At 35.2% G+C, this 144,179-nt stretch overlaps 13 protein-coding genes across 15 annotated transcripts in view; 7 read left to right on the forward strand and 6 right to left on the reverse strand.

Moving 5' to 3' along the window:
- Positions 1-5,980: 5,980 nt before the first annotated feature.
- LOC115446917 lies at positions 5,981-54,510 on the forward strand. Its single transcript, XM_037438253.1, has 17 exons — positions 5,981-5,984; positions 7,633-7,787; positions 29,214-29,332; positions 32,764-32,897; positions 33,216-33,313; positions 34,494-34,688; positions 45,706-45,898; positions 45,971-46,108; positions 46,194-46,423; positions 46,505-47,080; positions 47,155-47,379; positions 47,633-47,843; positions 48,055-48,246; positions 48,388-48,626; positions 48,700-48,816; positions 48,921-49,015; positions 49,959-54,510. Exons 1-17 carry the CDS (start codon positions 5,981-5,983, stop codon positions 50,119-50,121), a joined length of 3,084 nt encoding a protein of 1,027 aa, XP_037294150.1. The 3' UTR covers positions 50,122-54,510.
- Positions 54,511-54,627: 117 nt separating this feature from the next.
- On the reverse strand, positions 54,628-71,996 carry LOC115446914 (dolichyl-diphosphooligosaccharide--protein glycosyltransferase subunit STT3B). Of its 3 annotated transcripts, none has more exons than XM_030173751.2 (15): positions 71,815-71,996; positions 71,517-71,735; positions 70,976-71,219; positions 70,192-70,390; positions 64,041-64,212; positions 63,267-63,445; positions 61,764-61,951; positions 61,243-61,433; positions 60,782-60,884; positions 60,314-60,556; positions 59,984-60,081; positions 59,643-59,771; positions 59,038-59,122; positions 58,657-58,680; positions 54,628-57,605 (listed from the first exon to the last, which is right to left on the reverse strand). In XM_030173751.2, the coding sequence occupies exons 1-15, from the start codon at positions 71,994-71,996 to the stop codon at positions 57,528-57,530; spliced, it is 2,334 nt and encodes a 777-aa protein (XP_030029611.2). In that variant the 3' UTR covers positions 54,628-57,527. The 3 variants fall into 3 exon arrangements, with proteins under 3 accessions (XP_030029611.2, XP_030029613.2, XP_030029612.2); XM_030173753.2 differs by having other exon boundaries at positions 58,615-58,680; XM_030173752.2 differs by lacking the exon at positions 58,657-58,680.
- Positions 71,997-78,478: 6,482 nt separating this feature from the next.
- On the forward strand, positions 78,479-88,200 carry LOC119189169 (BTB/POZ domain-containing protein KCTD3-like). Its single transcript, XM_037438170.1, is given in 14 exon segments — positions 78,479-78,644; positions 79,108-79,303; positions 79,305-79,422; positions 80,401-80,566; positions 80,934-81,010; positions 81,099-81,192; positions 81,439-81,659; positions 82,008-82,220; positions 83,782-83,898; positions 84,219-84,358; positions 85,267-85,441; positions 85,652-85,748; positions 86,549-86,736; positions 87,026-88,200. Coding segments are annotated over 14 exon segments (1,980 nt in total). The 5' UTR covers positions 78,479-78,597; the 3' UTR covers positions 87,157-88,200.
- Positions 88,201-89,281: 1,081 nt separating this feature from the next.
- On the reverse strand, positions 89,282-95,247 carry LOC115446916 (CAAX prenyl protease 2). Its single transcript, XM_030173756.2, has 6 exons — positions 95,036-95,247; positions 94,699-94,943; positions 94,246-94,413; positions 93,925-93,993; positions 92,986-93,048; positions 89,282-92,756 (listed from the first exon to the last, which is right to left on the reverse strand). Exons 1-6 carry the CDS (start codon positions 95,149-95,151, stop codon positions 92,554-92,556), a joined length of 864 nt encoding a protein of 287 aa, XP_030029616.2. The 5' UTR covers positions 95,152-95,247; the 3' UTR covers positions 89,282-92,553.
- Positions 95,248-96,488: 1,241 nt separating this feature from the next.
- On the forward strand, positions 96,489-112,414 carry LOC115446924 (F-box only protein 11). The gene is made up of 14 exons (XM_030173770.2): positions 96,489-96,890; positions 100,124-100,370; positions 100,986-101,153; positions 103,020-103,224; positions 105,949-106,231; positions 106,468-106,692; positions 106,918-107,162; positions 107,384-107,710; positions 107,868-108,062; positions 108,391-108,696; positions 108,905-109,085; positions 109,197-109,344; positions 110,315-110,413; positions 110,501-112,414. Exons 1-14 carry the CDS (start codon positions 96,794-96,796, stop codon positions 110,628-110,630), a joined length of 2,856 nt encoding a protein of 951 aa, XP_030029630.1. The 5' UTR covers positions 96,489-96,793; the 3' UTR covers positions 110,631-112,414.
- On the forward strand, positions 111,964-121,402 carry LOC115446928 (RAB6A-GEF complex partner protein 2). Its single transcript, XM_030173774.2, has 7 exons — positions 111,964-112,107; positions 118,768-118,940; positions 119,051-119,256; positions 119,430-119,710; positions 120,165-120,317; positions 120,614-120,800; positions 121,100-121,402. Exons 2-7 carry the CDS (start codon positions 118,819-118,821, stop codon positions 121,303-121,305), a joined length of 1,155 nt encoding a protein of 384 aa, XP_030029634.1. The 5' UTR covers positions 111,964-112,107; positions 118,768-118,818; the 3' UTR covers positions 121,306-121,402.
- LOC115446927 lies at positions 113,245-118,117 on the reverse strand. Its single transcript, XM_030173772.2, has 8 exons — positions 117,896-118,117; positions 117,640-117,822; positions 116,567-116,797; positions 116,089-116,229; positions 115,803-115,923; positions 115,397-115,541; positions 115,232-115,288; positions 113,245-114,981 (listed from the first exon to the last, which is right to left on the reverse strand). The coding sequence occupies exons 1-8, from the start codon at positions 118,007-118,009 to the stop codon at positions 113,412-113,414; spliced, it is 2,562 nt and encodes an 853-aa protein (XP_030029632.2). The 5' UTR covers positions 118,010-118,117; the 3' UTR covers positions 113,245-113,411.
- LOC115446929 (RRP15-like protein) lies at positions 121,372-123,454 on the reverse strand. The gene is made up of 4 exons (XM_030173776.2): positions 123,191-123,454; positions 122,770-123,122; positions 121,673-121,989; positions 121,372-121,469 (listed from the first exon to the last, which is right to left on the reverse strand). Exons 1-4 carry the CDS (start codon positions 123,231-123,233, stop codon positions 121,409-121,411), a joined length of 774 nt encoding a protein of 257 aa, XP_030029636.1. The 5' UTR covers positions 123,234-123,454; the 3' UTR covers positions 121,372-121,408.
- A 384-nt stretch (positions 123,455-123,838) lies between these two features.
- LOC115446925 lies at positions 123,839-132,492 on the forward strand. The gene is made up of 13 exons (XM_030173771.2): positions 123,839-124,122; positions 124,883-125,040; positions 125,805-125,964; positions 128,011-128,140; positions 128,537-128,823; positions 129,100-129,218; positions 129,545-129,670; positions 129,958-130,171; positions 130,287-130,392; positions 130,522-130,807; positions 131,022-131,121; positions 131,211-131,303; positions 131,380-132,492. Exons 1-13 carry the CDS (start codon positions 123,933-123,935, stop codon positions 132,024-132,026), a joined length of 2,616 nt encoding a protein of 871 aa, XP_030029631.2. The 5' UTR covers positions 123,839-123,932; the 3' UTR covers positions 132,027-132,492.
- A 1,839-nt stretch (positions 132,493-134,331) lies between these two features.
- LOC115446918 (tubulin--tyrosine ligase-like protein 12) lies at positions 134,332-136,662 on the forward strand. Its single transcript, XM_030173759.2, has one exon. The coding sequence runs from the start codon at positions 134,433-134,435 to the stop codon at positions 136,260-136,262; it is 1,830 nt and encodes a 609-aa protein (XP_030029619.2). The 5' UTR covers positions 134,332-134,432; the 3' UTR covers positions 136,263-136,662.
- LOC115446919 (zinc finger protein-like 1) lies at positions 136,433-139,045 on the reverse strand. The gene is made up of 6 exons (XM_030173760.2): positions 138,780-139,045; positions 138,574-138,685; positions 138,120-138,313; positions 137,677-137,905; positions 137,108-137,231; positions 136,433-136,848 (listed from the first exon to the last, which is right to left on the reverse strand). Exons 1-6 carry the CDS (start codon positions 138,879-138,881, stop codon positions 136,665-136,667), a joined length of 945 nt encoding a protein of 314 aa, XP_030029620.2. The 5' UTR covers positions 138,882-139,045; the 3' UTR covers positions 136,433-136,664.
- A 379-nt stretch (positions 139,046-139,424) lies between these two features.
- LOC115446931 (28S ribosomal protein S5, mitochondrial) lies at positions 139,425-142,375 on the forward strand. The gene is made up of 7 exons (XM_030173778.2): positions 139,425-139,684; positions 139,850-140,069; positions 140,641-140,774; positions 140,948-141,042; positions 141,121-141,256; positions 141,598-141,797; positions 141,969-142,375. The coding sequence occupies exons 1-7, from the start codon at positions 139,546-139,548 to the stop codon at positions 142,326-142,328; spliced, it is 1,284 nt and encodes a 427-aa protein (XP_030029638.1). The 5' UTR covers positions 139,425-139,545; the 3' UTR covers positions 142,329-142,375.
- A 686-nt stretch (positions 142,376-143,061) lies between these two features.
- LOC115446910 (autophagy-related protein 2 homolog A) overlaps positions 143,062-144,179 on the reverse strand; it is a 26,780-nt gene continuing 25,662 nt past the window's right edge. Inside the window, exon 38 of the mRNA XM_030173746.2 lies at positions 143,062-144,179. This exon is cut by the window's right edge and continues 603 nt beyond it. The gene's annotated coding sequence lies outside the window, so the exon portion shown is untranslated.

The following is a 144,179-nucleotide window of genomic DNA, read 5'->3' on the forward strand; positions in this document are numbered from 1 at the left end:
GTAGATGTTCAGGCCAAAACCTAGATAAAGATATAGGTTACTTGTACTCCCGAAATATGCACAAATAAGCGTTAATTCCGGTGAAGAACTTTTATACGTGCAGATCTAGTAAAAAAGCAATTAACTTAAAATATCGAGATAAAGAAACTAGTGCAGCAGGGTAATGTTCCCCATTTTTTTTAAAGCTCCATCCTTATTTCCATTGGACAGCCTCAACATTGCAGGCGACTATGTAAGCTTTATTAACATCGACAGCCCTTACAATACCTGTAAAAGCAGGCGAACACATCTAATTGTAATCCACCTCGTCGCTGTCAGGTTCAGAGGCAAGCGGGCGCCAGTGCAAATGTGATTAAAACTCCCTCCCATTCCTCGCTAACCGGTTCCAGTTGTGATGGATGTCGCGTGCTGTCTTAACTGTATAATTAATTAATTAAATATTTTATCTCATACCACCCGCAAACGTAATGCACGGCTCTTGGTAAACTTCGTTAAATTTTATGTTGAATTTTGTGTATTTGCCATATCCGGGTTCCATTTCGAGTGTATAGAGTTTGAAATAAAATCTTTATCGTCGTTTGCGGTGATATCATCTAAAAGATCGATTTGAACGACACAATCTTAAGTGATAAACATACTTTTATAAGGTTTCCAATGAATTGTGCCTTATCGGAGAGGATATTGGACTTATTTTCATTTATAACTTTGATGAAATATGTACGTCGTATAAATTCTAAAACAAAATAAATCGTTTAAATCTGGTGAAAAATCAACAAGTTAATGTTGTTTTCAAAGAAGGATTTCTTATTTTTACTTATTGCTGTTACATATAAAAATATGCACAAAATCAAATAGAGTCAAATACTCCATTTGGGGTCTGTCATGGTCTAAGACAAGTGAGAACTAAAACCAGAGCAGGCTTATTGCATTCATTTGCACGTTATTGCAATGTCCATTAGATTCCCAAGCACAAGTCGATATTACAGAATAATCAGGTGCTTAATATCGTATTTAACATTGAGGTATTATAGACAAAATGTAATAAAATGGCGGGTTCCGTATGATAATCTTATGCTTAACATGTACATGAAACTTTTCTGTTCACGTCCAGCACATTGTCAATCGAACGCGCCGTTCATGTCCTAATTATTTTATTCATGCATCCAATATTCACTAATATCTAACATCGATTCAACATAATATGTTATATTAATAATAATAAATAATAATAATAAACAAAAAAAACAGAGATCAGAATCACTCTTCAGGCGTATTGTCAGATCTTATATTCGAAAATCGAAACCCGATGCCGAGAACTCACTATTCCTAGTTTACATAATCTACATTACTCCTAGATCACACACACACACACACAAGAGTTTTATCCCTAAAGAAATAGGCTAGATAGGTTTCATCATATGTACCCGTCTCATGTCGCCTAGATCATTAAAGCGATATAATGGGAAATAGCTGTAAATATTTTAAAAATTATATTTTGTTTCAACAATAAACGAGATCCAACAACGCGGATCTCGCGTTACAATTGTAATTGTGACGCCATAAAAACATTTACGATCGTTTATTTGTTTTATAGCGCGAAATGAAACATTTTATAATATTCGAAAAACGTTTTAGGATCGTTTGCCGCCATTTATACCTTAGTCCTGTAATACGGAACGTAATGTTCGTCTGTGTTAAAAATGTCGTTACCTAGGATTTTTTTATTCATACGTATTATAAAACAAAGTCCTTTTTCTATCTGTGTTATCATTTAATTCTATCTTTGTTTGTATGCATACATTAACTAAATAAAGCGAAACCCAGTTTATCATAAAACAATACTACATATAAATATTTCATTCGTATTTCTATATGTGGCACTGCCGAAGGGTACCTATAACAGCACCGGAAAGGAAATACGTCGTATGTGAAAAACCTTGAGATATTTTTCATTATTATAATAAGAAAGATGTGATATTTTTAATTTTTGCTTTAATTGGAATGAATTTAATGTCGAATTAATCACAAGTGTGCTCAAGTTTTGATATATGTATAAAAAAAAGAAATGCTTCAATACATTGCAAATATTGTGGATCCAAAATGACAGTTTAAATTTTCGCTCCGTAACGGATCGACATGGCCAGTGACGTCACACCTGTCTGTCACTTTCAATTCGTAATTATTGTTAAAAATCAATATTAACTAAAACGAAAAAGTTACATTGGCTCTCGTTTTATGTTTTTTTTCTTTTACATTTTAGTCTCAAAATATTCTTCGCTATTCTACTTGATTGCTAGCAACGAACAAAATGTTAGACAAAAACATGCTATAAATAATTAACTTGACCTTTAGTTGCGGCGCTACACCTAAACGGTTTATCTTTACGTTACCAAGAAGGTTACCACTTAATACTCAGAAGAGAACAAAAACTTAAGCCGATTTGCTGAGAACAGGAAAATATAGAAACATTTCTCATATATTATACACATATAATTTAGATGTTTGTATTTTCATGATGTCTATCGTTGATATTCTTATACCATTTTTTTTTTTTTATTATTGCGATAACAGCAGACTTTTGCCATATTATAAAAACAAAACTACCGAATTTACAATTAATTTTTAAACGCATTTGCAATAAATACAATAGATTTCATAAATTCATGAGCAGAAAAAAATATCACAAAGCTGATGACTTAACAACACAAAAACACCAGCAAAACTGTACACTATCCTTAATTTTATTGATAATAATTAGTAAAATGTAAAAAATATATATATTCTAGTAATATCAAAAGATCCCAATGTCCTTAATTTTCTTTGTCATTGACACAGCTCCAGGCTATAAACGTCCCGATTCCCAAATGACAGCACAACCCAGGTCGCAATTATGGACAATCCTCCAATCTGAATGTTTATTCACTCCTTTATCAGCGATCTTCGCTTCAGACAATTTCGTGATCAATCACAAACGCCTTTTTATGCCGTAATTTGGAGAAAAAATTCATGATAATTGACGTGTCCAAATATTTTACCGATAATGGGATCAAATAAAAAAAACTAACAAAACATTTAACATTAAAACTTCGTTTAACAGAAATTAAATTGGACATCGCATTTTGGACATTTCATATAAATATTACAATAACTCCAACTAAACTAAAACCCTAGTTTTTTTTAACTCGTGTTAAAAATGAAAAACTCTATTAATACTAGTAAATATTTATTTAGAAAATTCAAATACAATTTGGCTCCAAAACGCTTTAAACGGCATCACGTAATTTCGCCGTTAAATTTTACCACTCGTTCTGATAACTTGGTCTTTACACATAACTGCCTCCGGGGAATCATCCGAGCTCTAAACGGCAAGTCTGCAGAGAGTGCTCTTATTAACTCATACAACTTTAACAACCTCATAAAATAAGCGAAAAGGAAACTAACAATGTAGATAAACATACATTCGAGATTAAACGGATGGACTGTTTAACGTTTTGTTGATAAATACGGGCAGTGTGCATGCTATATTTATCATCATCAGGTTTTCGAAGTGCATTGCTCAACAAAGGCATACATAAGTTGGTACTCCGCTAAAGTAAATCTTTCCAGACCAACCTGGTAGAAAGGGTCCAGGTAGTACCTGAGATCTTTATCTATCGTCTGCCCATCGTATGGGGTGGATGCCCAACACTAAGTTTCCCGGTTCCTGGTCACCACTCCAGAATATACATTATACAAGGCACTATATCTGCAAGCCTTCTCTACTTCTGAAAGGGTTTAGGCCTCCGACCTAAAGAACACAAGGAGCTACTTCCAATATTCTGTGCTTAGGCACCCACGCTGTCCTAATAAGGTCTTTTTTTTTTAAAGATTGAGCTAAAAATCAACAAATTTCAACACTATAAATGCTCAATTAATTTTCATAAATGATTGCCATAGTGAAACATAATTTCTCTAAAAATAACTGCTCGCTACAAATTCCGTTTTAAAAGATTATCCTTTCAAGGACCAAGAAAATACAAACAGACTTTCATTGTTAAGGTTCTACGATTATCGGCTGCCTTTTTGTTAAAAACACCACTCATTCATATAAAAATAAAACATAAAATACAATTAGAGACCTTACATCCCAAGTGTGTGCTAAATCACCAAACTCATAATTTTGAAGCATTAAAACGACTAGCCTCAGTGTGCAAGTGTCGTAAGTTTTAAATTGTAATTAATGTACATATTATGGCACCTGAAAGCTAAAGTTAGTTGATTTACATAATATGGGTATTACTGGGCGCACAATAAAGCTTAATACAAGTTTCAAGGGAGGCGTTACCCGAACCTATTTCGCTTGCCAGCCTGCTGACGGCTATCAAGCGCACGCTTAAACACTACGCTCCGCTCGATGCTAAAACAAAAGTACGATGACCTTTAAACATTTTACTTTAAATTGTTCTTAAAAGAACCTAGAGTAAATAAACGTAATAAGGTATTAAGGATCCTTAACATGTCTCTCTACGTCCACTCTGACGTCACACATGGCATCTCTAAAATCCACTAGAAAAATACCTTATTTTTGGAATTAATTTTTAAGCTAGTTTGGAAAACCTCAAAAGTGCCGTCACATTTCCACGAAATCAATATTATTATCTCGTTCAATATTACAATAACTAATAACTTTTCCGAGTATCTGAAACTGTGCAAATGTTTATATACCCGTAATTAAATTTATTAAAAAATTACATTTATTTTAATAAGTATCCTGGACCATACCGTCAGATATTAAGAGAGTGAAATAAAATAAACAGCGTAATGAAAACTTTTCTTTAATATCCAAGTTCAGTGCCTGGAACAAACAGAAAATACTAAAGAATTATTACTCAGACACAATTCTGTAGGCATAAAGGCTAACTCAATTAAATCGGGTGAGCAAACTTACTTTGAGTCGGGCCGCAACATCTTTTTCCTTCACAACATTACCTATTCATCACACGGATCGCTCAAAAGCGGCCACTTTGTTACTTATGTATCTTTGCGCGGTTTCCTCGAAATATCGAGCGTCATTTTTCTTTCGTACCATTAGTGGGCATCAGTCAGCTGAGACGGATACGCGGTCTTCGCAAACATAAACAAACTAATGGCGTCCGCCGCGTGACAAAGAACATCCCATCAAGGCCGAAAGCCTCCGAATCAATACAGATCTCTATGAACGGGACCGACTTATCCCTTGTTAGGTTCGGCCGGTACCGATTCGGTCATTGTATGCGTGTATCTACCGATCTTGGCGCGCCTTCGGTCACTGAAGAACGATTCAATGGATAGTCTCGGCACAGGATGTGAGGCCTATTGTGTGGACGCGTTAGGTCTCTCCAAGCCCTTGTAATCTTTGACGATCAATTAATTAAATTGAAAGTTAAATCGAGTTGTAATACGGTGAAGTAATCTGTTGTTATTCGACGGGCCGTAAAAAAGCAATACATGTTCTAAAATATTCGATATATACATCAATTATTCACAATTCCATCACAAGCTTCAATAGTTAAAAATACATCAATATTTGAAATGGTTTTTGAAATCAAATTACGTTTGTTTTAGTGGCTTAACTTTTTCCGGCGAATTTGTAGCGAAAACAATGGATTATTGTTGGACACTGATTAATGTTGATAGAAAATTTCAATAATTAAACCTGTTCACTGAGTAACAGTTTCCAGAAAAATGACAAAAACATCATATTTACAGCATACTCTATTTCTATTGGTATATTTTAGGGTATTTGAGAAAATAACGTAGGTACAATTAAAGTACTAGGTGTATGTAGAGGTGAAGGTAAACGAATTAAAGCTAATGCTGGGGTATAATAGGCACCCTCCATTTAAAGAGGGCAGTTGTAATTCATCAGTTAACAAGTTAATAGTAATAAAGTCTCTATTTAGCTAAAGTTTCTTGAATATTCCTAATATATCAATAGAAATAAAGCTATTGCTTGAACAATATGGGTATAATCAAACAGCTTCTAATATTTTCACCTCTTGTACAACGTCATGTAAATTGAAAAATTGCCCCAGGATTAAATCACGATCTCGCACTAAAACGATAAAAACGAAAAATTCAGCGAAATTAGATTGTTCCGGAACAACTTAAATTTTGAGTTTCACAAAATTGATCCTTTGCCCAAACAATCTTTGCTTTCGCCTAATTCAACAGTTTTTCCCGGCTCGTCGAAAAAGGTGGAATAACTTTGAATTTCGCTTGGCGCACGATTCCGACCTACCGCCTTGTTTGCATTTGGTTCGTTCTAAATTAATATCGGACGCCGAAAATTAAGGGCTGTTGAAATAATGCTCCAATAGCGCTGATACATACAAAACGATCTAGGTCAAATGATTACTTGTCTGCTCTGAAGGAAGTTAATTAACTTAATGGAACAATATCTACTGTTGCAAAATAGTTAAGGGCTTTGTAACTCCCCTTTTCGAGACATTTATCTGCTAAATACATTAATATTGTGTAACATGTACTACAATATATAGTACAAGTTAAAATAGTGGTGAGTTGCCAACATAAAACAAAAATATATCACTCAATCTCGTAACATGACGCATTATGTTAAACGTTCTAAAAGAAGAGCAATTTCAAAGTTTGGTCTTCATTTTTACTTCTCAAAGTACCTTCGCTGCTCAAAAGGGCCACAAAGGGAATAAGAGAAGACATTTCATTCATTTTTTATTTTACATCCATTATCTCTATGTCCGTGTAGGCTTTAATTCATTTCTTTGATAAAATAATATTTCCTTTATCACATCTGCAATAGGTGCCTATTTATATTTCCCGTGTTGGAGAACATTTGCATAGAAAAAGGAAAATAAGCAAGGACCGAGAACCGTGACTAATGAATATACAGTTAGTTTACATTTGTTTGTCCCGAAGGGTGGACGAGGATAAATATCTGTGGATATCTGCACCATCTATTTCCGTAGAAGTGATAGGTGGCGAGCCGATCTCTTCATCGCACAAATCACGGTCACTTTGATATAGATAGTCTTATTTTGGTAATTTAATGAACGTTATACGGTAGGGCAATGAGATATCTTATTACTTATAACAATAGTTCCTTGTTAACATAAGAAACTATTTGCATTTTTCTATTATAAGTAATATATCATTATTTGGATTATTCTTGGAAGGTATACTACTACTTGCGTCGTGTGATAGAATTTCTAACATAGCTTACAGTATCATTTTAACAATAATAAGTGAAACCACTTACTCGTCTTTACCTTTGCTAACATTGTGCAAAAAAAACATAAATAACGAAAGTTTTCACCAAAAATCCCGGTTTTACTTTCTGATTTTTTTATAACATTGTAGATTAGTGCAAATATGGTGTAAGAGTGTATATCAGACTGAAAGTGTAATAAAAGCCCATATAGACTATTCTAAGAGAGTTCATGTACATCATCTAAATAATGGCATTAGGATATGTAAAATGAAAAATACTTTTTATTGATATTTAATTTATTCAAAACTTACACTTTTTATTTTACATCTACGGTCCGCGTAACTTATTATAAGTGTATAAAAAGATAATTATTTAGTATAGTTTAGAAACGAAATTTCAATCTGATCCTGTATATCTTGTTCTAGATTGTACGACATCATCATCGTCGAGTGGCATGCGCGGTGGCATAACAACCGTGTCGGTAGCCGTCACAGGTCTGGATCCGAAGCCGCTCCTCTCAGCAAAGAAGGTCCGTCCCAAACCAGCCTCGCCCAACCGACAAGGCCCGCAGCAGTGTCAAGTAAGTGCACCTATTGCTGAGTTCTTTATGACAGCTACATAACTTGAAGTGTGTTAAATCTCTTGTATGCATGGGCCCGGCTGAATATGTACCGTGACTTCTATGTCTGCTGTCAAGGCACAGTGTACCAGCACTTTTATGTTTTGGTTTGAAGGAGACTAGTCAGTGTAGTTACTAGTTATTGAGACCTAATCCATCTCGCTTTAATTGTAAATTTAATGAAACGTAGGAATTAATTTACAGTCAACCACAAAAATAAATAAACAAATCGTCTTGAAACTTTTGAATACTTCTCAGTAATCGTTTTTTTACACCAAAATAAAATTTAAAGGGTTTACTTTATTTTAGCTAAAGCAAAATGAATATTATTTTGATTCAAATAAATGTACAAGCAGTTCAAAATTTCGAATTTGTCAAGTTACTTTTGAATTACATTCTCTATCTACCACTGAGCTGCTCATTATTCCGAGACAAAAACAACAAGAGAGACCCACCACTATTCCAGGGAATCTAATTTAAAAAGGTATACTAAGCTGACTATGTAGCCTCCGGTACCGACCATTAACAAAGGTCTTAAAATAAAATCAATATATTTAAGAAGCTTTGTGCATCGTGGCTTTGTTAAAGGGAAGTATTCAGTGGAAATCACTTATATAGTGTACAAAGTCGCATTCGAACATTACATTAGAAACTCCGTAAATGGGAATAACAATAGCATATTCTAAGACTTCTTGTCATTGCTTAAAATCTCAAACACTTAAAACAGTTAAATACACGAATTTTGACTAATCGAAATTCCTTTTCACAAAAAATATTGAGAATATTTTACAACAAAATGAAAATCGCAATTTTCTAACATTCTCTAAATAGGATAGTTTTTAGTTGTCATAATAAAAAGATGAGGACATAATAAGGTTAATAGGTATTAATTAAAGCCGATCGCAAACCAGAGGCGGCTGTGTTCAATGTATACGAGCCTTAATTAAGTACATTATAGTGGAAAAAGTACTTGTGGAAACAATGAGCACTTAACTATTTTTGAGGAAAGAATTCATTAGGTGTTAATATGACTTGCGTTTCTAATATAATGGCTGATTCGAATCATTTGAAAATATTTTTTATTCATTCATGTTTTTATTATTAGACTAATACAATAAGTATCACAATATTTTTATTTCAATTATAGAATGGCACAAATTGTTGTATTTTTGCTCATTTTATAGTAAAAGAGCAGCTGGACCACCTGATGGTCAGTGACCACCGCCGTTACCATCAACATCAGAGAAATGATCAATGCGTTCAAACTTCACGTTCCTAAATATTTAGGGTAAACGTAACAATTATTGACATGATAGTGATGAAAACGGGTATTCATTGCAAATTTATTTTAATTAGAGGTAGATGTTTTTAAGTTAGTAACAATCATTAATCAGGCTTTCATTTCACTTACAAAGAATAATTTTTATGTGACATTTTTAAAAATTATGGATACTTCTCCAACAGACTTAAATGTATTGATGAAGGGAAAATCTTTTACGCTAATATTTGATTATAACATTGTATCCAGTTGCTCAATAATTGACAATATTATTTGGTAAAGATATATTGCCTTCCCAAGAGGAGTACAAGACATGTCATTGACGTAACCATGGCACATTGGATGCGCGAGTTTCTGTTAGTTTCCGCTTCATAACGCGCGATGGGCCATGAATATCGACCTATTTGTCTTTTAACGATACGTACTGTCACACTGCTTGTTTGAATAAGGATAAAAAAATAGAAATATGTGACAGGAATTACAATTTCAACATTATCTTAGCTTTGAATAGCTATTAAATGATTAATTACTCAAACTTATGGAAGATTTCTTATATGTACTCAAAAGATACTGCCTCGGTGGCGTGGTACGGCAGCGCTCTGAGGGCCTGGGTTCAAATCCCGGGTTACTGAAAGTCACATTTGGGTTTTTCCGTTGAGTATCAGCTGGGAGTCTGGAATTTATGCCCGATATGGCAATAGTCTCACCCAACAACATGGAACAAACTTGGCGAAAATTGGGTGCTTTCGTTACGCCTCTGCATACCCCTTCGAGGATAAATGCGTGTATGTGTCAAAAAATGCTATATTCCGGGATACTTACAAGGCAAGTTTATGCTACAACAAAAACAAACCACTAAAGTTATTGTTTTTTTATTGAACATCTCGAAACTACAAAGACGGCGAACGTCTTTCACATAGACAAATATTTTCTCCAACGTTTGATCAATTATTAAATTTTTGCTAACAAGAATCCGCGTATAAATAAAATTTGCAATATTTCACTCAACTATCAAACAGTACAAAGCAATCTATATTTACATAATGAGATATTCGTTCAATAAATATTTTTTCGTTTACGTTGAAGAAATTCCAGTGTATTTTATTAAAAGGAACGGATCGTTTGCACGCAGTTAGATAACAAGCCGGTAAATATTTACCGATGGAGGCTTTTGTAAACAGCCTTAATTGGCACTTACGACGCACGAAACTAATCACAAAACTACGCTTTGAAATCTTTGTTTACATGCGTGGTACGGAATCATCATAATATCTAAAAATATTATTAGATATTAAGGAAATCGTGATTTATTTGTTCATGACGAAGATGATTTTAGTCTATACACAACGTCTAAGTAGGTAAGAATTAATAAACATACCCCATACTTACGCGATAAAATCGTAAACACATGTAAAGATGATATTAATCATTACCATCACTAATTTTATATCCATAAACCATTTATCCCTAACCCCAAGGCTCAATATCCAATGTTATACAACCGTTCGCACTGACACAACTTAACCTAATCACCAGACGATATTGCACGTTTCCGGCCTATTTTGAACAAAACAAAAAATACTTTCACATTTCACATCCGGCCAATAACGTGCAGAAATGTATCTGCAGGGAGTCGTAACTACCCGAAGAACGTAACGCAAACACTAAAAGGTTGTGAGTGTTTCATTTCCGCTATCTTTTTTCTATCGGGTCACGCAACCACGCGAGAGAATAAATTCCGAATACAGATGTATACAATCGGTAATGTCTTGTTATTAAAAATGTCTTTGTGTTATTTTGTACCTAATAACGTCAGCATGTCACTCGTCTGATTAAAGCCTGAATGTATGTTCAAATATCAAAGTGACACACAGCAATTGGTATTCGCACTGTTGTTTGTTGTTTGCCTATAAAAATAGTCAATGCGGTGGTACCGTCAAGAGTGAAGTTATCTATACTAATATATAAAGCTGAAGAGTTTGTTTGTTTATTTGTTTCAGCACGCTATTCTCAGGTACTACTAAACTCATTTTAGTATTTTTCCCATTGATATGAAGCGCACTCGTGAATGATAAATATAAGTCTATTATAATTTTTTTATTACCTTTGAATCCAAGAATAAAAACTTGAAATTAAAAAGGAAATACTTACACTAATTACTATTGCAACCGACTATTAATTATACATTTATGTAAATAGCACTTAATAAATCTCAGAACATCTAAAATTACTCACAACGAAAACACGCGATAGTAATATGTAATTAGTTAATTATTCTCGTTTATACATAGTATATAATGTTAGTTATATAGACCTGTTTACAGTTACTTATATACTGTAAACTGCTCGGAAGCCACAGAGATCTCAGATTCGAGTGAGCTAACATATAGGCTTAAAGTAATTAGTGTGAAGAGGTCCGATTAGAAACCTTTAAAGCGTTTAACCGATTAAGGAGTGTTTAAGAGTAATTAAATGTTGAATAGCGAATTATAAGATGATGAATTAACCTTATATTTCTATAAATTAAATCAATAAACTTATTTGTCACAATTCTGCTTTTTCAAACAAAATTGTAACATATTATAATTATATTCGATTAATTTGTTCTACATTAGAACCTAATAATTTATTCCAAATAATCCTTAAATATTCATATTACTTTGCTAAAAATAACGAACGTAGTGTAAAGAATAATTAATATTTCAGTCCGCCTCGTGACCACGACGGCTGCAAAGTCTTCGAAACATCGGGAGAAAATTAATATAAAAACCGCGATAAATTCCGTAAAATAATTTTATTTTAATGTCTAACATTCGTATAAACATTAGAGATCATTATGCAAAACATAATTCTAACTTTAAACTCTAACTGTTTCTCAGTGCCGTTGGGCACTAAGAAACAAGCTTGTTATCACAGCTTTACTTCGTCCTTAGATAAAAAACGTTTATGAATAAGGGGGTAAGTATTAAAAATAGTACTCAATAAAATCGTATAACATACAAAATACTAACAAACACACCATTTGCACAAACATCCAGTCCAAAAATAAGTCGTAACGCTACATATCCATAAAATAAATGGGATCGACATCCCCGACTGCTGAGATCGGAAATGTGTTTATAGGTCAGACGAATATCAACAAAGAAACTGTTATCTCTGTATTTATTCATGACCGCGGAGTAGGGGCGTGCGACGGTCTCCGCTCCCTTCCTCGATCCTCGTTAATCATTCCTGGTATGTACCTCCGAAGATTACGTAAAATTGTAAATCGGAGACATCCTTTTATATTGCTTAATTGATTTTAATGTATTTCTAAGAAATTCTTCCGATGAAGCTACTATTACATTAGAAGTTATTGTTCCCAAACTACGTATTTTACTCGTAAATTAGAGTTTATCTAGTGTTTAATATTATCTGCGTGTATTATTAGTAGTTATTTCCAAGTGATTGGCCAGTTCGAGGTGTTCTAATTCGTTTGTTAACATTTAACAAAATACATAATTACTATATATAACTACGTCGAACTTTTCAATATATAACCTTAGATATAGGTAGGTATAGCTCATATTATATCATGTTCACGCTCAACTCGTACTTCATTTAATTATAGTATGAGAATCTTTTAAAACTTTCCACGCGTGTGAAACTTCTACGGTGATGCGAGTAACTACGACTAAGTAGTATATTATGCTTCTGCTAACAATTGCATTTTTTGCGACAGCTATGCACCTACCGACATAGCAGAAGAGAAATCCGACATATTAGACCCTAAGCATGATCGCTTCCAATCCGTGTTTACTCACATAGGATACATACGTTCTAATCTAATATGCAAATGAATGGTTATAAATCTAAAAGACGTATAAAAAGCAATTCAATTAACGACGGAAGGAAATATTTAATAATCGAAATTTTCAAAGCAAGAACGTTCAAAGCGAAACTGTTCACTTTGAATATGACTCCAGCGAACATGAAACCCATACCGCAGTTCCTTCATTTTAGAGGTTTTATGTGACCTAACTCAATTTCTGAACTTGTTAGGGCGTCCAGCCTCGGTTGAGATTTGAACTGATACCGCTAATTGGGCGGGCCGACCTAATAGCTCTGATGGTCGTTACCAATTAAAGCTTATTGATGTCGCTCGTCGTAGATCTTTGGGCCGACCCTCGTCTCGTTTTAACCCCATCTAGACTCCCTTGCTAATAATTAATCAAGCAATTACGAAGATCCGTACGACTCCGATGTTTTCGTTCCTTTCTGATTTCGGAACGAGTCGTCAGATTCAAAATCGGGCCACACAAATGCTTTATTCGTGTATCAAAAGAAGCGCTGCGACGGCTGAATCGGCATGGAAATCTTACAATGTCTGTTCATTACCAGGGGAAGCTCAACGATGTCTATAGCTCGCTGGGTTGCCGAGTTAATTACCATTTAATACTCGTATACAATACATTAGCATTGAACTATAGAACAAATCTCTATGTACTTATGTTCTATTAGTTAAAATCACATCACGGTTGAAAAGCTAACTGACTTAAGCGACAATTTTTTCGAAAAATTTTAACTAGGTTGAAAAAACATAGAAAACAGTTCTGATTTTAAATAGGTATGAAACCTAGTGTCCCAAAAAAATGTCGCTAAGTCAATTAGCTTTTCAACCGTCGATATACAGTTTATATAATTAGTTTTCATTGTCTAATTGGACTAAAAAATGTCATAAGAAAATGTTCTTGCCCGTTGTTTTATACCTAACTTAAAAATTCAAGTGTAAACAAATAATAAATATTCTTTATTCGTCGCGGCGTTGCAAAATTGGATACGCACATGTACACCCCTCACATAATTATGTTATTTTTCACGTAACTGATGTACCGAGGCGGGCCGCGGCGGCACGGGTGGCACCGCGCTCCACGTACACTGATTTACACATCACGGCCGCCCGATGACCCGGGAATGCGTCCAATTTAATTAGTGTCCCACGGGACATCGGCTATTATACCCTCCATCTTTTGAAATATCTGATAATTCCAATTTTATCGAAACGAAATTATGACGGATTCTTATTTCATTTAACGATCCGTGACTTGAAAACTGAAAGCCCCAAACGCGCTGGGAATGCGTAATGCTATTTAACTTCTTACAACTTTATTGTATACGATGTATTTGAAAATCGTCGTTGTTTGTGCGATGCCCCGCTCGCCGCCGCGCCGAATAATAATTTCCAAAGAGATTTCCATTAATGTATGACGGTGTGATTTGTGACGTTTTACATAAATTTAATTTCAACAATATCACATTAAAATTGTCACGGGCGAGATAAAAGTAGCAAACAAGTTTCATTTGCGTGGGTGCCGTCAAGGTGTTGTTTTAATTAACTCGCACGTATGCCGTGTATTCTGTGCCGTGCGGTGCTTATAACTTTTTAATGGATATTTATTTACTGTATTTTGTTTGTTATTGTATTGTATACATAATAATATGCTGTATAAACAATATAAATGCCCATACTCTAATTTTAACGTAATTAGCCTACACAGTTACTTTATAACAATTAACAGACCTGAAATTACAGCAAATATAACGAATATAATTATTCGCATAGACCCTAATTAATATCAAAAGATACCCACATTATCTTCTTATTCACACAATATAAAGTGAAATCGCTCGCAAGTGCTTAATACCATTTTATTGTTTAACGTGAACATTATTTCGTAGGTGGCAACTGGCATGTACGCGTACCTTAGGGCATTAAGTGAGGCTCGGTTGAGCCGCGGTCGGGCGCAAAGCCGGCGCGGGCTGGACCGGTGTTGGGCGGCTGCCAGTCTCTGATAAGCCTCATACATAATGCCACATTACATATTTCTTATTTAACCTCGTCTTAGTGTGATGTGTGTTCGCCATAACATGTACTCCAGTTTGTTTAATAGGATTGTGTTGATAATGTTAATGTGAACTAACTTAGTTCATTGACTGTAATCAAGTTTCGTTGCATTGTTTGTACCTACAAAAAAAAATTTTGATATAGGTATTTAAATTGTACAATACGTTTGTGTATTAATATCCAATTATTACCTAACATGTTTTTTTTTAAGTTCTTCCTACAAAACTGAAACATAACAAATACGTCATAAGTTTTAAAGCTAGACTGTTCAAAAACCTCCAAAATAAAACGCTTTTACATCACGAATTACTTCTATACAACATTCACAATCTTTTAAAAAGATAGATTGACAATACTTAACACAAACTCAACACCATCGCAAGATTGGAAACACAGAACCCAGATAGATTCAGTGGCACATATAACAGGACGATTTATAAAGTGTCCTGCCGACACGGTTGGAAGGTTGCCAAACCACTCCAGGTAATCCCACCAACGGTTGTGGTCATGTTCGAAGACTCTGATACGGACGGTTAGGCCCCTAATGCGGGCTACAATTAGTAACCGTACAGTTGGAACTACTATTTAAGTGCCTGCGAATTCGGACTTTATGACGATTCCCGCTGGAGCGAGTGCTGAAACTTGATAGAATGTGTCCCCGAAGTCCGATGGAGTTGTGTAATTTTACTAAATTGCTTTAAATGTACTGGTTAAACTTCTGATAGGAACAATAATACAATTTGAATGTAGTGTTCGGTAACATACATGTGTTTGTGTTTGAAATTGTTCAATGAACACAATGGATTATATGTATTCCTTTAAGCATGTTGTATTATGCGATAGACAGATATATGGAAATGTTAAGCCATTTCATTAATTAAGTCTTTACTATGTTACTATTAACACCTATTTAAATAATGTTAGTTCTATAAAATACTGTTGACAAAAATTAACTCTAAAAGGTATCCAAGGTAAACACAGAAAGACCTTCGTCACCAAAATGTCTGCGGTGCGAAATAGAGGAAACCAGTACCCTTGATTGAGGTTCCTTTAAATATAGCTACATGATTGATAGCGGTACCTACAGTAAACCCAAAGGGTCCTTCGAGCAGGATATCGAACGTAAATGACGTTTTACCGCCGCTTCTGAAATGATAACGTTTATTTTGTCCATCCAATTTTTGTCTAAGTTAACTTTTAATATTGTAGTGTATTTGTGATATTCTTATTTGTACAAACAGTATAATTATAGTGAAGCAGTCGAATACAGTATTCTTTCGCCAAGTTTATTTTTTTTATTGCATTTCAAAATAAATTAAGTTTCTCCCAGTATAACTATATAATTAATCCAGTGTACATTATATGTGAAAATTACAAAGATAGTAATAAACAATCTTTTTATAACTCCAGAACATAATAACTTATAAGTATTAATAAATAAATTTCAAGATCGAATACCGAACTGTGAAATCCGACAACGAAAAAAAGTTCGAGACATCGGAAAATTCGCTATGGGAACCAAATGGAGTTGACAAGCCATGTAGCTAGACGAAGTGATGATAGGTGGAGTAAGGAGATGACTGAATGGTAGCCAAGATAAGGCAAGAGCAGCGTAGGCCGTCCAGCACAAGATGGTTGACGACATTGTAAAAATCGCGGCTCGAACCTGGATGCGATTGGCTCGACCTAATATATGAGATAAGAGAGGAGCCTAAACCTTACAATCTAACCCTATAAATTGTGGATGATAATGATGCTTAATAAATAAAGCCACAAACAAACCGCTGCCTCCGAACACAGGACAATCTAACATGGTAGTAACTCCAGTCCGATTCACTTTATAGTCTTACAGTTAAGCTAACACGAACCTTGTTTATCCCTCAGAATTTAAGTGCACGTGGCCTGACTAGAGGCCTACACGTAATCCCGACCCGCGCACACCGTTGTTTTTCCAAAAAGGCAAACTTGATCCAATACACGAAGGTGTTGGATTTTCTCGACAAATTCACATTATATTCCAGCGATTGTTCGCCAGAAAAGAAAGGGTACCCGTTTTGTTTTACGCGGAAATGTGGAAAGTGGACGCTTAGTTAAACAAAGAAAATTGTCATTTGGCAATAAAAAAATATTTATTTATTTGTGACAGAAATGCTGTTTTACGAAACAGCACTCGATTTATTGCGAATTCAATATTGTATGCTATAACTCGGTTTGTACCTACTTTACCATTGTGAGCTTTTCTGATTTCTGAACGAGAAAAAGGCAGCGCGAGAATACAAAAGGCATTTAAAAATTACTACAACGTTTTAAACTGGGATTATTTAATATTCTCTGAATGTCATACCTAAATGGTCTCTTGTAGATAAATAAACAAAAATGTAACTAGATTTTTTAGAACACAAGAACATATTATAATTGTGTGCTATACATAGTCTTGCAGAAATAATTGAAACCGGCATAGTGCTAACATACCAAACAAGCTATTGTTGATAACAAAGTCAAAACACACTTGACCATTCCAATAAAAAAAGACAAAACTACAGACAGTGGTCCTATGAGAGAAAAGCAAAAACAGCGTACAAATCTACGTAGTCAACAATAGACCGCTTCTACAAAGGTTTTTCCAATGGAAACATAAAAGAAAATATCGACGTACGAATTCCCCGGATTATTTGGCAACGAGTGACCCATAACTGGGTACCTACTTTTTGTGTTCAAACACAACATTTAGCAACGTAAACACGTTTCGGGACAAAGAGAGAATCGTCCAATTGGAAGGATACCATCCATAGTATTTTATCATAAACATAATGCACTAAAATGTCTATAATGATGTTTTGAACGTTCTTTTATTTGGTATTATGTATCACAGCGGTATTTATGGAAATCTTTTAATTATTTTGAACGCGTTTCATCCAGTACGGCACTTCTTTCTTAATAAGTATTTGCTCAAATTGCACAGCGGTAGTTTCGTTTTGTTTTTCTTCTCGCCCGACGCCTTTTGTCTGTTGTCATCGTGATAAAGAATGTCGGCTACTAAAGGAGTAAATAAACGCGACAACGTTTTTATAAACATCTGCCGCAATCAAGATGGCTCATTTTCTGTTAGTATTGAATAACTAGCATCCGTGATTGTTCTATATTCTTTAATCTGTGGAGACACAAGTGTTCTTTTTAGTTGATCTTGCCTCTTGATTATTACAAACAATGTTAGTGAATCGTATCACTAATAAATTAAAAAACAGGAATAATAGATAATTAAAACAATTTATGACTTTTTGTGGATCTGCATGCAGAAACTATTCTAAATAAAGATGGCTCTTTCATCAATTACATCAGAAAAACGCAACATTTAACATTAACCTTCCGAACAAAAAGATTGACATAATTACTCTATTCAACCTTTGTACGTATCGAGGGTTTCTATCACAAGACACTCCAATCACGTCGTCTTTCGAACAAATAAGCTGCCTTAACGGGATTAACATTTCAATGTCCTTTTTTGGAATGTGGACGGCGAAAATAACAAAATGGAAAGGATGTCAATACCTGTTAATTGGCGGAGACTATGATCCCGTAGACTATAGGTTCGACGTCATCCAATTAGCGATGGTTACCACGCAGCCATGGAAACGTGATCCGCAATAAGATGGCGCCGATCGATAGACATATAAGCTTATCAGATTCTATTCCTTACTTGTTGATTTTGACAATGTATTATAGTACAGTAGACTGTATTGATTTACTGGAACATCGACATTCGACATTGTGTATTGTATATGGATTCAAAATTATGAGTGGTTTGATATTACACTGTCAAAATACTCTTGCATATATATTATAAGTGCTAACGTCTCGGGTTCGATACTCGGGTCGGGTAAAGGGATATTGGGTTTTTGTACTCAGTATCAGTAGTTTGCGCTGATATGGCAATAGACTCACCTCCTGTCACATCATGGGACGGAATAAACACAGCGGAAGTGAGTGCACTAATTGCGCCTCTGCTTACCCCTTCGGGCATTCATACAACTCTGTCTAATTATATTTTTAGTGTCATTGGCATGTCGAACTTAACGTTCATGTTAATATTTATTTCATGTGTATGTGGGGACAAAAATTTTATCGTTCTCATATTTTAAACCGTATTTATAAATCAGAATAAAATTATATTAGTTACCTTCCTTATTTAAATAAATTAAATATGACAACTCCAGTGTTCACCGATAAAGTGTATACTATATAACGAGCTTTAGTTCACGGCTCCGCCCGTCTCTGAAAGATTTTCTGGGATAAATAGCTACTAACACTCAGGAGTAATGTAGCTTCGTATTGGTGAAAATATTTTTAAAAACGGTCTAGTAGTTCCTGAGATTAGCGCGTTCTAATAAACAAATAAACTTTTCAGTTTTATATATTAGTATAGATCACACCACAGTACTAGCATAAAAATCGTGACTTAAATTATATTATTTATTACATCGTTTAATTTGAATTTATATTGTTTGACATTCATAATTTATACGGTTATTGTCACTAATACACATAAATATTGAACTGTCAACATTTTCAGCTAATTTTATGAGATTTAATAGTGAGCGTACTCGTAGAATTGGCACAAATATTTTGTTCCAATAATTTATTTGTGCGATATCGATAACAATAGCTACGTAATTCCTTTAGTCGTGGAATTAAAACGTGGGCGTTCCAATTTATGGACAATGAAACTGGTAAAGACTTCCTAACAACTCTTGGCAGAATTGATGATTTAGTTATACGCAACAAATAACATTATTGTTATTGATAAAACATATGCAAGCATGTTGACAAAACGCATGCATGTCGATCGCAAATAACTTATGGCTTTGACTATTTCGTATTTCCGTACTATTTTTTATATATGAAAACGTTGACTCCGTCTCTATTATTTGTTTTCTCTATTATTTACTATGTCAAGATATGGATGAATGCTATCTTATAATAATTTTATAACAAAATTCAGAATGTACTTATACACATTCGTATTTTAATATAAATTATCAAAGATTCCTAATTTAGTTCCAATACTTACTACAGAATGCAGGCCGCTTACAATAAGTCGATCTGGCAATCTTAGGGGAGGCCCATTATCAGTAGAGGATATTCTGATGATGGTCATCTGGATGATAATGATCATGAATCCTGCGGCTGATGATAATGATGATGAAATTTAGATACTCCAGAACCATCGTCGTAGAAAATGTATACTAGACATTATACTACAACTCGAGATCAGTCAGTTAAAGATTCATTTAATTCATCATTCCTTAAAAATACAATCTTAATTGGCATAAAAAGACAAACAATCTTCAAGGCAATTAACCTACTCCTGTTTTCTTACATACAAAAAATCCGTTGTACCTTATCTCAGTTTTTATTGAACAAATTGCCAATGAAACATTTTTTTCTTTTAGAAACAGAATCTATAAACAAAAAGCGCTCATCCCGCTTTCAATTCGATTCAGAGAAAAGCAAAGCCGCGCCGATCGAAAGCAGGAAACAGATTACATTAAGGGGAAGTTTTTCTATACGCTTGTGAACTTTGTAAATGTTTATACGAGACGGTGTGATATAGTATAACAATAACTGCACAGAAAACCCATATAGTGTTTGTATTAACTACTTTAAATTATATTTAGAAGAGCCTTGGAAGGTTCTCGCCTGTGTTTCAAACGTACTACTTTAATATAAGAAAACAGAAGACTTAGAAATATAAACAACTTCTGCTAAAAGTAAAGACGGGTTTACGGAGAATTTTTATTATAAGAATTTATCATGTAGATAATCTGAAGTTTTTGAAGTTTTAAATATCGACTCCTGAGACTGTTTATCCTTTTTCTAACAGATTTTATAAAAATTAAATGGCATCATGTTGATAAAATAGCATTCCAAATTTGAATTTTTAAACCGGCTGCTGGTCCAATACATTAGCCAATATATCTACGTGCCGATATATTAACATATTAAAAAAAAAGCAACGAATAGACACCTGAGAGGCTGCTGAATATTAGAAGTTATGTCGTTACTACAAGCCCGACGTAACGCAGTAAAACATATAAATAAATATATAGGCAAATAAATAAATTATACACATTACCTAGTTATCTTTTTTGGCGACAAATACTCATGATTCACCTTAAAGGGTTATCTTAGCAAAAGATTCTGTGACTCCATTGAAATACCTTTTACAACCAACAAAAATAGCTCGTCCCACGTACTTATAAGAATATTGTTTTCTTATTCACCTATATTATTCGTTTTTCTTAATCTAAATAGAAATTAAATAATATTTCCCCAAAATTTTAGCGCTTTGCTACATATTTATAGATATAAAAAAACGAGTATCTACTATATACTATCGATCGTCATCGACTCTTCGTTTGTATGAGAAACTTATTGTGAGCCATGAGTGGAACACTTAAGCTAAGTTCAGTGAAATCTAGTGAAAATATAAAATCAAGCAAAGAAAAGTAAACCTAACCTATATTTCAAATGTCGATCAGATGAGATATGTTTTTGCAATATTAAAAAAATATTTTTTTAAGGTACTAACATAAAATATCTTGTATTTTCTAAAAGAAAATATTTTTGAAATGGCACTGCCTTTTGAACCAGTGGCAGATGCATTCGTTTCTGGGCGCACATGCATAATCTGAAATAATTAAGTAGTTTTCATAGGATTTTGAAAACTGAGCTTTGGTAAAAGCGAGGCATGTTAAATCACACTACCTTAATATATCAGGCATACAAGTGTTTTTAAAGGTATAGACAGCGACTTGACAAGCATACCCAGTTCATGTAGTTTGCATATAATCAGAGTTGTAATATTTTTTGTTTGTTATGAATGTGTAATATATTTGTAAATCATTATTGTAAACTCAGTTTGCAATCCTAAATAAATAAATAGTACAGTATTTCATCGCATACTATGACGAGACTAATTCCTAGCACGAAGGTACAAAAACCTGTGACCTAAAGCTACAAAAATATATCAATATAAAAACCCACTTTAATTGAGTATATAAAGCCGTGAAGCTTAGTGTCGTGTCTGGTGACGCCCCGGCGCGGCTCACGAGGGCGTGTAACAAATCCACAAGATTATGTCATCGAAAAATTTGATGCGTGCCCTTCGGCGCCTTCTGCGGCTTAGTCGGAGGTGTTCCTCTAGAGTCACGTACTCAGATCGTGCTGTGACGTTGACGTATTCATGTTTATAAATATATTTTTTTTATATTTTACAAGGAAATTGTTTCTTTACAAAATTAGCATCAATACATAGGGTGGAGATGCAACTAATTTTTATTTTGCTAATCATATTAGTTATGATATTAAAGACTAAGCACTAAGTAACAATCACTCAATTAAGACGAATCGATTAACATCCCACTTGACTAAGTATGTGAACTAGGAACCACGATAGAGTGACCATAGATTGTATAAATATATACAATAACCACATAATTAGTTGAACAAAAACAAAACTTCAAATGGCCTAAACACGTTAAGTTTCTTTGAAAGATTTATCTCTATTTGAAATAAAGTAAAAGCCCTTTATTTTATTTTTGTGAAGAGATAAAATGTTGATTACCCAAAATGTATAGGCGATATGAAATTTTGCATTTGTTTAGCTGCTTATATGGGTGACATACATACATCTGGTATTAAAAAATACGATTAAGGCATCAATACATATTATGACATATGTATTGCAATATTGTGTGCTTATTTGCTAGAAATATAGAAACATAACCAACATTTATTTAAAGCGTCACGAAATAACATACCTTAAAATACAATCGCATAAGTTTGAAATACTTTTATCTTAACTCTGCATCTATTTGAGGGATCATCTTTCACCGCGTCGCAGTTTCTTCCAGCCCTGCGTCTGATATAATGGTTTTAAAGGCTTTTGCAAGACGCGAGCAGCCGTGAAAATGACAGCTCTGCGGCGTATCATTGTTTCAGACATTATTGAGGCTTTGTACGCTTTTAACATATAAAAATAACTTGTCAAAGCCTTAAGCCAAAATATTTTTTTCACCCTTGCATTTTGCGGGAGAAAACATTTTTTTTTTTTGTGTAATAGAATTTAATCTATAGAGAGACAAGCTGGTAGGAATTGTAAGCATTAGTAAATAGTATTCAAGTAGTTGTTGTAAATTATCCTCGTATAACTAAAGCCTGATTAATTTGTCGTAAATATATATCATTTTTTTTTTCGAGACTGAACTGTAGGGGAACTCGCCAAGGGGATGAGCGACCAATACCCGAATAATGATATAAAACATGCCAGAGATCATAGGCGTAAGGCAAAATACAAAATATATAAATATCTACTCTATAATATACTTTACCCGCAATGTTTACAAAATCCTAAACGATCCAATACTAATTACTTACCCAACCCCACAGCATCGTTATGTTTGCCATAAAATGCAGGTAGTAAACGCAAGTTTACGCCAAATACGCCTGTAAAAAAATAAATAAAGATGGCGGACGATAATGCGCGTCTCGACCTCGATTTTTACATGCACGTTACAATGTAGGTCACGGGCTTTAGGTAGGGCTGTCACTTTTGACATATTCGATTTTACATACAAAACAACAGAACACAATTTTACTAAAATATATATATTACACATAAACAGTTTCGGGTTTCCACGAATTTAAAAGAAAAGCTTGGACTTAAAATCATCTATTTATGACTGTAATAACTCAGTGACGATAAATATTGTGTATAGTGGGATAATACCGACGTCATTGATAAAATGGCATTAGATTTTTTTTAATTATAAAAGAAGTGATATAATGACTCTTTTCGTCGAGACGCTTTGGGATTTAAATATACAACAACAATATTACAATAAAAAATACAAGCGAAATGATCCTTAAATTAAATTTATGTATTATTCCTTTTTATATAACCGTCAAGGAATTAATAATATACCACCAGACACGACCGTTATTACTTCAAACTCTAAACTATATTCGAAAAAATAAGAGGTATTTATTTGAAACTTATCTTTTAATGCTACAATTATTTAATTTAAACAAAGAACAAACAACTTTTGTTAAAGACATCCTAACGCAGTTATTGTTCAAATAATCTTGTTTTCGTATGCTTGTTTTAAGCAACGTGGGTTACAAACAAGCTAACTTAAACTCTTAAGATATTCTATTTAAAACTTCACAAACTATTATCATATTTCAAAGTACTTGTATGAAATATGAGCTTGTTTATGAAACCTGACTTCTAGTTACCATTTTAAGGACATGTTTTCGGAAAAATATGTTGTAAACAGACTAGAAATTACTTTCTATTATGCAAGTCATATTCAGATATCTTCGTTCCAAGAAACGACCTTTACTAACCAATTCAGATTTTGAAATAACACTATTTTATTGGTTTTATCGCGGTTTTTTGTATTATTATTTTCAGCCGACTTTTCTCTCGATAATATTAGATTATTCTGCGTAGATCGGACTGTCTACGCATAGCTATAATTTTAAATTTTATGTTATTGTAAAATGAAGGTAAATATTGTAACTTTGACTTTTCGGATAACGAATACCTGAGTCCGCCTCCTGACCACGAAGGCTGCAGTCTTCGAAACGTCGGGAGAAAATTGTAATATAAAAAACCGCGATTAGATCCGTAAAATGGTTTTATTTCAATGTCTAACATTCGCGTAAACATTAGAAATCACAATTGAGATTTGTAATAATTTCCAAATTTGTTATATTCTTTATGTAACCAGGGACTATTATAATCTGTAGTTGAAGATATTTATTATTTATATTTAAGTAATCTATATATTTGTACCAAAAATTAAATGCGTGCGTCACAAATAATACTCCATCGCGTGTTTTTAAAACATAGACAAAAGTTTAAGCCATCATGGAATGAAATATATAGTTAAAACTATATATAATTAAAATAGTAATTGTACGGACAACCCGAAATACGGTGAGCTCAAAATGAGGTCGTCTCGTCTCGTTGGAACAGTGAAATGAAATGGCTACTGCAATTAACTAAGTATAAGATTACGTTTAATTACATTTGGAAACATTGTTAACATGTAATGCTCAGAATGTAAAGTAAAAATTCCTGCAATTACCTTGCTTCTAAATAAAAAAGAAGTAAATAACATAGCAAATAATGTAGTCTGCATAAATATAATTGCATTAAGTATTTGGTATGTGTAAAATAGAAAATGTCGTTTGAAAATTACTAAAACTTGCTTCGTAAACACAGATGCGCTTTTGAAATAACAATCTCATGAGGTTGTTGGCAAATTATCAAAATGTTTGTTCGTGCTAATCTTCTTAACTTAACGGATTATTCAGGGATTCTTAAGGTCAAAGTCAGGCAAGAATACAAAATCTTATAAAATATAAGCACAAATGTCACATACAATATTGCCTGTAGTTGTTATTGTTGTAATTAAGTATAATATAATCTAATAAAATAAAAAAAGAATATTAACGTCAATTACCAAAACGCCGTTTAATCACAATTTGTACACATCAAACCCATAAAAGCAAAATCTGCCATAAAAATACATACCAATCGACAACTCAATCCGACAAGCATTAAATACTCGGAAATAGTTCAAACATGGCTCATTGGTAACGTTTTAATATGTCAATAAAACCATACAGAAAGTCATAAACATCGATCCGCAGACATCGGCACCGGCAAGGAAACCATTACGCATTTTATATGACGTTCTTTTATGTCAGATCTGGCTACCAATTCATTGAATGCCGGAAAATGTTATGATATAGGACATTTACTGGCTCGAGATAACATTGTATAATGGTTTTAAAACGCTGCTTTAAAATAGTCTATATTTTTGTGTGATTTAGGTGGTTCGTGGTAAAAAAGCTTTTTTGTAAGTACTCATAAAAACCAAATTAAACTACCTTCATTATTAAGGGTTACTTTACAAGATTTATTTTGAAGAAATATCAGTCCTTATTACAGAAGATATGTGTGTCTGTGTAAGGCAGTCAGTATATTTTTTTGACATTGTAAACAGGAGTACAATATAAAATGATAAAATATCTTCTTTCACGGAGTTTATTTTTAATATAACAGCGTTATTAGTCTTCTGTCACTAAGGAGGGAGCAACATCATTTCTATTGCATCGAAATGTTAAACAGCCATTACAATGCAAACTAGAAACTCGTACAAAAAGTAAATGTAGCGAGAGTTGTCGATGACTCGTTTCCTATTTAATTCTCTCTCGACAAGAATAACGATCAAGTCGGTATCGGCAATCATCTATTTCCTACCTCCTTCCGATGTATTTTCTGTATTTTATTCAAACGGAAAACGCTCAATTGTTTTTGAATATACGAATGTTATGCAGGCAATTAAATGTTCTTACACGTCTAAAAATTACGGAGGATTGAACAAGAAGAATATGAATTTATTTTAAAGCAACATGCTTCTCGATCTAGTACTATCTTAAGCTTATAATCTATTATGACACATATACTGGGTCGTAGCCCGGTAGTTATTAGCTAAGACAGTTTTTTATTTGTTAAAGAGATTGAAAGTCTTAACAAAAGTCGTATGTTTTTTAAAAATCTCAATAAATTGAGATTTATGCGCGGATGGAACGAAAAGCAAATTAGACCAATTTCTACTCTTATTAAAATTAAACAATTTCTCGCGGTTTTTATATTTTAACTTTCTCTCGACGTTTGGAAGACCTTCGTGGTCAGTGGGGTGAGGTGCTAACACCCGTAAAGTCAAAGTTATAATATAAAAACCGCGATTAAATCCGAAAAATAGTTTAATTTTAATGCCTAACATTCGCGTAAACATAAGAAATCATTCTACTCTCATTCTTTATATTTACTATTTTTTTTTTTTGTATAATAGAACACAATCACATCTTTTGAACCATTTTATACATTCGTTAATTGAAAAAGAAACTACCTAAACATCGATTATCCTTTGTTAAAATCGACTATACTCCCATACAGACAATTTCGTACGAGCAAGCCAGTCTATTAATAACAGAGTGCCTTTCCGAAATTAATTACAGTGGACACAGCTTTTAGGCGAAAATACACAGCCTTAGCCAGCCGTCCATTTCTCTAGAGAAGGATAGCAGGCTTCGAGCTAGGACAAAGGTAGTTTCTAAAGGACTATTGTCCTTTCTCACGACCCACTGCTCGGATAATATCAACAAAAAGTACATAATTTAATAACGTGTATTCCTCAGGGGACTTTTACTTCTTCAATTTTAAAAATAGAGTTATGAATATTTAAAAAATAACTTAGTTATGAAAAGAAAGTAATAATGGTCATATTTAAGTGATACAGTGTTTATGATGGTTTTTTTATGTGTCTTAGTACTAAGCTACACCTGACGCAGTGCTTTATAAAACGATTAAAACGACCTATAGAGAACATCACGACAAATTGACAGTGATTAATAAAGGCGATCTTAGTTTGCACCTCTAGCGGACTGAATTTAAGATAAATGACTATACATAAACAGTCGTAAACAACTTAACATAATCAAGCCTTATGTCCAAAGAGGTGGATAGAGTTGCGATGTGTCCCTCGTGGTATTTGGTATTATATAGCGAAATTTCTTGGTTAATTTACCAGTATTACTGTACTGAAATTTAAAGAAAAGATCTAGAAACGAAATCAGAACGTCATCAGTTTATGTTTTTCGCCTCTGCAATTCCCAGGAGACAGTAGAAAACAGAAAGCCAAAGTTCGATAAAACATATTCTTTTAGATAAATTGAAATATATATCCTTAATGCATGTTTTTAAGAAAATATCAATAGTTAAATTTATCCGTAAATATAGGTAGTTAATTTCTTAATTTTCAAAACGTAATTGAATTTTGAAACGGTATAATAATAAACTATTGGAAGTAAACTAGTATTGAATTTAGAAAAACCAATTATTACCTAAAAAGAGTATTTATAGGACAACATGAAAACCAGTTTTATAATAATAAAATACATACAATGTATTGACAAAAAAACACGTTACCAAAAAGCGAGACCCTCGTAAAATATTCAAATGTGTTGGGTATAATAACACGGTAGACAATGGCATGGGTTCACGACATTCACCGTTTAACCTTACCTTATTGTAGTAAAAAGATACCAGCGCAGTTTTTACTTAGCCCGTCCCTGGAGCGTGTTTCCAATTTTAGCATGTATATTCTTAGATGATGATAAAAAAAATCTTTAAAAGCTATTGAACTTTTGAACCACCATGGGGCCCAGGCGAGAGCAAAAAAATTTCGATAATTTCATAGATAAGATAAAATGCTTAAGATGCATTAAATTATTAAAGCATCTTAAGCATTTTTTATCGAGAGACGAGATGGACCGACGACCTGGTGAGGGTCGCCAAAGTCCAATGGATGAGGGAGGTCCACTACCGGTCCCTATGGCGCTCAATGAGGGAGGCCTATGTCCAGCAGTGGCCGATTCCCGGCTGAAATGATAATAATGATGATTATTTAAGTGAATCTTTAAACTATGATCTGGGTACTTCACAAAAATAATTAAATCGAATACAAGCTGCTAATCACTAATTCGAAATTCGGAAGAATCATTTAGCTATAAAATGATCTATATCTCATCTTGTTATTTGCGATATTTTATACATGAACTGATCACAATCCAACATTCCGTAGGTTTATCAAACATTACCGTTTAATATACAAGTAATGCCATCAATAACAGTGCCCAGGAGAGGTCCAGAAATACAAAATAAAAGCAGAATAAGGAGACGAAAGGTCTTCTAATTAGATGAGAAACAAACGCGGGATTAGGGTCAACACTCGCCCGGGGAGTTTTCCACTCCCGCTGTATTGTTATTACTACGTACGGACGATTATTGAGCTCCATTTTAATATAATTACTTTCAGACTAATAACAGCCTTGGGGTCCGCGTGTGTTCGTAGTGTTTGAGACAAAAAATGTTTTAATTTACATCTCTCTTCCTATGTATTTGATAGACCTTGTATAAAATGAGTTATTCTATGAACAATGCCTCCTTAAATATACTTAATCCAAAAATAGTAATTTTGGCTGTATTAAGGTCTTTAAAATAGATCCAATGGCACAGAAAATTTCATCACAACGACGATATTTTTTTCAAAGTAAATCGTATAATCAGTAGCTATGATTGTTTCAGGTGTGCAACAAGATCTTTGGAAACGCGTCTGCACTGGCAAAGCACAAACTAACACACAGCGACGAGCGGAAGTACGTGTGCATCACCTGCGCAAAGGCGTTCAAGAGACAAGATCATTTGTAAGTTATTTGTTATCAGTAATGACAAAATTATTCATAACTTCACAAAAACATATAATAATAAAAATAAATAGTAAAAACAGTGATATCATATTAATATGAAGCAATAACTAACATAATATTCATGTAAAGATTAACGTCTATAATTCATGAATTTCGACAGTTAAAACCAAAATAATTGGGCAATCATGGCTGTATAAACACAGACTCCTTTCGTTTTATTAATAGTTTTTATATAATAGAATAAAAAAACGTTTTGTTCTATTATCTACTGCAAATAACACATATTTTAAATTAAAGTTTTTTTAACTCTTTAATAGAATCATATACCTACATAAAATATGTACTAGCTATTAAGAAATACATTTTGAAAACTTATAGAATTTTGACAGGAATCAGATAAATCTATACAAAGAAATTATTAAATACGGACAATAATAGATTCGGGCCTCAATATTTCTTCGCTTTACCATTAAACGAAGTTTAAATTCAATATGAATGCCTACCAATATATCGATAGGAAAGATTTTTATTAAAGAATTTTGTATACTTTGTTATATAAAATATCAGTCTCGATATAGTCAGCATGTTACAACGATACAAAGGTTGTTCCATTTTTGATACGATAGTAAACCTTAAGCACCGTACAAATAGCCTCGCAACGCAATGTGTGTGAAGCACAAATTGTCATTTATTCAGATCTGACATGCCATGAATATTAACAGGCTCGGATCATAGCCATAATGTTAGTTAGCAGTGTTGTGTGCAGTATGACTGAGTGGCTGAGTGCACTGACGACCTAATTTTGCCTGGCATTAATAAAACGGGAAACTAAGCCGCACAAGACCACTCTGCCACACGTTATTTTGACAATGCGTCACAAGTACGTAACGCACCGCGTTGCGTTTAAGACAATTTTAATAATACAAAAATATAATTTTTTATCAATAAGTGAGTTAAGATTAATTTAAGGATTACTAGTGGCGTGTTTCACAACTTCTGAGTGAATGCTCCTCGTCATATAAATGTATAAGCTGAAAAAATACAAAAGTCGCACTGAATCTATGCACCAAGTACAGTGGTAATAAAATAACTAGGTGCTTTCGACATTAACTGTTTAATACAATAACTGCGAAATGAAATTTACTTCAAATTTGTGTAAGAAAAAAAAACAACATTTGTTTTTTATTTAATTTTTATCTGTATTTATTACAATACGTTACACCATTTGTTACATTAAGATACGCAATTTTCTTAGTGACTACTGTAAGATAGATCGAAAAACATTTTTACAACTCGTGACAGAAATTATTTTTTCCGTAAAGTTATATTATTCCTAAAATCTTCATCTCAAGCCAGGGTTAATGGTCGAATCCATTTACTTAACAAGCCATATGCCCGCACGAACAAGATATAATCATGTAATAAGGAGAAATTTCAGGTTATCTCTGAAAATTAATCCGAGCGGTAAAAAGTAAAAACTGCGGCGCTAACGACCTGCCATTTTCTCAATCTGCTTCAATCAATTTCTTTCTCGCGTTTCGTCGTACTCGATTTTTAATAGGAATTTACGGACACTGCAGATCATTTGTTACGAAAATGTAAATACAATTACTAGATGGTATAACATTCTTTTTTTTTATTATAGTAACCTATACGGCCTGGCTTTTTACAAAATGAATGAATCCTTCCTAGTCGATTTCGGTCGCAGCGGCCAATCTCAATGGAGATCAGCCAGGTACGCAGGAAATATATAATGCACAAGTGTGTACAGAAGACTGTGTGCACTCTCTGTTCCTTGAATCTCATAGTCCGCTGAGACGGCAATCCGACATGAACGGAAATCAGGAGCAGGACCAATGGTTATACTACTAATACTTTCCATTGAAATAAATAAACGTTAAATTTCAATTACGTTTTAGACACTAATTTACGTTGTCGCCCGAAGCAATATAACTGTTTGTGATCATCGATTTTGTGACCGAATATATAAAAAGTTTGAATACGGCCGTTCTAGATAATGTTTTTGTATCACGATCTTTACATATTATAAAACAAAGTCCTGCGCCGCGTCTATATGTCTGAACACGATAATTTCAAAAATTACCGCGCAATGTCGTTGAACTTTAGTATAAAGATAGTTTGAGACCCTAGAAAGGACATAGGCAAATTTTTATCGGGAAAATATATAGACATTTGTATCCCGGAAAACTCTCTCACGCGGGTGAAGCCACGAGTATAATCTAGTTCACTGTCTTATAATAGTAGCATAAGTAATAGTATAGCTTACGTATGAGAGAATACACCCGAAAAGGCAACATTATACAAGTACTGCCACTAATGTTGTGATTTCAAGAAATTACTAGGCATTATAAAACTTAACTTGAACAGGAGCCTGAAACTAATCTACAAAATTCTATTTCACATGTTCCACACACTTCCACGGAAAATACATTAATATATTATGAGTATTATCGAGTACAACAAAAATGAATGCTCGATGGTTACTCCGTCACAATGTAATAGAATTTGACGATCAAACCGGAGATAGGTTTTGCCCTAAACCTACATAAATGCCCAGGAAATATGTTACGCCGTAATCTCCTCAAATATAAAGTTAGTTGGGAAATTGCGTTTTAACTTACTTGTATCTATAAATCCTTTTTAAGGTTCCGTATCTCTGTTGAGGAAACACTTTGATGGAAAACGGCATTCGTTACATATTGCCGGAGTTCATTTTCGTTCGTGTTGGTTTTTATATCAATGTCCAAAAATCTTTTATTAATTCAAAGTTAACAATCAAATATAAGCATCTGGTGCATATAATAGCAGAATAAAAAAATAAGTAATATAATTACAACTGACTGATCATCGACATTAGTACGAATATAGTTCCTGTTGTGAAAATAACAGAAAAAATCAATGTGAAAGTCATTTTGCTGGATTAGATGATTTTTTTCTAGATGCTACAAGCGTCCTCTAAATAAGCTTATAAGTTTAATAATCATAAATAAATATACGTATAAAACTCTCAGAAAGCTAACCTTTTATACTAAACAACAACATTGTAAAATTTTTGTTGCCTTTTTGCCATCTTACCCTTAAATATAGTCATTCCTTGATGCTTCAAAACTATCTGTCTTAGTCCGTTAAATTTTTTAGGCTATGTTGATTTTCAATAGCCAATAAACACTTTCCATTAAGTGACCATTTGTGCTTATTGGCTTCCACCTTTTCCTATTCCAATTCAACGTAGGGTCAATGAAACAGAAAATATTACAAAATGAACTAGGTTAAATATTTACAAACGGCAGCTTGCCTAATATCAACTGTCTCATAAGATCTCTGGGTTCAAAGCCCATTTAGGTACGCTGCTACTATACAAGGCGGTAATTAAGCTACACAAAATACAAAAACATCATTTGTTCCAGAAACGGCCACATGTTGACGCATCGCAACAAAAAACCGTATGAGTGTAAAGCGGACGGATGCGGCAAGTCATACTGCGACGCGCGATCTCTACGCCGACACACCGAAAACCACCACCAACCGCCAGCGGAAAATAGTCAGTAACATGGACGACAATTCAAATAATACCAACTAAAAGCTTGCGTCGACTAGAGCAGAATCGAAACGCATTTATGATTAATGGTCCGGCTCGGCGCGGTGCCTAATAGCCACAGTATCGTACTAAACGTATAGTAGGCGAATTAATGAGACCTGATTTGATTCAATTCAGCGAGCCTAGTCGACGCTGGCTATAATACGATGCCATGTGTATCATGTAAGAATGCATCGAGGAAACCAGAACGAAGAACAAATTTTTCTTTTGATATTCAGTTAAGTCCGAAAAAAAATCATAACATACTTTATTATTTTGTAGGTGCAACCACCGGGACCCCGAACCCAGAGCGGGAGTCGAACTCGCAGCGCGTGTCGTCCCCCACCTCGCCGGCACGCAACCACCCCCCGCACTCTGATGTAAGCACTTTATTACCGCTCCTCTACCCCCGCTGCCCCCGCCGCCTCCGCCGCTGCCCCTCCGTTCCCACTTCATTATACGCCACTTAACATTACTGTCATAAGGACTCTATGAAGATCAAACAATTTTCCGATCTTTAATTTTTGATTAAGTCTTCAAAGGTATTTTTCCTTTTGGGGTGTATGGTCTATACAACCTGTAGAGATGTAAAAATATACTAATATTTTGTTGAAATTGTGTAATTTTTTACTTAAATACTCCACTACGCTGGACTATGATTTTATTCACATTCATATTAGCATGCGAAGTAGTTCATTTGTAGACATGATATAGTAAAAAAAAAGCGCGAGAAATTCCTTGCAATAAAATAAATTACAAATAACATTCACAAACTCTACGGCACACAAACGCATAGCACTATACAATGCAACATTGGCAATCTCAAACCCACTTGCAGCACTCGACACACAGTACACACATACTACACCTACATTCGCATTTTTAATTATTTTGTTAAAGTTTATTAAAAAGTTCCATGTCGCGTCACATTCGTCATGGTTTCCCGGTAACACAGTGGCGCCCTCATTAATCTAGCTTTTTATACTTAAGCATTTCTGGCGCACTTCCAGCTGCCCGCGCATGTTAAATTCAGATCCCACAACCCGCCCTTATTAATTAACCAATTAGCCCCAATCCGTTGTGTGTGCTCTTTTAATTTCGCGTGGCCATTAAAGGTCTCGGAGAGCGGCGGCCGATGAGTGCCCTCCTGTTTATCTCAATCCGTTTTTATAATCAATCCTCCCGAACATTACAAGGGTCAATTAGGTAATTTCCACTCGTGTATCCTCAGTTTGTTGTCTTTTTGTTAATTCTAAAGCTGTAGCTACACAGCTGTGCAGGGCTGTGTGGAGACCGTGACGGGATTGTAAATGGTTATTGATGTGTTCTGTGCACGTTACTTTATTAAGTTCAACAATGAATTGCTAAGAAAACTTGACATTCAGTTGCAAATTGAAATGTATACTTACATCATTAGAGGTTATGCTTTCAACTAGTCTTTGTTCATTGGCGATATATCTTCATAGTACGATTTCCGGAGTTGGAAAGTTCGATACCGCAATAGTTTGCCGCTAAAGAAACTTATTCAATACTATAAATCAAGTTGGCACCTTCTTGCAGTCGAGCAACTCGGGGTCGGAGAAATCGCATGGTACGAACACGAGCGGTAGCGGGGGCGGGAGTGATTCTAGTCCGCCGAGCACTCCGCCTGCGCCTGTCGCGCCGGTCGCGCCCGCGCCGCCGCCGCCACAGCCCACGCCGCCCGCCAGACCCAAGGCAACCAAATCCAGTAATAAATCAAGATCAAACAATTCGGTGAGTATATATTAATTTTGCAGTTATCAACTGCCTATAGGTCTGGGTTTCAGCTAGCAATAAAATAATGTAACATTTCAAACTAAAAAATATGTAGAATGTTAAATTGTTTCATAAAAATGTTTGCATATTGCGCAATAATATTAATTAATTAGTAATACACCGGTTATAAAACGTAATAGAAAAATCACTCAAAGTGCAATTTATTTTTATGCTTTCAAAATATTTTTTAGTCTTTTCAGTCTTCTTCAGTACCGTATGAGAGCGATTATACAAGAAACATTCTGTTTAAATTTTATGAGCGTTCTTGAAGAAAATACTTAGAGATCATTTTTTTTCACTTTTTAATAAAACTAATTCTATTTTATAGAAGTAATATTACTTCCTATACATGTCATATCCAACACCAACGCCTAGCTGTTACTCAACAGCAATGTGCTATCATTTACAAACATTTATCACTTCATCTATAATATTAATACGGATTTTATCCAAACAGGTATACGTTTTTAATAAAAATAAACACATGCCTTTTATTCCCGAAGGAGTAGGCAGAATCGCAAATGGTGCACCCACTTTTTCGTATTCCGTCCTATGATGCGATAGAGGACAAGCCTCAATCCATAATGGGCACAAACTCCACACTCTGCGCTCATACGGATTAACAAATACGAATATAATTTTTCCCGACTCGGGGATCGAATCCGAGACCATGGGACTGCAGTCGTACAGTAATACAACTACACCAGCGAGGTAGTTTTTAAGAAAAATATTTAAAATCCCACCATGTCCTCTACCTATAATACTTTCTTACCGGAATGTGAGCTAAAACCAGATAAAGTGCATCACTAGCGCCATATCTCTACCCGCCAGCATCCGATACAGGTGTTGTATTACGTCTCGGAATGCACTGCTTTATATCTCGCCGTATCCTATAATCGAATGAAACCAAATTTACTATTTTCGAATAAGATCAGAAAGAATAACAGTTGGGTTTTATACGTTTATCGAAATAACGAGGAAACTCGTAGCAGTAAAGGAACGAAATTCAAATAAAATATATTACCAGATAAAGCAATTTAACTGTTATTATATTCGTTAAAGGTTACATTTCGTAGTAAGACATTAAGACGTTCAGTAGGTTGATTCCCTATGCTACTCGCGATAACACACCGTAAACGCGTGTTGTCAAAACAAGCTCTAAACACAAACGCGTTTCATACACGCGCCACGATGTGTAATTGAAAAATAGGTATTGTGTATGCCATACGATAGGTTGTCTATGCTTAATATTTTTATATTACGATGTGTTAATGCGTTCAGAAATCTTTCATCCCCTCGAATCGGCAAGTATCGGTTTTTGAAAAGGCTTTTTTGTTTGTATTCGTGATATTAAATGATGTAACTCGAATAAATCACTGCCAAACTTTATTTAATCCCATTTTTGTATATACTTAAATGTAAGAAACATGAAAGGAATATAAAAATAATTTAAAAGAAATTTCTGTAGATTGTGATTGTTTTCAAACGAAAAATAAAACTTCAAAATTATTGTCAAATGTCAATGTCATTGACTTATTTACTTGATTTGTTTACTAAAGCCACATTTTAAAATTGAATTGAATTGATATATTGAATGCTACTGAAGATTTTACACGAATGCTGTTATATGAATAATAGTAAATGCTGTTGTGCTTATGCAGTTTATGTTAAATTGGCGCTAACAACGTATATTAATAGGAATTCTACGGACCTTCCATTATAAAATTTGTTGCAAAATCGACAAGGCATTAACTCAATTTCTTTTTTTTTTATTTAGTTAAATAATGTGACGAGGATGCCGTTTACCTGATGATAAGCGATACGACCGCCCATAAACAGTTACAATGCCATCCGGAACTTTGAATTGTAAAGCACTATGTGACGTTCCACAGTAGGTTTTCAGAATGAGACAAAGATTTTAGGTCTTATAAAGTAATTACGCTAGTTACAATTTCCTCTAAACTGGTACACATCAGTGCATGGACACAGTTTAACTTGGCTATAGAAATAGACATTGCCGTAGACACCTTATAACTATTAAGACAGACACTCACATATAACAGACTTACCAACAATAATTAAAATAAGTGTATATTGCCTATTAAACGTTATTTTTAAAATTTATAGCTCTATTACCTAGTAACTTCTATTTGCCGCTCAACCGGCATTAATCTTTTGGAATAAAAGTACTCTATTCAATCCACAGCTCACTGTCTGAGTACCATATTTCATACACATTCATTTAGTTATTAAGGTGAAACTGATTAATTAACAAACATTCAAACTCATGTATAGAAATTTTACTTAAGTATATTATGTTATCTAAGACTGAACAACAAATAAAACAAAAATAATGTGTTGTTAAAACTGAGTATATTTTACTATTATTTATTTGGAATATCTTGCATTACATTCACTATCCTGTAAAAGAAATTATTTTATTATTACATTTGATATTATCAGTTTTGTTAACATTAGTATTCAATGTAAGATGCCTTTGGTCTCCTAAAATAAAAAGGAAGTGTTTGTACAAACAATTTTAGATTTAACATGATTACATACTTTTGTTTGTAATTGTGTAAAATTATTGGGATTACCTACATGAAATTTTTGCTTTGTTTCCCTGGATCGATATTCACATTTAGAAGATTTTGATATTTAATTTAAAGCTGGCTAAGCCCTTGATTAAGACCTCTACCAATTACTTATAACAACAATAATGTATAACTAGTAAAAATTTCTTCAATAATCTTTATTGTTATCAAACTTTATAGGTACAAAACTTTCACCACAAAGAAACTACATAGTATTAATTGTAATGTACATAATTAAGAAAACATTGTTTAAAAGATACCTTCATTAGTGTTTTATATTTGTTTGGCCTATCTATTTACTAATAGAAATATTACATCGAAGTAATAAAAAATAAACTTGATTGACCTCAATTGTTGTCAAAAGTCGGGTTGCCAGTAGTAAAGTAGCTTATTTTTCACCGCTGAGCCCATAACACAAATTTGACTATCAAGATACAAAAACATAGGTTTGAATATTAATTCGATCATTTAGGATTTATGTTTGTTTTGTTTCTGATAAGGTAGAATATTATATTTGAGTTTTCACGATGTAAAGAGGATACTATCGTCAATAGAAATTATACAGTCGTTGTATCTAAATAATTAATTTGTCTAAACGCGCATAGACGCGCTGGATTGCCGCACGTTATTTTGACAATTCGTAACATGCCCGTAAGGCGGATGTGTCACACCTCATCGTGTTCATGAAATGTCAAATTAGCATCCAGAATACTCTTACACAGTCATAACACGAAGTTAACGAAACACGCCGTGTTACAAGTTCGACATTGTCGTAGAGAATCATGCCCCAGATGACGAGCGCTTACCGCGCGTTAACAAAAGCTCGTGTACAACTAAGTATATTGTATGTACTTACGTGGCTAGCGCACTTTCACATAACATCCCGAACAAAATGCATATAGTAAATGCGCGTGAACAAAACGCATTAACACTTGTATCATCTGACCGGGGTCTTATTTTCACGTCGATTACAGTCAAGTTACTTGGTCTTTTAATTGTGATCACCGTACACAGGGTGTTAAAACCCGCAATAGTGACTCACGTAAGTGTGTCGCGTTCCGAGATCAGCCTGTGTATATCCGGGTCCAACAGGCCGGCATAATTGTGTCGACTGCTTAGCGGTAATCATCTCTCGTCAGTCGACATTTTATTGGACCCCACTCTACTTACCATCAGGTGCAGGGGGGCCCCTTTGGGGGGCACCTGTAAGAAAAGAAATCTGGGAATATTTCTTGGTATAATTGTTTGCGCCTCTTACGTTCGATTCACGATGTTAATATAGATGAAGTTTCTGCAGTCGACGCGGGTGACTGCGCATAGTTGTCGCACGCTTCGCCGGCCCACAATAGCGACTGACTTTGCTCGAATGCGTGAAATTGAAGTCACTACTGCACGCACATGATCGCATCGACAGACCGCTTGAAAGCTATGTTTGGTTTCAAAATATTAAATATTTCAGAGGACTCTTAATAAAAATCACTACGTAAATAAAATTTTAACTTTAGTGTAGTAAAATATACTTGTATCATTATAATAAAAATACTCTTAGTTTAAGCAAATCTTATAAACAATATAATAGAAAACAAAATACCCACAATACCAAATCTAATTTTCGCAAACCACAAAATCATTCTAAATAAACCCGCTAAATACAAACTTTGTATAAAATAACACGTAATTACCAAACAAAACTCAAAGGCATTAAGCAGATAACACGGAACAAGCTACGGCTCGTAGACTAGAACAATAGCCGACTACGCTGCTACAATACGTAGCGCCTTCCACGTAAACTGCCACGTAGTTTAAAACAGACGTAGCACCCGCGTAGCCGTAAATCCTAACATGTTGGTCTTCGCTAACAATCTGACCGAGGTAATGTATTGTTAAGTAAAGAACATTTGTATATAATTGGTAATATTGTAACCAGAGTTTAGGCTCCCTTAACTCCTTAATATACGTTTAAGTTAAGAGTATATTATCAAAGCGCATAGCTACAATAATAATAAATACATTTTAACGAACAAAACAGAAAATGTAAAAATATATAATGCGTTAATTTCTAAATTTTGAAGACATGCGAGTTTGGCGTAAACTAAAAAGTTATATTCGTAAAGTGTCCTTGAAAAAACTGACCCTTGTTAAATCATACATACCTATAAGATGCAACACCAACAATACCGACCATCAATATAAATTATTAATTACAAAAAAAATCACAATACAATTAAAACAAAACAAACTTTAAATATAAATTGCCTTAAAGTAATATAGAACATTACTCTATCAAGTAAAGCCAAACCGAACTGTTATTAAAACTGCTAACTAAATTGCCGTTGCTAATAAGCAAGTCGAGAACTAAACTAGAACATAATTGACTATTATTACAGGCATCCAATATGGGGTCCATTAATCCCGTTGTGCAAAACAATGTCTGCTACCGTGGGAAAGGGGACGCCGCGGATTCTTATGTTAATACCGATACATCGCAGATTGGGACCAGTGCAAAACGTCCAGTGAATTAATTCTGCCATTCATCAGCCGTTGTAAGGGTTTAATAATTCAAGTGTGGACGGGAGCGGCCCTACCACTTGCAGCTCACTAACAAACTGTATAAATTAGAGAATAGTAACGTCTTACAATGAGTATCTTTGAGTTAAAATTTTACTATTCTGTGGTAAAAGCTTACTGTTGAGTGTTGAGTATGTTTTATTGCGTACGCCTAAGGCTTTTTTTTAGAATTTTATTCCGTTTAAAAATAAGTTACTTTGTTTTCTCTTGTATAAAGTTAACTAAAGTGCCTAAAAATCTTAACGTTGTTTATAAATCTAATTAAATAGAAATAGACATTGATTACATAATAAGCTAATGACTTAAAATATACGTAGGATGATTTACTTTCGAAATAACAAAACAAGAAAATTGATCGCGACGTTTTCGTGGTAGGGGCTTGGGGCTCGCGGATCACAGTCGTCCAACGTGGGAGCCGGCCTCTCCACCTGTTCGTCAGCGTCCGAACTCCGAACCCCAACATAGATACTATTAAATATTGAACCGACTATTGCGGTTCACTTGTTCAACCAGTTTCTATAAAACTTGAATTATAATAATACTTTATTCTATACCGACCAATAATCCACTCATTTACTCGAACACACACTGAGTTGCATTTGATATTCATAAATACATTTCACAGAGTAACAACACGAAATAATAGCGGTATTACACAACACGCCGCAAATAAATCCCGGCGCAGACAATACGCAGGTTCCATTTATTAATCAAATTTTGCGATGCGCCAGAAGTTTCGCTTTTATTTATTAATTAAATGAGTCCATACTTCATTTTAATCCCCACGAAATAAAACAATGGCGCACCGTGTAATACTCGGGGACGGCGGGATACGCGCCCTTTCAGACTATTGAAGTGCATGTCCACAGCGGAATTACTACCAAATAGAGGGCGTCGTTGTTATTGAAAAAGCATGGACTGTTCTATGATAAATAGACAACGTGGGTACAGCAATACGTCCGGTAGCCTTATTAAAATCACTCGCTTTGATCGGGCACGGATTTGACGTCACCTGCAGGAAGTAATATAAGGGACACAAACACCGGCTCATAATTACAGCCGTCCCCTCGAACACAATTTTGTTTTGCTCACAACATATTAACATCGGTATGCCTTTGAGTGAATCCGCTTTGAGCCACTTCATTATTGAATCGGAACGTTGAAAATTTCCAACATACATAATTACGATATGATTACGTTCGAGTGCTCAATCAGTAGTTTAAGTTCGAAATGAAATAAGTTTCATCGAATTTTGGGGATTGTTTCCATGTTTTACATTACGTAATGGCTCTTGTCTCTTAAATTTTGTTTTGTAATATTTAATGAATATTTTGTTGTTTACTTACATATTAACGGAGTTTTTATATCAAAGGGAAATGCTTAATGTCAACAGTATAACGCCGCGATTGGCAGTAGGTAGGAAGACACAACCCTTTCGTGACTCTTGAAAATTATTCTTGTACTAATACAATTTAATTAACATTACTGTTTAAAATACCAAATTCGTTTCAAAAAACAGGCAAAACTACACGCAATTATAAAACTAAAATGTTAATGTTGAATTTATGAATTCATTTTAGTTTTTAAAATTAATTAGGCTAAATAAACGTAAGTAAATGAAATAAATACACATAATAAGATATACAAGTTAAATTAATTTGTAGTGATTTAATACACGGTTTTTAGATTATATATTATGTTTTTTATTCTATTCTGTACAGCATACGCATAATACAATTGAAAATACATTGAGTAAATATTAAATTTTGGAATTCAGTGCTCCAAATTCGCTGTACAACCGTAAAGAACAGCGTTAATGTTGAATAGAAAGCAATTTTCTTGGTGGACAGCCAATACAAGTTTAGCACGTCCGGTGAGTCCGGTGCGGGCTTTCAATAAGTGAAGATTGGGCCAGTGGCGCGGCTTGAGACTGCAATTTCTGCCGTGGCCCACAAATTGCATTTACCGTCGCCACACCGCCTCCGCGCAACCTCCCCGTCTCCGCGGACCGCCTGCTGATTTCTTCACTTCATGCTCAAGTTAGATGCATACCTGAAGTGCCTATAACGAAACTAATCCCCTTTCTGTTCAAGATTTTAATGTTGTTATTTCGAATTTTATTAGAGCAAAGTTGCTATGTAATATGTGGAATTATTTTTATGTAATATATTAAAAAGCATTAGCAATGGCAAATATTTATTTGAAATATGTTTATTAAAAAAAAAAATTAGCCTTACACTGCCAACATTGCCAAATCTGTGTTCAGTGTTGGAACTCTATAGCTTATAATTCGACAGCATCTTTTCGTTATCCAATTGTATGCATCTTGATGCACAGAAAGAAAACGATCTTAATTTTTATCAGGATTCGATACTGTTCAGTCTAGTTTAAAGGTTTGAATTATCATACATAAAAAAATGCCGTGATACATTGATCTGAATCTCTAGAAATATATAATGGTTACCTATATGGCCAAGACAACGAAAGTTCAAGACTATGAGATATTTATAATACGCCTTGGCCTAAATTGAGTTGAGTCCGAATTCTTGGATGCTGTGGGATTTTTCTATAATTTAAATACTTTTGGTATTATAATATATGGATTTTCTTGAATATTTAATTATAATTTAGATATTGAATGAACTCTCATATTCTTTTGTTTAATAGAGCCTCATAATTATGTGCACCATGTGACCGGCACTCGGCCGTTCCCTTATAATTTCCAGTGATTAAAACCTTCTCATCAATAGAATATAAACATCATTTCAGATCACACTAATACAAATGTACTTAGTACAAAGCTCTAAACCTACATATACTCTGACGAGTAAATACACGTAATTCCAAACCGAAGCTTGAGTACAATAATTCATAAGTTTTAGCTAGAAAAGGGATCGTTCATAAAGGCGGTGTCGGCGTCACAGCGTCACACGACGTGCCATCTTCACGCGCGGTCCGTCCATTAATAATGTAGGGTGACAACGACGCAGGTGTGCTGAGCCGATCCTCGTCGCTTTTCTCCGCTTCTCTCCGCGCCACCGCTCCACACCGCTCCACACCGCGCGGCACCGCCTCGCACCACGCCGATAAACGTCACGACGCATAATTGAAGACGTGTATCTCTAACACCGCGTTTACGTGCCTACATCTAAAAGTCTTTGTTATGGATATTTTTCTAAAACAATAAATTGCTAAATTATGTTGCAATATCTTTAAATCGAAAACATTGCAGAGTATATTAACAAATAAGAAAATTGCAAACTAAAGTAAACTTAAACAATAATAAAAATTTAATTGAAAAATATACTGACTTCGTACATAAGAATTGTAATAACAGAAACCGGTTTTGAAAAAGACACGCCGGCGGAAACCGAGCAATTAAATTTTTTAATTAAAGTGTGCACCGTCCGACGCGATCACCCTATTTATTGTAGCGGACTCTTGACCTTTCTAACGCGAGCCGACCTGTAACCTCGGTGCCACGTGGCGCCGCGACGCCCCACGTCTCGACCGTCGCGTCGGCCGAAATATACAAAATATGTATTTTACATTTTTAAAATGAATCATTTTTTAGATGTTAGAATACAATAGGCATTGTTGTAAGACGCTGTCTTTCCAGACGAACTAAAAAAACGTAAAATATTTATAGAATGTTCAAAATATGTAGTTAATCTCTATTTTAAATTTAATAAGAAAATGTGAAATTAAAATTTATTTATGATTTTCAAATATGTTTGTGCTTACACAAAACTTTCTTTTATAATAAAAATATTTTATATTATCATAATATACACTCATAGCAATATGTTTACATCGATAATATCATAACTCAATAACCGCTACTGGAATGTTACAAAAAATACCGCCAAGATTCTCATTCAAACAATCTACTAAGAGCAGAATTTATATTAAACTAGAGTACGATTTTCCCACACTATTCCCATGCTTAGTTCAACGAAATTAATATTCACATAAGAATTAATAAGAACGTTCTTTAGGCCAAATAGTGTATCACGAGATATGCAAATCATTTGATGTAGGGCGGCCGGCGCCTTTGTTATCCAACTGGTCATTCTATCTGGCAATTCGCAAGCTCAGTAACTAATCGAGGGGTCATCTGTCCGATATCTTTCCCATACTGCATCATTTGATGTTCGCGTACCGTGAGATAAACACCATTAGTTGCACTCTTTTCAAACGTTTGTGATGTGTTTCCAATATGGACAATTGGATATCGGAGCTCTTTCAGACACATACTTTCAGCAAACCGAAGGTGGGTGGCAATTTTTCTATACATTATATCGATTTGAAATACTTTCTCATAAGATGACAACTCCACTACGACCGTGCCGTGATAAATTCAAATGTCAGTACGTTCCAGTTCGAAAATGTACGTTACACTCGAATGCAATTTCCTAGATTCGGTCCGTTCGCAACAACAAGAAAGCAATCTTCCAAAAAAGGCTACACAATGGTACAGTTAACTGCGCTGCACGGATGATGTATCGCAAAAACGCGCTCAGTGCCGCCGCCGCCCTCCGCCCACCAGTGCGGAACATCTGCTCGCACCTACCACGCATTAACCTAACGAGCTATCATAATGGCGCCCGTTAGGGTTACCACCACACCAAAAACCTTCAAATAAAATAAATTACACGTGTACAACCGACCCAGTTTTAAACACGTGTCACGTATAAGTCATGTGACAAAAACGCTTATCTCTACAAATGAAGACATAATGTGCACCAGTGTTTGTTTATAACGCTGTGCGCACACCGCCGGCAAATAATCGCAACCCTGACCTGACCGCGTTGCCATTATGCTTGTTCCCGTTATTTCAAATTAGGTGTTTCTTAAATAAATAATTCTTATTAATTTATATATTTTGTATTTTAAAATTACTATTGCACTATATATTTCAAACTTCAACCTGCATCAAAATAATTATGGCCTTTCTCGTAGTTTCTAATATTTTTGCCCTTTAATTATTTGTGTAGGTACTTAATGCAATAGTGGTTTCCGTTTTTCTATTTAGATCATTCATTGTTGTTAATCAATAGTTCTGTTTTGGGACTAGATAAATAAAATAGATGCGTAATAAAAAAAAAACAATCTTTCAAAAATTTTATTCATTATAAAAGATGAGTTATTGATAATAGTTATTTTGAATCGGTATTGTAAAACGTTCTAACAAATCCAACCTAATGGGCGAAAAAAAAATATTGTACACATCGCGAAACACTACGTGCAACATTTAACATGGTTTTAAAAGTATTTTTTGTATAATACGTTGTTACTGAACATTTCCAAATAATGTTACAGAACTAGTTGTGCAGCTCTGAATGTGCGGACTAATGTATGCAAATAGGGAGTAACTTTAACATTAAAACATTTTATTCGATATAATTTACGAGTGGAGGCGCGTCGCGTCGAGACCAAAGCCGCGGTGCGACGGAAATCCGCAACTAATTAAAATTCTACGTGAATGAATAACTACACAGTGGTGCCGGTGCGCTTTGTGGAAACATTTTTCAAATAAATATTAGCCGCTCAATCTTTTTGCACACATATTTCAAATATTCACACTAAGCCGTACTTATTTTATTCCCGCTGTTTATGGCGTTAGACTGACCTATAATTACCGATTTCCCTTTAAACCGACTGGGATTACGCGAAGTTCATCAAAATCCATTAATTAACTTGGAATATTAACGAGCTACTGAAGATGGAAAGTTTATACCTTGAAATTACGAAGTGCGTAAATAGGTTAGAAAGTCTTTTGAACTTTTGAAAAGTCATCGTAAATTTCACAGACGCAGCAAGGGAGCCAGAAATGTGTAAGTGGCAGTAACGCGAGCGCGGTGACGAGCGGAGCGGCGAGCGCGGCAGCGGGAGCCGGCCGCGTCGGCGACGTCAAACAGGTCGAGTGCAACCTCTGCCATCGCAAGTTCAAGAACATACCCGCCCTCAACGGGCACATGCGCTTACATGGAGGATATTTCAAAAGGTATAGCCAAATTTAATGTCCTTTAATTAATATCAAAATAAATAGCTAGGTACTAATATTTATTTCTCTTTAGGATTCAGACAGTAAAAAATTAGACAAGAAAGAAGCCACGGGTCCTCCTTTACAAACCGCTTCAGTGTCTGTAAGGGCATTAATAGAAGAAAAGATTATCAGCAGGCGAGGTGCAGCGTCTTCGACACCTTCTATAAGTACGTAATTTTGATCTGACAATACCGACTATTTACTCTAATAAATCATCGTTATTATAATACGTGTTATGTTATTATGCCACAGGCACAAGTACTGATGCGGTTGCTCCTCGTACGGGGTTTGTCGCCCCGGCACCGCCGCCGCTGTCTTCGATCCGAACGTCCGTTGCATCACCCGCATCGCCAGTTACCACAACACATTTTGTATCACCTCGGGCGCCACCCGTAGTCACCGTGGCCACGAATTTAACTAACACCATTAATGTTCAGAGAGATTCAACGTTAATAGAGTTGCTGAAAAAAAGCAATACAAAGGTTGGTTATTAAATTATTTAAATTGATCTTATGGTTAGCTTAACAAATTTATGGTGTACATTGTACATGTTTTTGCTTTAGGCAGTGAAAAGGTCAGCATCAGATCCGGGACAGGCGTCACCACAACAAGAATTTACGTTTCGTCCAGAAATATTTGGAGTGTCGTTTAACTCTGACGATGGATATTTTTCTCCCGCATTAAATGAAGATACTTTCCAATTTACGACGACACCAGACAATCTAGAGGAATTAGCATCGTTAGAAGACTACGCCACAGTAGCAGCATCTATAAGGGAACGGTCGCCGGTCACTTTTCCATCAAATAGGCGGCTCGCTGCAGTTCTTAATTCGCCTTTACCTGAATCTTTAGCTGATTTTGGAGCTTGTCATGGTGGATCACCAGTGCATTCTCCTGGTATAGGATATACGGCAAATTCTCCGGGATTATCGTATACTACTGGAGATTCTCCAGGACTGGCGTACACAGCTGCTTCCCCTGTGGGTAGTTATTCAACGCAACCTGAACCATCGCCCGGTTTAGCCTACCCCACACCTCCAGCGTCACACGATGCGCAGTCCCCGGCACATACGGTTCCACGGGCGTCGTCACCACTCTCCGCTGCTTTCTTCACTGCCACAATGTCTAGTCAAGAAGAGGTATGGTAATATTCTATTAAATTTATAATGATTGTTCCATGTACCAATATGATTATTTTTATTTTTATTTTAAGGTAGAGGAAGCGTTAGAAGAAGTATTACCTGAAGAATGTAGATCACTTGATGCCTATGCCTTAGAACCTACACCGACTCCGCGTCGTATTATGCTTAATTCAGAGGATCCCTTATTATCGAGCAGTCCACGAGACTTTTCACATCGTCTCGTGCGTCGGCATAACCGACCTTCCGTGTCTTCATTAACGCATCTGCAGCAATGGCCTAATGACTCTTCGCTACAGGTAAAATTCTGTCACCCTACGTCGTATTACAAATTTTCAGGTGTTTAAATTTTGTTAGTCAACGCTTAAATTCTCTAGACTGCTAAAACATTTTAAGCTCACGCAATCGCTTAGACTAGAGTGGATGAGTCATGATGTAATGAATTTATATAATATGATTTCATTCACGCCACTATTCATAAAAACAGCGGCGACTGCAGCAATCATGATGCCGCCATTGTGGCAAATATTAATCTAGTGGTCCTAATTGCAGGTGTGCGTCGAGGGTCGCGACACAGTACCGGCGGTGTTCCTGAGCCCGAGCAGCGTGCCCGCGTCACCGCAACGGCGCAAGCGGCGCGCCTCGCCCGCCGGTCCGTACCGCTCGCGCATGAGCCGCATGCGCCGCTCGCACCACTATACGCCACACCCCATCTTGCCGCCCGAGAGAGACGGATCTGGATTGTTCACTGAACTCTCAGCCGGTAAGATTATCTCTGTTTCGGCTTGTGTCGCCAATAGTCTAATGGAATCGAATCACATTCATTCGCCTGCTATAAAACTGTGAAACTGCGTCACTCAAACGCGCCGATTTAAGTTGCACGGAATAAATGCGATTCAATTCTAACTTAATAGACGCCGGGCATTATACTTAATAGTAAAATCAAAATTAAAACTAATAAAGAAAATTAATAGTTTTAGGTCAATCATCATCAGAAAGTGATGTATTATCGCAATTAGAAGAGCCACGTCTACCTCAAATCAACATCGGTCCGGACTATCAGGCGGATCTGCCTGAGCTGTGCAACGATAGAGTCGACCTACATCGAGCGCCTGAACAGCTTCTATGGGACCCTGGCATTAACGATGCCCTAGATGATAATGAAGGTGAATTAAACTGTTAACACATAAATTACCTACAATTTAATACACAATTTTACAGACATGATTTTTTTACTCCGATGTCACAGAACTCTAACGTATTTAATTCATTAATTCTTTTTAATTTAACGTAATGTCTTTATGCAGTTCGCATGTTCATGGAGCTGGCGATGTGCGCGGCGATGCCGGTGGGGGGCCACACGCGGGAGTTCGCGCTGCAGACACTGGGCGAGTGCGGCGGGGACATCCGCGCCGCCACCCTGCGCCTCATGTCCAGGCCGCCCGCGCCCACCCAGTACGAGTCCCGCTGGACTCCGGACGAAGTGGAGGCCTTCCTAGCGGGACTCGGACACTACGACAAGGATTTTTATAGAATTTCACAACTCGTAAGTATTGGTCTTAAAGTAACCAGACTAAGACTATTTAAATTTAAATTTACGTTACTATCCTTTTTCTCAGGTACGAACAAAAGATTCCAAACAATGCATACAGTTCTACTACTTTTGGAAGAAAGTCACCAAAGACTACAAGACGCTGTACTTACGAAGCTGGAGTATGGAGCAGCAAGCCTCGCATGTAAGCTATACGCCAAATTCGGCGCTACATCACTTTGTATTCAGACTGTCTGAGGAGTGAGAGCGGTAACGGGATGTTAATACGCACGACTTGTCCGCATCCAGGGTTCTGTACTTGTACCGACACAAAGCGCGGCTTCGTGTACCTCATCGCCAACGTCGTACGAAAGCGAGGAGTTCCCCTGCAAGATCTGCGGGAAGTAAGTGCCGATTCCCGGACCATCAGCCCGCTTACAATATCGACATTGATATTCAATATACGCACAATTGCAATTTAAGTGGATATGTTCTCATCCAACCCTGAGATAAATCGGTTTTGACAGACTGCATACACTCTACTACATAACGATTTACATCTTACAATACGAAATTAATTTTGTGTTTCACCTAAATTGCCTTTTGTGTACGCGTTGGAAGTGTGAGATACGTGTAAAGCTTACGGTGACTAATATAAAGGTTAAAATGTTAGTTATCATCGGCATCTGGCTTCGAAAACGTTGCTCTAAAAAATAAAAATATTATCGGCAACATTTTCAAAATGTACGTGTTCAAAATATTGCCTTTTCCTGAGCCAGCGCCCATTACGTAAACGTTAATAAAATTGCATGTGAGGTGATCACTTAGATCATTAATAAAATAACTTTATAATGCTTATATCTATTCATTATAGAGTAAATCACGTCGATTCGCAATTTAATCTTTTGCGTATTCTAATACTATTTATTGTTTTCGAAAATAAACGATGCTCTACGTCTTTATTGATTACAATATTATATTAAAGTTAATATATTAATAATTTTCATTATACTCTTACAACAGCTCTGTGATTTTGTACTACAATGAATAGATAACAATTAAAACATCGATCATTGTAAATATTATAAAAAAGTATTTTTATTAAGAGGGTGAATTTATGTCCATTGAATAGGAAATTAATATAACATTGATATTTATTTATCATATATTTATCTTAGTGTTAACATTTAAAACGGTTATGTGTATCTGTGTTGTATGTATATAAGTTTTGCATAATACTAACGCTTGACGCTTCGCTTGGTGCACATCTATCGTTCCTTTTGTGTTGGGTTTTCGCTTATGAGATTTTTGTTGCCTTATTTAAATGTGTACCCTATTATGTTTCAGAGTATTTAACAAAGTTAAAAGTCGTAGCGCACACATGAAGTCGCACCGGCCACTCGACGCCGAGCCGAAACGGCCTAAACTCGAAAAGCCTTATGAAAAGGTCGAGAGATCCGATGACAGAGCTCACGCGACAGTTGAATGCCAAAGCAAACCCGCACAGTAACCGACTCGCTGTGTCGCTCTGTGGCCCACTAACGACCGCGATCAGTACTCAGCGTTCACAACTGCTCAGTACATAGCGCTCAGTGCTCAGTGTTCAGTGCACAGTACTCAGTGCTCAGTACACAGTGCTCAGTACTCGACACACGCCACGCCACACTCGCGCACTGCCACCCCACCCACACTACACATGAGTGACCCGCTCCGACTCGGATAAAATGCTGAATCATTTAAGCATTTACTATTAATACACGATAGATAAATTATAGAATAAATTAAAAGTGATCTAGGATGAGAACGACGTAGTGACTAGTACATAGAAGAGTATAGCTTTCGGGTAAAATGGATTAAACTACGTATGTAATATATTTCGTAATTCTCGTAAACGCTAAGCTTGAAGAGAGCTCATAAAATATTTTGTATAACGATTGATACGTAGATAGATAGTTCTTCGTAAAGTTTTTATATGACAGACTTCTTAATGTGACTTGCAAGTGTGATGTTGTAAATAAAAGTAAAACACTAAAAAGTTGTTGATGCGACGCCGCGGTCTCGGTCGAGGCGGAGCTCTATCCGAGAGGAATATTGATCTATATAAGTATTACAACTATATTTATTACGTGTGATACATAAGTCGTGTAGTAACTACACTACCTCGTTCTATTTAACGTTTGATTTCGTCACGAGCACAGCTCGATGTTACATTTGCTTGTTTGCTCATTTCGTTGTTATTTTTAGTTATTGTTTTAATTTTTATTTTTCTAGTCGTTTTAGACAAATATTTTCTTTCGCACCACGTATTTCAATCGTTATATTTTTTGCATAGTTTTAATGTTAAGACATGGGAACTCAATGCAGCATCCGTACCTACTAGTCACATATCGATGTTCATTGTACAGCACTACGTTAGACAAATATGACCCAGATGATGTGTCACTTCCAACATGCAAGTGGACAGTTAGAATTACGAAAATAAATTTCCTAAAGAGTTAGGCGGAACAAAGTGATTACAAAGAACCAAAAACAACGTGGCTTTCTGAACAAATCCACTTGAGATTGGAAACACATACATCGAAGGGAAAACAGAGAGGAGGGATATTTTTTTACACAAATATTACGAATGCTCAAATGTTCTATATTTTATGTTGGTAATATTATTATCTTGTTCCTTGTTAATCGTTCTGAATGATGCTATTGTTTGATATTTCGATTGTATAGTTAATTATGTAAATGTACGTTTTCTTTGTATCGATGTTAAGTAAATGTATGTACTTAGGTACACACTGAACGTACGTGTTGTGATATGTGTATGCGTGAGATACTGTTTCTATGTGATCTGGTTATCATTTGAAGGTACAAAATGAGTAATAACAACTATTGCTCAAAATTGTATTTGCGAGTATGCTGTATTTACTTCGCTGTACCCCAAAATTAAATACTGCTCTCACGAATAACAAATATTTTGTGGTTGTGATGTTTAGTCTACTGGTTTGTCGTTTTCGATACTTCTAATATTTATTTAATTTTGGGGCAGAATTCCTCGTAAAAGACATGTTAACATTTTAAAATATCCTTTATTTAAATACTGTTATTAACAAAATCCCTCTTAAGGCTTAACATAATGCAGAGCGTGTGACGCAACCAGTATTATAAATGTGGCTCTACATAAATTATTTATCTAAATGTCTTTGTCGAGCTACGGTTTTGTCGTGTCGCACTGATTACAAATGATTATAATTAATGTTTAGTACAAACCAACTGCCAAATCTCTGTTGTGAGTTCGTTCTCAGCGCGACATGGCGCAACATCCGCGCTTCGCGGACGACCGACTCTACACTATTTTTTAGTTTAACTAGCAGACAATGTAAACAAACTGTCGTGCTATATTTAAAAAAATGTCTAGTTTTTGTGTAATTTTAAAACAAATGTGCCAATTAGTAAAAAGGAATTGAAATTGATATAGATTAATCATCGCTGATAAAGCCAAGCTAAAAGCTCATGGCGAGGTATTGAGTAACACTTGTTTACATTGTCTGGGAGACTTATTGGAGAATACTCTATCAGATATAATTATTTTGTCTATATTTGCTGACGATTCGTTTTCCTTCCACGAGTACCTGAACATACTTGCACCAAAGTACGACGCAAAGATTTTATTTGAACTCGACGTGCCACGGTACTACATAGATATTAATATTTATAAGATTGAATGTAACGCATCTATTTGTACATCACTAACTTGTGTGATTATTTGGTTGTGTTCTATTTTAACAACGTAGTCAAATTTTCTAATGGTAAAATGTTGATTCTATTTCTATAATTACTTTCTAACTCGAAATGCCAAAAGCTATTTGCGTCTAGTGAAATGCGCGATAAGCGTTAGAAAAATATGTTATTAGGAACTGGTATAATAGAAAATCTTAGAGGTGTCATTGTTTTAGACTAAGAGGATGCTATTGAAACCCCATTTGTGAAAGTGTTTCGCAAAGTTACGAATGATGTGCCATTTATTTTTATTAAATATGGAATTGTGTAGTAACAGGACACTCCGGCGTAGGTCAATTTATCGTTTGTCGAATCTGAGGGCGTACAATTATTTTCATAAAATAAGAATAATGGACTAGCTCGTAAAACATACTACTTACCTTGTAAATACTGAATATTTTTTCATGTTAAATTAACTGTACCGAAGATAGTCCTACGTTAAAATTACGATTTGAAGACAAATCCCTCCAGAAATAATTTTTAACAATACTATTAGCAATTAAGACTGAAAGGTACTCTCTAAAGTCTTTGAATTTGATTGTTTATGCAAGTGGTAGAATTGGTTCGGTCTTCGTTCATTCGTGATGTGTTCTGCTTGTGTTGGTGTCACGTTGCCATTAACCCATTCCACGTGCCAAACCATCATACTAGTCAGGGTATAGCTTTATAGATTATGCCCTTAATTTATTTAACCAATTTATTACGTAGCGTGAGATCGATGTTTAGATCGCGGCCAACTTAGATACCATTAGTGTTATGTCGCTGTATTCGATAGTATATGCATCATGCACACAAATGCTAAATGTAAAATTATAACATAAGAGCGAAGATATTACAAACTGATTTCAACTTAAATATAGAAGTGCCTTACAATTTAATTTTTATACTATCTTTATTTTTATTTATTTAATCAAAGCACTGGGTATTTGCATTTATTGAATGGCACTGGCCCACTGCACGCTCTGGCACCGCAGAGCGATACGCTCAGTGGGCCGTGTCGAAGTTTCATCGTTATCTATTTACGTTTTTTTTACATAAATAAATCTATATTAGAGAGTAAAAATCTAGAAGCTTGCAAATATTAGAAATTCAGAAATGTTATTTTAGATAATTTAGTTTATCGAATAATATAAACAGCAACAAGAGAATAATCATTTATAACAATAACTACGTGTCAATTGTTCGAAGTGTAACGTATTATGTGAACATAAAGTATAAAATCAAATTGTAGCGACGTAAACAAATCCAACCGAATACAGCATTGTAAATTAAATCAACCATATATCTATAAAGTGTTACTGTTTCTTAATTTATTTTCGCTTTACTACATGAACGTCCTTACCTAATTCTTATTTATGTAATAATAGCCCGAAATGGCACTCTAGTGTAAATGTAAGTACTTCTGTATTTGTGTCAACACATAAAAATGTTATAGTATTAATATTTTGTAAGTCTAAATGGATACTATATTCTTCTAATTTTGTATCGAATAAAGTATGCAATTGGTGCGTATGCGCGTACGTCCGTCGCGACTGGCGCGTCAGGCGTGCGTACAGTATATCGCAAGACCGCACGCGCATGCGCGCCGCTTCACCTCGGTGTACTTACGTACCTAATACGTACTAAACCTGTACATAACTGTAGTCGGTTAACTGAAACGTGCCAAATGCACGATAATTGATATTACACTCTGTGTTGTGATTTTGAACGTTCTGTACATTACAAAAATCTTTAAAGTACTATGGGAAAAATTTGTAGACACCTTTTTAGATTAGCACAATTCTTCGCGTAGACACACTAGGCCAAAGTTTAATAAGCATTTAGATTTAACATTGGAGTAGGTAATCATTAAAAGATGTAAGTGTACTAGGTATATAGAAAGATTCATTGTTATATTCAATCAATGTGATGATTCGTATGAGCAACGACTAAACTCGAGTCCTGTCCCCTGCGCCGCTGGGCGACTCTTCACAACTTCGCATATCCTTGAAACAATAAGTAATAAAATTAAACTCTATTATATATATACTGATAAATTTATTAGGGTAACTAATTTTTTAAGACAATGACTATTACGTGATCTTTTAGATTGTCTTTATTAATAAATATATGGTGAAGGTTTTGTCAATTTGTTTTTATTTTCACGGAACCCAACAAAAACTTATTTGAAAAAATAACGCAATAATACATGAGTCTCCATACTGACAACTAAAAAGGGTAAGCAGTAATATAAAAAAACACCGTATTTCATCTTCATCCATTTATTCAGAACATTGTAGACCACAATGAATCTTATCTACAGGTCGATAAAACTCTTTTACAAATAAGAAAAAACAAAATAGTGCTGCACAACAATAAAATAAAATACGTAACACGTGAAACATTCGTGAATCTGAATTATATTTACTTTTTTGAATACCAATTAACAATCATAATTCGATGCCAAACAGCATCGATTCCTCAAGACAAAAAATATTCAGTTGTACATTCAATATCCCAGTAATGGTTTACGGCCAATATATGAAACGCGTTAACAATCAATTATATTTAGTTACGGAACAATATTGCCCAGAAGGCAACTGTTACCACATAACACGAACTAGATGATCAACTATCAAATTACGTTTTCATACTTTGGTAGATTTATATTACAATAGTATCAACAATTCACAAAAATCATTATTGCATCGTATCAAGAATATTTAATCACCTAAAACGCAAAATGAATAACATAGACTTGTGATACCAAACTAAACTTCGACTTTGCGGTAAGTACTGAAAATAAAGCGAGGTACATCGTGCTGCCTTCACTTCACGATACCAATCGTGGACCTTTGCATTGAATTGGTCTAAGTTTAATGGATAACGTGCTATTATTTATAACAAAAAAAAATGGTATGTGACCTGCTATCCTGAACCGATTTTATCTATCCGAATGCCCCTTGTTAGCAACTATGTTATTGTTTGGCATATTATTCGCGTAACCGAATTATTTTGTCACGTGCCACCAGTGGCACGCGTGCCATAGGTTCGACATCTCTGGTCTAAGATAATGTTATATTAATAATACAAGTTTATTTAAATATGTATTAAAATATATCCATCATCGATATTTTTCTCTCCTGTTGCTAACAACGTCGTTTAAATGATCTCCATTAAACCTGGTAACTTATAAATCATTTAAGCAATAAATGTTATCTCACCAAGACATAATGATAATCAAAAAAGTGCAAAATTATCCAAGAAAAGAGAACATTTGATGATCTAGTAAAAATGAAAATTAGGTAATAAGTATAATGAAATATTGTGGTGTAGGAAATGCTTTAAAAAAAGTAAAAAGGACAGCAATAGAAAGCTTGAACGTCTGAAATACAAATTTAACGTAATCGTATTATCGATGGTATTCGAAGTGAAACGACAGCAACACTACGGTGGCATTATAACTTACGTGAAATTAATTACACACGGCATTAGCGACAAATAATGCTAAATATTTTATAATTAACATTTAATTATTATACAAATGGACGTAGAAATTACAATTACACTCTCGTCGAACAACATTAGAATCGTAACACGATACCAAAGTTACGATTATTTTATGAGTTTTGTCAGAATTTTTTATTGTGTTAGAATTAGTATATAGAATAGAAAATATTGTCGAATACACTGCAATGTTCTCTTTTTAAATTGTAATTTCAAAATACTTTATTCCTATCGATTGTAAAACGATTGTACGATATCATTTTATCGAAAAATAAAACGACATCTCTACGTCCAGTGAAATAAGAAGACTTCATAGCTAACATTGCAGTATTGCCGATAAAATATCCGTATTATAAAGGAAACAATAAACATTGACACAATATACTTACGTATAAATGTTTAATATAAAGCGAATGTTGCGAGGATATGTTCACGAGAAAAAATCCGACAAAACGCATAAAAATATCGAACTCTATTACGACGGTAATGCGTCAAGTTATTGCTCAAGTATTAATTCACATTCTAGCAATAATAGTCGAATGATATTGTTTGTCCCCAATTAAAATTTTGTATACAAATATTATTTTATTCACGAGACCAAGACTTCTTGCACGGACAGGTCACACGAGGTGGCGTGTCAAATCAATTAACTAATATTTTATTTAACTTTCAAACATTTATCTAAAAGACTAAATACACAAAATTGGTGTCAGTCAATTATAAATCAGTGGTGAGAATACAACGCATTTGCAATAAACAAACAATGTTTTACAATTACAATAAACGCCGTTCTATACTTAAATATGAATAATGAATACGTTAATATATAAAATAGGATTTCATGTTTGAATAAAGCGCAACATTTCACAATCTATGGTTCACAGTTTCAAGTATAGCTAACTGTCAGGACTTATAAATACGTTGGTGTGAGACTCATCGACTATCAATAATTCAAACAGATGAGTCCGGATAAAAAAAAGACGTGTCTATTTCAGAAAAGTACAGCAATTATATTAAAGAATATTAGAAGCAGAATGCAGTAGAATACTTAAGATGTCAAACAATTTAACGACAATTAACCTTCCCCTAGATATTAGGCCTTGCACATCTGCTAGAAGCAGCAATATATACTCAAATAATAGCTTACATATTATAGTGGTCTCCATAACTAGCTAAGCATGTGTACTTAAAAAAACCGTCTGAACTTTTAACTATCAAAACGACACCAGAAATTAACACTACGCCAACTCGATATCAACACTGTTATCAATAATATCGATAATAGAGACGTTTAAAGAGAAAAGTAAGATAACTATTACTAGACCTTTCTTAACTAAGATTTTGTGTCATTAAAATCGATTTTTTAAGAAAATGAAATTTTATGAGCTTATAAAAGATAAAGAAATAATCATGAGAAATAAGCCGAAATCGTTTTAGCGTAGTGTTAATTTGTATCGAATATATCTGTAAACAAGCAACAGTGGTCTCTGTATATCGCGACAATTCGATAGAAAATTATGAAAAAGTGTCACACGAACAATCACGCTCACAATATTAAAACCCTTATATATAAATTTGTAGAGTTATTACAAAACACGGTGCAGACTGACCACTGATATGGGAACATTATCTGCGCGGGCGGCGGCGAGGCTCGCGGCGTCACTCCACTCGGCCAACCTTCTTGCCCTTCACTACTGTCGGTTTGTTTTTGAGGATGCCTTTTCTTCTTTTGGATGTCTGTGGGTGATAACGGAATGCGTTAGTTACATATTGAAGAATTTACATCGATATCCCGAATGAGTTTGAATGGAAACATTTAAAAACCAAAAATTTCGCCATAATTTTATAAAATTGCTACTGACCCATTGAAATACCACGGGATTGATTTTATTAACTGAGCTTTAGTACAAGCAATGGCTTAAGCAGGGTCTACTTCCTACTTACCAACAAATATCTTAAACAGTGTTATAACTAATCATTGTTTTTTCATATTCAACCAAAAAAATTGTGATAGAAATACGCAGTGATTATATTTAAAATCATCAGTTAATAAGGTTTATTGGTATATTACCTATCCTTTATTCATCGCATCAGAATACGATGAGGTCTTTTTAATGTAACATACAAATTAAAACTTTAGATTTAAAAACGTCTTTAAAATATAATTTACTTCACAACCCTTCAAAACTTATTTATATATTTCAGATTTTATGACGCATGTACTACTATATTACGTTTATATACTTAAGTACAACAATGCAAAATTAATTGAATAACTAAAAATCGGAATTTAAAATGAAACTGCAAATAAAACTAACTTGACAGTCTAACAACATTAACCCCGACTTTGTTCCACTTTACAATGACAACGATCTAAAAATGTTTATAAAAATATATTATATATTCGCTTAATCAGTACCCCTACACAAAACACAAATAAGCACATCGAATGTGGAACCATAAAATGAACTTGATAACAACTTAAACTTATTATTAACCCTTTCCATGAAATTCGTTACAAAGTTTTTTTTCCTAAAAGTAGTCTATGACAGACATACACAACTCAAATACCAAATTTTTTGTATATTTAAAATATTTTTTTAAACTACTCTACCGCCTAAGGATTGTTTTTAAAAACGTTAAGGCGGTTTTGAATGGAAAGGATTAAAAAAAAACAGCGAAATAAACAACATCGAGTGGCACAACAAGCGTACACGAAACATGATCAATATACAAATTTAGTTACATGTGGAGATCAAACCATAATTAACCCAATTTGTTACTGTACCGTTGATCCGCCTCCTAACGAAAGCTGTAATGAGAAATATTTGTTACAGATACGAGTTATGTAATATCGACACCACGTTCCATTAGTATAGCTTTCAATGATTTAAAGTTTAAAAATGGAATAACTTAACAACGAATTAAAAAAAGAAATAGTATTAACTTAAAAATCGATTTTTAATTTATTGAATTATTAAGATAGGACCTTCTTTAACGTTTTGATGTATTGCCATACTATTAGATCATGGTTAGATATTGTAAATTTAAGAATGTTAGTTTATAGTTGGTAATTGAAGAAGGCTATTTAGTTGGGTAAAACATTTTAAAACCATAGCCAATCGGCATAGACGAAACATTAATTAAAATAATATTAGCGTTATCTTACCTTTTTAGAAATAGTATTGCTTGTTGGTACTGTACGTTTCGCTAAAGGCAGTCGCGGACGATTGAACTCGTCTGGTTTTTTAACTCTGGAAATCATAATATAAATTAAAATAAATATATATTTACCAATGACATAAAAATCTATTAATTTGCCAATGGCACGTATAATCTGAAGATTCAAATTATTCCAATTTGGAATATCCCACGTACACTGTATGACAAATAATAACTGTCTTTTTTGTTCTAACTATGTGTTTATACGTGACAAAAGTACGCGACATGACTTCGTGTCGTTTTATTGGATTGATTGTGAGACTAACACGTGACTGATGGTCTCTCGATCAATCACAAACATCTAAATTAAACATCGACATAGTCGAGTTTTTGGTACATTCTAGGGTTTGGTTTAAATACGTCACGTCTTTCACACGACATGTTACTGTGGTGAATTGTATAACACTGTGTATGTGCGGGTACAAAGGGCGCTAGTCTTACAAGCTTCAATATAGGTCCAAGTCAGCTTTTGATACCCAATAAAAATAGCTTGCAATCGTCGACTTGTACAAGTTTTGCTGTTAATCTAAACCTCGCTTGACGTTACTATACCTGTATATTCTCACAAGCCAGTGCTCGGTGGTGTACGCCTCCTCTAAGTACGTGAGCTTGAACCCCCTGTTGCCCGGCAGCGCGCCGCGCGTTCTGTCGTAGCCGGGCGGACTGCCGCCACTATCGTATCTGTGACAATATCATTAACTTTATAGTATTTTTAACCGACTTTAAAAAAAGGAGGCGGTTCTCAATTCGAGTGTTTTTTTTTCCAGTGGTCTGATTCTGGTATGTGATTTGTTGCAATACTTAATATTATAACTGAGGAATATTATAAAATCCATTCCATCTGTCACATTGTTCCTTAGCATAAAAAGTGAAAAATATATAACACTACTTACCTATAATATGATAATTTGTACATTAGACAATTCAACATTGTTTTGGACGCTTCTGTGTCTATCCTGTATTCGCCTCTCTCGGTAAAGTAATCCGCTTCCTGAAAACAAAAAGAGAATTATAACGTTTCTTAGTCATAGAAATGTCCATTCGGCCATTTCGTTAACACATAAAGCTGAAAGTGGAATTTCCATATACTATACGAAAATATTTCACTAATGAAAACCAAAGGATATTTTTTTTCTTTTGAATTTCCTATATTTTGCATATCTTTCACTACAAGTTACTTAAACCTTTCTAACGAGCAAAATAAAATGGCCAAGTTTACCCACATGTATATCCTTAGGATGCTCTCCCTCGGCGATGCGCACCATCCATATGAACTTGTTGATGTCGTCGCCGGAGTACCCGATGGCGCCGCCGAAGATCACGAGCACGTAGTCCACGTCCAGCATGGTCATGATCTCGTACGCGGCACTCTCGTTGCTCGCCATCGCCTTGCCCACGAGGGCTATATGGGAGTTGTTCCACGTGTTGTTGTCCACTAGGGTTGTGCGGTTGCCCATTCCCGCTATCTGGTGTACAGAAAATAACGATTATAATAAACAAATCGATTATCAAATAAAATTATTTTTTTGAATTTAAATCAGCTAAACGGTGTATCGACATCAAAATTCTAGTCAATACGACCCTATTATTTGCCCTTCTTTACCTAAAAAATTCAGACATGATGACAATTGGTAGGTCATAATCGTAAAATACGGAACATCTGAATTCTATATAATACTATTAATAGTCACCTGATATCCATAATCCCACCAGGACATGACTCTAGCGTCTTCCGCCGTGTTCTGAGACAGCCAGCCGTATGCTTCTCTGAAGTCGTCGAGGATTTTACGAGATCTGTCGAACGAAAGATATTACAAAATACTGTACTAATTAATTAAATACTTAAACTTCATGTATCAGTTAAGGTTTCACAACTATGGCTCTAAATATCACACCTTTAAAATTCGAGAATAAGAAATACATTATTGAGATAAAAAAAAAACATCTGAAAATAAATACCTGCTACATCAGCATACTTTGATTTAGTAACAAAATAATATAGATATTTTCAATTCGAAACTATCGCGCTTTAAGTTCGATAAAAAATATACTCAATATAATATTCGATATAATATCTGCAATTTAACCTTACTGCAAATTTAGCTTACTTTTTAAGTTTTAACTAGCATAAAAAAGCTTTAATCTCACTCACCCATCATTCCCATAGCTGGCCAGCACGATGCTAGGGCTGGAGTACGCGTTGGACGTCGCCCACGTGCAGTGCACGGAGAACAACATCAGCAGGATCATGAACGCGATGAGCGTGCCCGAGCGCACGTTCATGCCGAGCCCGTTGTCAGGCGGCGGCGCCGTCTCGTGTGTACGCTTCTTTAGCTTGCCAGCCTGGGGAAATGTACTATGTTCTAAAATACCTTCAATAAAACTACCAACCTTACTTTAATGAAGCTAACTATCTTAGCAATGAACTATTTTAATCAATGTTCTAATATTTTACCATTTTGGTCTTTACTTCAAATTATTTTAAAGACAAAAAACAATGCTAGGTTCTTATTGATAATTTATTGGTGACATCTAAAATGTTTTAAAAAATATTTTCCCACTACTTTCATAGTTTGAAACATGATTGTAAAAGAAACAAGAAAGCCTCTGTACACTCCTATTTAAACTTTTTCAACCCAAAATCCACCCAACCAACTTAATACATAAACGTACCTTATCATATAGATTCTTGGACTCGTCATTCTCCACAGTGAGCACGGGCTGGTCGTCCTCCTTGAGCACCAGGTCGAGCAGGATCGAGAACGCGATGCCCGACAGCACGCACACCACCGGCGTCAGCGTCAGCATCAGGCGGACCATCACGCCGGCGAAGTATACCGCACTTAACGCGTACAGGGCCACTGAATTATAGGAAATTCGTGGTTAGTTAGAACTACACCTTAAATATATTATACTTAAGTGTGTTAAACTTCAGACCCAATTTATTTGATGATTATGTAACAGTGCAATGATTTATATGGACCTAAACTCTCCCTCCACTGGCTCTCTGTAACCTTTTATTACATTCGTTGTATTAGTAAGGAAATTATGATGACAATTACTTTCAATAGAGATGTGTAATTCATCCACGACTTATCTACAATTGTGAATTTATATGCAAGTATTATTACTTGTGGATCAGATCATTACTTTACATAATTGTCCGCTTACTTCATAGTGAAGAACAATGTGCCCTACGACCATATAAATTGTATGATTTCGAATTTCTTTACTATCACACAAATAAATCTTTATGTGCCTTAAGGTATTATTAAGACCTCACGCCACAGTTTTATACTAAAATAATCATCGTCATCAAAATTGAAGAGGTCAATTTGGTTTGACCTCAGAACCAACTAATAAACGCAGCGAAGCGTTCGCCGTGTGAAATCAATCACATAATCATTTAATGTGAACGCAAGGCCGTACAGACCAGATCGCGTGGGGTGAGTTCCCACGCGATAACCCGTATTCATGGTTTCAAGCCTTTCTTCAGTTATATTACAGTTTATATGAATAATATACCTAATGAAAGGGAACAGAAAATCTTATCAACTTCAAATAAAAAACTGTTTTCAATTCTATCACCACATGAAAAAGAATACTCGAAACATATAGTATGCATATCGTTCTGCAATCGACTACAAGTCGTCCAATATGAGCGTTAAAGAAACAACGACAACCTTAGGCCAGACTAGGCCTATGTCTTCTAAAATGAAAGCAAATATTTGCGGTCCACACTAATTTAGTTATGTACCATAGATATCACGCTCATCCTAGCGATAAATCTCTCGTTATTCGCTAAGATACATATATCATTTTAATAAATTTTACCTTTTCTATTAACGTGAATGATCAAAAAGGAATCTTGTTAAAGTTTTTTGATTTTGATAGAATATAATGGTCTAAAGACCACCGGACACAAGTTGTTAAAACTCGCCATAGTGAAATGGAGAGCCGCGTTGCAGGATCAGCCTGTATATATCCGGTTCCAACAGGTATAATTGTGGACTACCGAATGATAATCATCTCTCGTCAGTCGACATTCTATTGGACCCCACTCCACTTACCATCAGGTCCAGTGAGATCATTTTGGCGAATAAAAAAAGTCCCAGGAATCAAACCCGCCCACGCCCAGCAGCTACCACTCAACAACTCTGCCTATAAGCTACTCACCAAACACTCTCTCATCATTAATGTTCTTGATGCAATACCACAGGCCGACGGGGAAGGTGCACACCAACACGTGCAGGTCGAAGAAGAAAGACGACCACGTGGTCGGCTGATGTTCAGACACCGACGCTATGATCGGGATGTGGATTTTGGCATACGCCGTGTCCCATAGCGAGTAAAACCTGCAAAGTGGGAATATATTTTAAAGTTGGTTCATATTTAAAAAAATAACTAATAAAGATTATGTCAGTAAGTACTGGCCATAAACTAGAAACTAATTCTAGATTCGTTTTATTTTTACTGATTACGTGTATAAATACATACTGAATATTAACAAAACAAGTTAGGTACTTATTTTTTCCTTATGACGGTAGTAAAGTTATCGTAATTCTAGACTCGTTTTTTTAATATTTACGAGTATAAATACATACCGTATTTTAACAAAGAAGTTAGGTACTGATTTATTCCTTAAGACGGCACTAAAGTTGTCATTGTACTCATTTACCGCCATTTTCAATAAACGAACCCAATCACTTTTTTCGATCATCTCAGAAATGGCCCAATCAAAACAAAGTTCTTTTTGACATGCTTAGAAATGCGTTATTTTGATTGGTTTATTATTGGAATCGGTTTGAAGATAAGTTTAGAATCGTTTATTGAAAACGGTACAGCCATTTTCCTTATAAACATCAACAACTGACACTCCACCAGTTATATTAAAACCTCCTTATGTCAATCATAGAACCAACTTTATTTCGATCCATATTAGATACGCACCGTCCACTCCAAGGAGCAATAACACCCATGTACGTCAACAGAACTACAACAAGGAACACGGCCGCAGCAGCCAGCATGCCGCCCAGTATCAACAACTGCTTCCATTGTCCCTTAGGGTTCAAACTGTGCAGGTACTTCAGAGCACCAATAGCCATTAACAGCGCAAACACACCTAAAAATTAATAAAAATACATTTATATTTCTAGTACTAACATATTCAACTGTATTATTTGAATTTCCTTGTATTTTCTATTGTCGATAATAATTCACGGTAAAATTCAATTGAATTTATGATTGCATATCATCTGGAATTTTTTACGCATGTTTTTTTTTAAAAAGAAAAAGTATTTTATGATTTAACTAGCTTTTGCTCGCGGCTCCGCCCGCGTTATAAAGTTTTTCGGGCTCAAGTTTACCGTTATAAAAGTCACGCTTATATTTTCCCGGGAGCCTATATTCTTCCCTGGGTCTCAAACTGTCTCCATACCAAATTTCATCTGAATACGTTGGGTAGTTTTTGAGTTTAACACGTTCAGGCAGCCAGATGCAGCGGGGGATTTTGTTTTATAATACCTAGTCTTGCCATAAATATTGTAATAAAGAAAAAAGAAAATTGTTAACTGCAAATAACATTTATTACTTTTACAGTGTGTCAGTTTAATACATAAATATAAAACAATTAAAAATATAAAAAGCTTATTCGAAGTGGTCTCCATTGGCTGCAATACAGTCCTTTAAACGATGAGGCCAGTTATCAATAGAAGCACGCACTCTTTCCATGGGAAAATTCTTCACTGCCAATCGTATAGATTGTTTTAGGGACTCCCAAATTATCATGGCGTTTAGAGCAAGCTGTACTCTCTAAAACTGACCACAAATCATAATCCAGCGGATTAAGATCGGGACTAGACGACGGCCAGTCTTCAGCTCTGATGAAGTCCGAAACGTTCGATTCCAACCAAGACTGCGTGGACCGAGCTTTATGACCCGGCGCCGAGTCTTGCTGGAAGGACCATACTTGGTTATTGAACATGGTGATGTTAAGGGGCTTAACTACCTTCTCAAGAATGGTATCTTGATACACTTGTGCCGATGTTTTGATACCTTTTTCACAAAAATATGGCTCAGTCACTCCTTCATAGCTAACACCCCACCAAACCATCACTGAAGTCGGATAATGTCCACGTTGCACTCTGTCGACTAATTGGGAAGCTTCCTTAGAGCTTTGAGCATAAATACGGTCATTTTGTTTGTTAAAATGTTGCTCAATTGTAAAAATTTTCTCATCCGTAAACAAAATTTTTCTGTGACCTCCCTTGCGTACCGCTTCAGTAGTTGTTTCGATTTTACCACCCTATTCTTCTTTAAATTATCAGTTAAGAAATGGCCAGTGCGTCTCTTATAGGCTGCAAGTCCTAAGTCATCTTTTAAAATACGCGACATGGTTCTAGGTGCTATCTTCATTTCCCGAGATAAAATCTTTTGCTTTCGGACAGGATTTCTTCGAATTCTTTCCCTTACTGCTTTGACCACCTTTTTCGTACGAACACTACGTGGACGGCCAGATCTTTTTCTGTCACAAACAGAGGAGGTCTCATTGTACCTATTAATAGCCCGGTACACAAACATTTTACTAATACCAAGTGTATGGAGAGTTTTAAAAATTGCATTTGGCTCCATACCTACTTTGTGTAATGCTATCACAGCGATTCGGTTCTCTTTATCACCCCACACCATTTTAATATCGCAAAATATTTTACAATGTATTGGCGCCAAAATGAGAAAACACAATGAACAATCGTATAAAAATGACAGATTCGAAATTCAAATGTAATATTTTTTTATAATTAAGTGTAACAGTATTTATGGCCAGACTAAGTATATTATTATGGAACTTTTTAAGAGGCACAATCCCGTCATACTCATTCATCATTGTTGTATAACTTTGACCGTTTACGCAGCGAACGCAACGGAAGTTCTCATAACTAATAAATTTTCCCCGTTTTTGTAACATGTTTCATTACTGCTCCGCTCCTATTGGGTATAGCGTGATGATATACAGCCTATAGCACTCCACGAACAAAGGGCTATTCAACACAAAAAGAATTTTTCAGATTGACCCGGTAGTTCCTGAGATTAGCGCGTTCAAACAAACAAACAAACAAACTCTTCAGCTTTATATAATAGTATAGATTGTAAAATATGACTGCACTCGTTATAGTAAACGCTTTCATTACACCGATTAGTAGCATATGTACTGTAATTAAAAAATAAAAGGTGCTCACTTTGTAAATATAGAGTAAATTTTCTTGAAGACATAAAATTGATTTTGTAGTTTTATTTATGTATTTTAGAAAGTATCAATAAGTTAGCATACATTATCAATCTCACAACACCTTGATCTTTGACTATTTACAGATCGCCTTATCTTATGCCTCAGTAAAGTAAGAAAACCTGCACCCATCCGTTTTACATTTGGCTCATCGCCTGTATCACAATTAAGACTGTCATGATGACCCCACAAACTTGTTATAGGAATGCAGTTATTTGCAAATGTTTGTTTACCATATATAGAACTCCACTATAATTCTTAACTGATTTAATAATGATAACTTCGCTTATATCATCGTACAGTTTTAGTATATAACGTAAAGATGCTCCTTTGTCAGGCTTATCTTACGTATAATGCATAAATCTACATTCATTTGGATCAGATGGGGTATAATGTTTTCTTATGTTTACGTGAATGTTAGACATCCAAATAAAACTATTCGGATTTTATCGCGGTTTTTTTACATTATGATTTTTTTCTGAAGACTGCAACCTTTATGGTTACAAGACGGACTGAGGTGTTGGTCGTCCGGAAATTCAAAGTTACAATATCTACCTACATTTTACAAATTATACAATATGTTTAAAAAAATTTAAAATGCTATTGACAGTCTTATCGACACAGACATTACATATTTTGTAACATAAGTGCAAAAAATGTCAAGACAGTGGATAATGTATGGTCATCAACAAAATTTAAAAGTATAAAATCTACTTTAGGAGATTTATACTTGTACGATTTTCCACGCTGTCAATAGCCATGTTGGATATCTGTTTATCGGCTTCAATAATATCATAAACAGTAATGTAAATAGAATTATCTAGTCGCAATTAGCACAAGACATTGTATATGTAAACTCCTGCATCACACGTCCGTACGTCCAGAAATAGCATCCAACTTGAAATACATTCAATAACATAGCTTTAGAATGTTTATGAAAGGCGTTTGCCGGTCAGCGTCTATTATATTGAGCGTGCGGCGGCCGGCGGCCGGCGTCCGCAGTACAACGCGCCCTTGAACACTTCTTATATAAAATAGCATGTATGATGCGAACGTAGCATGCGGGTAAACGATACTACTCATTACCGTGGTATTTGTATAACACGGTCGGCCAGTATTGCAAATTTTTATTAGTTTCAAAATGTGACATCTCACTATTAAAATTGCTTGCACAACATAATATTTTCTTATTTTTATGGATTCAGATAAATTATTTCAAAGACCTCTATCGACCTTGATAAAAATGGTTAGCTTGTATCCCTGAAGGGCTAGGCTGAGTGTACCTATATTATTTGAAAGTCATCGTGTGAAAGGATGCAAAAAGATCCGGCGAACCAGGATCCCACAAATATTATAGAGTTCTGCTAATAGAATAACGGAGTATTTGACTATAATTACGAAGTTGATGCTAATCGCCATCGAATATAACGGAAATTGTATTAGCCACCATTAGGCACGCTTGCCTGACACGGCAATAGTACAGATGACTCGTACTGCAAAGTGTAACAAAACATAACTTATTTTTATAGTTTTTGAAGGCTGGATATCTGAACCATACCACTCAAGGACTAAAACCTTGCTTAATCGAAAACATAAAATACCCTACGAACTATCGCGTTACATAATGGTATACGGTAATTAATGGTACACGGCTACATAAATGAATAAACCCGTAATTTATCCATTGCGCGTTATCAACAGAATTGTGATATGTAAAATCAAATAGATACAAGCAGTGCTTTATTACGCTGGTTAAAGCCGAGTTTTCACGATGCGAGTGCCATCGAGTTGAGTGCGCTCAGGTCTTGTATTCTCGATGACAATTCAGATTCCACACATATAGTAACGCACAAACAAGATGAATAAATGTCACATGCGATATGGCCAATGTAATCAAATATTGCAAGTAATTAAAAAAGAAAGTACTCAATTAGGTTTTGGCTATAATCTTTAATGATTTCTTAGGGATTCCTTGCTCCGGTATCTCAGGGAATTCACGTATTTATCATTGTGAATTGGACCCAGATAAAGATGATGTTTGTACTATGAACGTGGGTGATTCAATATAGTATGGTCTAGTATGTTCGAATTATTTGTTTTAACTCTGCGAATAACATCCGAGCGCTCTCGTGGCGTAAATACCTTAATGAACTTAAATGACACCAAATAGACTACAATACTGCCGTGGTACACCAGAGAGCAGTAAGTCAAAGGCGGCCAATCTTTTATTACTGATTTTGAATTGTACATTAAACGATTTTTCTTCCTATCGAGGTTTCATACATCTACGTAAATTATAAATGTATTTTCTTGTTTGATACACAGCAGTAGGAAAGATAAGATAATCTAGTTAACCATGTAATGAAACATAACCGCCTTTTTCTGACTTACTGCCTTCTCGATTACCACGGCAGAATACATGACTTCATTTCGATTTGACGTTGGTGTCCTTTATTAGCTAATGGCATCTTATTACCAAGAAACAAATTGTACATAACGAAATAGTTATTATGAAATATTATTACGCTTTTTTGTTTATCTTAATACATTAATTAAATACTTTATTGACAGAACGAATATAAAAAGACAGATGAGACATAAAATATCGTATCAATATTTTGTAAAAAAAACCTATTTCGTTACGTACATTTACTCATTTAACAAAAATAAATTCTGTATCCTTTTACTTGTTGCTAATTTCAATTAAATTTGTTAAACGAGATTCAAAACCGCAGAACAAATCGCAGTTAATTAATCGATATGAAAAATTAATTGACGAAGAATAGTTAAACTCTACTTGTGATAATACGAATACGTTCTGAACATTTTGTTAACTACAGTTTCACATAATGTGTTCCAACTTTGAACTCTGTAAAATATCTTTACTTTTATAGACTAACTTCTGATCGCGGCTCACTCGCTTGGAAAACATTTTGAGAGTCACATGGTACATTTACTAGGATAAAAAGTAGCCTGTATGTTAATCAGGGACTTGCTTTATTTATATACCAAACTTCATCCAAATTATCATAGCAGTTAATAAATCATGTGGTAACAAACATCCAAGCATTATAAAGTCCTCAATCCTGTCTAGAGTTATTTAAACAAATATCTAGTACTCTACAAAACATATTATTTTCTAGGCTCATTCACCAAACTAGACAGAAAAACAAACAAACAGTTATCTTATAAATTTAGGTTAACACTTGAAAAACATGATACATTTCATAGCATTTTTGTATTTAGAAGCTATTATCTTAATGAGAGAATCATGTTAGATATTGTTCCAAGTATGTGATTATTTTAGTTTTGACATGATATTAACAGAAATGCATGTTAAATAAAATACGATGTTTTAATAATTGGCAATATTGTATTAAAGCTATCAAGTCTTTAGGGAAAACCACTCTTAAATAATTACTACTTAATCTGAATATCTGAAAGTCTCTATGCTGAGCTATTATTATAATTTATTTCATATTCACACTGGAGGCTCCATTAACCATAGTTATTGTTGTCGTAAGGTAGTCCGATAATCGGAATTATCCACTTTTGTACATATGAATTATTACCTTACTGCTATTAGGAGAAATGTAGCTTCGTACCTGACAGCAGGATAACATTTAATGAACACTCTATAGAGGATCCAATACTAGGTAAAACATATAACAAAATGCCACATTTAAGCACAGTTAAGTAAGTTAACACTTAGATACACCTAATCTGGGAATCAAACCTTTAACTTCCCTGCCCACAGTCCATATATACCAAAGTAACAATATATTAAGAATAATATAGAAATATAAAAACTATTCTTACCAGACGCTGCCATGTGTTCACTTGTACGTATCGGTTGGAAACCGACAAAGGGTATCTGCATTGACAACAACAGTCCAACTATATAGAAAACAGAATAACTGACAAACAGTCTTTGAGAGAAACGGCCCATGATCAGCAACACAAATACGTGAAGTGGTATCAAATTGATGATGAACACATAGCCACCCCATGCTGACACCTAAAATAAAAAAATACTTGTATTCACACAGTAAATTAACTTATATAAATGAGTCTGTGGCTCAGGTAATCAGAGACACCACTAGCATCCATCAAATTACTTGTAAATTATTATTTTTTCAAAACAATATTATTATTATTATTTGATGAGGATGATATTTATTATCTCCCTGAAACTTCATTTTAAAACATGGATGCAGAAATATTCCTCCTGCAATATGATATATGTACCATTTTTATAGTTTCAGTTTCAAATATTTTCTAGGACACCTTATCTTACATTGCAACAATTTTAGTGCATCATAAAACTTTTCTTTAGTATGTTTGTTTATCACATTTAAACATCCTGTCATTCTAAAGATAGAATGCCATTACAACTAACAAGGCACATTAGAAATTCTTATGATTTAAAATGCAAAACAATTCATCCTAAACTGGTTGCCTTCATAAAACTTGTATAAATTTATACAAACCAAGTCTGCTGTATTATTTATATATTTTTTAATAAGATGAAAGAGAATCTTCATCTTAAACTTTAGAAAGTTTTGTGGGGTTAAAAATAGTATAAAAAATGACATTAACTCACCATGTAGAAATAAGATAATGCTGTACAAATTGACCAGAATATGGACCCGCTTTTGACACTCTTAAGCCAGAGGTAGTATGTGAACTGAAGTGCGAAAATAGCTATGCCTTCATTGTCATAGCTTCCCGCAACTGATCTACTGCTGTACCCAGGCACTATGGCTATAAAACATGCTGCAAACAGCCCCGCTCCACGAGACCACAGTTCAGACGTCAGAAGATATGTTGCTATTGCAGTTAGACCACTAAAAAATAAGTGTAAAATCGCATGCTGTTAAAGAGATTTCGTCCTACACAGTAAATCGTAATGGTGAATTAAACAATGCAATTAATCTCAATATTTTTATACATTAAATTAGCTTGGATTTGTAAGGTGAAGAATATTAATTAAATATGAAATAAATATGAAACAGTTGATTCCCTACATTTTACAACTGAACAAACAGTACCATGCATTGGACAATTTCATAAACTCTATGTAATGATGTGTCCAACATTGGTTGGCTGAAGGCATTATAAATTGTAATGAATGCATAAATTACCTGAACACCGGTGCTAGGAAAACGCAAATATCTCTAATGTGAATGGGGATATTTAGCGCGTGCAATATCCAGTGTATGGTGCCTGACGTGATCATTAGACCAGGGTATACGGTCCCCCCCACAATTCGACCCAGGGGGTACCACGCGCGCTCATCGAACCAGTTGAGGAAATTATAGAAACCATGCTGTACCATATACGCTGTGGAGCGATAATTAAACCTGGAAAAATCGAATTTGGCGTAATTTATGAAGAAACTTTTTCAGGTTATTGCACCAATAAAAGTCTTTTAGTACGTACCAAGGATCGAACTCATGAATTATACTTTCGAAACGTATCACAGCGAAAAGCCGGGACGCGAAGCCGGCCAGCCAAGCCAGTGACAATACCGTAACAGTGATGAGCGTGCTACTGCCGGCAGTGTTTTTAAATATACCCCTATTTTGGCCATTATTAGACTTCGGAACGGCGGTGGACGGCATCTCGCTCCTTCACTAAGTTAATAAATAATCTCTACGTTCACAACAATATTATTTTCATACATCAGTTCCAACAATTCAACTCCAAAGTGAAATTGACTTTTTGGCTCACTGACAGAAGGACACGTCTCTCTCAAAATAATTGCCAATCACAAAAACAATAGAAGGTGTTCGCGTTCGGATACGAAAAGATAGGAGTACGACGTGACATTCACGATATAAAAAACTACTAAAATGACCATAACATTATTTACCATTAGTAACATTATAACATATCCTATCGGCTTCAAATGTGATATGCTAGAATATGATGCACGACAAAATATGTTGATATATTAATAATAGAACCGTTTTTCCCCCGAAGGGTAAAAAAACGGATATTTAGGTTTCAGCCGTAGCTTGAACCACATTGAGATTAACGTTCCAATATTCATTGTCAACATCTTCAACATCCTCTATCTCACTCACTCATTAGGTGCATCCGTGACGTTGTAACCTGCCATAACTATACCTGTCCTTGTCACATTCTTGGTGAGCAGCGCGCGGCGGGCTCTTCCTTCAGTACCTTGAGCCGGCAAGGCCTTAGGTGTGGTTCAAGCTACGGCTGAAACCTAAATATCCGTTTTTTTACCCTTCGGGGGAAAAACGGTTCTATTTAGGTGTTCGAGCCTATGCTTGAACCACATTGAGACGTGTTTATTATCTGCCGGCGCGCTGTCCGACTAGTCCATAATATGTAAGATTTCAATATGGGACTAGAGCTAAGCGTACTGTGACTATTATTATTTTCGTGTGAAGAGAAAGACAGAGATTGTGAAAGATATTTATTCAAGGATAATATCCTCAATTTGCTTGAACAATTAAAAAGATACCTTACAAAATTACCAGAATGATATATTATCAATATGTGATTAAGACCTCAAGATAAGCTTTTCATAAAATCAATTAAATCTTATATTTAATAATAAGCCTACATCACTGGTGTAAAGGAATTACTTAAAGGATTTGGGTTCCTGTTAGGTTGCGGTTTTATTTCTCTGAAGTAATGCCGAAAGAATGTATTTTTAGACCGCCAATTGCCCCTTTTTAGAATTTCATCAATATTGCAATAATTACCAACCCAGTTGTTGGTTGCAACAACTGCTCTAAAGCTACCTGCAGATGCAGATATTCCTGCTTCTTTAAATAACGTTCTTATCCATCCCGCGATCACGGTTCGGGAAGCATTCTTCACTTTACCTCTTGTGGTAATGAACAGAGAATCATTACACGCCATGTTACGGCGCATATTCGTTATTAAAATGGTTTTCTTAATCCAGAAGATAATATCAAGTGGCCCATCAAAATTATTTTCTCCTTTCTTCAGCAACCAGCCTGATTGTTTATATGAAACCGAATCAGTTTTAGACCCGAATTTAGGCCAGAGTATGATTTCATTTCCCCTATCTTCGAAGTGATCATTTCCTATCGATAAAAGTGTTAAGTCATGGGCTCTTCTGCCGGTAGCGAGCAGGAGAAGCACGCAAGTGTGCCTTGAGACTGCAAAGAGATTGTCGTGATCAAATTGGTAGGTACTTAAAAACGCTAGGAGATCTTCTATAGTCCACGAAATTGACTTTTTAACCGGAGGGGTTTCAGCGAAGACTCCCTTCAATACGTGCTTTACTAGAGGATGGGCGCTGAGCTCGTCAGATCTTAAGGGATTTCCGAAGTTTGCTACAACTGACTTGTGAACGGCTATGGTCTTAGGCGCTAATTTTACGACTCTGTAGAGGTAGCATAGGTATCTATCGTGATCGTGATCTATCTAATCGTGAGGGCTGGGATCATCTGCAGGTATTCTGTTTGATTGGGCCCAGCTGCACCATCTTGACCAGATTGGTCTATACGTTTTTAAGGATGACGACCTCCAAGATGATTCCAATAGCTTTATTTCACTTTCAGACCAGTTTGCTATGTGCTTCGCCCAGCCCGTACCAACCATACCGCCAATTCCAAGCGTTCTACACCTTGAGGAGCACAATTCGTGCGGAGATCTATAAGGTTTTCGCGAAGATTCGGAATCAACAGCGGAGGTTTCTCTTTCATTTGCTCCAGTTCTGGTTTCCAGAAGACTCTGCTCCAGTTGGGCGCTACTAGAATATATCGTCCCTCCGACTGTTGTAGGTGGCGAAGTATTTGCGGAATTAAGGCTGGCGGTGGGAATATCCACCCCAGATTGTATTTCCAAATTCTGCTGAATGCATCGCAGAATGGGCTCCCTGTGTCTGTCGAGTCTTCGCTGACATAACTCGAAACGACTGCTGACTTCTTCGTGGCGAAGAGATCTATATCTGGAATTCCGTATTTCTGAAATATCCAGGTTACTATTGTTTCCTTGAGGTGCTATTCTGGCAAGGCCTTTTCTCTCGACAGCCTGTCCGCTATTCCGTTGTATATCCCCGGAATGTATCGAGCTATTAAATGACAATCCATCAAATCGCATAATTCTAAGATTTGTGTCGTGGCTTTTAATAATCTTGCTGATCTGGTGCCCCCTTGTTTGTTTATGTAAGCCACAGTCGTTCGATTGTCCGATTGTACCATTATTGTCCTGTGGCGAATTTCGGCACCCAAACTTCGAAGGACTTCGTGTACAGCCCACAATTCTTTTAGGTTGCTGTGCCATTTTCTTTGACAATGTGTCCACTTTCCCCATAGATGACGGCCATTTGCTATGGCACCCCAACCTCTTTCTGCTGCATCCGTCGTGACAAAGATTGACGGGCCAGGATAATGGATCGGTGACCTCTTGTGCAGATTCTCTATCCACCATTTGAGCTGCTCTAGGGCCGCATCTGGGATATAATGTTTCCGATGGGGTCGAGTTTGTGCCAGGAGACGAGCAGACTTCTGTAATTGTCGGCAATGAAGTCGCCCTAAGGGAACCGTGAATGATGCGAAGTTCAATCTTCCTAAAATCACTTTGGCGTCGTACCAGCTCCATTGAGCTTTCCTCCGTAGGTCTTGAATACATTTCTGCAACTGTTGGATTTTTGGAATTGATAACCCCTTCGTGTTCTGACTTGTGTTCCAAGTGATGCCTAGATATTCTATGGTGGTTGAAGGGATCGTCGATGATTTCGCTTGATTGATCTGCCAGCCCAGGTTCTTCAGATATTCCGTAGCGACGGTCGTTTGCTGTTCTAGAATTACGGGGTTTTCGTGCATTAGCAGAAAATCGTCCAGATACACTATCACTCGAAAGCCTTTCTGACGAAGTTGTTGTGCTACCCAGTTCGTAATTTTTGCAAATGCTGAAGGGGCGCTTGCTAGGCCGAAAGGTAGACACGTCATCTCGTATATCTTCCCTTGGTGCGAGAGTGACAGATACCGACGGTGGTTCTGATCGATGGGCACGTGAAAATATGCCTGTGAAAGGTCGATCTTCATCAGGTAATCCTTTTCTCTCAAATGTTCTGGGATCTGATGGTGATTTAGTAAGCGAAATTTTGGCGTAAGGACATAATCGTTGAGCCTTTTCAGATTGAATATAGGGCGATTCCCTCCATCGGTCTTCTTTCTTAGAAACATAGTGGATAGGAATCCCGATTGGTGTGTACTGATTTGCAGGGCACCGGATTGTAGCATTTTCTTTATCTCTACCGACATTGCCGCTGATGTTCTGGTACGATATCTTTGGGCGTGTACTCGAGAAAATTTTGTTATCGGAGGAACACTCTTGAATGGGATTCTGTAGCCATTTAATATTTTTAAAAGGTTTTCGGTTGCGCCTTTCCACCGATGTACAAATTTGGCTAGACGCCCCGCAGAAAAGTAGTCACTTTCGACCGCCTCTATCTTTTTTGCTTTGGTGTGTTTTAGAGGGAAAAGTTCTTTGTTGACGTCCCTTCCCTTCTGTATCTCTGGTATAGGGTATATTTCTTTTCGTGGTATTTCGCGTGTCGCGAAAACGATAGGGCACATTTTGAGAGCTTTTAGGTTTAGACCCTTGAGGTATCGGTTTTTTGTTAGGGTATGTCTTTTTCTTGCTAGGAAACAATTTTTGCACACCTCCTAATTCTTTTATAACATCCGTAAGAGATTTGTCTTCGAATAAGTGGGTCCCCGAAGGAGGAATGTCATGAAGAATTTCTCGGAAAGATTTGCTAGAAGGTTTGTAGACCTCCCTTCTTTGTTTTATTACTTCTGCACGCCGCCCGCACACATACTGCAGAAGAGCATCTGAATTCTTTCTAAATCCAGAATTTGCTGCTACAAAATCTCGGCCCACAATATTCTTAACCTCTGTTGGTAAGCTCTCCAAAACGTTTTGGAATATAATCCTCTGCTGAATAAGTCCGTTTGTTATAGCCCCTAAAGTTAGATCGAATTTCTCTAAAATTTCTACTGATTTCCAATTCGGAGTAAATTCAGCTAAAAGATTGTTTGTTTTAAAGGAAGTAAATACAGGAGTTGCCTGAAAATGCTTTTGAATCTCTGAGTATCGTACATTACACCAGCTACTGTCGCCTAACCTTTGGCAATTCAAACCATGCTTTACTGCTATTGGGTCTGCTCGTGCGATCTTAGGCTCTTGTTCTGTGGTGGCTGGCGTAAAGTCAAAAGCAGTGGTATTAGAATTTTTATCTTCTGCTAATACTGCAAGTTCTCTCTGTGCATCGGCAATCTTTTTCTGTAGCTCAGCTTCTTTGGAACCCTGAATATCTGGTGTATGAGGATTGTCTCCACCATCTTGGGCTGGCTCATCCATTTCTTCATCGGATTGTGTACTGTTTGGAAGAGAGTCGTAAGACTTATTAAGGCTGCCTTCACAGGGTTGGTGTGCGCTCGACGCGGTGCTCACTTGTTGATTGAGAATGATAGTTTTAATGTTCTCATTTTGTTCTGATTGCATGCTGAGCAATTTGTTAAATAATAGCATTTGTTGGTTCAGAACAGTAGCAAGCAGATGATCGCTGCTACCTTGTGCTGGCACTCGAGATTCTGATTGAATAGGTGAACTTGAAACATTTGCATAAGAGGAACGTTTTGCTTGGCTATGATACACTTCTGTAGGCGATTCAATTGAGCGTTTCGTACCCGTGGAAGGCCCCAGACTAGTTAGTGGGCTGAGGCGCTCCAATTCTTGTGACGCCTCCCGTCTTTTGGCAAGTTTTAGTTTTAGTTCCTTCACGGTACTCATAAAGACCTCGTAGGCTGGCGAATGGATCTTCTCCATTAGACTGTGTGGCGCATAGAGTAGAGCTCTACCTAACGGCCATTTTAAGAAAGAAGCCCTTATCGCTCTGTATGACCGCTCGGATAGTGATGTAGCGGAAGGATTGAAAGCCCGTGCCAAATCCACTGTGGGGATGGCAAATCTGAGTTTTGCTTCTATTGCCGGTGGTACTTGACTTCCTCCGAACAGTTCCTCAAAAGTGTAATTAAAGACCTTCCAATCTCTCCAATTAACCGGAAAGTTTTCATCCAACGAGGCAATAACTGGCAATAAACCCTTTTCATTGTTTTCCCAAGGTTCGGCGGCAAGAGCACCCATTGACGTTAGCTCTGCCATGGTTCTGGAAGTGAAAGCGCTATTTCATGCATAGGTACTAGAAAGAAAGAAAAGAAAAGGACACCTTAATTGGTACGACAATTGTCGCTTAGAAAGAGGCGACATTCAATTTGATGCGACCCGTGTGACGACTCAGATGAGACGACATACTGTCTTACTTGAGACTACACTCAGTGCGACTGGCGTCTGGGCCGGGGCGGCGGTCGTCCAAAACGGGATGACTGCCATCTCAATCGAACGACCGTCGTCATAACCGAGGTGAAACGGTCGTCCCAATTGAGACGACGGTCGACTCATTCGAGGAGGCGGTCGTCTCAATCCGAACGATTGGCGCCTCAAACTGTCGTTTTGCCATTGTCTCGATACGAACATACTTTCTATAAGGTATTTCTATGAAGTATTACATAGCTCATTCATCGCTGGGCCTTGAGGCGCCGAGCGGTTAGATATCGTCGTTGGGCTTAAAAGCGCCGAACGGGAGAAGAAGATACTTACACGTGTTGATTCAACGAATATTGAAAGCGTACTGAAGGAAGAGCCCGCCGCGCGCTGCTCACCAAGAATGTGACAAGGACAGGTATAGTTATGGCAGGTTACAACGTCACGGATGCACCTAATGAGTGAGTGAGATAGAGGATGTTGAAGATGTTGACAATGAATATTGGAACGTTAATCTCAATGTGGTTCAAGCATAGGCTCGAACACCTAAATAAATTAATTATACTTCCACTTATTAGCACTTTTACTGTTAACTAAATAAAAGTGAATGAATTCCAGAACGCTCGCCAACGTCACGCTCAATTGGAACATGACTGAAAGATACCGGAATTTCATAATGATCCGTTTCAGATCTGATTTCAGAAACGGAATTTTCGAATGTATACGCTCGCTGTAATCCAAAATGACAGCTGTTTAATGTTTGTTGACGTTGACATCTTGTGAAGGTACGAACACTTCGGAAATAAATAAAAATCATAAATGAATTCAAGTTGATATTTTGCGTCTAGTACACTCGTATATATTAAACTATTTGAACAATAGTAACAAATGTCTAAGTACCAGGAGATTGTAAATTTAAACGTCGGTGGAACAAGGTATGAATCTATTGTTTTAATAGAAAGAGCGTGAGACTTTATAATAACAAAGATTTATATCCTTTAAACTGAACTTAAGTCATATAGTTAAGCGTAATTATTTGTATAAACAAAAAATTGACATCACAAAATGAGTTATGGTTTTGATTTATGTGAAATCGTGGCCTTAAAATTATTTTAATAAAATTTTATACACGATATATTGTATCTTTTTAATATTTCCGGTATTATTTATGTTACTACGTTTCTGCGCTTTCTGTATGTTAACTAATGCGATATATATATTTATCATGCAATTCAAATAATACGAACTGACAAATAGTTATTTATTTTATGAATAGGATTATTTGTCAAGTAATCAACTTTTACCTAACTTTAAAATGTTTCTGAGTATCCATAATTTCAACAACTTTTGGAAGTACAATACAATAAAGTGGGTATAACATGTTATATTTATTTGCAGATTCTCAACATCATGGCACACACTTACATGGGTGCCAGACACATTTTTCACAGCCCTACTGAGTGGCCGCATCCCCACAGTCAGAGATGAAAATGGGGCAATCTTCATAGACAGAGACCCAAACTTATTTGGTTTGATACTGAACTTTCTAAGGACCCGTGATATAGACCTTAATGATGTAAACATAAGAGCTTTCGCGGCATGAATGTGATTACTTTGGCATCACTCCTCTCAGTAGAAGGCTGGCATTGTGTGATGAGATGAATCACTCCTCTTGTGGTGATGTTTTGTTCTATGGATACCTACCACCATCATGTAAGTATGATAAATAAAATATCTGATTAATAACCAATAACATTGATATTACTAACCTTAATGATTTAATGTGATAACATATCATGGAAAATAAAAAGTCAGCATGAGACATGCTTCTATCAAAATAAATCTTTTTAATGCCAATATAACTTAAATGTGCAATTAACATTTGGAGTTAAAGTATTATTATTATTATGTGTATTTTAATATTATTTATTTATAGCAAACATTTTGGATCCAGAAAGAGTTAGTTATGTATGTTGTAACAATATAATATTGTAAAATAATAATACTTATCAGTAATTAGAGAATATAAAACAAAGAAACATTGTTTCAATATATAGGTCAGTATTGTTGGTAACAATGCTTCATTATCATACTGAATATTATCAACACAGCAAGATCAAACATGAATATTTCTTCAACATGTCATATTTAATTCATCTGAGTATTTAGGTATGAAAAGTCGACTTTACTCATCAGATAGCATGCTGATTATGTTTAGGGACTTTTTCAGAAGTTTTAAATATATTTTTTTCAGTAATATTGAAGTGCTTAATGTAAATATAAATTATTTGATTAGCATTAATTTAATAAATTAGAGTCTGACTTTTGTATTTGGTTGGATTATATGTTTGTGTACAGCAGTGGACATCCTGCAGCTGATGATGATGATGTGTTTGTGTGATGAGTAATTATTAATAGACACTGTGCGGCGGTTGAGAGCCTGTGGCGACCTTGACTAATGTTTGTTGCATAGAATAACTGTTATTTTTGAACATTATAGTCCTTTAATATCGTCAAAACTCACACTTACAAATTCGCCATTTTAAGAAATAAGTATCTAAATTTTAGAAGAAAAAGTTTACTTAATGTTGAATTGCATTCCTGTTGGAAAATGTACCTACAGTTTGCATTTTTTTAAGTTCTTAACAAAAAATACTTAAGAATATTCTTTAATGAGATTTAACATTCCAGTAAACACATCCATCAGTAACGGCAACAATGGAAGGAACGGTAACAGTTGCTCAAGGAAGAACTCCACAGCATCAAGCACAGAGGTACCAGTCAACAGGACACATTCCAGGAACTCCTCGCTTGACCTGCGCACTGTCGGAAGAATACCTTCACAGGACCAATTAAGGTTAATGTGGATTATATAGGGTGTTTTTATAGTAATCAAACTTTGACGATCAGTATACAGCGTGTTTTTTTTAATAGTTATGATACAAACTTGACTAACCTATGAACTAACTCATCAATAAAACATATTGTTAATGATAATAATAGAAAACCTGTTTGCTATATAATATTCAGATTACGAAACTTAGAAAATAATACCCTGCCCACTAAATTATTATCTCCATTGTATTTGGTGTAATCAATAAATCTAAACAAAGGATTCATTATAAAAAGGTATTTGTAGCTTAAAATTTCTTCTGATATGTCGAACTTTATGACAATTTTAATTTATAAATGTAATTACTTGAATATTTTTTTTTAACTTCTAGTCGATGCGGTAGAGGACACTCAAGGGCCGCTTCTCTCGGCAATGCAGACTGTCACAAAGGCCACAGACCGCCTGAAAGTAAATACGATTTTTTTAAACATAACGTTTTTTTACTACTTAATATAGTAAACTAATTAATGTATGTGTATTGCTTCTTTACTTTCAGTGAACACATGGTCAGACAGTATGAAAGTACAAATAATAAAAGCACATCACAATTGGATAGCTGTTGCATTCACACATTATGTCACAGGATACAGGTATTACAAAAAGCTTACGGGCATTGAGCATTCCTCATTTGAATTCTTTACATGAAAGTGTTTTAAATTAGCAACTTAATTTTTTTTTATCATTTGCTAGTAACTTATCGGAAACTAATGGGTAGCACACATATAGGTATATAATTTTAGAACACCCTGTTAAGTTAACCTATATATTTTTCACCATAATTTATTCTATCATGAATTACAAAAAATACTCATGTGCATAACTATTTTTATTAACAGATTGACAGACTCATGCGGCTGGTACGTTGTATTCCAATCGCCGGTCCAGGAGTCAGTTATTGAGAGGATAGCGTTGAACGCGAAGACTGGCGGTGGCGGCGGCGGTTCCAGCGGTAACAACTCGACCGGCACTGACGTCATGCTCGGTATCGCGAGCGGGCCGTTTGTGAGACTGTGGGCCTTCTCTACGCATAGCGAGCCCACTAGGATGACGCTCATTGGTAAGTGAATATGCAAATGTGGCAAAGAAATTATAATTAAAGTACGGAAAAATTGTGATCTAGAGGGTCACTACTCACTTATATACAGGGTGTAGATTAAATTATGTTCTTACAAAATATATTTCGTTGTAATATTTGAAATGGAAGATTTTAAGGCAACTTAAATGCATCAGCATATGCTGCTGATAATTAGAAAACTAATAATAAAGCATACATTTTCTAAACAACTACATTTTTTCTTTTTTGTTAATCATGTATCGAACAGGCCGGCACAACTGTATCGACCGCCGATACATAGCACATAGTACATAGCACTGCCTACATAATAATCGGATCTTATTGTCTCAGGTACGTTCAACCTCGGTGTACGCGTAGAACATCTTCTGTTCGTGGGCCCTCAGCTAGTGGCGCTGAGCGGCGCCGCGAGTCGCAGCAAGGCCGGCGTGTGGCACACCAGCACGCAACACTGGCAGACGCAGGATGTAGCGCATCTCACTACGTACGACACTGCCGGCTCGTTCCTACTCCTCGGCACTGCTACGGGAGCTATTAATTATATAGGTGAGTTAAAAATGGACAATATGCAAAATCGATAATAATCCTATTAATATATCAATCGATATAGATTATTCCTTCTGTTGGTCCCTCACTATTGTATAAAGCGTTGATTCCCAAAGTGGTCCAGGGAGACCCAGGGGACCACTGGAGACTTGACGGGGTCTACGTTGGCGTGACCGAAAAATGGGAGTCCACGAAAATTTATCTGGTTTGAATGTAAAGTACTTAAAATGTTGGCTTCACTTCATGTATCAATGTAGGTAATAATATTGACAGAGGTCGTAAGAAGCACGGTAACCCCAACCCAACATAACCCCCCGCGATTTGTAATACACTTTCTCTGCAAAGCTTAAAAAACAGGTCCACCGGAACCAGAAAAAATTTGAAAGGGGTCCTTGAGAAGAAAAAAGTTCGGGAACCTCTAATATAAAGTAAAGATATTAAAGGAAACAAAAATATACATCACGCATTTATCACCGAAGGTTTAAGCAGAGGTGCAACCAGGGCACCCACTTTTCGCCTTGTTTGTTCCGTCTCATGATGTGTTAGGGGGCTACCCTATCGTCAAAGAGATAGTTCACATCCTATATAGAGATTATAGGCAAAAAAGTTGATATCGATAAAGATTCAATAAATAAAAGTCTAATTCATTAACTTAGCAGTCATAAATTGCATTGATATAAGTTGTAGTGCCGCTAATCATATTGATAAAAAAGATTTAATTGTATCGTTAATAGAAAAACTTTTAAAACAATATAAAAATCCGATAATGCTTCTAAAAATACAGCTGTAGATATTATCCTCGATAAATAATTGATAAGTAAAATGTGATTCTATTTATTATGTACTAGCTTCCGCCCGCAGCTTCGCCCGCGTGGATTTCGGACTTCAAAAATGGAGGAGGTGCTCAATTTGTCGGGATGTTTTTTTAATGTATGGTGGTATGCAGGTGGTCCGATTGTCCGGTCAGGGTCTGATGATGGGATCCTGGTGAAATCGAAGGAACAATAACCTCTAATATTATAGGCAAATCTATGACGATTTCGGTATTTTATATAGCATAGCTGTTGATCGAGAGTTACACGTGTTATTGTGAGTCAACCATAAAAGATAGACATATGCTGTCGTGGGATATTTTTTACATAATTTTAAGGAGAACATTTCCGTCATACATGATTTCTGTATAGCTTTAACCATTAAGGTTGCACACGCGACGGAAGCTTAAAAATGGAGTAACTTCTCCCGTTTTCCCAACATTTCCCTTCACTGCTCTGCTCCTATTAATTGTAGCGTGATGAAAAGTATACTATAACCAGCACAGGAGTATGACAAATAATTGTACCAAGTTTCGTTAAAATCCGTCGAGTAGTTTTTGTTTCTATAACGGTTATACAGACAGACAGACAGACAAAAATTTTACTAATTGCATTTTTGGCATCAGTATCGATCCCTAATCACCCCCTGATAGGTATTTTGGAAATATATTTCATGTACGGAATTGACCTCTCTACAGATTTATTATAAGTATATAGATTACAGTATAGAATACCTTATGTTTTTCCAGATATGCAAAAGTTCCCACTGCGAATGAAGGACAACGATCTTCTCGTCACGCAACTGTACAAAGACCCTAACCAAGAACCAATCACAGCTATATCTGTATACCTCACACCAAAAACTAGTATGTGCTTACAAATACTTTTCGATATTATTTACATGCCGCCTTAATAAGAAAAGTTGTATACTTCAGTAATATTAGTCAAACCTTTGTTGTCATGTTAAATGACATTTAAAGCAAGAAAAGCGAGACAAAACATTGTTTATTTATTTAAAACACATATAATTTATTACTAAGGCCTTTAATTTACACAATATTCGTTTAAAAATAGTAAAAACTCTTCTAATTCAGTATATAGATTTCAATAAACTTTTACAAATATATTCAAAATACCTTTGACTTTCCGTACAATATTAGCATATATATTACTATCTTTGATACAGATTTATGCGGCAACTGGATCGAGATAGCGTACGGCACGCGCTACGGCTCCGTTCGCGTGATCGTGCAACATCCGGAGACGGTGGGGCACGGCCCACAACTGTTCCAGACGTTTACGGTGCATCAGAGTCCTATTACTAAGGTAAATAGGCGTGATGCAATTAACCCGGCCGGCATAATTATGGCGATTGGAGGATACATCGATTGGTGTTTGAAATGTTCCATTGGCTTCACTTGGCATCAGGTGTAGTGAAGTCACTGTCATGCTAGAATAAAAATCAATTACATTTAAATACTATTATCAATACGTATATGACTTATTGAATGCATAGATAATTGATAAAAAAAAAATGAGCTACAATGCCAGGCAAATTTTGTGTGCATTGTAAATTTTCGTCAACAGAGTAAAATTTTATGAATCTCACAAACCCATCTAAAATATGCATAGAAATTTGATATTTTTTTGTATTGCAAAAATATACAGTATTGTAACTTATTGACACAGATTATAATCTTATCGACATTATTTAATACCTAACCAGTGCAGAGCAATGTGATAACCTAATTATGGACATATATTTGTGTTATTTCTAATATAAATATAATGAATGGCCCTTTTTCATTTTACAGTTATAGATAAATACTGTACAATGCCTACTACTGACGTTCACTCTCGTGGTTAGTGAAAATAAAGATAGCATTTGCTACTTGTAGTATGGCGTCCATCTATCCATCCATATTACATTAATATAAATGCTAAAGTAACTCTGTCGGTTATGGTTTGACGGCTAAAATATTGGACTTATTTTGATGAAATTTAGTATGAAATAAGCTTGAAACATAGGAAAAGATATAGGCTCCTTTTTATTCTGAAAAAGTACAAAGTATGACGATTAGAACCCGTCAGCAAAGGGTAGTATAAGGTATGGTAGTATGCAATATAATCCCTTCATAATGCGTAGGAGCTTCTGTCAGTGTAAAAATCTTCTATATTTATCGACTCACAGATTTCACTAATAGAAGACAGACTAAGATTTTATCGATTTACAGGTATCTCTATCAGAGAACTACTTGATTTCGGTGTGCAGCGAGTACAACCACGTGCGTTCGTGGCGCGTGACGCGGTTCCGCGGCATGATATCCACGCAGCCCGGCACCACGCCCAACGCCGCCTTCAAAGTGCTGGCATTAGAGGCGCCTACTGCTCAACCACATAACGACTGCGGTAATAACCTCAGTTGTTAAAACTATAGATTTTTTGAGTATCGATTAATTAATCGATTTCAAAACTGTTCATGTTGTAATCGATGTGAATAATTCACCGAAGAGGAATTGTTTTTTTTAAGGAAATTGACCCCCGTTAAATCCTCTGTAATGTCCTATGAACAATGGAACTCCAGGATTATTCGGTAGTTTACCAAGATTGCTTTTACAGGTCCATATGGAGAACAGGATGAAGAGCAAATATTCATTCAGAAAGTCGTACCAGATACGGATACACTGTATGTCCGGTTAGCTTCGAATGGTAAAAGGTAATCATTTCTGCGGAAGTTCATATTTTTGAATTTTAATATAATAAACTTGCTATTTCTTTAACAATTGTTAGTGTATTTGTTAAAATTCAATAAGTTACAGTTACAATGAACACACTGTTTATATTTTTTATATTATTCATAGTTTTATATATTTATATACCATTAGTAATTGGATCCGGTTATGCCAAAATGTACCATCTTACAAATCTCTTAAAAAAATATATAAACTTTAACACGCCATTAGTCCAATTGTAATACAATACTGTTTAGTAAAATACACCATGATCTATTTATATCGGAAAAAAAAGTATGTGTAAACCAATCCACATATTTTGTTATACATAAAAAAATCCAGCTGTAACAAATAAGCCAGGGCCGTAGCTAGGGGGAGGCATTGTGGGGCAATGCCCTACCTTAAAATACTAATGCTCTATCTTAATAATTAACAAAATTGTACATTACTTCTCAATGAAAATATATGGAGCAGCGGGTTTTTTATTTTACGGTTTGGAAGTTGGTCCCATAGTAAGAGTTATTGGTATTGATGGGTGAAATAATTATCTTTCGAGATTTATGGGAATTTAGTTACAATCTGTATATTACCTTAACAATTACCTAAGTATTAAACTTTTTTTTTTGCTCACGTTCACGAGTCAAGGAAACCAAAAATCGGTTGAGCAGATCAGATTTAGTAACATTTTTATTTCCGCCCTGCTTGTAATAACAGCTGCCCTACCTTAAATTCAAGTCTAGCTATGACCCTGAAATAAGCTACAATACGGATGTGTAATGTGCAGGGTGTGCACGATCCGCTCAGTGGACGGGTCGGCGGTGTCGTGCTTCGTGGTGGCGGAGTGCGAGGGCGCGCTGCGGCCGCGCCGCCTGCTGCTGTGCGGCCACCGCTCCGGCGCCGCGCAGATGTGGGACCTCACCGCGCCCATCGACCGCGCCGCCAAGCCGCCGCCGCCCAGCGCCGCCGCCACCGGTACACACACTAACACCTCTGCTCACCCACACGAGAACCTTATTAACCAGCTCCCATATCTTTATTACTTTTATTTTTCAAACTGGAAGCAGTAATTAAATATCTAGCACAAAAATCTATTACTATTGACTATTACTTTGCGGTTTTTATAGGCACCAATATCATCTGAACTCTAACTGTCTAAACGTTCCCGTCTTTATACAAAATAATAGACATTTTATATTTATTTAATTGCACAATATTGTGTTGAGATGTTATTGGTGTGACGTAGTATTATTATATTCCCCAGGCGAAGGAGACGAATCCCCGACAGCCGACGGCGGTCCAACCCCCGACGAGCTAGTCCGCTTGTTGTCAGCGTGCGACCTGGACGCGGCGCCCGTGCCGCAGTCGCCCAACCGGCCCATACAGGCGCCATGAACCTCGCCCCCCTGCCTCTGCGCCGCGCTCATGGCTTTGTACTCATTCGTCTTCTAAGGTACGCTCGATATTCGTCATACCTATGGCAAACGAATTTGACATTTTAGACGATTGATTCGTGACTATGTCGTAGATTTGACAAACTGTGAGTTGATATAGTGCTGCAATTTAAAGATGTATAAGGATTGCCTATCAAGGGTGAAAGAATCATGCACTTCATATCTATTATACACATGAGTAATGATAGATAATTGGACTGAGTTTTGCCAAAATGTACTAACTACTTTAAACAACATTTGTGGTTGGTTATTAGTTGCAGGTGCATTTTTCCATTTATTCAAAAATGTATGGCTTGGTTTACACATACTTTTTTGTGAGATCTGGGAGATCTTGGCATGTTTTGCTGAACAGTAAAGTATCTCATTTGGATTCATTGCATGTTAAATATTAATAACTTATTTTTTGATAATTTGTGAGTTGGTTCATTTTGGAATATCTGCGTCCAATTAATCACTAGATTTGTTACTTCATTGTGACACAAAATGACCCTTTGATGGTTAAAACGGTAGAGCCATTTATTTTTAAAGAAGAAGAGCCTTTGATGCTAAAAAATAAATACCATATAACTTTCAACATCGATTGATATAGAAAAATCATACACAGCGATAGTTTGACTTATCGCTTTGTTATGTGCAGTCTATAAAATAAATAAAAATGTCTGTATATCAATTTGATCGAAATTAATTGTGAAGATTTAGATTTGCTAGTGACCCTTATGTGTAAATCGTATTGTGTGAAGTTTTATTAGAGATATTTGTAGTAAGCACTTTTATAGAGAGCGATCATATTCGTGCCTTTAAAAATTACTGTCCTTGTGTAGATTTCAGATTTATGGCTACCTAATTTAATTTGTTTATTTTTTAATCACCATGTATTTGATTTCGTCACAAAATTTGTTTATTTAATAATGAATGTGGAATGCAATTTTCCATTTACATTAGATTGTAAATAGGTCTTGTATAAAATTGGAATACTTTAGCAAAATGAATATATGAATTATAGCGTGAGGGGTGCCTGTAAACAATTAGACTAGTATTGTATTCTAATTTATTTTTTAATTCAGCACAAAGAAATATACAGGTTGATGTGGAAGTTGATATAAATAAAACACTAAATCTATTTTTAATTTAATTTATTCACATTTTTACAGACAGCCTGATGATTTCTAGCATATTGAAACATGAATCTCCCATCAAAATATATAAATATATAGTTCCTGTTTGTAAATACTTATATTCTACTATAATTAACTCTTGGTCTCTCGTGAATCGCCGGCGAGCCAAGACAGCTACATGACATTTGCGTGTGTCACGGGATTATAACCTTATATACTACATATATACTACATAATAAGGTTATTTTTCCGTCACACGCGTAGCTGTCAATGTTTGCCGGCAAACATTCAGCTACCTCACGGGTTAATAGATATTCGTGTCACAAATATTTAAGAAGGTTTCACTTACTAATCAGATTCGAAGCTAGATTTTTGTAAATAAAATTACTGTGTATGATTTATCGGATTATGAAATACTAATAATTGTGTATGTATTTTTTATAATTTTGCAAGGAACGTTTGATATTTGCATATTTTACAGGTTTATTCATGTCGCAACTGCGTCTTCGAATAAGAGTGTGAAATATTGAGGGGTGTATCAATATTACAAGAAAATTCATTTCAAAATTTTCTCTTTTAAAATGAATAGTGTTAAATACAGGATTACAATATAATACAAGTCATGGTTAGTCACGAGTGGCGACAAAACTAGTGCTCCTGGAGACTAGCGGCTGACGTCAGATATAGAAGGATGTGTGCCTAACTTCAAGTCGATCATGACTAAGTGGTCGTACTGTACAAATAAATTATATCATCCTAATTTGATTGCGCCGTGTAGCCTCTCTTATAAGTATTGGCTACACTCCAATCTCTTCGTTCTCCGTAGGGATGCCATCACCTTAATTGCCGACGCCGGATAAACATGGCGAAATATAGGGTTTTCCCGGAGATTTCTGAAAAAATGTTACTTGCAACGCGCGGGGGCACAGGGGGGCATTCGATCGTCGACTATTTTGCCGTGCCTTCTTGAATGCGGGTTATTATTAATGAATTTTCAACTAATATGTATTTTAATTTATAGCTTATCTATAAAAAAAATAGATTTCCCCTGATAAAAAAATTGTCCAGCTTAAACCGGGATACTTTTCAAATTAAGACAAATCCGGGGAATTCCGGACTGATGGCAGCCCTAGTTATGCGATACACCTGAATCCTTATATTCCATTGAAATGTTTTACATTATCGTAAGAACGTGCAAAATTAAGTGGCGTAAGCAGCTTCTTAAGTATAAATGCCAATATTATGATGGCACATAAAGACTGATTTCGTTCACAAGCTCAATCGATTATCATCAACATTTATGAATAAAAAATTCATGTTAAATTCTTTATTTTTGAAATTGAATATTTTATGTACTGTAGATGCGCGAGATCGTGCGTTGAATGAGATGATAATTTTACTGTGACAGAATTTATGCAAAATGTTATGTTTAATGTTCACCATTGTGGTAAAAAATAATGTTTAAAATATATGATGTTTTGGCGCATAATTTATCTATGTTTTGATAACAGTGGGCTGTTTAATTAGGACACACCATAAATAATATTAATAAAAACGATACTAAAGAATAAAGATAACGAATGAAAAAATACATTTTGAAATCTTTACTAGGACAGAATGAAATATGATTTTTATTTATTTTTAAGAAAGCTTACAGAAAATAATACAATGTTTAACTATTTAAATAATGTAAGTTGCTAACAAAAAGCTTCCACATATAAAAATTATACAAATACATATTACCTAAACGTGAGATTGTCCCAAACAAAAAATTAAAATAAAAGATAACAAGTGACAAAACAAAATAATAGTACTGGACAAAACTTTTATTTATTTCCTTCACAGCTCGCAAATTAAACATAATAAAAATAAAATAATATAGTACGCCAATTACGAAGTACACATTATTATAGAAATTAATTTGCGAAAGTAGGCAAAAAAAATTAAACATAAACAAATGGCTAACTTCATAGCAAATTCTTGCCAGGCATAGTTTTTGCAAAAATTCTGTCCCAGAACTGAGATGCTGTACTTTTGTATGTGATTGTTGTTGATTTTACTCAATGTATAATGTGAACTATTTAAATGAATTTAATTTTATTGAGGTGTTAGCATTGTGTGCGGACAAACGACTGCTTCGTTTCAACATTGTATTTACTATTTCCTAACAGCATTTATGTCATGTATCTTCTTTAAAATAGTTGTATAGAGAATATCATATCTATGTTAGAATTTAAATTAGCAATAAGGTATACAGTTTGTATGGAGCGAAGTAACGTTTGTCCATATTTTATATGAATTTGCTGTATTTCTCGGATTGTGTATTACATTTTAATAAATATTAGTGTTGTTGTTAGGTAAATAGACTGTATACTTATACAACTAAATCAAAATTATGTATATAGTGAAGTGAATAAATTATTTACACATTTGAATTTTGTTTACCAAACCCTATTATATAACTTTCTATGATAATTTATACACTCTGATGCTAATATTAGAAACTTTAATTGCTATTTATACAACCAGAATTATTAATTGCCTCACAGAAAAGTTTGTACTTATGGCATTTCCATAATATGTGTAATGCTGTATACTACAATTAACCAACAAATTAAATTACCACATATTTTGTTAAGAAATAATTTATTGTTTGTTTCGGATTGATTTAAAAACCACAACACACGGACACAAATCATTCTAAATAAAATAATAAGCAATTATTTTCTACACATCTTTTTAAGTTGGTTAGGTATTTAAAATGTACTTACATATTAAGGCCATACCATATCGTCGTAGTAAAAAATCTAAGACGGAGACAATGAATCTTATATTTGTCAAGTATATTAGTTAAATACATATCGACAATATTACAATTATTGGGCTATAACTCGGAGGGAAGTACGAATGCCTTTATTATCTGATGAGGGCGCGAATGCAGCCTGTGAGCCATCGGTAGTAACGTAATGGCATTGAATAAGTGAAATACAGGCCTTTTGGTGGACAGCGGTCAATTTATTCAATTATTATTTTATTTCGCTGCAGCCACTGACATGAATAAGCTATGCGTCTCTCCTGACTTCATAGTGATTCCAAAAAGACTTCATAGTGATTACAAATGTTTATTTCGCTGCGCCCGCGCACTCACTCAGAACAAAGGAGGTAATCTTACAAATTAACATCGAGTATACAATACCGTGTGTTAAAGGCAATGCTATGTATGAGTATTACCTTAAATATACATGGGTTTACAAAAGTTAAAAATATGAAACGAGGCGGTATGTTGATATTTTAAAATGTAAAATGAGCAGTGACAATTTTGCACGGAATTCCTATTAAAATACTGGTACCAGCCTGAATGCGAAGTTTAATAATTAAAAACAATATTTACAATACTTGAAATTAGCCAGTCGTCTTTTAGTTTGCATGCAATATTACCTATTTTCATTCCGGATAATGAAAGTGTTCTCAAGGGGGATAACTAGTTACTTTTGTATTACCGAGGTTTAAAACCACAAGTGAAAATTCCTCTTAATCAATAGAGTGCAGAGTCAAAGCTAAAAGCTACCTTATTCATAAAATTATTGTAAGACCACACAATTATGGCGATAATATACAACACAAACTATCTATAAGAATACATCAATTGACTAGTGAGGCAATACGTTATGAAATGTACCCATAATGGACTCTGTCCATACAATTTACGTATTACGCGTACGTGTGCTAACGCGATATAAAAGTAGAAATATGGCACGAGTCACTTGAATTCTAAAAGGTATATTTTGTATTTTTGTTACAACACAGATCGGCTTACATTGCGGCACAATACATTAACGTCTTACTAAATGGCGATAATCGAGGTTAACTGCTTATTATGCATACACATTACCTTATATAATACAAATATACCTGTAATTTTTTGACATTTACCACCTTACATTAAATATCGTTAATACTACATCTTCGTATTGTTCTATATCCAGCATATTGCATTATGGCGGTTTCACATCTGTATTATTAACAAATTATGAATACAAAAAATAAAATACTTATATTGAATGCTAAATATCGACGTCAACTAATTAAATCTAACGACCGGAACAGATCCCTTCTGGAAACTATGGTAACTTATTTAAGTAAAAATCTTACAAATCGACATTCCGTAAGTGTGTAGTATACAATTCTATTAAAGGCGGTATAAAATATACTATTATTGTTATTCAAGTGTCCCAATGTAGTCTGTTGTAGTAAATGTCAGGGTTTGTGGCTGGCACCAACAGTATGCACCAGAGAGCGAATCCTATGAGAAAGTTGCAAATGATGATTAGTCTCTGAGTTGGCGGGAACTGGGGGATCTCGCCGAAATTGGGGAAGCCCATGTGGTTGCAGAACATGTGCGCGATTAGCGGAGCCATGAAGTGACCTGCAAACGAAAATGGTGTACGTAAACCCTTAAATGCAATTGAAGTTACTTTGAGAATTTAATATTTATAAGTCAATTTTTATTATGGAATTAATGAACTATTTAGCATTAGAATACAATAAAATGGTCCTTATATGTAAGGTTTTGCATATAAATATCTGTTGGCACGGAAATATATATAAGCAATACAACAATCAATGTATAAGAAACATGAGAAAATAGTATTTACCTGTTCTTACAAACAGGTATGCTGAGTATACTCCAAACATACTAGTATACATGAACTGGAATGCTGTAAACAACAAACACATTATCAATCATTTAATGTAAAACAAAATAATTATAACAAACCATTGAGGAAACTCAAAATGTTGTAAAGCCCTGAAAGCATCTGAATAATCTTTGCAATATGTATAATTAATATTATAATTAGTCAAAATCCTAAAAACTGACTTAAAATATTATTTAACAATACCTAACCAAAAGGATCAATCCTTGTTCTTTATATGATGTCCTATATTGTAAATAAAGACATTTCTTTTTTTACATCTATACATATTTTAAAACAAAGTCCCCTTTTCTGTCTATGTGTATGTGATTGACTTTCTCAAAATTTACTGAACTGATTTTTATGAAATCTGGTATGGAGATAATTTAAGACCCTGGGAAGGTTATAGGGTATATTGTATCATAGAAAATATATAGCAGGACTTTTATTCTAGAAAACTCCTTAACATGGGCGAAGCGTCAAGCAAAAGCTATTAATATTATAAAATCAAAACATTAGGTACATCCTAATGTTTATCCTCCATTAAATTGTTGATTCATTAATATTATAAATAGATTTTTTTTCATGTGATAAAATTGTAACAGGTCCATGTAGGTACAATATTTATATTCAAGAAAAACAAATAATGGAAGTCCTTAGAGCAACAAACGCCCAAACAAGATTTTTTGGGAATTTGGTCTGTCTGTCTTTATGTTTGCTTATACATCACACACTGTTTTCACCAATGTATTACTAGAGGTTTACCTTAAAACATAGGCTCAAATTTGTCAAAAAAAGCTATCCCATTAGTGGATGCGTAAAAAATGTAAACACCATGAAGCAAATTTCAGTATTTAACAAATACCCATGACGTGTCATAATTTTAAAAACTGTACTTGCATGAAATTAGTAGAGCAGTCTTCACTCCCTGTCCCGACTTGATTTGTTCAAACATATGATGGAAATGAGCTGAAACAAATTATAAAAAATAATTGCATTTGCAATTAGAAAAAATTGCATTCATACATTATAATACATTTTATATCTGACTATATATTATTAAATACACAACTGTACTATATTAACAGAGGGAATATTAAGTATTCCAAAGATGTAAACAAATAAATATTTCAAAAAGCAGTAATTTATTTTAGGGTTTTCCTTGTCTCAGTACAGTATATAATGAATTATAGATAAAATTTTCCATAAACTAGTACTCACCAATTCCAAAGAGCATTGGTCCAATGAACACAGCGGTGCTCGGTTCCAGACACTGCAACAACAGTGGCACCATGCATGACCTGAACACCCATTCTTCACTGAGTGGTGCCATCACATGGTTCCTCACCCACACTAGATCTTGCCAGCTTGCTACCCAATACATTGGCTCTATGTAACAAAGAAATAGTGGAGATTGTACTAATAGGCTATATTTATAACAAAAGAATAAATAGTGTAAAAATAAATATAGCAGTTTTGATATAAATTTTAGGCTTGCAACTTATAAAAGGGATAAAGTTAGCTTAAGAATTCTGGACAAAGATAATTAGTCTATAAATGTTATCTAATGAACAAATGTGCAACATGGCTAGTGCATAACTTACACAAATTATTACACTGCAGTATTATACTGTGTCAGATGTTCAGATATTATTTTAAAACAACATCACCTACCTGCATATATCTTCAATGTTCCAGATAGAAACTGCATAGTCAATGGTCCCAAAAATAATACAGCTGTTACAAATAATGGCAGTAGAGTTGCTTGAATTATTCCAGAATATTTTAAGCCCATGTGTTCCCACAGATCACCTTTCCTCAAAGTTTCCTCTGTCCAGAAATATTGAGATATGAAAGGTGCCACAATCATCATGCAAGTAACACTGAAGAACCTCCGCTTGATTGTAGTTGGATGATCCCTGAAGACAACATATGTTTAATAAAGAAATGACAATAAATTCCGAAGACAATGAAGTGAGATTTTAGAAAAACACACAAAACAAATAGTCACCTGCTATAAGTAGACTTCCAAATATACAAACTTGCAACATATGTGACAGTTAAAAATATACATGCTAATATAGAGAAAACACATGCATAATCATCAATAAATTCCTTAAGAACCATGGTAAATAATAATTTTATTTTTATTATTACATAAATAAAAAAATACTACGGCCTACACAATTAACAATATCACTCTGACAATAATTGACAGTTGACTTATTTTCACTAGAGATGCCAAATGCAATAAACATAATTGAGCTCGAACTAATGTTGAATAAATCGATATAGCATCTGTACCTAATACCTATTTACCTAATAAAATAGATTACCTACCTATAAAGTTATGAAAAAATAATATTACGTAAAAATTAAATACGCAAAAATAATATTGCATAAAAAATATACCGTAAAAATATAAATATGTATCTTAGTGTAAGCATATATTTAAAATTTAAAATGATTTTTCTTCAGATTAACATCAGATTCAACAACAACTACAACAACTTCAGATTCTTCAGATGAACCTATGGACTATATTGATATATATATAAGATAAAAGTAACACATCCAAGAAATTATTTTCATCAAAACAAGCGCAAGAGCATTTTATAACTTTGGATTTATCTACACGCGGCGAATGCATCGAAGTCAATAAACTAAATTCTAATTTATTTTGTAAATAAACAGCTGGATATGACTTTAAACCTGCTTATGTTAGATTACAGGCATACAGATTACAGACATTTGTTATAGCAATAGACACAGTGTATGCAAAAACGTATTGATCTTGGACCACAAAATTAAAATGCAATATCTTTGCCTGTCTGTCAGTCTGTATATTAGGCTTTCGCAGCAAAATTACTGAACTGATTCTGATAAAGTTAATTATGAAATAAGCCTAAGTTGTAAGAAAAGGTATGACTGCTTTACTTGGAAAAATACACAGTAAGACAACAGTACATTCATTTTCATAGTAGAGACAAGTTTTGGGAATATTACTTTGCCAGAAGAACCCACTCGATAGATATTGAAAACTTTATACGTACAGTATCAAGTACATATAAAAAAAGCTGCAATGAATTCTTCGAGGCAAACACTGAATTGTATTTTTTAATTAGATAGTAAAATAAATACAAGTGTATCCAAAAATAATGATAATAATCTGAATAAAAATTACAGTATTGTTAAGCTCATCACATGAAATTAAATAATAATGTATCGATAGTAAGTCCATGGCTCATCATTGAATGATGATGATCACTCCATTGGATTAATTCTCGAAGATATTATTCAAATTCTAGAAGATAAGTACTTTCTGTCAAAGTTAAGTTGGTTTCTCCTGAGGGTCCTCCTCTGAGGTTTTTCCTTTGTTTAAAAAATAATCGTTAAAATTTGAAGAAGCTGAAAAAATAAAAAATAAAAGTAGTTTTGTAGGTGGCGCTGTTGTCGCGCCGCCATATTTATCTGAAATCCGCCATATTTGCTGAGAGTCGGCCCGTCGCTTGAGGGTGGTGTGAATTTTCGTAATAACTTATTCATATAATGATTTTAGCAGTTATTTATTATAAATTCTGTGTAAGTGATTAGTGTTGTGTTAAGAATTCATTAAAAAGCTCAATTAAATACATCTTATGCTGCACAATATCTGTTTCCCGTTTTGTCTTCTCAATCTAATCTAAACAGAAAATGGCCGACGGTGTTGGTGCGGGTGTCTCCTTTGTTTAGGGCTGAATTCTAGTGAAAATAAGTGTTAAAAGAAATAATGCCTAGTGCCTCGTTTTCCTCTTCGCGTTCTTACGTCCGTAGATCGCGAAGAAAAGGCGGACATCGAATACCACTACCTTCTAGGACACAATCGAGTAAGTAATCCGGGTCGACCAAAGGCGCCTCGATCTTTACAAAAGCTTCGTTATCGACGTTTCTGTTCTATGAGACAACTGGGCTTTCAAAAAATGCCTTTTATAATATTTTTTCTTTTCAATGTCGGGTAATTGGTGTGGGTAAGGCACAATTGGACGGGTTTGTTTCACAAGAAATTTTGATCTTGGAAAAGAAATTTTGATTCGTTTGATCATTGTTCTCCGTACGATGATTGACATGCCAATTCTTGTTTTCATACATTCCACGTTTCACGATGGTATCGGATAGCGCATTTCAGTGACATTTTGCGCAATATGAGTATTGATTTGCAAGATGAAAACTTATTTTATATTGAATGATGAACAGCTGTTTGATTACGCTCAAGATTTCTATATGTGTTTGTGTACAGATATTTATCTATATACCGTTTCGGATATACAAGCAGTAGAAATAAAAAAAAAAGATGTTTACATAATAAATTTGCAAATGTAATATAAATTCATGGTGAATATAAAAAAATATTATTCATTAAAAAATGTAAAATTAGAAATGAGAACATAAACTAAAGATTAAATGTATGTATGTGACATTTTTATTTCTATTACCATGTCATGTAACTGACACCTTGCAAGTATCTTTACATACAACAAATATATACATGTGTTTTATTTGTACTAATTAATGCCTCCACTGTTTCCTTACTATAATATAACTTTGTACAGGTTTTTAATAAAATGTAACATACTTTTGACATGCTGCTATAATGTAATCATAAAGTTGTTTTGCATTAACTTAACCTAATTTATATTATTTGTTTATTTGATTTCAATCAAAACTAGTTTTCTACAACCATCTAGTTAATTAAATAGACTGACACTCCTTTATTTTTATGCATATTTTTTATATTAATTTTTGGAATTGTGCCTAATGATTAATATGATATGATCTAATGTAGTACATCATATCATATTAATCATTCAAGCATGGTGATCACCAGAGAACACCTATTCATATTATTATTTTGCTTGACCTGCTAGAACAAGGTTTGTTGTTTATGGTTAACCATCAATTTTTGATTTATCAACAACAGAAAATTATATGTTTACTTGAAAAACTTGTCATTATGCCAAAAGTGTTAAAATGAACAAAACTAATAAATCATTAATTGTTACCATAACATTTGTAAAAAAATCTTTGATTTATTGCATTGTTTTTAATCAGTAATCTAATGAAAAAATAGATGATGTTACAATGTAAGCTTCTAATGTTAATATTGATTAGAACAATTATTAACATATTGATTTGGTTAATATATAGTCTTAATTATATAGTCATAATAATTACATGAATTCAAATTCTATAAAAATGAACTACAACTTTTCCCCTTCTAAACTTCCTTTTTTCAATTTATCCTCACGTTTTATGAGGTAAATTATATGGTCTAGAAAAAATCTATAGAAAAAGTTATCAATTTACAAAACATATTTCACAATACTGAATACTTCACTACACAATACCAAACTTAATGTGGTATTGATAACAAAAATATAATTAATCCATAATTAATTATTGTAGATTCACAAATTAAACGTTTACATTACATACATACTAATTATAAAAACAGGTCATAACATTGGCAACAAATCAATGTTCTACACTTTCTAATATAGTACTTCAATTTGCAACAGTGTAGTATAAAAATGTAGTTATAATTCTTTTCTATATTTGAATAAGAAAAGGTGAAACATAATATTCTATAAATTATTAATAAATTCATAATAAATACTGTCTTAAATTTAGATAAAACAGTGTTTTTTAGAAATCATTGTGTTCAATCTCGTTATAAACCCAATTTAAATGTTAAATCATAAAAGCACAAATTAATTTATAGATATTATTTCTTACGGTAGTAATGTAATGGTGAAGAACAGTCCCCATAATACTAGTAATTGCTTTGAACTTGAACTTTAACTTTGATCATTTACAATCACATAATTTGTATAGAAAAGAACAATATTGAGAAGGTCTTAAACGCTAACTTCTTTTGAATTTTTAATGAAACATGAACTATGCAAAATTCTTAATTATAAAATTTGTTATGCTACCTGGAAAAATTGTTTCAAAAATCTTTAAAAACAGGCTTGTTGACACATTTGTTTTTATTTAACACCATTTAGGTTATTGACATTAATATGAGTCACCTAAATGGCATGAATGAGTGTTAATACTTATTAAATATGACAACCAATCTATGAATGAAATGTTCCGAGGTGAAATCATACATTTGCCTTTCCATGCACCTATAAAAGTTAATTGATAATGTAAATACACCCTTGGGTCTCTTTGTGCACACATAATACATGTAAAAGCTACATTACTCATTCCAACACTTACTTAGTACTCAATACAGAGTACATCATGTATTAATGTTTATATTGTAAACCAATAAGTGATTTAAGTGGATTGCAGACCAAAAAGTAAGCTAAGTTAGTTTGGCGTCTGGTTTGCAACAGGCTTTAATAATCATTGTTCATCTGCTTGCAATAATGATCACCATGCTTAAACATGGTCTTTAATGGCGACTTTTATATTCTGGAATATTATTTCTCCAAAAATGGTAGGTTATTAAAAAAAAAAACATTTTTGATACCGCTTTATTTCGACGACATTGCAAGTCATGTCTAGTCGCAGCGTAATATGTTAAAGTTTGGAAGAATCTGGATTCGTTTCCCCGGTCGATAAAACATACAGGTTGTACAAACGCGCATTGCCCAAGATCAGACCAATAATAAGCATTGGGCAAGCTGACTATATTAAAAACTAAGCGAAAATCCATTGTGTAACATGCGTAAATAACTTGGTCCTAAAAGATAGTGCTATAAAAATATTTCCTAACATCGTGATTGTACTTCCGTCCGTACGAATTCCAGTTGTCTCTGACTCGTCAACTGCCTTAGCCTTGTAATATGATTTGAACCAATAAATGTTTTTCTTTGCTTGTGTAATGTGTATGCGAATGTTTGATTATTTCATCATGTTCTTTGTGTCACATGAGGGTGGATAAATCCCGCCCGCCATGCTTATGTTTGCAAATTATATCACAGAACTATTACTCCGCGGCTTTTATTTCATAAATTATAACTCAATACTGAAATGAGGTCGTCTATACTACATCTGTTATGAATGTTGAGAAAAATGGCGTCAGTTGAAACGATGAATAATATAATTCCAGCTGAGCCATGTGAGTCAGTCCCGTGCCCGAATAACGTGACAGGCAGCGCGATGGCGGCGACGGCGGCGTGCGCGGGTCCCAGTGGCAGCAGCGGCGGTGGCGGGTCGCCCCCCGTGCCCGCCGCCGCGCCCGCCACCACCGCCGGCCACCACAGCCCATACGACCTGCGCCGCAAGTCGCCGCCCGCCTACCACGAGCCGGGACCATCCGGCGCGTGCTCGCTGCCAGCCAGGAAAAGGCCCAGGACGTAAGTTACCAAATAAAACCATCTACGTTTGCACGATCAGCTTGATTCTAATCACTTATTCCAAAATTTGGAATCAACAACATATGACACCATTTCATGCACAAAACATAAAGGTATTGATTGTACACACAATGCACGTTCAGTTCAATCGTGTTTTTATTTCTCTCAAGGTTATTGCTTTGGTGAATTGACCGATTAGGCGAAAAATATTGTGTTTGTCGCTAGCATTTAATCTTTTAGGGTATAGCCGTGGACACATGAATTATTACGCAACTCGCTCGGAAGTCGCAAATTCACATTTTACAAGTAACTAAATGTGATAATTCAAATTTTTTGGAGATATCTGAAGAATATTTTGTAAACAATATTATTATGCTGATTTTATAATACGTCATTACAAATTAAAAATGTTATACATTTTATAGTCCACGCATTAAGATGGTAAAATGTAACGTGCGACATAACTAACGCAACTTTCAGATCATATGCAAATAAGCTACACAATACGTAACACTAAAAACCTCAGAACGTCACACACGGTTGTATAAACACATAATAGCAATAACAACTCATAACCGCGCATACAAAAGGTAACAATGAGTGATTGTGTTGTAGATCGCTGTCGCAGGGCGTGGACGTGTGCAACGTGTCGCAGTACTTGCAGTACGAGCTGCCCGACGAGGTGCTCCTGTGTATACTCTCGCACTTGACCGAGCGCGATCTGTGCCGCGTCGCGCAGGTCTGCAAACGGTTCAACACTATTGCCAATGACACCGAGTTATGGTGAGATTATCTTATATGTTTATATTCTAGTCGCACAATAAGGAGGAGAATGTGTATGTACTCTGTACATGGTCTGTTCTGTAGATGTAGTTATTGTAGTATGTTTAATGTCACTTTTACAAACTGCTTTTAAATGTTATTTGTACTGGAAAAACGACAAACACTGATGTATGATTTAGCAGGAACATGTAGCCATTATTATTGTATTGGTTGCGAAGATTGTTACAAACTGTGTAGTTTCAACATCTTCGCATCCACTAAAATCTATTACTGTTTTATAACATATTAATACAGAAAATAAGGTGCAGTTATATCTGCAAGCAGATTATAAACAGTAACTAAAGGTAAATAAGCAAGTAGTTTTTACCTAACTTCGAGTTCTGTATTGTTTGCACAATAAATCAAAGTACATTCGTACAGAAGCCATGTATGATGTCTTGTACAATGGAATGTGATCGCGATTTTCTTGATACAATCTTCTTTCTTAATGCAAGTAGTAAAAAAGTTCTGCCGAATTACCTTCCTCGACATTCTGGTCGCTCCATCTACCTTTCATGATAATATTTTACGTATTTATTCTCCAGTCACTCCAGCTGTAAAGAGACTTTAACTTACAGGCATCAATTATATTCTTATGGTATCCATGGCCATCTTGAAAATCGCAGCACTATGAACACGAGTTGCCTATGCGTTTTCGTAATGTTACCTCAATTAATATCTTGAAAATTATAAAAGTCTCAATAGAAACAAAACAATTATAAGACCTGGAAGTAAGATACATACTCGCAAATGCAGAGGCAGCAATCCACCTCTAATGCGGACAATTTCTCATGAAGATCAGAGAAAGTTGTAGGATGCAGCTTCCTTCCAACAAGACGATGTCTCTTTTAGGAAAGGCTTTATTCAAGAGTTGGCATTTGTGACTGACGATTGAAACCTAATGGAAGGATCAACTAAAAGATGAAGGCAGTAGCAGCCTCAACTAATTCGAGGCTCTTACAGCAAATCTTTGCGAGTCTTTTTTTACCCGATTGCATTGGAGGGTAACGTTTTTTTTTCTGTGCGGCCCATGCAATTGTAAGGCTCTGAGCGGTTGCCACATTTACCACTCTATAATACAGCCACTGCATAAAGGATGCTTAAACGGCATTTTGATAACTTCCATTATGATGAAATGCTGACATACGAGGGTGTTAGCGGCATGTTCCTAGTGCGTGTATGATCTGGGGGCACGTATAAAATGAAACATCCTAGAATATTCTATTTATAAAAGCATTTAATTCAAACCTTCTGTTACATTTAATACAGTTAACAACTGACGACAATCAATAAAATGATTACTGAGACGTAATCACCACACTTGTCTACATAGTAATTGGATATTCATTGGTTACTTCCTGGATCACTGTCACAGGGGTTTCACCGCGTGTATGGCTGAGAGCGATTACTCTTCCACTAGCTTAGCGAAACAGAACACAAATTGTAATATTCTGACTTTCTGATATCCCGAGAAACGCCCAAATAATCATAACCGTACTTGTACTAATGACTAGTAACACAATTGGCGAATTTAGGCACATCTACGCTTTAGCAATTTTGTTAGAACTGATAAGCATGTTAAACAGTGCAAAACAAAAGAAGAAAGTGATGAGGTTTTGCGTGACTATAGGAATCATTTACGGTCTATAGTCGTTCCCTGCTTTCTTCTGTCCGCGTGTGTCTACGAACTTCGGTGTGGTGGTATAACAATTTGTCAACACGATGGATGGTGTGTACTCAATACTATATAGTATTGTTTGCAAAGTGGTTCAGTCCGTTTCTCTTTCATTAACACATCTCAACCAATCCTCAAACATTTCCAAACAGGAAAAGCCTATACCAGTCGGTGTTCGAGTACGACACGCCGCTGATGCACACCGCGCCGTGCCAGTTCGAGTTCGTCGCGCCGGACGAGTATGACGCGGACAACCCTTGGAAGGAGAGTTTCAGGCACCTGTACTACGGCATACACGTGCGCCCCAACTACCGCCCCAAAAAGGACTCGCGCATCAAGCACTTCAACACCATAAGGGTGAGTTTTACATAAAGGAGATTCAGATTAGTAATAACTCTCAGATGTTGACTTCCGCTAGCGATATTTATGATGTGCTGACTTATGAAGCTCCCATGACTTTCAGGGAGTTGTATGTGTATACATTTATTGCTGCCAATTTAGATGCATCTGGGAGTTTTTGCTCTGGGGCCTTATTCTCTATCCCGCACGTTATTTTGACAGTGCGTAACAAGCACGTAACACAACGCATCATGTTTAGGACTATAGAAATTTGGCTTACAGAATACCATTCCACGCACATTTCTCGAAGATAACATGACACAGCCGCGTTACGCGTTTGCACTATCATACAGAATAAGGGCCCAGTATTGTGCTACGAGATCTTGTTAGCCATAAAGTATTTGTAGAGACGATTATACATATTCTACTATAGTAGAACAACACTGTACAATGTTTGCTCTGAACATATCAACAATAATATACGATACTTTATATGCATTACTGCTGAACGTGACCTTTTCTACCAAACAGCATTTCGTCAACTATACTGTTTAATAGTTTCCTTCCATTTGAAGTTTTCATAAATTCGGGGCAGTTGGTTACCTCACGATGTTTTCCGTATCACTTATCGTTAAAACGAAGATAATTAACAAAGTCATAGTACATAAATAAAAATTCTTAAAAAGAGGCCATATTTTGTTTTAGATAGAAAGTACATAAATTACATCACTATGAGGAAAAATAATCCCTGTCTAGGGTATCAAACAGTAGGCTTTCTGATGTATTTAAATATCATCAGAGCCATGTTTATTATTAAACATTGATAAGTGTTATCATAAAACTTATTTGTTGTGATAATGTTAGACAATGTTCCGAGCGTTGTTTTTTCGGTGTAGACAAAACAATGGAATGGAATTTTGACAACCCGTTTATTAGAGTTATTAACATTATGATATCCCAGGATAGGCATGCCTCCTGTTTCAGGTATAGAAATTATCTATTCTTTTTTGGCATTGGCACAGCAATGTGACCCCTTTGCACCTGGTGGTAAGTAGAGGGGGGTGTTCTTGTCCCCAATATAAGGATAGGGATATTCCGTCACCTCATAAATGTTTGGCAAACATGACCTACTGCACAGTCCTTAGGAACAGCGGGAAATGATTACCTAATATAATCTAACTAATATTATAAATGTGAAAGTGAAAATGATTCGATGTTTGTTAAAAGAAGCTTAAATAGCTAAATGGTTTGGGATGAAATTTGGCACATGAATAGACCTTATCCTTGGTTAAGACATAGACTTTTTATCCCGGTCATTTGTCCCCATGTGAAGTATGTGTGATGTTGCCGCTGCCACGAATTCTCTTAGAGGAGTAGTAGTGGCTATAGGGCGCGTAAAATTTAAATTACTTTTTATTAATATTTATTTTGTTCGAAATCTATGTTTTATATCTACGGCTGAAGTAACTTATTGTAAAGTGTTATGTCCAAGTAGATAAGTATGTGGTTTTATTTAGTAACACGATGTCAAAATGACCTTGTATATAGCATATGGAGACTGAATACATACTTCATAAAACCAAGGCGAGAGGCAGCAGTTTCGATATATCGAAACAGAATGTGTTTTAATTCATTAGTGTCTTATGACAACATATATGTTATGACAATTTGTTTAAGTTTATAATTGTAAAGATAAACATTCTTTTAATTGCATTTATTAAATCAAAATAAAAGTTGGATTCAAAACAGCAGATTCGAGACATTGACTGATAGATAGTGTTGAAATAGTTGTAATGTTTTTTCTTGAAACATTTGTGGCATTGTTATGACTTACTGATGTTGATGGATGGTCCATTTTACAATAGATAATAACAACATGAATGTTTTTGTTTAACATTAATTTAATGTAAATAGGAGATTAAATAAAAATATTGCATCTTCCCTGTAGTGAGGAATTAACTTTTAAAGAAACTATATTTTTAAATGAAAATGAAATAAAATAGAGAAGACTTCAGTCAACACCCTATTTATGTTAGGAATATTTTTTCTATTTCATAATGTTATATTTAAGTAATCACAGTCCATTAAAATTGTTTGTTTCTATTTACACCAGCACCATAAATTATTAATTACATATTTACATAAAACCAATTATGTACAACTGGTAAAACATTCATGTTTTTTATTTGCCCTTCATTATGTCCTGGCTGTTTTATACAAATGAACTTGTTTTATTAAAAACCAGTCTTTCTATAACATAACAACAAGAAATATGTAATAAAGTACTTTGAGTGAATTAATTGTTCTTTCCATATTCATATATTATAGCATCAAATATGTTCTGTTGTCAATGGCAACAGGCAGTCTGTATTTGTACATTATGTATGATTTATTAAAAATATATACTGTATTAGTTACGAGAAGTATGTAAAATTGTACATGAAGGGTCATACAAGATGACTATGTGCCTAAGTACATATTTTAAACCTTTGTGTCATAGAAAAACATTAATCATTAAAAATATCAGTAATCACATAACAAAATGACTAATGGGTATTTTTTTGTATTACCATTTAAGACAATAACGAATATAATTTTGATACTGTTAATTATAGTAGTTCTTGCACTGGATATGTAAATATCAAGATGAAATAGTTATTATTATGACTCATGTTTAATTTTAATACGTTTATTTGGGGGGTAAAAGTACATCAGCAAAAATAATTGTGGCGTATGATGTAGGCGGCTCTCGAATACGTGGAGGAGCGCGGCGGCGGAGGTGTGGGCGGAGTGGGCGGCGTCGGCGCCGCGAGCACGGCGGCCGCCAGCACGCCCAGCAGCGCGGCAGGCAGCTCGGCCGCAACGGCGGGCGCGGCGGCCGGCGCCCTGGCGGCGTGCGCCTGTCCCCCCGGCGCCTGCACGTGCCGCCGCACCGCGCCCGCGCACCAGCCCGCGCTCATATTCGTACACGCCGGACTTTACCAGGAGGAATGTCTCGCCATCGACACTGACGTCCAACTCATTGGTGAGTGTTAATTATGTGCTGAATGTGTGTATATTGCAAATGTGCATTTATAAATTACTTTTTCTTCAGTTATTTATGAGTAGCAAAGTAAACTGTTGAATATTTTTAGACATGTCCCATGACAAGCCAACATAGTCCACAACCCAGTAGGTGCTTGCTTAGCGGCTATATCTTTTGTTGCGTTATCATTAACTATGAACTATGTAGCCTTGATTCAAAAGATATTCTCCATTCAGGTTGTGCCCCCGGCAACGTGGCCGAGTCGGTGGTGTTGGAGCGCGAGGCGGAGTCGACGCTGACGTTCGCGGAGGGCGCCGGGCGCGCGTACGCGGGACACATGACGCTCAAGTTCTCGCCGGACGCCACCAGCACCATGCAGCACCACAAGCACTACTGCCTCGAGGTGTCTGACAACTGCTCGCCCACTATCGACCACTGCATCATTAGGAGTGCTAGTGTCGGTGAGTTGTACATAGTTATGTCAACTAGTTGTTTTATGAACAGTTGTGTCATGGTAATTCGTGTTAAAACTAAATGTATGTAACATCATATTGCATTATAATCTTTCCCTTTTATTAAAGTGCAACTTAATGTATTTGTGTAGCAGTAAGTAGTTTAATTCTCTCTTTATATAGATTACGTAGCTTTGTATTAAATCTATCTTGATAATTCGTTTGTTGTTACAGTGGGGGCAGCTGTATGTGTGAGTGGCGCCGGCGCCAACCCGGTGATTAAGCACTGTGACATCAGTGACTGCGAAAACGTGGGTCTATACGTGACGGACTACGCGCAGGGCGCCTACCAGGACAACGAGATCTCGCGTAACGCACTCGCCGGCATCTGGGTGAAGAACTTCGCCAACCCGATCATGCGCCGCAATCACATACACCACGGCCGCGACGTCGGCATATTTACCTTTGAGAATGGATTAGTGAGTTTCAAGTTTTCTATTTAGTAGCTGCACTGTATTCAGATAACAAACATGATGTGGAAAAGAATAATCACATCAGATTATTTATCATCAATATTTTTAAAATTAATATGTCTCACAATTGCTTATGATGTCAATTAATATTAACATTTAATTTTCTTTGATAACAGTAGCAACCAGTTCATTCATGGTCAAAACTAATCACAAAATTCATCCAACAGGGCTATTTCGAGGCAAATGACATACACAACAACAGAATCGCCGGTTTCGAAGTGAAAGCCGGCGCGAATCCCACCGTAGTACACTGTGAAATACACCACGGCCAGACCGGAGGCATCTACGTGCACGAGTCTGGTCTAGGCCAGTTTATTGATAACAAGATACACTCGAACAACTTTGCCGGCGTGTGGATCACGTCCAACAGCAATCCCACCATTCGACGTAACGAGATATACAACGGGCATCAGGGCGGCGTGTACATATTCGGAGAGGGGCGCGGGCTCATCGAACACAATAACATTTATGGCAATGCTTTAGCTGGTATTCAGGTAAGAAATTATTTACTTTTGGAACCCTGCAAACATATTTATATCACGTAATTTATATGAGTTTATATTTTAATTACTTAACACGAAAAACCATTAACCATGTTTGTGGTGTTGATCTACTATTTATATCAAATACTGAATTATAATTCTTTTATAGATTCGCACAAACAGCGATCCAATAGTGAGGCACAATAAGATACATCACGGGCAGCATGGAGGCATCTACGTACATGAGAAGGGCCAGGGGCTCATAGAGGAGAACGAGGTGTACGCGAACACGCTAGCCGGCGTCTGGATCACGACCGGCTCCACGCCGGTGCTGCGACGGAACCGCATACATTCTGGAAAACAGGTTTGTAAAATTTACTGCTGATTCGGCTCACAGCTCTTGAGAGGGTTTTGAATTATATTTACAACCAAACCAGTGTTCTAAAGTAGAAACTACGTAGCAACCAATGGTATTAAACCTGTACTCACAAATAATACTATTAGTCCTAATAGTCCGAATCCTATGATCGGTACGATACAGACATTATTCTCAACGGCTTTGTTACATTCAGCACGCACTAACATGTTTCTGAGCTCATACCAGGGAGGGCTATATTGTATCATTGTCAAGCATGTCAATATGGACTGGCTAAGTAATGTAGTAGTAGTGATGTATGAACTGTTTTTCCCAGGTCGGCGTATATTTTTATGACAACGGTCACGGAAAGTTAGAGGATAACGACATATTCAACCACCTATACTCAGGCGTGCAAATCAGGACGGGAAGCAACCCGGTTATACGGGGAAACAAGATCTGGGGCGGCCAAAACGGTGGCGTGCTCGTTTACAACGGGGGCCTTGGGTTACTGGAGCAGAACGAGATATTTGATAACGCCATGGCCGGTGTGTGGATTAAGACTGACTCCAACCCGACGCTCAAGAGGAACAAGATCTTCGACGGGCGCGATGGGGGTATTTGTATTTTTAATGGAGGGAAGGTGAGTTTAGTCACAGTATTCATTTTATAATGACAGGTCTATTTATAAAAGATAAGAACTTTACTAAAGCAAAAGGTTACGCAATTCTATTGTTATTTGAAAAACAGTATTTTCTTTTTGACTGACATCAATTGAAATCCAATAAGTGATTATTTTGTCTATGTGTCTCAATAATCTTAAAATACATGTGGTATATCGTTTGTTTTAGGGAGTGTTGGAGGAGAATGATATATTTCGGAACGCACAAGCGGGCGTGTTGATCTCAACTCAAAGCCATCCAGTATTGCGTCGCAATCGCATCTTCGACGGTCTCGCGGCCGGCGTCGAAATCACCAACAACGCGACTGCCACTTTAGAACACAATCAAATTTTTAACAATAGATTTGGAGGTGAGTTTTCGTTTGTTATGCTAATTTTGGTTTATGTTATTTGTAATTCAATTGTTACAAAAATTTGGCGAAATTTCTATAAACTAATAATTATTGTTTGTTTATGTGTAGGTTTGTGTCTCGCATCCGGTGTTTCTCCGCTGGTGCGCGGCAACAAGATCTTCAGCAATCAAGACGCGGTGGAAAAAGCGGTGGGAGGCGGCCAGTGCCTGTACAAAATCTCATCTTATACGTCGTTTCCGATGCATGATTTTTATAGGTAACTTTCTGTCCATAATCTATACTATTATATAAAGCTGAAGAGTTTGTTTGTTTGTTTGTTTGTTTGAACGCGCTAATCTCAGGAACTACCAGTCCAAACTGAAAAATTCTTTTTGCGTTGGATAGCCCTTTGTTCGCGGAGTGCTATAGGCTATATATTATCACGCTATACCCAATAGGAGCGGAGCAGTAATGGCTAATCTCAGGAACTACCGGTCCAAACTGAAAAATTCTTTTTGCGTTGGATAGCCCTTTGTTCGTGGATTGCTATAGGCTATATATCATCACGCTATACCCAATAGGAGCGGAGCAGTAATGGCTAATCTCAGGAACTACCGGTCCAAACTGAAAAATTCTTTTTGCGTTGGATAGCCCTTTGTTCGTGGATTGCTATAGGCTATATATCATCACGCTATACCCAATAGGAGCGGAGCAGTAATAGCTAATCTCAGGAACTACCGATTCGAACTGAAAAATTCGTTTTGTGTTGGATAGCCCTTTATTTGTGGGGTGCTATAGGCTGTATATCATTACGCTATGACCAATAGGAGCGGAGCAGTAATGAAACATGTTGCAAATACGGGGGCAATTTATTAGTTTTGAGAGCTTCCGTTGCGTGCACTGCGTAAACGGTTAAAGTTATGCAACAATGATGTATGACGGGATTGTTCCTCTTAAAAAGTTCTAAAAAAATATATTATAAAACAAAGTCCCCCGCGGCATCGGTCTGCCTAAACGTCTTAAACTCAAAAACTACCCAACGTATTAAGATGAAATTTGGTATGGAGACAGTTTGAAACCCTGGGAAGAACATAGGCTCCCGGGAAACTACTACTTTTATAATGGAAAACTTTAGCCTGAAAAACTTTATAATGCGGGCGGAGCCGCGAGCAAAAGCTAGTAAATTGATATTCATATGGTGAAAATAACCTTGAAGTGACATAATCTAAAAACTATTCTTTTTATAGGTGCCAGACTTGCAACACGACAGACCGCAATGCCATATGCGTAAATTGCATCAAAACGTGCCATTCCGGCCATGACGTTGAATTCATTCGCCATGACAGGTAAGCATCGTGAAACATCCTGTGTGTGTATGGATATGCTGGATTTTATTTAATCTGGAGATGTATAATTGTGATGTTTTGTTTAAGATTCTTCTGCGACTGCGGCGCGGGGACGCTGTCGAACCAGTGCCAGTTGCAGGGCGAGCCCACCCAAGACACGGACACGTTGTACGACTCGGCGGCACCTATGGAGTCGCACACGCTGATGGTGAACTGAGCGGTCGCGCCCCCGCCCCCGCCACCGTCGCCAACCCAGCCGCCGCCCCGCACCACGCCCGCCGCCACCACGCCACGCGTCCGATACCAGTATTCATCGGAAAAAAACATTATTATTTATTTTAGTTCTAGTTCGCCGCGACACGAGTGTTCTAGGGCCGTTTCTCATCCGCGGGCCGCCCGTCTTGCGGTACTTGTCACGTTTTGTATTTGTGACTCGGTCGTGGCGCTCGTCGTGTCCCTAGTTCAATTATTTTTATTACCTAAAACTTCGCAGGCGTGCAATACGCCTTTCTGTCCAGCCGTTTGTTAAGTCGATCGTGCGTCGACATTTATTATGTATTCCATCTTCGTGCTTTACATTTGACGAAAGGAATCATATTTCGGATGTTATCGCTCTGTCTGTATATGTAGGGAATTTTTTTATAATCATCGGTACTTAATAATATTGTATTTCGTCGAAGTAGTATCATGCATTCCCAAATTGTAATCGTACCGTTTATATTGAGAGATAACATTCATATTTAGAATAATGTTATTCATTTTATAAGATGTACTGGTAGTAGTCTGTGTATTATAATATCTACTAGTTCCATAATCATGGGGAAGAATATATAATTTGTTTCTTCAAAAAAAAAAATCTATTTTAGTTGTTTAGTTGTCAAATCCGGCGACTGTGACAGTCAGGATATTGTAATATAATAATTATGAATTATTGTAGGAGTTTTAACTATTGACATGATTTCAATGATTTCGGGGCATTTATCGTTTAGCTCTTGTGATGACAATTTGTTTGACTTGTGGAGATGTTTTAGTTAATAAAGATACTTGTACGAGTTTTGTGTTGGTTTGTGGAGCAGTGCAGTGATCAGTGGACGGTCGGAGCGGGCAGTGGCAGTGCCGGGGCCCGGGAGTCGGGCGCAGTTATTAATCTCTCGTTTAGGAGTCCGCCTCGCCTAACTATTTCGGCCCTCCTAATGCGCTTTGTAAATATTTATGTCACACAATAATCGAAATGTAGTAATTAATGTATTTGTATCATTATATTTTTATTATTGATCACAATATGTATGGTTAATTATGAAGTTATGTACGTTCGCTCGGAAGGAAACAGCCGCGCGTCGGCCTCGCTTGTAAGTTGTAATTAAAGAGCACCTTTGCCCTTGAGCCAGTAGATAGTCCGGAGATATCAGTCGCCGCCAGCGCGGTCAGTTAGTGTATATTAAGATGCAAATTAAGAACGAATGTGCGTGTTTAATTGGAAAAGATCTTAGGTACAATTGATATTTTATTATATTGTTAATTTAAATTTGGTATTGATATCGATCGAGAAGCAATGTTTGGAACTGGGATGAGCCGTGCGTGAGCGGCCAGAATGCTGATAGTGATAAGTTAGCCGATAAGCTATAATGAAACCTAAATTACTCAGTAATCACTATTGCAAGTTTCGAATTGTTAAATCGTCTCTCCATAGCACGGTATGTTCTGAATCTGCTTTTTTATAATTCTCAAATCTGTGATCATCAATAAACGTGTAAGTGAACATAATTTAGTTGAACCCCACATAACAGAATTATTATGACATTATACATAGGAATCATCCAAATTATTGTGGCGCCGATGTTTTATATAATTGAATGTGAAAATTGTTATTTATTAAATTGTCAGTATGTTTTTAATTTATTGAATTCAAAACTGGATATTTTGTTTATACATGAAAATACCACTGTAAAAGCCGTGATATACATCATACAATATTATACATTAGCATTTCATTTAACCCCATAATGTTCTGCTTTCACCACTTCGAAATAAACTATGTTTGGGTTTAAACATTTTAATCATTTAAAACTGCCCAAATACTTGTGGCACAACCTGTCCTTACACGGTTAGAATTGGTTTGAATGGTAACTTTATGAAAGATTGAATGCAAGGTAAACTGTTTTTGATAGTGATTGTACATGTAGACGGGCAACCTCACACTTATTGTTTTCGTAACGTGTCCTAGGTCTGAATTGAATGCTCGCATGATTGTAGACGTGAAATGCGGGAGGAGTGACATGCCTCCAGACTACGTCAGCTGTAAATGAGCGCAAAACTGAAAAGAGCTATGTAAACTACCTCAGATAATACAGTGAAATGAAAAATTACTAGCTAATAGTCAAAATATGAAAACCAACTTTCCGCTACAGCGCGATATCGTTATCATGGAGTTCCTATGTAGTTAGATATAACTCTGTTTTGCAGTTTCATTCTTATATCTACGTAATAGTGTGTACCGAAAGAAGGGTTGAAAAAAAACACGAATGTTGACATTATTTTACCAACAAATACTAATTGGAATCTATGAATTAAACAGGTAACACTTCATCTAATTAATAGCAATATTATTCTCGGTTAATTTTTCTTATACAGTAATTTTATAGTAAATTTGCGTTTTATTATTTAAAAACGTGCCATGGTCAAGTGGGGTAGGTAGAAAATAGGCCTGCTTCAGTTGGACACTCGTGTTACAGCCTATATATCAAGTAACGTTTATCTAAAGTGTGTCGAAAAATAATATAAGCTACCAATTTAAGTCAATAAAAAATAACTTAAGGTAAAAAAAACGTCAATTGATATAAAAGATTTTACTAAAAAAACAGGTTGAATTTTAGTTATATTTACATAATATGGCCATTAATTGTGTACATTATACTCGATATTGATTTACTTACTAATCAGTTAAATATATTATCTTACGTTGGTCATTGCTAAAATAGTAATATAATACTTGATAATACTAATTCCCTTGAATACTGGCGCGCTGTAGTTTTTGTCGCGGCGACCGCCTTCTCGGTGACACATGAATTGCTTTCAGTGGTGTGTGAGCTTTCTTAAAGTCGTTATTTGGCGCCAAAATACGAGCAGTCTTGGGTGCGATTAAAGATTTCTTCAGGGTCGGAATTTGTGGAGTTCTTGTTGGTGTTACGTTTGTGTTGGATTGAGGAGAAACAACTCTCTTTATGGGCGGTGTAGTCTTTCTGTTACTCCGCCAATCAATGTCGTTATTGTACGATGTTTTTGATATTGGAGTTACTTCTGCGACATTTCTCGGATGTCTGACTGGAATACCGTGCATGTTTTCATTCTGTACCTTAGGTTTGACAAGGCCTACCAGTTTTTGTGCTCTGTTTGGTTGCTGACCACTTACTCTTGGCCGTCTCGCGAACCCATTATGTGTATTTTTGTCGTTTCTCTCAGAGGATTTATCAGAACTGGATTCAAAAAGCTTCGCTTTGGCCATGACTGCCCCCGCATTTTGCTTCCGTAATTTATTCACTGACGGTCTTCCTGTGGGACCCATATTCTCCACTTCACCAGTCTTGTCCATAAAGAAAGCTGCAGCGCTACGCCATTTTTGATTTGTTGTACTTTGTTTACCGTATTTATTCAGGTTTTTATTTACCAGGTTTTGATAGTGTTGTTTTTGATCAGAATTGGTAGACTTTTCACTGGAATTTAACGTGTTGCTCATTGAAGTATCTGAAGTGGTGTTATCGAAACTATGATTTATCACGCCTAAAGATCTTCGTGCAGGGATTCTGCTAACTGGTTTTTGGTGTCCGTAATCCAAAGCTAAGCTGGTTCGCTTCCTTTGTCGGTACTTCTGACTACTGTCGGATACATTGTTCATAGAGTTTTCTGACGCGGAACCGTCCCATTCACAGACAGTGACCTTTGGTGCTGCTAAATCTGGCTTCGCTGTATTCGTCCTTTGACGATTTAAACCTACGTACGGATAGAATCTATCCGCGATGTGACTAGCCTGTGAATGAGACGACACGTTCCACGACTTGTGTCTGACTATTTTCGTGAGATTCTCCCTGGAGCGACGTCGAATTGAACCAATTTTCCTGGCACTAGGAGATCGAATAATTTTAGCTTCTTCCGTGGGTCTTATTTTCAATTCTTTACTAAGCCGTCGGGCTAAATGATCGGAATTCCCACAGTTCAACATTGCCACTTCCTCTAGTGTTTGTTCGTATACATTCTGGACTTGCTGTAAGGGTTGTACTCTTGGTATGACATCCGTGAACTCTCTCGACAATCTGTTTTCGATGGCAGACACTCTGCTTTTTATTTCCTCATATTCTTGTTTAGAGATCCTTACGTAATCTTTGTTTTGTTGTTTCATATCAGGAGACAAGTCTATTGTATCATGAGCGCTGAACAAATGTTCAGAGGAAGTGAGCAAGTCTTCACTGCTGATACTAGTTTCGGAATTTTTGTGTGAACTGAAGTCGGCGTTGATGATTGGCGTGCTTCTGGCATCCATTAAGCTGAGTCGCAGTCTTTTTCTCTCCAGGCCCCTACGATTTAAGTGATGCAATTATTTTATAGTGAAATTAAGATATTTTTACATTTGACGAATATATATATTTACTATTAAGCCATATATTAATTATCATTATAACAATTCAATATAGCCTGAAATACATAGATAGATTTCCACGAGGTAGGTGAAATAGTTGCCACTAAATACTATTATAATATAGTGTCTAAATAAACCAGATTTCTCGGTTAGAATCAAAATAATCAATTCAGAATAAAGACACTCACATCTTCATAGGAGTGAAAGATAACTCTTTCTGTGGAAGTCCTTTGGTAATTTCTTTCCTGTTAAAATATATAAACGAGTTAACATTATAAACCATTCAAAAGAAGAGCAATATTGACATTTAATCACATATTTATAAAAAGTATTACAAAAAAAAATCTCCATACCTAACTTTAGCAGAAAGTCCCTCATAGGATTCGTATTTGCGTTTCGATGCAGATTTGCTTAAAATTGGAGTTTTCCCATTTTCTCGCACTGTTGCAGGTGTATTGACATTTCCCGATACCATTTTTCGTAAACCGCTTAGCATTCCTAAAAGTAAATGAATTATAAGGCTGGAATCAGAGTACAGTTTGTCAGGTGCGTGCTCCCTGAAAGACTGACCAGCGAAGATGGAAGTATGCGCAACGTCTACGATGCTCAAAAGTTAAAAGGAATGCACACCCTCTTCCAACTTCACTTTAATCGCGGCCTAAACGTAATGGTTGCGTAATTTATTTTTATTATTATTATTTTTTATATTTAAGTAAAGTAATTAATATAATTAAATAGTACTCTTTAAAATATGCTTACTATTAAGTGATCCGCTACGTCTTTTCTTTCGTCTTGCTGTATAGGCATCGGGGTCATCATCCAACTGCATCATGAGGTCTTCAGTCAGTAATCCTATATGTTTCGCATTTTCGATGAACATCTGTAATCGTATTAACAAAAACAAATTAATTACTGCTGATGATATATCGAGATATATTTTCATTATGAAAATAATATTTTCGACATTACGAATATTGAAGAAATATTTATTTCATTTTGACTTAGGTACCACTAAAACTATAATTTCAAAGTTAAAATAATATACCTTGACTAGTGCTACATGGTGTTCCAGTCTTTGTGCTGAAGCCGCTGCGGGTAGGGGCATGATGCTCGGCGTCATCACAATGGCCAGGTTGGATGAGTCCATCAAATTGTCTTTGTGTTTCGATGCGATGTAGCTTAGCAACTGCAATGATAAAAAAAATATTTGTAGAAATAAGATATAAATAATCTACAACTGGTGGTGTGGACTCATTGAGGATTAGTATGATACAAATTCACATAAGGAAATAGAAAATATAATTTATTTAAAACTTTATTGTACACCATAAATATAAGAAATATGACAAATGCATACAACACACAGTGGAAATGAATATAAATATTAGTGCAACATGAAAATATTCCACAAAACACTTCAATGATTTTTTATTATTAATTAAAACAATATTTTTTATAGGAACATGTTGCCTTAAGCCAGAGAGCTGAAATTATAGCAAAACAAATAAAAAAAAAACTGTTACCTCCATAACATAATGTAAAAGATGAATGTGTAATACTGGCAATAGTAGTAATGTGTGTAGGATAGGTTTCAGTGCATCATCTCCTGCAGTCAGTCTACATCGTAATAATAGGTCCTGCACCTCGGCACTGATCAGCGGCTCTGGCAAGCACCTCAAGTAGAGCTTTAGTACACTTGCAACATCTATTGGATGATGACCTTCAGAGACACAGCCACCGGCATCAAGCAATCGCTGGAAATGAATGTTTAAAAAACATAAATATATCTGTTGATGGATAAAGTGTAGTATGTATTTATTATTAATATACAATAATAAATACATACTACATATCCAGAAGAGGAAAAAATTCAATATAAACATATTTTATCTTTATATTAACACAAACAACAGATTTTTGTTATGTTTATTTACATTTAGTTTTTTCCTTATCTGTATACAGTTTGTAAGTAGGGACCTGTTTAAGAAGTGTGTTCGATTCTCATCTCAAATATCTATAAAATATATGAGCTTATTTAGTACAGGAATTTTAGCACCTAGGTATATTTGCCTTCCTGAGCCACATTTTCAGTATGAAGAGAAAATGGACCATATTTAAGGTCATCTTTATATATGATGAGTAAGAAGATAGATCAAACAAGTTATAGAAAAATTTAAGTTTACTATCTCATTTAATATTTTTGCTGCTAATATTTTTATAACTTACATTCAAGCAAGAAATTGTGTTTTTAAATAGGTTCACTACTAAAAATACATTCAGTATAATGTATATACTCAATTGCTTTCTGTGATCTATTCCTTTTTTTATTTACTCATATCTATTTTTATTTGTAATTATGTTAATCACATAAGGTTCACTAGTCATCCACCAAAAATAGACAGGGAAACAAATATAATAAATTATATTAGATCAAATTTGTCCAATAAAAATGTGAATATTGGTTGGAATCACTTGTTCTAAGAATTCCATCCTATACTAGTGCAAAACAATAAATATACAAGAACCTAACTTTATATTATGATGCTTTGTTTTAGGCTTTTAGATATGTAATAAATAGGTACAGAAAGTGACTCACCTTTATATCTTTTTGGCGCGCTTGTGACCCCGCCTTCCGGAACAAACCCTCTATGTGAGCATTTGTTCTGAGTACTGATGACATTTCAGTTACTATAACTGGTACACTCAAGGTACTTCCGCAACAAATAACGCTACATGAAGGAACTTTAACCAACGGCGATCCAAACACTGTCTTGTTATCCTATAAGCATTAAAATAACTTAAAAAGAGGACGAAATTGATAATTTGTAGTCAGAAAGCAAAGCACCACTTACTTTAACATTTTTCAGAATATATTTCTTTAAACGATGCTTGAGACCTGCCTTTTTCAATTCGCCCACAATTATTGATTGCAATTTGCCATGATTGATTCCATCTGATATCAGCATTTTGTTTGTTTCCTCATTCAAGGAATTCGCGAATTATTTGAAATCTACCATTCATAAATTCGTTAAAAACCACGTTCCGTTTCACCCTATGTGATAGTCACAATGTTACAGTGAGGTAATTTTGTAAAAAATATATTTTTCAAATTAAATATACCCTTTACCTCCACAATATCTTTTTTAGAGAGAATTATATATTTTTTTTTATTATCTCGACGGCAAGTATGTTTGATTTTCTGCATAAACATAATTTCATAATGAAAACATCTAAAAAATAGGGTTTTAAGGTATGAATATCGATAGATTATTATAAATGCGTAAGTGGTAAGTGGTGAATGTTTCAGTCTTATGACTGTCGTCAGATAAAGTCAAAGACATTATAAAATTATAATATAACATATAAAATATGGTTGCCTATTTTAACATTTGTGACATGACAATGGAATTCATAAGTTTTGTTCATAAATTACTTTTAGTTGATATTTTGCACTATAATACATCAAGAACTTTACGTCATATAAAAACAGAGATACGAAAATTCGCTACTCAGTAGCAATATATGGAATTCAAATAATTTAGAATTGATGTTCCCACAAGTATGTTTTCAATTTATCGATATTATTGCTAAAATTTGGCCGCGTCTCTAAATTGTTGACGTTTTATTTTTATGACATTTTATTGACGTTTATGAAAATAAGACATCCTTTTCTAAACATTGTGTTTGTAATCAAATTTTATATGAAAAGTTAATTAAATTCCAGAAAAGGATCAGAATAACCAAATTCTTGATAGACTAGTTGTAAAAAGAAAACATGATCGAGCTCGCAGCGAAATTAACCACCGGAACAGTTTATTTGGCAGGAGAAGCCTTAGAATGCTGTATATCATTTTGTTACACTGCCCAACCTGAACACAGAAACTCCCAAAGCCACAGGTAAAACGTTAATTTATTGCCATATCACAATTAGTTAGGAAAAACCATGTAAAAAGTAAATTCTTCATGTGGGCTGGCAAAGGAATTAAATCACTGTCCAATTATTTTAGCGATACTTTGGAGAATTTAGCATGGGCTTCAGCACAAATACACTGCTTCTATTCAACATCAGGAAATGCTGGTGACAAAACACCGACAGTGGGTAAAACTACATCATTGGAAGTCACTGCATCTGATATTGGTGCTGTTGTGTTCCATACTAAACCTAAGATTCTGTTTTGTGATCTTACAATACCATTAGGAGAGACAAAAACATGTAAGTATGATAAAATACTGTGACCTGAAAATAAAAGCTACAAATTAATATGTAAAATTATTCTTTTAAAAATCACATCATGTAGTTTTGAGTTTTATTTTTATGCAATGGTTATTATAATAATGTTCTTTTTTTATGTAACTATGTATTTCTAGATTGAGTATTTTTTTTAGTTTGGTACAGAGAATCCCTGCCGATAGAAGCTCCACCATCATATAGAGGCACATCAGTAAAATACTCATACAAAATCACAATAGCAACACAAAAAGTTAATTCACACATCAAAATGGTCAGGATTCCGTTCAGAGTGTTGCCCATTAGTACAATTATAAACATGCAGGACTTGGCAGCACTGTGTGGCAATGAGACAACAGAAGAACTGCAACCAACAAATCCATTTTCTGAAGAAAGGAAAGTTGAAACACCTTTGACAATGGCTTTACAAGTTTTACAAGTATGTTTGTTAGTTTAAGAAAATATTTTTTTATGCAAAAGTAGCACATTACCATTTGGTTAAAATGAAAATTCATTGGGGAGAAGGAGACAGCTGGACATAGCTTTATTTTATTATGCCTATTGCATCAGTGTTTGGTGACTTATATAACTCCACCAGGCTAGATTCCTGTGTCATTACTTGCTGTATTTTATTACTTCCCACTTAGAACATTCCCTAAAACACTGTATGACATGAGTGCCATCTATTTATTGAATTATTATTAATAAATACATTATTTGGCATTGGTGCAAACTACCCATATAGAATATAGCCTAAATGTTAATTCATGGCCTATCCATGTGCCAAATTTCATCTGTTCAGTGTTTTTAGTTCATCAAAGAAACATTAAAACCTTTTCATAAACTTTGGCATTTATAATTAACATATCTGTAACAGTAAAGATTGCTTTCAGAACCTTACAGCCAGAAGAAGTCCAAATTCCTACATGATAACAAACACTAGAGGGAAAGTGGGTAGATTTTGTTTGTTTAAATCTGCATATAAGTTGGGGGAAGATATTGTTGGTACATTTGATTTCTCTGTTGGAACTGTTACATGTATGCAGGTAAGCTCTATTACATTATATTAAACAAATAAACAAAATTATTACTTGTTTATTGTGCGTGCATGTTAAAGTGAAAAAATACTATCCAACTGTTTGGCAGGCCGGCGGCCAGCCAGACGACCCTCCTCTATTACTAAGAAGGATTAGGCTTCAGTCCATCACACTGACTTAGCACAGATTGGCTGACTTCATATACCCTCAAAAATACCTCTAAAGTAGGCAGGACACCTCATGATGTTTTCCTTATATATTAAAGTAAGCAATAATCTAATATTACAAATTATTTATATTTTCAGGTGTCGGTTTCACTCCAGCCAGAGGAATTGGTAAAATCAAAATCACCTTCAAAGAATGCTAATAAAGAAGTGAGCAGCAGATCAATGACAGTGGCGCGTTTTCACGAAGTTACATTAGGACTCTCTCACTCACAATTAATACTGCCCATACCATTACATATTACTCCTGCATTTGAGGTTGATGATGGTAATTCTTATTTATATCTTTATATTTAAACTACTTAGTGTTAATTGTGATTGTTAAGAATAATGTTTATAAAGCAGTGTTATTAATTTTAACTGATTTTTACACAATATGATTAATAAATCTATAGATTATAATCTAAAGATCTATAGATTAAATCTATAGATCTATAGATTTATTAATCATATAGAATATTTTAATTGCTTTCGTGATTTATTGTGCTATCTAATTAGTAATTACTGAGTCAGTAATAATTATATATATATTTTTAAATTAAATAAAGTGAACCATTTTGTTTTCAGTGTCACTACAATGGCGTCTACATTTCGAATTTGTGACAACAAATGAGAAATTACTACCCAATCATGAGGAAAAAGATTGGAATGCACCATTAAATGTGTCCATTGAAACCATGGTTTGGAATTTACCTGTGAAAATATATTCAACTTTACCTAAACAAATAACTCAGCATGCGGGCAATGATGCTTACACAATGTTTATAAAATAAGCATAGACAAATTTGTATCTGTATATAAGGAAAATTATGTATTAAGGACAATGAATATTATACTAATAATAATGCAATAAAATTATTTATTAATACACTTGTTCTATTCATCCACAGATTCTTTATCCCAATCCTTCATTTTGGCTCCAGTCATGAAATCATCTCTGCAAAAATAATATTTGACATTTAGAATTCCAAATACTTAAGCACATTTTCTGTGTTGAAGCAAAAAAGACTTGTTTTTATACTCATTTATGACTTATACACAATAGGTACATAAATAAATAACTTAAAACAATAATCTTATATTAGCTTATTGTTTACCTGCATTATATGTACCAATATGCTATATTAAAACAATAGATACCTTAATGCACTCCATCTAGGCTTATCTTCATCTTTGACCTCTTCCTTAGTTGATTTTATTTGTTGGTCAACAACTACTGATTTACTCTGTCCCATCAGTGTGTCCAAGAATGCCCTTTTGTCAAATTTCTTTAACAATTTCTCCTTTTTCCCTTCAGACAAATCTTTCCTTCCCACTTCATTCTCAAATGTTCTCTGTTGATTTCTTACAGCATTGAATAACTGAACTACACCTTTAGTTGCTATTTTTGATAGTAACCTTTCTCTGTCTTTCTCTAATATATTGGGTTTCATCCTTATTGATGGTTTTTCATGTTTCTGTGAATTTTAAATATTACTATTAAATTTGAAATAGGTCCATACACCCCTCTCTACCCTAATTGCTTAAATTTTTATTTAAGATAGTGGCATGATTTTTCTGGTTTTTAAAGATAGTGGAAATCATACTATAAGACTCTTGTTTATCAGATTATTCTTTAAAAAATATTGGACTTGCAACAAAAAGCATATTTGGCCATAGTTCATACACTGAATACCTAATATTTCACTGGGTTCCTTGGGTAAATAACCAAATATTGAGCTAGCATGTAGTGTAACTTATATCGATGAGTTTGTTTCTTGCTATAACATACAACATTGCTTGCTTGTTTACAATAATAAATAATAATATCAGCCCTGTATTATATACTTGCTTGTTTAAAATGCAGGAAAAAAGCCTTTCTGCATCATTGTTCCTAAATTTTCTGACAACAATTCTGATGCACAAAAATTTATTTGATACTTTTTTATATTCTTATAATAAGGAAAGTGATTATAATGTTCTACAACTTTGATGATTAAAAGAAAAAACCATTATAAGTTTTTTTTTTAATTTAATTGCCTACAATAAATATTGAGTACTAAGCTGGATATTATCTAGATATTGAGTATTTGTTTGAATAAGATAAAATTTGCCAAAAAGACCAAATATTTGTTGCAAGTCTAGAAAATATTCATTTTTCAAAAATATAATTTAATGCTGATCATATCTTAAATTGATAATCACAAGCATTTAATGGATAACTACAGGAATAAAGGAATAACTTGTCTATTACTTACAACTTTTTTTGCAGGAGGTTCTGTTGAATCTTCTTCTTTTGTTTCCGTGGTTTCAGTTTTTACTTCCCCTATGATTTCGAAGGATGGTTTTTCTTCTTTAACTTTTTTTATAACTTCTGAATGTTTCTTTGCCCTTGATAAAACTAAGGTTTTTTTGTTTTTTGGTTTGTTTGACCCCAAGATTTTTGCTACTGAATCTGCCCATCCTTCATTGGTCACAAGTACTTCTGATTTCTCATCATCGCTAGCTACGCTTTCAGCATCTGCTTCCGCGGCATCGTCAGCCTCTTCAATAGCCATTTCATGATCGGACTCTTCAGATTCTTCGGCACTTGAAGATTCGTTGTCCGATACTGAAATCAACGAAGTTTTTAACTATTGCAAAAGAAAATAAATTTTATTAGTTGATTCAACGTTTTACCTGATACTTTTAAACTTGGCTTCATTTCTTCAGCCACAACCATTATAATTATTAACTTTTTTAGGTTTAATTAATTTTCACGTGTTACAAAGAATACAATTTACCAAACAAGACGCAAGCTATTATTACTGCCGGTATTTTAAACATAAAACTTGGAAGATAGTAATTACGGATACAAATAAGTATAAGAATGATAAGGATAGAAAATAAAACATGATAAAGATACCAACATTAGTTCACGGCGTGTGAAACGTAATTTGACATTGACATTACATGCCACAGTCATGTGCTCGAAAGTAAAAGAGCAGAGAAGTCTAATCTTTATTGCGACTTTAGAAGGTTCATTATACATCAGCCACAGAAATAAAGAAGACTTCAATTGCCATAGTGAAAAAAATAATATGACATTTATTCCTCTTTACGAAGAATTCTTATTTCTTAGCTTTCCTTCGTCTCGATAATTATTGTCTAAATAAACTGAATATAACACTAAGAAGTAGCACGATATTAAAAATTAGAGCAAAAACTATATTTCAATTTGACTTTTTCATTAACACACTGTATAAATAGGATTATAATGCTGAAATAAATATCTGTATGTTATTTAGATCGATCGACTCTGTTTGTGGAAGGAAAGGAACGAATCGTTTTTAAAAATAAAATACAGCTGATCGAAAGGGCACTTGACAACGCAAAAGAAGTTTTGTTTCAGTGGTCAGAAAATGGTGGTTTTGTTTTAAATATGGCGAATATTGCAAATCCTGTACCTTACATCGATAAAAGGCAATTTGGACTTTTGCTGGACATAAAATCCGAGTTGTTTTACAACCGTCTCAATGCCGCAAAGAATTTATATCGAAAGGATCTTGTGTGCCATTTTGGATGTGTAAATGCTATTGAGTTTTCTAGCAATGGCGAACTGCTCGTATCAGGTAATTTTCATATCTTATTATTCATGACGGGCTTAAATAAACCACAGTTTAACGGAATGTTCGAATACTAATATAAATAGTAGTCGTGAAGAAATAGATAAGACTTCAAGACTTGTATGTACTGAATGCACTATAGATACTTACTCAATGTAGGTATTTTGTATATTTATTTACAGTTTTCACTGTTCAATAATTATTTAATTCTCATGCATTTAATTAAATGGTATGTCTCTAATGATAAAGGATTGCTTTTTTCACAGTAAATTCCTCAATTTATTTTATAAATAACATTATCTCTACATAATCAAACCCACTCAGTGTTTTTATAACTTGGTCTAAAAATAAATTAGAAACCTTATAATTCTGATACAAGAGGTTGTTATAAGATGACTCAATTCACAAAAAGGAAACACTGGTGAATAAAATATACCATAATTTCAATATTGAAATACACTACAATAACTTTTAACATGTCTAAAATTATAGTATTTGATATTCAAATTCTACTTTTATGAAGTAACTTTTTAAAAAAATTACACAATTTCTATAAAGATATTTTCGTTTAAATGTATTCTATTTGAATGACATCAACATTTTAACTATTACAGCATAAGAAGACTAATTAAACTTAAGTATATGCTATATATATTAAATATAGAAAATCCTTTTTGCCTGAGCATTGAAAGAATTTACCATCAAGTGTTTTACCAAGAACAATAACAATTAAATTTGTTGAAAATCTTCTTCTATACCTTAATAGGTGGTGATGACAGAAGAGTCATGCTATGGCAGTTTGGCCTAGCCATGTTGGACCGTGGGAAACCAGAAGCACTGAAAGCAGTGCATCAATCAAACATATTTTGTTTGGGAGTCACCAGCGACAACCAGAAAGTATATTCTGGAGGGAATGATGATATTGTAAGATGCCTCATTATTTATTGATTACCTAATACAGTAAAACACTTGACAATTAATTTGGACAGTTTGTATATTTGTCAAAAGCTTCTGGTCATTCCTGTTCAATTTAATAATAAAATAAACTGCTAGAGAAAATCAGTCAAGCAGTTTCATACAAACCTAGATGCCCCATCACTAGTATTTTTAAAATCTCTTAAAGAACTAACCTAGATCTAAATGCTCCAATTACTAAAATGTGTGCTCTATATAATAAAATTGGCACTAAAGTGGATGTCAATATATTTAATGATTCTGTTAAAATATTTAAAGTGCTAGATTTTCGATGTGACAATTTGAATTAATTTGTAATAAGTTAATATTGTATAAGCTATAATTTATCCTGTTGCCAATTGTTTGATATTGTTTACAATAGTTGTATAAAGACAAATAATTATATAATCATTACTCAATGATTTAATATTTTATAAGTAGTTCATATTAATTTCTACCTCCTTAATATTATGTTTTAGTTTTTAATTAAACATGTCAGTGGTAAATGCTGTGTACATATCAGATACTGTACCTATTAAGCAGTACACATGTCAGATACTGTACCTTATTGTTTTATCACATTTAATGTTATAATATGTAGTTCTTTTGTTGTACCTTATGGCAATAAATACCCTACATGTAGAAGTATTGCATATTTAATTTGCATGCATGCCACTTAAACTTAATAGACTTTAATTGACACATTAGATTTATAAACATTCTCTGCTCTATAGGTAATCGTCCATGATCTAGAAAGCAAATGTCCCCTGGAAGTGTTGCAGCATCAAAGAGCTGTGTGCAGTCTCAGCATTGATCCGTTCAATGAACGTGTCGTCACAACTGCCGGTAATGATGGGCGGTTGTTGTTGTTTGACACAAGGCAGTCAGTTCATGGTATGTAACAGTAAATATATAAATATACGTATATGTTAATTGCGAATTTTAATTGACTGGTTATTACTAGAGATTGGATGAGATACATATCAATGATATCAGATAAAATGATTTTTAAAATTATGTAAAGTCCCATGAAGCCCTGGATAAACCATGGAACAAAAATCAACATAGTATTGTCAAACCAGGGATTCCAACCCTGGAAAGTTAATGGTGTTCATTATACAATAGTTTCATTCGTAACAAAATATTTTGCAATTGATACCAATCAAGCGGCAATCATTCAATGATCGCGGTTAGTGACGTTGCAATCTGTGGTGAAGTGGGTTAGGTTAGTAACTAACACTTATTACTGATATCTTTTGGTCGCGGCTTCATCCGCGTGAAAGAATCTTCCGGGATAAAAGTCCCGCTATATACTTTCCCGTGATGGAAAGTAGTCTATGTCCTTCCCAGGGTCTCAAACTATCTCCATACTAAATTTAATCGAAATCCGTTGGGTAGATTGTGAGTTTATCGCGTTCCGACAGGCAGACAGATGCGGCGGGCGACTTTGTTCTATAATGTATTTTTTAGAACATTTTAAGAGGAACAATTCCGTCATACATGATTGTTGCATAACTTAAACCTTTTATGCACGCAACAGAAGCTCTCAATAGGAATGAATTTTCCCCGTTTTTGTAACATTTTTTGTTGATGCTCGTCTCCTATTGGTATATTGGCATATCCGATAGCCTTCCTCGATAAATGGGCTATGCATCATTAAAATTATTATTCAATTCGAACCAGTAGTTCTTGAGATTACCGCGTTCTAGCAAACAAACAAGCTCTTCAGTTTTATATAATAGTACAAATAGAAGTATAGATAACATATACCTTTTAGAACTTCCACTATCTGTTATCGTAAAAAGATATCGACATTATTTATCAATTAGTATACTTATTGAAATTTAAGTGTTTATTTTAAAATGGGGTTTAACTACAAACTACTAATACTTTAAAATGTTCCCATTGCCAGGTATTCCGCAACTAATGCCCAGGAATATAATGTGACTCAATATTGCGACATCGTTGCCTGCTTGTTTTCCATTTTATAATATTAAAACTGGTGCTTTGTTTGCAAACTCTCTTGTGGACATATTACTAAAAGAAATCTACCATAATATTAAAATTTGGAATACGCCGTTACCAATAACTGAACTATTATTCTCATTAAAAAACATCATAGTAAAAATTGGATTATAAAATTCCAATGTTTTCCAAAAACTCTTGTATAAACCACTTTAATTTTATGAAAACATCATAAACAAATAAATTGGGATATTGGTTTGCGATATATAAATCATGTTTTTGCAGTCGAAAACTAGGTTACAACCGTCACGAACAAGGTCTTATCATAAGTACAGTCAGCTACAAAAGTAGTAGAACAAATAGAAAATTCAAAACTGTTCTTCTTTATCTAAATTAAATTAATCACTCTTAACTCTGAAGTTTATTTTAGTGAAGTAAAAACGTTTGTTGATATGGAGACAAAAGTGTAAATGCGATTTGAAATTTTGAATTTTTTTTATAGTTTTATTACTTATTTAGTTTAGGGACAGCGTTGAACGTCCACCTGCAAGGATGACCAATGACCTTGTGAAAATCTTAAAAATTATTTGGGCGCGGACCGCTACCACCAGAACATCTGGAAATGTTTAATCGAAGCCTATATTTGGCATTTGATATCATGTAGCCTGTAGACTTTTGACCAAACAATTTTTTATAAATTTAAATATCCGTGTTGATTGTTTGAGGTTTTGAAATTGCACTGTTGCATCCTCTGTAGTTCCCAAAAGTTTTAAGATAATAAATAGTATCGATTTTGTTAAGATATTCTTAAAAACCTAATGGAAACAGAAACGTAGGTATACTGAAGTTTTATGGACAGTACTAACAATTCTCAGTAAATTTAGTTAAAATACGTAATGCGATTTAATTATTGGAATTTTGTCAAGCCATTATTGTGTATTGAAAATATCGTCCTATTTTTTTGTCTGCATTCAGAATCATTAGTGATATCGCGCAGCAGAAAGGCGTTCCACGGAGTGATGTTCCACCCGCAGCAAGTGGGCATGCTAGTGTCCGCGAACGCGCGCGATGGTGTCGCTCTATGGGACTTGCGATCGCCGAAACAGTGAGTAATTTTTTTTAAATCTTTACTTAAGTCTAAGCTTTTTTTCTTCTAAAGATTGTACAATTGGTCTTATATTATTTCACAAATTTTTTATCTGTTAAATTACAATAGTAACTTATGATAACTTATACAGTTGTTTTTCATGTCGGGGTGTTAGGGGGGGCGAGGTTCCGCTATTTGATACGCAGCTCGTCCCCCCAATTAAGGCTAAGCTTGGTTGTCATTTTACGACCATGTCGCTCCGTAAGTCCACTTTCATTGAGTTTATTAAATTTCTAACTGCGCTTTGACAGGATTTAATAATCGTGAATAAAAAAAAAGACAATCATAGGTCACAACCGAACGTAATTTTCAAGTGTAATCATATAATGTGACGTATTATTTCGTACATTTTAGCCCGGTCTTACGGTACGCGGGCAACAACGGCACATCTCAAAACAGCATGAGTGTGCGGTTCAACTCGACCGGCACGCATATACTTGCCCTGCGGCGTCGACTCGCGCCAGTACTGTACGCCGTGCACTCGGCCGAGCCAGTCGCCGAGTTCTACCACCAGGACTATTACAATTCGTGCACCATGAAGAGTTGCTCATTCGCAGGCGAACGCGATCAGTTCGTGCTGTCCGGATCTGATGATTTCAATTTGTATATGTGGAAAGTGCCTGATACTGGAGGTGGTTATGGTAAGAATAAAACATATGTACACTAAGAGATTTTTATTACAAAAAATAAATATATGAGATTCAGAAGAATTGTCTCGAATTGCTTAAATAATGGAACCAAACTAAAGTGAAGTTAAAGTAAAATTAAGTTTTTAAATATTATCGGTCCTTAACATCTTTCCCTAGATATTTTAACCCATATTTTGGTTCACGTACGTATAATAGCACTTTGAGTATGTAGAATTTCACCATGGTAGGTATTTATTATTCTATTTTGACGTACTATGTGTTTAACAGACATGGTGGTAGAACCGCCGCACATAGTGCTGTACGGGCACAGATCGATCGTGAACCAAGTGCGTTACAATCCGCACTACTGTCTCATCGCTTCGTCGGGAGTCGAAAAAATCATCAAGGTATGTCAATTGTATTTTGCCCATGTGAAATTCTTTTTTCAAAAACCCGAAACAAAAACAACAGTAACAGTTTCCTGTTACTGAATCAGTAACAGGAAAATTGACGAGTTGATAACTTCCTCCTTTTTTTGAAATCGGTTATAAATATATTCCCATTTTGTTCTTTCCCAGTAAACTTATTCTGTCTGTCTGTGTGGCTGATTTCATCAAAATTCGTTCAGTGGTTTATGCATTTACTTGTAACAAACATACAAACACCTTCACATTTGCCATATATATTACTTAATGATATGTTGGATTTAATTTAATATGTTGTGCTATTTCAGGTGTGGTCTGCATTAGAGTACCCTCAGATGCGCGGCGCCTTGCTCGAGGAGGCGCAGGGCTCCGACAACCCGCGCGAGATATACAGCCACGAGGACTACGTGTCGCTCGTACACCACAGCGGGCAGGTAACTGGCTCTTACATATACTTAATTAAGTATATATACTTATTAAAGGCTAAAATTAATACTTGACAGCAGTACCTGTGTAATATATGACTATGATAACAGTTATTGATATGATAAGTTAATGAAATTATAATTTTTCTTAGTAAAAAATTTAAAATATAAACATGTAGTCGCGAAACATGCGTTGCAGTTATATAAATGTCAACGGCTATGTTTTGACACATTCATATCATTAGAATGTTAGGAATGTTATTGATCAGTGCATAACTGTATATTTTTGTGTGCAGTACATATCGCACAACTACGCAGAGCAGTCGACGTCGGAGGACCCGCGCATGATGGCGTTCTTCGACTCGCTCGTGCAGCGCGAGCTGGAGTGCCTCGCCGAGGAGACCGACTCGCTGGACGGCTCCTCCTCCGGCACGGCCCACGACAATAACTCAGACTCCTCCGACAACGACCACATACTGGCAGACTTCCTCCCGCTGCCCGCCAAGAGATGTGAGACTTTTTAAAATAAATATAGGAAACTCTTGTGATGCCATTTGTCATTATGCTGATAAATATTTGTCACATGCGTTTAATAAGAATTGTTCTAAAATATATTTTTTTTCAGCAAATCCAAACGGCTCCCGCACACAGAGGTGCAACAACAGGTTAGCGCGTTTGGTGGCTTCAAGATATACGAAAAATACACGATCTCAGAAACGAGGTTCTGTTCGGTAATAATTTAGATAATTTTACCAGACGTAACAATATAAAATATTAGAGCATTTTTGAGTAAAAAAGACTTGAATTTTTTTACTACTGTTACTATTTGCAAAGTTAAATAATAATATTTTGTGTTACAGGCGTAGCAAACAATCCCGCACATCACACAGCAAGTCAGGCAAGTGTCCAGCGCCCACCGGCTCCACCGGCAGCGCCAAGGGCAAGCGCGCCCCCGCGCGGCGATCCCGCGGCCCGCGCCGACCCGCGCCCCGAGCCGCTCGCGCCGCGCATGCGCTTCACTCGCCGCACCTCGCGCCGCACCACGCGCCGCACACGCGCCCGCACCACGCGCGCATCTCCGCTCCCTCCAGCGAACGCACAGACTCCGATGAACCCGCGCATTGTTTATACAGAAATTCTGGAAGGGTTAGGAACTATCATGTGTTTAAATTGTTTTTAAAAACATTCATATATACTGATTTATCAAAAAATATAATCAAAATGCAATCCCCGTGTAATTAAATACTCCAGTAGTTCCTAACTTGTTAATCCAACTAGAATTAATCTTTGAAACTGTTAAATGTCTTTAGTATATGAAGAAATGGAGATAATGAAGCTAATAATAGAATATTGATTACAGATGATTCGCCCTCTGCGTAGAAGGTTAAACCCTACAAGGACAGCCAAGAGGAAAAATAAAGTCAATAGCTATAGGAAAGTTATGAATTTAAGGAGCAATGGTAAATGTTACTGTCATCGTTATTTTGGCTTGATGTCATTCTGAGGAGAATCGAGAGATTGTAATATATGTGCATATTTCTTTTTCCAGGCGCCACGATAGCTCAAGACAGTAGTGATAATAACAATTTTTCCAATTTTGATAACTTCGAGGATAATTTAGCACTCCCTAGTACAAGTACAGGTATGATGTTTTATATTATATTACTCTCTAAAGTAATACGTAATTAAATACTTATACAGACATTTTTAATTACCAGGATACAGAGGCCAAAACACATCTGCGCTCTTCAGGATAGCAGAAGTGGATTCCGACGATGACCAATCGATCGGCAGTCGGCCTATATCACCCAGAAATCAGAACGGCAACCAAAACATTCCTACAAATCTCGTTAGTATAATTCCAACACCCATCAACGGATCTCGCGACTCGCTGGGGGAATCTCTTCGCGTCGAACCGCCAGAATCAGAGAGCAACTCCACGCCACCGCCAGAGACTCGCCTGAGGAACTTGCGTCGAGTGCGACGTAACGGACGACTTAGCCTGCATAGATCAGATTCTAGCGAATCTCCACCACCTAAAGAATCCACAGAGCGTGCTTCCACCTCCATAGCCGAACGGTTGTCACCAAAAGTCGGGTATAATAGGACCGTGGCCAGGCTTATGAATGAAACGAATGAGAGTGAGTTGGAAAGCAGCTGCAGTACTGAAAGCAGTCTGTGGCCGGCGCAAGACATGGGCACTCCGGACAGCGGCGTGGGCACCGTCGTCGGCAGCAGCACACGCAACAATCTCCCACCCGACGACGTGTCCGACGACCCCGACTATCAGGCCATGAAGTTCCGACAGCGAGTGAAAAAAGCACGTCGCAACTACAGAAATCACATGGATTCAGATTCCAACTGAACTGATCATAGATAGATATTTGAATTGTTTTTCTATTAGACAGTCGATGTACTGAATATGGCGACTGTTCACGACTGGTATCTTTACTAAGAATGCCTATTGAGTGCAGTGTCAAATAATCGCGTTTATTTAATGCTTGGTAATTCGATGTAAGGGGAATTGAATGTAATGAAGTTAGTAGCATTGCTGTACTCTTTCAGTGTTCTGTTATTATTAGGAAATTGAAGCTAGTTGGTGTGACTTGTAACAGTTATACCAAGCGATTATTCCTGATTTGCCGTGAATGTCGCGCTGACCGACTGACCAGGCTTAGTTAAATCCAACTATAGTTGGTGCAATCTGTCTTCAGATGCATCCGGCAACATTGATATAGTGCCATGTATCATTGATTATTGTTAGCTATAGGGTGTTGATAAACACATCGCACGCTACTTTATGTTGTGTATTATACTAGAAAAATGGCATATCTATACTTCTATACTATTATATAAAGCTGAAGAGTTTGTTTGTTTGTTTGTTTGAACGCGCTAATCTCAGGAACTACCGGTCCAAACTGAAAAATTCTTTTTGCGTTGGATAGCCCTTTGTTCGTGGAGTGCTATAGGCTATATATCATCACGCTATACCCAATAGGAGCGGGGCAGTAATGGCTAATCTCAGGAACTACCTGTCCAAACTGAAAAATTATTTTTGCGTTGGATAGCCCTTTATTCGTGGAGTGCTATAGGCTATATATCATCACGCTATACCCAATAGGAGCGGGGCAGTAATGGCTAATCTCAGGAACTACCGGACAAACTGAAAAATTCTTTTTGCGTTGGATAGCCCTTTGTTCGTGGAGAGCTATAGGCTATATATCATCACGCTATATTCAATAGGAGCGGAGCAGTAATGGCTAATCTCAGGAACTACCGATTCGAACTGAAAAAATATTTTTGTGTTGAATAGCCCTTTGTGGAGTGCTCAAAGTTATATATCATCACGCTATGACCAATAGGAGCGGAGCAATAATGGCTAATCTCAGGAACTACCGGTTTGAACTGAAAAAATCTTTTTGTGTTGGATAGCCCTTTGTTCCTGGAGTGCTATAGGCTATATATCATCATGCTATAACCAATAGGCGCGGAGCAGTAATGAAACATGTTGCAAAAACGAGGAAAATTATGAGTTTTGAGAGCTTCCGTTGCCTGCGCTGCGTAAACGGTTAAAGTTATGCAACAATGATGTATGACGGGATTGTTTCACTTAAAAGTTCTAAATAATATAACAAAGTCCCCCGCTGCATCTGTCTGCCTTAACGTGTTAAACTCAAAAACTACCTAACGTATTAAGATGACATTTGGTATGGAGACAGTTTGAGACCCTGGGAAGAACATAGGCTCCCGGGAAACTACTATTTTTATAACGGAAAACTTTAGCCTGAAAAACTTTATAACGCGGGCGGAGCCGCGAGCAAAAGCTAGTACGATGATAAAATTAATTATGGACCTACAGCTGCAAAACAGCCCCATTCGCATGTTAGTAATGGATGATTAAATCATATTCCATGTATTTGTTGCCACACGTATAATACATAAAAATGCTTATTGTATAGTTGATATTAATAAAAAGTGTATTATGTGATCTATTATGATAACAGGTAAGATTTAAGGATGGATCGATCATCAATGTTTCCTGTAAACTGTTGTTAGTGTAACCATGCTGTAATAAATACATTGACACGGATGCATCTTTTTTTGTCGCCACTTATATAATCTTACCAACAGAAATATTCTAGTGAATTATTTCGGGATTTATGTCGGGAGTTAATATGTTTGCTTAGGTCATCTACTTGAGTCTATGAATAAATAAGTTTTAAATTATAATTGTGCCACAACTTGTGTTGCTGGCTGCTTCGCCTGCTCGTCCTTAACCTATTTATAGCGCCATGTAATTTCATACTCAACTCTAGTGTCATATATAAAACAAATCGTATTATTTCTATTAGAAGCAAATAACCGGGATAAAAATAACCTATGTAACCCGGACACGGTCTATTTGAGTGCCATAATTTCATCCAAAAACGTTCAGTTTCTGAGTTGACTTCTAACAAACATCCAATTATCTTTATAATGTAATAATGATATAAATCTCCTAAGGTCTGCGCACTGTTTGGAAAACTTTAGCAACGATTTTGTTACGGAATGGTACAACTTTTAAACGAAGCAGTAATAAAACGCATCTTTAGTTTATCCATACATTATAATTCTGTTTGAGTTTATGTTACTCGAGGAATGCGTATCCGAATTTTAGACACACATGTATTGATTAAAAAGTTAAGTTGTCAATTTGACAGCTACCGGCTCAATATAAAATAACCTAAGCTCTGCTTCTTTTTATTCCTTTTCCTAGTCCCAAACGTAGAAGATGGACGGGGTGTCGAGTTACAATAGTTTCGTAGCGTTGCATAAGCCCCAATTAATTTTATCTGCAGTCCCGGAACACTTCTGGCCGTCACTATGTAAGAAGTTGAGTGACCAAATATTCGACTCGGGTTATTCATTTCAATTGGTTCAAATTGACTATGAAGATACAGAGAAGCTGCCTTACGATCCTCTCTGGAGTGTCATTGCTATACGGGACATTGACCGATCTGACCCCAGTCACATTTATCTCATTGATCACGCGTGGACATTCAAAGCGAACAGCATCAGAAACAGTCTCAGAAACTTGCCAGGATTGATTGATAGAATGTGCAATTTGATGCAAATCACCGCCGATTCCACTGAAGAAAAGATCGATAAGGTGTCTCAATGCGTTTGGAAGTATGCCAACACCTACGCCATAGGGGGCAATGAATTTTCCGTCGAAGACAGGGTCCCTGTTTGGTACGTTTTAGATGAACTAGGTTCAGGAATTACACATTCTGACAACCCTAATTTTCGTGCCGTGCCTTTTATAAATGTGCCTGACCAGATGACCTATACATTACTATTTCCAATTGAAAATGTTGAGGAAGGGGAGCCAATTACAAGAAATTTTGTGGAAGGCCAGTATCCTGATTCCCTTCAAAGAGAAGCCATGCTGATACCTTGGAAGTATTATGAGCATTTCAATGGAGATTCACAGCAAGAACCAGATGCTAACTATTTCCTAGAAGGTCACATTGCAGAGACGCTTCCAGATTTAGATTTACTTAAAGAGAAAGCTGCACCAACTAAGCTAAAAGTATTTTCAGAATATAGGTATATTAATGAATTCCTGACTGCTCCAGAATTCCAAATTGTTCATAATGAGAATAATGCTGATGTTTTGTGGTATATTAATCATTTTAAAGATTACAAAGAGCTTAGTAAGACACCTCATAAGTTTGTTAACCAATTTCCATATGAATATGTTATTACTATTAAAGATTTGTTAGCTATCATTGCAAGAAGGTGTCCTAGTCATAAAAGTGATGGCCAAACGGAATCTTATCCATCTTGGTTCCCCACAACTTTTAACTTAAAGACTGAGCTCCCTAAACTAGTGGCATATTACATGCAAAGAAAAAAATCGGGGTTAGATAATCATTGGATTTGCAAGCCGTATAACCTTGCTAGAGGTCTAGATACATACATTACCCAAAATTTAGATTTCCTATGCCGCCTCCCCTTAAGTGGTCCAAAGATTGCACAGAAGTATATTGAAAATCCTGTTTTATTTGATAGAGCAGATATTGGGCGTGTCAAGTTTGATATTCGTTATGTAATTATATTGAAATCTGTTGATCCAACTGAGGTATATGTGTACAATAACTTCTTCCTTAGGTTTGCTAATGTACCTTTTTCTCTTGATAATTTTGAAGATTATGAGAAACATTTTACTGTAATGAATTATACTGATGGTGTCCCTTTGTACAGAATGATGTGCAGCGATTTCAAGGAAGCATGGGCCAATCAATATGGTAATTATAACTGGGCTGAAGTGGAAAAGGCAATATTCAAGATGTTAGCAGAAATGTTCACAGCTGCTACTTCAAAGGAGCCTCCATGTGGCATCGCAAAGAGCCCTCAATCTAGAGCATTATATGCAGTTGATTCAATGTTGAGTTGGGAAACAAAAAACAATGAAACTATTGTGCAACCAAAACTATTGGAAATAAACTGGATGCCAGATTGTGCACGAGCTTGTGAATATTATCCTGAATTCTATAATGATATATTTAGTCTTATGTTTTTAGATAAAGAAGTTAACACATGCACTAAAGTGTTGTAAAACTCCACACTGCTGATTTGCTATGACAATGCAGTTTGCATGGGCCCAGTATAATGGGTGCTATTAATTTGTTAGTCAAGAAGAGAATCGCTAGAATTGATTTGATTTATGATGTTTCTCACTATGAGGGAAAATGGGCACAGAAATATTAGCTTAGTAAAACTGCGCTGTGGTTCTTGTCTCAATGTGTAATCGAGCCTTATGAAGTCTGCCTTTATATTTATAAGCTAGCTTACATTGTACAATGTTGTAATTTATATAAATATATTATGGTTTTTAATTGAAACATTTAATTAAGGTGTTATAGAGCATTAAAGTAAGCATATTCACATACTATTTTATATTTTATCACTTTAAAAATTGCTTGATTTAAATATATAATAATTATAAATTATTTAAACATCAGTTTTTTTGGAGAATCCTTCGGTCATCATCCTCGACATACGCGAATGGGCTCTCTTCACTCATTTCTCGATGGCTTAGTAGCAACAGTAACATAATTACAATAAGAAGAACTAGAAGCAAGATCCAGTAGCGCCTGTAGATACCTCCGGCCCTTCGCACACGGGAAGATGGGAGAGTGTTTCTGTACAAAAAATAAATAATTATAAATAATATATTCAAAGATGGATTTCAAAATGTATGTTGAAATGATTTCAAAATAATTTCTTTATAGCTATATGTTTTACACTTGATGATAATACCAGTCTATAAACAGTGTAGGAATGATGATTCCTTATGTTTATGCGAATCTAAAATCCGAAAAATAGTAAAATTTTAGTGTATGAATGATTTATTTTGTGATAACGAAATTAATCTAGATTATAATTTGATAAAATACATACTTCCACCATCTGCTGATCCAAGCAAATGTCGACTTTTGTTTGTACTTATTCTCGTCATGGTCGTAGTTTACTGTTTCTTTAGAGTGATCAGTTGACTTTAAATTCTTTCTTGATGCTTGACCACCTGAAAATTAAATATTTACTTTATTTCCATTCTTGTTGCTTTATTTCTAATATCCAAATACCTATTTATCACTGACTACTGAGTAGTTATCAGTAAAAACTTAGGATCAGACAGAAAAAAGATTTTGTCAGGAACTGTTGTATAACAGAGCCACACCCTTCAGGAGTAATGTTACATAAGGCAAACCCAACTGTATTAAAATATTAATTATGACTTATTGCATTATTGGTCAATTGCCATCATAATTTGTTCTTGGTTTTAGTGTTTATCAAATCAAAATATTTAATAAAAATGTGCGCTTTTAACCAGGCTTCCCTATCACATTATGGGATGAAAACATTGTTAGCAGAATGTAGTTGCAATATGTGTACCATAAATCTTGGAATATATAATTGTAAGTTTTGTTGACTATGTGATTATTTAGCAAAGAATTCATGACAACTACCTTGCAAGCCATCATTCCTCTTAACGGTATTGTCAAAAACATTAACAGGGTCATCTGGAATCTGAACAATGGAATGTGGTGTTGCATTTGAGGGTCGACTGCTTGACTCGTCATCACTTGCACCGACAGGAGTCCCGCGGTGACTGTCCATAGTGTAATACGATGTGGGATCCATTGGAGACTGGCTGCGTCTGCTAGCTGCACCCTTTAGGTCTTGGTCCTCTGAAAGCTAAAGAATATTTACTTAATTATGTTAATGATATAAAGTTCTATTAAATTATACATATATGCATACACATTGTACCATTTATAACATATTGTCTACCTACTTAATTGCCATCAGTGCATCATAATTTTAAATACATAGTTGTAATTTTTATTCCTAACAAATAAATTGATTAAGGATAGCATTTTCTATAGACTGTACATTTTAATTAACAAACCAATGGTAGGCCCAATCCAGCCCTTGCCCAATTCACACCAGCCAGCTTCTCCTTCAGGACATCGGCCACTGGTGATACCAGATTTGGTGGTGGAAACACAGGAGTCGCACATGATGGACATTGATACCCTGCAGGAGCTGTTGTCCTGGGCAGGGATCTATACCTGGACTCTGCACAAGCCCAGTGGAATACATCTGAAATTTAGATATAAAGTTAATAGTGGTCTCATGAGTATTTTTGTGGTAAAAGTACTTAAGGCAAGTCTAATTTTTTAGAATAAATTAGCTTATTTATGTTATAATAAAAAATGGATATTGATGCTTGCTTTTAAATAAGTAATTTCACTTGATAGTAATATACCGGAAACAGTGTGTTAAGAATATATTATTGTCTAAACATTTATAATTTTAGACAACCTAAGTAAACCAAACCAAAAATATACATAGAAACTTACGATAACAAGTGAGCCGAATACATTCGCCTTCACTCAGTGGTTTTGTGCAAATTTCACATATGGGGTTGTAGTCGCTGTCTTGCAACCATTGCAAATAAGATTGTATGATGCACTAAAAACAAAACATGATTAGAATTTTAGTTAATAAAGGAATCGCCTTAATCCATACCTATTATAATATATCAATAAGTAAAAGAACTACACACCTTGGGGTGATTCGTGACCATACAATATTCACAAACATTAACTCTGTGTTCGAAACAAAACTGATTTGTAACACGTCTCTTTGGACATTTACACAAACCCATGGCGATCTTCGGTATACTTGATTTTAAGGCTTAAATTCTATTAATCATCAAGAATAGTATAAAGTCAATTAGAATTGCATTAGAAAAGTAAACGCAAATAATATCGGCAGTGGAAGATATTTCTATTTCGTCGGCCACGTACATCAACTGTCAAAAATAATGTCAATAAATGTAAAAAAAGTTAATAGCAATGCGTTCAAGTTTTTATGAAAACTAAATTCGGATAAAATACATATTTATGACGTATACAATTTGTAATTATTTAGATAGTACGGGTTGAATTTGTGAATGCTAATTGGCTACTTTGGAAAAGCAAAATTGTTTGTCTTATCTAGTTTAGCTTTTTTTATAACGTCGAGTTGGAATGAGCTGGAAAATAGCAAAACTTCGGAATAAAGGGTGGCATCATCAGTGGTATGAGGTAAGCAACTGTTTTACAGTTTTGTATTCAGTTGCTGGATTCAGATCTGAAAAAACCGCCTGTATAAACCCTGCTTTAAGAACGAATGACGTTTTTGCTTTTTTTAGGCCCATTCTATGATCTATCCCTTTTATAATCTGTGAGCTGTTGTGAACGATTGGGAGATAATAATAAACAGCAGATGTAAAATAAAATTAGAATTGTACATAGAAACAGAGTTTAAACTCTGTTGTTGATATCATAATGACAACAAAATTATTATCTCTCGGGGGCGTTATAGCGAGGCCATTAAATATTATTTTAAAACAAAACAACATAACTCCTAACCTCAAAACCAACTTCAGCACTACACCTATTGCCTGTGTAACATTCTTCAATAAATGTGAGTAATTACATACCTTACTAATATTTCTATACAGTTGTCAGTCCCGTCTTTACCCGTACTCTAGTTATTATTACTGTAATTGTATACATAGTGACATAACTAATTGGAAGTTGATTAGGTACATACCTATACTTTAAAGCCTTTTACTATGTGGATTTTCAGTACCTGCAGAAAAATTATGGAAATCCGTGACATCAGTAAGTAATGCCGGTGCAAAGAAGGGTCGTGGTAAGGGAGCCGGGCGGATACGGATAAGGGATTTGAACAGAGGCCAAGTTATTGGTGTGGGCAAAATTAATATGCTGTGGCCCGGTTTGTCTGCGCCCGTCATCAGAGGCAGGGAGCTGCTGAAACAACAAAGGCTGCCTGATGACCCAGATAGGTAAATTTAATACTGTAAATTGGGACTTGGAAAGTATCAAGAATAGACACTTATTTTTTAATTACAAAGGCTTCGCCAGGAAGGAGCTCGGCGAGGCAGCTGCCGCCTCTAGATTCAATACAAGTACATACTCTTGTATATACTTGAGTTCAGGTAATGGGATTACCAATATAAAAATTACCACTATGCCCGCCCCTGGATCAAAGTTTGAGATTTGTTTCCCCTTGAATTGAAAGCTGGTAACACCTATAGTACATTACAGATATATCAAAAGAACTTTATTCTTCTCATTAATAACTGCTCTCTTCTCTTCTCTTCTCATTCAAATCTGGGACCCTTAGTGACATCTGTATGTTGGGTACACAATTAAAATTTTGGTCCTATTCATTCTTCTTTATCATCACAACTGTTCAATAAACTATTGCAACACAATCAATTACTATGAAGAACATTGCATTGTGATTTATTTCACCCATTATTGTCATTAGTTTCATAGTGGAAACGACAATATACTTGCATATTTCAAATAGTAGCAATTAGCATCCATTTGAGTAATGTGGTTTATTTGCAGGATGGAAAAGTTGATCAAGATAAGAGATTCAATGACGAGATTCCGTCGTCTGAAGTTGAATCCCATTGAGAGAGGTTGGTCAGGATCGCGAATGCCTGGAAGAAGTATTGGAGCACCTGATCCAGTTGCAGATGGTAAGTACAACCTTGTAATGGTAAAAACTTTTTAATAAGTAAGTTGTTGAGAAACTGATGGTCTTGATTCCAACTTTTTATAAATTTCTCACTTTCAACATATTATGAAGTATTGAAGTTTAAAATTTTGTCATTATGCACAGAATATTCACATAGCTAGTTTATTGTTTCAGATGAATTTATTGGTTTTGATACCAAAGTTCTTCAACTAAGATCATTATTGATTATGAAGGGGAGTCTTGGTCGTACCAGAAATTATCAGGCCATGGTAAATATTACTTTATACCTTTAAATATGTAAATATATGTATGTTTGTCATGTATTTATTTTTTAATTATATTTACAGGTTGTAACAGGAAACGGTCAAGGATTAGCTGGATTTGGTTTAGGAAAAGCTAAAGAGGCACCAGCGGCTTTGAGGAAAGCTAAAAACCGAGCCGGGCAGAAACTTATGCATTTTGATATTTATGGAGGGCATACAAGTAGGTGCAGTATTTAAATTATATAATATTGGCTTGTAATACAGTTTTATGTTACTCCAACCTCCCTTTTTTTTTTCTCAAAGGTGGGTTCATAATTACACCTTTTGTATTATTGGTTTTAATGAATAGAGATCACTGCATACCATTAGGTACCCACTTGTATGTTTGCTGATTTGCATATTGAAAGATTATTATTATTATTTTTTAACTAAATTACCTCTTTTTTTACTAAATATAATGATTTTTGCTAAGACCATCCCATAAAAAAAATCTGTTTGCAGTGAGGGTGTATGTTTTATACTATTGTAATTAACATTTATTTTATGTTATCTTGTTTTCAGTTTTCCACGATTTCTACACAGCTTTTGGTAAAACAAAAATATTTGTTCAAAAGAAGAATGAAGGTTATGGTCTTAAGTGCCACAGAGCTATTAAAGAAATATGTCAAGCAATTGGTATCAAGGATTTAAGGGCGAAAGTGGAAGGCTCAAACAATCTGCAGCACATTGTAAAGGCGTTTTTCATTGGACTTTTGCAACAGGTATGAAAATAAACATTGCTATTGATAGAACAATAAGACTAAGGGATTGATAATTGAATACATTGTTCAAAAATATTTTAAGTGCCATAGAATTAAATGAGACTATTATTATAATATAATTATGTGTCTTAAGTCAATATGATTTCAAGTAACTGAATTATTAATTTACAGAGAACTCATCAACAACTGGCTGAGGAAAAGAAGTTACATCTAGTGGAGTATCGAGCTGAGAATGAATATTATCCAAAAGTGGTAGCCAGTCCTAAAGAGGTCAGAACGAAGGAGGAAATAAAACATGACGAGACGCTCGACTTTGTCCAATACGTTATGAATGATAAAGTGATTCTGAAGAAAAAGAAATGGCCCCGCTTTTACGAGACAATGCCTCATTACCGAATATACTTGAAGAAATATGAAAAGTTCAGGAACCACGAGAAAATCCGTCAAAACTTGAAGGTGGAGTATGGCGAGGTCAAGAGCTTCCTCACCGATAAGTATCCTGAAGAAAATGTTGAACAAGCAGAGGCGTAAACTTGTAATGATATTAGAGCTTAGCAATAAACCATAGTTATTTACTCCTTTTTATTTTAATCCTAATATGTAAGTTTCATAAGTATGGCCGAATATATAGCAATTATTTATCTAATATTAAGATCTGATCTAAGTAAATGGCCTTGAGCATTTGTTCCATACATTTTCGCCAAAGGAATTATGGCGGGAATATGCAAAGGTCAACGAAGAATCTCTTTAAAAAACTGTAGGTAGTTGTATTGTTGCAAATTAAAATTGTGTACTTTAGGGAAACATGCACGGAATCAACAAGTTTAGTGGCATTATTATTGTGAAATTAATGATAGCATCCACATAACAAAAAATCTGAAACTATCAAAATTAAGATAAAATAGTAGAAATATGTTTTTTTTAATATATTTTATAAATTTCGAATGGATAGGTTTTAAAAATACGGTTAGCGGTAACTGTTATGAGGCCATGAATGTAGTCTATGAAATCAATAACAATTCCCAATTGATATCTCTGAACTAATTGCAAAAACGATCCAATCAGAATAAATTTTGGGGTGCTTGCATGACTCGTTTTGATTGGTTTATTTTCGGGATCGATCCGAAGATAGCCAATAGGATCGTTTATTGAATCCGCCGTACAACCTGTACGTGTCTGATCTTGAAACCTCCTGTTGCCTATATAGAAACTATATTTTATACTCTTAACAGCCTGATGCGGGGTAGTGAAAATGAAACAATTATTTGCAGTTGGTACATTTATTTGTAATTATAATATCAAAAGGATAAAATTGTTCTCCCTGTCGCATGGAAAGCGTTATATTATATAACTTAGGACTCACACACGTAAATGTAAACAAAGGAATAATTGTATGTTCAGTAAATTAAATTAAATCTATAACAATTCCGTCATCACCAGCTACATGTTTTTATAAAATTAAATAAAACAATGCATTCTTTTACATTTTTACGTTCCGTGTCATGGCACCCGATTATCATTCCAATATTACGTAAAAATATTTACACCTCATATAAATCTACTGGATAAGCCACTAAATGCTCTAAAATGCTAGAATGTTTTAAAACTCAAGCACCACAGTTTTAGAACGAGAAGCATTACAAAATTTTCTAAATCTATTCTGAGCAGTAACCATGTATTTTGAAGATTATATGAAAAAATATTCGAAAATATAATCATTTGGCAATAAACGTTGCAATTTTGATATGTATTTTAAAGTACTAACAGTGTCGTAGCTAAATTATTACAAAATGATTAGTATTCGTGTTTAAATTTAGTGAATTTATTACATTTTGAGGCTCGCGCACCCCACTATCCGTTTGTAGCTACGATTCTGAGTATTAAAACTTGATAATAAATTGTCATTTAAAGATATTCGATATCGGAGCTTCTGTTCGATGCATATTACAATAAATATTAGTTTTTGAAGTAATTAGTTCTATGTTCTTGTTTCAAATTATTTGGAAAGTTTCAATCCGTGTTACTTTGTTGGTTTATTGCCTTCATACTTATCGTTATTTAGAAAGATCACACTCCAACACAATATAATTGAGCGAATATCCAATATAAATACCAAAAATATTCGTTATAAATGATTATTCAACTTGTCATATATGTCTATGAAATAATAAAAAACATAAAATTGACTGTTGGTGAAATAAAATATTAATATTTTCAATATTGTTATAAGTGACTTACCTACTGTAGAATTACAATATAATTTAAATCTACTAATATCACTATCGAAGTATAAAAATATACCGAGTTACATAGCAACTATTATAAATATTTGCAAATATGTAGTTCTCTACCATTCTTCCATGCTGTTTGAAAATAACAGAT

Source organism: Manduca sexta, chromosome 13 (genome assembly GCF_014839805.1).
Source record: "Manduca sexta isolate Smith_Timp_Sample1 chromosome 13, JHU_Msex_v1.0, whole genome shotgun sequence".
NCBI lineage: Eukaryota > Metazoa > Arthropoda > Insecta > Lepidoptera > Sphingidae > Manduca > Manduca sexta.

What these genes read in the sequence shown, in the direction of transcription:
- LOC115446928 (XM_030173774.2), top strand. Translation starts at nt 118,819, where the DNA reads ATGATCGAGCTCGCAGCGAAATTAACCACCGGAACAGTTTATTTGGCA. An exon ending in AGAAACTCCCAAAGCCACAG is followed by an intron (nt 118,941 to 119,050) that starts GTAAAACGTTAA and finishes CAATTATTTTAG; the next exon opens with CGATACTTTGGAGAATTTAG. An exon ending in TGCATTTGAGGTTGATGATG is followed by an intron (nt 120,801 to 121,099) that starts GTAATTCTTATT and finishes TTTTGTTTTCAG; the next exon opens with TGTCACTACAATGGCGTCTA.
- LOC115446929 (XM_030173776.2), bottom strand. Translation starts at nt 123,233, where the DNA reads ATGGTTGTGGCTGAAGAAATGAAGCCAAGTTTAAAAGTATCAG. An exon ending in AACCTCCTGCAAAAAAAGTT is followed by an intron (nt 121,990 to 122,769) that starts GTAAGTAATAGA and finishes TAAAATTCACAG; the next exon opens with AAACATGAAAAACCATCAAT. An exon ending in CCTAGATGGAGTGCATTAAG is followed by an intron (nt 121,470 to 121,672) that starts GTATCTATTGTT and finishes TTATTTTTGCAG; the next exon opens with AGATGATTTCATGACTGGAG.
- LOC115446919 (XM_030173760.2), bottom strand. Translation starts at nt 138,881, where the DNA reads ATGGGTTTGTGTAAATGTCCAAAGAGACGTGTTACAAATCAGTTTTGT. An exon ending in TGGTCACGAATCACCCCAAG is followed by an intron (nt 138,686 to 138,779) that starts GTGTGTAGTTCT and finishes TTTTGTTTTTAG; the next exon opens with TGCATCATACAATCTTATTT. An exon ending in CTGGATTGGGCCTACCATTG is followed by an intron (nt 137,906 to 138,119) that starts GTTTGTTAATTA and finishes AATATTCTTTAG; the next exon opens with CTTTCAGAGGACCAAGACCT.
- LOC115446924 (XM_030173770.2), top strand. Translation starts at nt 96,794, where the DNA reads ATGCCTAGTGCCTCGTTTTCCTCTTCGCGTTCTTACGTCCGTAGATCG. An exon ending in GCCAATGACACCGAGTTATG is followed by an intron (nt 101,154 to 103,019) that starts GTGAGATTATCT and finishes ATTTCCAAACAG; the next exon opens with GAAAAGCCTATACCAGTCGG. An exon ending in CCGATGCATGATTTTTATAG is followed by an intron (nt 109,345 to 110,314) that starts GTAACTTTCTGT and finishes TTCTTTTTATAG; the next exon opens with GTGCCAGACTTGCAACACGA.
- LOC115446925 (XM_030173771.2), top strand. Translation starts at nt 123,933, where the DNA reads ATGGCGAATATTGCAAATCCTGTACCTTACATCGATAAAAGGCAATTT. An exon ending in GAGTCGAAAAAATCATCAAG is followed by an intron (nt 129,219 to 129,544) that starts GTATGTCAATTG and finishes GTGCTATTTCAG; the next exon opens with GTGTGGTCTGCATTAGAGTA. An exon ending in TCGTACACCACAGCGGGCAG is followed by an intron (nt 129,671 to 129,957) that starts GTAACTGGCTCT and finishes TTTTGTGTGCAG; the next exon opens with TACATATCGCACAACTACGC.
- LOC115446917 (XM_037438253.1), top strand. An exon ending in CCAACCGCCAGCGGAAAATA is followed by an intron (nt 32,898 to 33,215) that starts GTCAGTAACATG and finishes ATTATTTTGTAG; the next exon opens with GTGCAACCACCGGGACCCCG. An exon ending in TGAAAAAAAGCAATACAAAG is followed by an intron (nt 46,424 to 46,504) that starts GTTGGTTATTAA and finishes TTTTTGCTTTAG; the next exon opens with GCAGTGAAAAGGTCAGCATC.
- LOC115446918 (XM_030173759.2), top strand. Translation starts at nt 134,433, where the DNA reads ATGGACGGGGTGTCGAGTTACAATAGTTTCGTAGCGTTGCATAAGCCC.
- LOC115446914 (XM_030173751.2), bottom strand. Translation starts at nt 71,996, where the DNA reads ATGCCGTCCACCGCCGTTCCGAAGTCTAATAATGGCCAAAATAGGGGT. An exon ending in CCAAGAATCTATATGATAAG is followed by an intron (nt 61,434 to 61,763) that starts GTACGTTTATGT and finishes ACATTTCCCCAG; the next exon opens with GCTGGCAAGCTAAAGAAGCG. An exon ending in GCAATACTATTTCTAAAAAG is followed by an intron (nt 58,681 to 59,037) that starts GTAAGATAACGC and finishes TTCTCATTACAG; the next exon opens with CTTTCGTTAGGAGGCGGATC.
- LOC115446931 (XM_030173778.2), top strand. Translation starts at nt 139,546, where the DNA reads ATGACAACAAAATTATTATCTCTCGGGGGCGTTATAGCGAGGCCATTA. An exon ending in TGTAACATTCTTCAATAAAT is followed by an intron (nt 139,685 to 139,849) that starts GTGAGTAATTAC and finishes GTGGATTTTCAG; the next exon opens with TACCTGCAGAAAAATTATGG. An exon ending in CTGCCTGATGACCCAGATAG is followed by an intron (nt 140,070 to 140,640) that starts GTAAATTTAATA and finishes GTTTATTTGCAG; the next exon opens with GATGGAAAAGTTGATCAAGA.
- LOC115446927 (XM_030173772.2), bottom strand. Translation starts at nt 118,009, where the DNA reads ATGCTGATATCAGATGGAATCAATCATGGCAAATTGCAATCAATAATT. An exon ending in TTTTACATTATGTTATGGAG is followed by an intron (nt 116,230 to 116,566) that starts GTAACAGTTTTT and finishes TTATCATTGCAG; the next exon opens with TTGCTAAGCTACATCGCATC. An exon ending in TCTTTCACTCCTATGAAGAT is followed by an intron (nt 114,982 to 115,231) that starts GTGAGTGTCTTT and finishes CTTAAATCGTAG; the next exon opens with GGGCCTGGAGAGAAAAAGAC.
- LOC115446916 (XM_030173756.2), bottom strand. Translation starts at nt 95,151, where the DNA reads ATGGTTCTTAAGGAATTTATTGATGATTATGCATGTGTTTTCTCTATA. An exon ending in TGGAAGTCTACTTATAGCAG is followed by an intron (nt 94,944 to 95,035) that starts GTGACTATTTGT and finishes TGTTGTCTTCAG; the next exon opens with GGATCATCCAACTACAATCA. An exon ending in ATACCTGTTTGTAAGAACAG is followed by an intron (nt 92,757 to 92,985) that starts GTAAATACTATT and finishes TTTCGTTTGCAG; the next exon opens with GTCACTTCATGGCTCCGCTA.